This window comes from Panicum virgatum, chromosome 1K (assembly GCF_016808335.1).
Source record: "Panicum virgatum strain AP13 chromosome 1K, P.virgatum_v5, whole genome shotgun sequence".
NCBI classification, from domain to species: domain Eukaryota; kingdom Viridiplantae; phylum Streptophyta; class Magnoliopsida; order Poales; family Poaceae; genus Panicum; species Panicum virgatum.
In genome coordinates this window covers 53,065,843-53,187,738 of record NC_053136.1, presented here as the reverse complement: position 1 = coordinate 53,187,738, position 121,896 = coordinate 53,065,843, and the positions used below count along the sequence as shown (strand labels likewise).

At 48.9% G+C, this 121,896-nt stretch overlaps 9 protein-coding genes, 2 long non-coding RNA genes and 1 other non-coding gene across 16 annotated transcripts; 6 read left to right on the top strand and 6 right to left on the bottom strand.

Annotated features, from left to right (window-relative positions):
* The first annotated feature begins 12,040 nt into the window (after positions 1-12,040).
* Positions 12,041-13,538, top strand: LOC120643648 (zinc finger protein 8-like). The gene has a single exon (XM_039920072.1). It carries the CDS (start codon positions 12,597-12,599, stop codon positions 13,392-13,394), a length of 798 nt encoding a protein of 265 aa, XP_039776006.1. The 5' UTR covers positions 12,041-12,596; the 3' UTR covers positions 13,395-13,538.
* A 6,130-nt stretch (positions 13,539-19,668) lies between these two features.
* Positions 19,669-22,549, bottom strand: LOC120643642. The gene is made up of 2 exons (XM_039920061.1): positions 20,722-22,549; positions 19,669-20,647 (listed from the first exon to the last, which is right to left on the bottom strand). Exons 1-2 carry the CDS (start codon positions 21,088-21,090, stop codon positions 19,961-19,963), a joined length of 1,056 nt encoding a protein of 351 aa, XP_039775995.1. The 5' UTR covers positions 21,091-22,549; the 3' UTR covers positions 19,669-19,960.
* A 3,961-nt stretch (positions 22,550-26,510) lies between these two features.
* LOC120643609 (kinesin-like protein KIN-7D, chloroplastic) lies at positions 26,511-44,902 on the top strand. Of its 5 annotated transcripts, none has more exons than XM_039920022.1 (23): positions 26,511-27,004; positions 27,101-27,198; positions 28,212-28,301; positions 28,661-28,713; positions 29,170-29,235; positions 29,339-29,392; positions 29,530-29,589; positions 35,684-35,762; positions 36,074-36,141; positions 36,333-36,395; positions 36,553-36,657; positions 37,125-37,229; positions 37,306-37,413; positions 37,523-37,669; positions 37,847-38,029; positions 38,192-38,347; positions 38,533-38,751; positions 39,180-39,320; positions 39,399-39,524; positions 39,613-39,663; positions 42,990-43,037; positions 43,119-43,319; positions 43,934-44,902. In XM_039920022.1, the coding sequence occupies exons 1-23, from the start codon at positions 26,751-26,753 to the stop codon at positions 44,462-44,464; spliced, it is 3,006 nt and encodes a 1,001-aa protein (XP_039775956.1). In that variant the 5' UTR covers positions 26,511-26,750; the 3' UTR covers positions 44,465-44,902. The 5 variants fall into 5 exon arrangements, with proteins under 5 accessions (XP_039775956.1, XP_039775960.1, XP_039775966.1 ...); XM_039920026.1 differs by having other exon boundaries at positions 26,525-27,004; positions 43,943-44,902; XM_039920046.1 differs by lacking the exon at positions 26,511-27,004 and adding an exon at positions 27,648-27,718 and having other exon boundaries at positions 27,121-27,198.
* Positions 30,229-35,312, bottom strand: LOC120643637. Its single transcript, XR_005663085.1, has 2 exons — positions 35,189-35,312; positions 30,229-30,539 (listed from the first exon to the last, which is right to left on the bottom strand). It is a non-coding gene; the product is annotated as an uncharacterized LOC120643637 (long non-coding RNA).
* A 932-nt stretch (positions 44,903-45,834) lies between the features above and the next one.
* Positions 45,835-46,674, top strand: LOC120643600. Its single transcript, XM_039920013.1, has one exon. It carries the CDS (start codon positions 45,904-45,906, stop codon positions 46,354-46,356), a length of 453 nt encoding a protein of 150 aa, XP_039775947.1. The 5' UTR covers positions 45,835-45,903; the 3' UTR covers positions 46,357-46,674.
* Positions 46,675-48,134: 1,460 nt separating this feature from the next.
* Positions 48,135-51,656, top strand: LOC120643578 (replication factor C subunit 3). Its single transcript, XM_039919977.1, has 9 exons — positions 48,135-48,530; positions 48,908-49,124; positions 49,231-49,310; positions 49,403-49,562; positions 49,743-49,824; positions 50,136-50,265; positions 50,341-50,404; positions 50,523-50,591; positions 51,209-51,656. The coding sequence occupies exons 1-9, from the start codon at positions 48,344-48,346 to the stop codon at positions 51,306-51,308; spliced, it is 1,089 nt and encodes a 362-aa protein (XP_039775911.1). The 5' UTR covers positions 48,135-48,343; the 3' UTR covers positions 51,309-51,656.
* On the bottom strand, positions 51,644-54,158 carry LOC120643588 (metal tolerance protein 3-like). The gene is made up of 7 exons (XM_039919987.1): positions 53,813-54,158; positions 53,551-53,741; positions 53,215-53,413; positions 52,845-53,023; positions 52,536-52,686; positions 52,147-52,280; positions 51,644-52,021 (listed from the first exon to the last, which is right to left on the bottom strand). Exons 1-7 carry the CDS (start codon positions 54,000-54,002, stop codon positions 52,004-52,006), a joined length of 1,062 nt encoding a protein of 353 aa, XP_039775921.1. The 5' UTR covers positions 54,003-54,158; the 3' UTR covers positions 51,644-52,003.
* A 1,079-nt stretch (positions 54,159-55,237) lies between these two features.
* Positions 55,238-57,818, top strand: LOC120643597 (DNA-3-methyladenine glycosylase-like). The gene is made up of 6 exons (XM_039920000.1): positions 55,238-55,939; positions 56,128-56,199; positions 56,292-56,415; positions 57,134-57,204; positions 57,293-57,350; positions 57,445-57,818. The coding sequence occupies exons 1-6, from the start codon at positions 55,658-55,660 to the stop codon at positions 57,606-57,608; spliced, it is 771 nt and encodes a 256-aa protein (XP_039775934.1). The 5' UTR covers positions 55,238-55,657; the 3' UTR covers positions 57,609-57,818.
* A 51-nt stretch (positions 57,819-57,869) lies between these two features.
* Positions 57,870-57,951, bottom strand: TRNAS-GCU. Its single transcript has one exon. It is a non-coding gene; the product is annotated as a tRNA-Ser (tRNA).
* Positions 57,952-63,855: 5,904 nt separating this feature from the next.
* LOC120643575 lies at positions 63,856-67,424 on the bottom strand. The gene is made up of 3 exons (XR_005663054.1): positions 67,360-67,424; positions 65,505-65,619; positions 63,856-64,144 (listed from the first exon to the last, which is right to left on the bottom strand). It is a non-coding gene; the product is annotated as an uncharacterized LOC120643575 (long non-coding RNA).
* Positions 67,425-114,236: 46,812 nt separating this feature from the next.
* Positions 114,237-115,076, top strand: LOC120643557. The gene has a single exon (XM_039919950.1). It carries the CDS (start codon positions 114,589-114,591, stop codon positions 114,874-114,876), a length of 288 nt encoding a protein of 95 aa, XP_039775884.1. The 5' UTR covers positions 114,237-114,588; the 3' UTR covers positions 114,877-115,076.
* Positions 115,077-117,025: 1,949 nt separating this feature from the next.
* LOC120643549 (thioredoxin-like 3-1, chloroplastic) lies at positions 117,026-118,587 on the bottom strand. The gene is made up of 5 exons (XM_039919940.1): positions 118,122-118,587; positions 117,787-117,858; positions 117,561-117,627; positions 117,371-117,388; positions 117,026-117,273 (listed from the first exon to the last, which is right to left on the bottom strand). The coding sequence occupies exons 1-5, from the start codon at positions 118,430-118,432 to the stop codon at positions 117,175-117,177; spliced, it is 567 nt and encodes a 188-aa protein (XP_039775874.1). The 5' UTR covers positions 118,433-118,587; the 3' UTR covers positions 117,026-117,174.
* Between the last annotated feature and the right edge of the window lie 3,309 nt (positions 118,588-121,896).

The following is a 121,896-nucleotide window of genomic DNA, read 5'->3' as shown; positions in this document are numbered from 1 at the left end:
TCTGCAGTGTAAGAATGCACCCAAAATGTCGTTCCTCCTCCCTCGATCCGTCATTCCGGCAACTTCGGTGACTAGAACGCGAAATGAAGGATTGCTGCTGCTGCAGACACCGACATGAGAGGTCTAAGAATTTTGATGGGGATGCATTCATCGCTTCTAAGTTCTAAAGCATTCCATCTTAATCAATTCATCGTCCACGAGGGACGAGCAGTGCCATTTTTCACATCACCCAAGCAAGAGCAGATGACGAACACCTGCTCCAAAACATTCAGGTGGCTATGCCCACACTAGTCGCAAGTATATGCCGTAAAGAAGGAAAGAAGTAGAGAGTAGAGAACTAGAGATACAGATAGAGAATTAGAGATACAGATAGATATAGAGACAGAGTGTATATCTCTTGTTTTTTTTTCCGAACATGTGTATTTAGACTTTCAGACCCACTAAGCAGAAAGCACTGCATAACCAAGCAAATCATAAATAAACTGGAAATAAAGAATTTAATGCATCCATTGCATATCCATTTAACTGAGGGCGCTAGTAATGTGTACATCCTCACTATAAAACCACGTCTCATGATCCATGAGCCAAGCACCACCGCAAGCAGAATTGAAGCAGCAAATCCGCCCAAAACCATCAGCTCGTCTCCCAAAGAGATGAAGAGCGCCCACGCAGCACTGTTCCTCTTGGCCTTGGTCCTTGTCGCATCGCCATCAGGTACTAGATCCAGTCATCCCAGACACACTCCTCCGGTTTCTTGCAGGGATTCTTTTTTGCAGGATCCTGAGCTTTTCCCTGATCGATGCAGGTGGCATGGCGGCCAACACTGCAGGCGAGTGCTCGGTGATTATGCTGTCTCCGGGTGGGAGGTGCATTCAGAGGGCCTGCAGCTTGCTCTGCGCGGAGAGCTTCGACGGCGGCATAGGCGGCTGCATCGATGCCCAACGATGCGAGTGCTCGTACTTCTGTATGTAGCAACAGAGGAACAGTAGAAGATAGGTGTGCGCTCTATGAATGTGCCTCGACGCATAAGGCTATCTAGTATCTACCTGGTGTTGTGGTGGCCAAATACTGATTAGAGCTGGGCAGCTGATGTTTGGATCCAAATGTTTTGTGCCTTCGTTACATCCACTGATCCATTCATTCCTATGATCTGCCCCCATATTAATGGTCTGTTTGGAGCTTCCGTCGTGCGAAAGCATCGGCCGGTGCAAAATTTTGGTTGACAATCTGGCCGCCCACGAATCGGCGGGCGTGGGGTCAAAAACGAACTGAGCAATTCAAAAAAAAAAACGAACTGAGCTTGGAAATTTCGTAAAAAAAAAGAAGACATGCGTCTGCCTACCAAATTTCTTGGCAGGTTCCTGGACGGTCATTCAGACAGATGTGGTGCACTGTTTGCATGCATGCCAAATTTCCAATGTGTGATGACACACTAGTGTCCATCTGGACTCAATTTTTTTTAGATTACACAGTACAACGCAGACACTTACAACGCACGCACACTGACACCCCTATGAATACACGTACGCAAACATTACCCCTATGTTGACGAAGTTATCACAGACGCCTCACTGTCGACGGGAACGGCGCCTACCACTGAATGCACAAAGTCGTTAAATCTCATAATATTCGCTCCCATGAGGAGTCGAACCTAGGACTTCAGATGCTACCGAGTCTCGTGTAACCACTAGGCTACATGCTTTTTCGCCCACCTGGACTCACTTGCTACCTACTTTTGTCTTCTTGGTGTCTGGAGCAAAAATAAATGAAAAAATAAAAATAAAAAGAAGCTAAGGAAGAAAGAGAAATAAATTGGAGTTCCGAGTGGTGAAATGAAACAGAGAAAAGAACAGGAGACAGACACATGACAGGAGGGCCATCATCAGCACACCATCGACGACGGGAAACTCTGACGGCAAGCTTCGAGCCTTCGACCATGGACGGTCCCGTCGTCCATTCATGGCTCCCCGAATAACAGCTAGCGACTAACGGCATTGGCCTTGTGAAAAAAAATCATAAATAAATTGCTTGTTGAGATCTGAATTGTTGTGTCACTAGTCCTTTTTGGCGTTCACGTTTGGCAAAGGCGGTAGGTGCCGACGATGGTGGGTGCCCATGCTCACAAATACATACACACTCACTTCTATGAATACACGCACGCAACTCTATCCTTACGAGCACCTCCCAGAGATTGAACCGGCAGATCCTTAAAATTGACGAAGTCACCACTGGCGCCTCGCTATCGACGGGCACATCGCCTACCGCTAAAAGAATATCGCTTGTTAAATCCTAAAAAAAATCCAGAAAAATATATATATGAGAGAGACTACATGTAATAGCCTACCTATTATGCGAGCTATAAAAATATTCCTAACATGCTGGTTGGATTTTTAGGAATGTTCAAACGTATTCGTACAAAATCCTAAGAAAACTAGCTACTAATAATTGTTAATTTGATATGGCGTATCCAAATATAGCTCCTAATAACATGGTGTAAAGTTTATCCAAATATAGCTTCAGCACAGCCTCTATATATGAGACCCATGAACTTTGGTGCAGCTATCACCATCGACACAACACACTCTTCGAGTCCAAACTTTCGACATTTCTACTGTTTTAGCCTGCACGATGAGGATCAGTCCGCTGCTGCTTGCTGCCATCGCCCTCCTGCTAGTATCTTCAGGTACCTCGATTCTTCGGGAGAATGTTGCACACTAGTACACTACCGTTTGATCAAAATATTGGTATTAATAGCCTGCTACTATTTTATTTCTTTTGAGATTTACAGGTATGACGGTGAAGGTGTCGGCCGGACGATGCAAGCGACCCAATTCAGTAATCCTGTACCCAGGCAAGCCTTGCAATCCCCAGGTGTGCAAGAAGACTTGCGCCAGCCAATACAAGAACGGCGTCGGCACGTGCATGAATCCTGATGGGTGTGACTGCGAGTTCTGCCTGGGTCTCTCGACTCCCTCTACACGAAACGGGATGAAGTAGCTATGTGGCGGATCTGATTGATGATGTGCGCAAGTTTTCCTACCAAAGTATTGACAGCAATAAATTAAGTAAAGTAATCATGTACTCCCTGAACTTAAAATTGTGGCGCTTGTTCTGTTTGAGCAAAAGCCAAAATACATAATTTCTATGATACAAGGTTAGTGGCGTTACTATCAGAAATATTTTCTTTATGATTATACTTTCCTACCATTTAAATAATATAGGAATTCAGGCCTTATCCTACAAAATGCCTTATTAAAAAAAAGGAGATTGGAAGACTAAGATAGTTTGGAGGACAATAATTGTCAAAAATTGCCTCAGAAAATCAGTCACATTAATGACTTGTGAAGAAAATGTTTAGGCCGATGTAGCCACAACACCGTTATTGGGTTGTAGTTTTAGACAGTTGGATTTTGTGATGAACCTTACGTGCATCATAGCATGGGTTTCTACTGGTCTTCGTCTATTCTCTCAGCTATGTGTGTGTGATTAATTTGACTGTACAAAATCTGTGTGTATTGAATTTGTACTAACTTGCCGTGTCGTTCAAAGTTAATACATCGAAATTATAATAAGATGCAATATGAATGAATTTTGAATTTCCTTGATAAATTAAAATTTTACAATGGTTGGAAAAATAGAACCGTCCATTGAGAGGAATCCAAGGGTGGAAACTATGGAGTATCTAAAGAAAAGTACTAAAATGTACCAAACAGGTGGGACAAGTACCCAAACTATGGAGTATCATCAGGTACTTTCGATCATTAATGAATCATAATCTATAATTTGATGACATTTTAGAGCTCGTATGAATAGTCTCCTTTACTATTTCATTTCCGTTGAGATCTACCACAGATAAGACAGTAAAAGGTGTGGGCCCGATGCCCGGATCCCGACTCGGTAACTCTGAATCCAGGCAAGCCGTGTGATTTCCAGACGTGGAAGACTAATTGCGCAAATAAATACCACAACGGCATCGGCATCTGCTTGAATCCCAAGAGATGTTATTGCGAGTACTGCATGGATCTTCCCTCGACAACAGCCGACCCTCGTGGCCTCGCCTCCCTCGGTGCATCGCAAAGCAGGATGAAATAGTCTACTACGTTGTGGCAAGAATGCAAGATTGAACGTGTCCTGCTGCTTTTCCTCCTAAATAATGACAGTTGTGTAAGCCGGCTTTAGAGCATAAAAAATCATTGGTATTTCCAAACAAGGAATTTGGCCACCTAAGGGAGTGCTAGCCGGGGTCACGTGAGTGACCCCGAGTAATTGGTCGCAGAAGGGTATGGGCCAAAAGCAAAAGGTCGGGTTGACCCAATATGAATATATCAGTTCAAAAAAAATGGAACATTTTCGTGGAACAATTTTTTTATTGCCAGAACAAATTATTATTGTTTCACCGTATATGATTTGACTGCCAGTAACACGTGTGACTCCTAGTATTTGCCACCAAAGGCGCACCGCTGTTGGGGCTGTAATGGGCCGAATGCGCTGCAAAGTCTATAATTGGGCTTACGTTAGGCCTTAACGTGGTGCAGTATAACCTGGGCTTATAGTACCCCCAAAAAAACTGGGCTTATAGTGGTCCTTTTCTGCCATACAGTTTCCTTGAGGAGTTCAGGTGCCGCAATCCCGACGTGATTCCCCATCTTGAGACAGCGATCTGCCTACGCGGCAGCTATTTTACCCTCTCCACCTGTGCGGACTGCGGATCGAGTTGGGTCACAGCGACGTCGCTGCCCGCTGTAACAGTAACCCACCCCCGGCCGGCCGCGATTCTTTCGAAGTTCCCCGGCAGGAGCTGTGCCTTTCAGTTTCAGGCAGGACAAAAAAAACTCGAGGGTTCTTCAACGTGTGGTCGCCCAATCAGCCACGGCGCGGCGATTGCGAATTACCCTCGGAGGTGGAGTGGTGGACGAAGAACCCATGGCCTCGTTGGTTCGTTCCACGTAGCTCCCCGACGTTTACGCGCGCGCGACGCGATGATGCCATTGCCGCGGCTTCTGAGGAGCCGGGGGCGCCACCGCCACCCCACCCACACATGCCCAGGCGCGTCCGGCGCCGGGCGTCACGTCGCCGGACGGCGACGGCTGCAAAGGAGCCTGCGAGAAAGACAACCCTGCGATATTGATGATGGTCAGCCTGATGGAGATATTGGAACACAGTTCCTTCCTATTTTTTCCCCCTCTCGCCTGAATTCTATCCCATCTTTAGGAAAAGCTGGCGCGACAGGGCCGTGTGCTACTGCTCCTGAAAAGATATGCATTCAGGTTTGTATGATCCGAGGCTGCCGTCGTATCAACGTCGGTTCACAGTGGAATCGTACACACGCATGTGACAAACCAAAGCGTCCAGGGTCAGATCACATGGACCATGCATGCAGAGACAGGTGCTGTGGTTGGTTGGGCTGGAGCCATCTCAACAGCTGTGCAGTGCGGCTTCCCCTGTTCGAATACACATCACGTCATCAATCAAAGTGATGAGTTCGTGTTTGATGCTAATGTGGGCTTGCTAATTAAGCGTAGCTTAGCCGAGGCAAGCGGCAAATAAACGTACCCATCTGTCAGTTGTTGCGCCCGTGCATTATTGGCCGGCCATGTTCTCGGAAGAGGAAGCTAGCAGGTAGCAGCTTGAGCTGTTGCAGTGCAGCTAAAGGCGTCGCTCTCGTGCAACGAAACTGGAGAACTGGACATATCCTGTACTGTGCAGGAGCAGGGACTGACGAATAATGGCCATGCCAAGGCCTGGTTCATGAAGACATGAACCAGAACAGGATAAAGGTGCTGGTGGGTGCGTGCGTGGCGACGTACCTGTACGGCATGCGTCCATCCACATCCGGCCGCCTGTGTTCGGCTGGTGCTTTGGCTGGTGCCCGGCCAGCTGGTGCTGGCTGGTTCTGCACTCACGCCGCAGCCGCCAGCAGCAGCCGAGCAGCCGCAGCCGCCCAGCTGTGCTATGACCATCAATTGCAGAACTCAGCTGGTTTAAGGTGCTGCTACAGTGCACATGGCACACAGTGACTGATCCGATTCATATTGAATCAGCCAGCAGTACATCAAGGAAAAAAGGACACTAAATTATATATATGCAGACGCAAGTTTAAGGTGCAATTTCAATACAGTACATGGTACATAAGAATGTCCTACATTTGGTACTACTAGAAAACAAAAGCGCCAGGAACCCGGGGTCCCATGCACTTGCCCATTTGCCCCTTTTTGTGTGTTGTGCCATGCATGGCATGCTACACGGAGATGCAGTGCTAAGCTTTACTTCAGGACCACGTTTAAATGATGCTCAGAGTGGCTGGCTTGCTTGCTTCTGGGCTTCTGGCCCGTTCGTCTCATTAAAAAAGCAGCGTGGTAGCAGCAGTGGGACATCATGGGCTTGTTTAGGGTGTGTTTAGTTGGTGAAAAAGTTTGAGTTTTGGTATTGTAACACATTTCGTTGTTACTTGACAAATAATATCTAATCATGGACTAATCAGTTAGACTGTATAATTAGTTATTTTTAATTGTATTTAATGCTCTATGTATGTGTCCAAAGATTCGATGTGACCAGTACCGTATGGAATTTTTTGGAACTAGTTGGCGCTGGGACACAGTAGCAGCATGCACGGCTTTCCTACCACTTGGGGATCCGGCGAGAAGGAATTGAATCCCGCCGTGGTACTGAATCCAAGGACGATTGCCCAAATTTCATATCTGTATACGCGTACCCTGTCCTCTTAAATTTCGTGTAGCTTTTCCAGATTGGTCATGCATGAATCTATACTGCTGCTCCACACCTTCGAAGAGTGCGATTCTTTCTGTTTTTTACTCCTACCATCGCAGAGGGAAAGAAAGAAAAGCTTTTTTTGGACGGAAAAAGAAAGAAAAGCTGAAGAGGTTAGAGGTGTAGTACTATCCATTTACTTATATTTAAAAAAACAAACAATCCATTTATCTGCATGCTGCCATGCTTGGCTGGAACTTATGGATCCGCTTTCAACGATCCTTGGATCGGAGCATTATCTGTCTCGGTCGATCGGTCACGCTGGTTCCCCGTGCACCCGACGTACCGACCGGAGTTCACACGCCAATTTGCTCGCCGCAGCATGCTGGCGGGGCGGGGCAGGTGCGCTGCGTCCTCCCAGTCTCGCGACATCAGTTCCCGGCCTATTAACTCGCGGTAGTTTGCGGTCGATCACGTTCACATGCTTCGGCTGACGAGCGGACCTGCCGCATGTGCTTCTGCTACGCGTACGCGACCCCAACCTGCGGGTAGCTCGGGGGATTTACATTTACAGCGGCTGCACTCAAATCCCTGGACGTACACGTACTCCGTACTCGATCGTCCGCGCGCTGCCGGCCGGCCGGCCGCCGGTGTCCTCTGCGGCAGTGCCCACGGCGCGCGGCCTACCACGCTGCGGCCGCCGGCGCCCGGGCTCGCCGTGCGTGTGTCGCGCGCGCGCGCGGACGGGAGCGTGCATCTCCGTGGATATCTTTTCTGCCCGTTGGACGGGCGGTTGGCGCGCACGGCGATGGCGGTCGAGACCAAACGGATGGTTCGGTTGGTGCATCCGCGTGCCGGTGCGCGCCGAGGCCGACATGTGACGTTGTCGTCGGTTCCAATTCCAATCGCGGCGCCGACAGATCGCGCGAGGGATCGAGTGTGCGGTCGACGGATTCAAGGGAGAATGGGAGCAGGTGTTGAATTGGGGATGCTCGTCTCGACAGATTGGCCGTGAACCGTGGGGGTAGTACGGTGCGGCGCCAGTGCGCAGGAGTGTGCTTGGAGGGGGGGGGGGGGGATTTACGTGAGCGCCACTGCCGCCGTGCTGCGGCCGGGGAGGGCAGGGGCAGGGCACGGGCCATACCTCAGAAGTAGCTGAAGGGTTAAATGGGTCCCTTGCGTTTGTTCAGAAAGTCAGAAACAGAGCATGTTCAGAATGACCGTCCGTTTACCTGTTTCGCAGACCAGAGAGGGTATGCAGTTCAATTAATCTGGTCGTGATTATTCCCCAGTAATAAATTCCTACACAGAGAGGGTATGTTTCGATCGTTTTGGTACTCGTCCATTTCATTTTCATCTAGTTTTGGGCATGCCGCATGCCAGCCTGAACCCCTGATGCCTGGACATAATTAGGCATGCAATTCCAAGGGCCAAAACATAACCCTCGCTGAAAGCAACCTTCTACCCCACAACCGTGTCTTCTGTGGCGCTTCGGAACCAATCAACTTATCAACGCAAACATATTAATAAATATCTTCAACTCTTGCTCCACGGATCATGTGAGCAGTACGGGCGCACGCCACCCACCACGGTCCCTTTCTTGAATCCTGCTTGATGAGCAGGGCAGCCAGGCAGCCAGCCACCGAGCAAGCTGAGCTGAGCTGAACCTGAGCCTGAGCCTGATGAGGAGAGGTGTGGTGAGGACTGAGCCGCTGGCGCTGAGGTGGTCCTAGGTAGTAGGATTGGAGATCTCCCTCCCGACAGCAAGATCAGGCCCATATTTACGCTTTGAGAGGAACGCCACCAAAAAGCCTTTGGCAAAGCCTACCCTCCATCCCTATCTGCATTAACAGCTTGACACTGCACCTTCAGTTGTCAGCATGCATGTCCTCCTCCAGATCCTTCAGGCAAATGATTCCTTAGTCAGCAGCAGTCACATATCCTTTTGCTCGGAATTGCTGGTATACATATATAAAGATTTATTCAGTTTTTTACCCATCAATTTGGACCCTCTTTTTTTCTCTACAGAAAATGCTTGGCCGATGCGCTAATGTTGATGCCCCATGGCCGTACATGTGCAAATTGGGGCACACAAAAAAGAAGGACAGGGACAAGTTCTGATCGCTGTGTCCAAGGATCAATTGGGCGGGCCGGCTCCATGTTTGGTCCCAAGCAGCAGCATCCAAAGTCTCATCTAAAAGCTAAAGGGGACAGGGAGCTCCATCAATAGAGCTGGAATTCGATGGCTGTTTTGGAGTACTGTCTCTAGCTTACTTTAATTGGAGAGGACTTTGGCATATGATGTGATGGTGACAAGTGCTTAGAAAGCTAGCATAGCATAAAAGCAGAAAGAAAACACACACGCGCATCGCCGTGCAGCCAGAAAATTCAGCATCCCCTGAACATTATTTATGCCGCGGGTCATATAATCTATAATTCATCTAACTAGCAACAATATAATTCGGTTACAGACTCCTTTCCCGAAGGATCTCAGTAGTCAGTCCCTGACCCTCTGTCCTCTTTGGCACCGAAAAAAGAGAGAGAGCCTGCATAGCAAGACTCCATGGCCAGCAGCCAGAGGCAACCGCAGAAGCAGTCATCGCTAATCCTACCGAAAATAACAGGCATGCCAAGTCTTTCTCCGGGAGTTATGACCATTACGTCGCCGATGCCGCCACTGCATCTCTCTTCCGCGCAACCCACACACAACACACAGACAAACAAAAGGAACGGGTGGTAGGTTTTCGGATCAGTAAACCACTGTGGGAGCGGCACCACCGAATAATTGCACCCCGGACGACATGGAGGATGGATGGATCATGGAGCTATAGCTACTTGTAGCAACTAGCAACCGTACTTTTCTGTCAATCCTTTCCAACCCAGCCTGACTGACAGGCATATCTACCGGCTCCAGCAACTCCATCACACTGTCACTGTTTCGTACTGCCGCTATAAAGATTGTGTGGTCGCAGGAGGGTTATCGTCTCTAGCCTTGGCGTGTGACTGCTTTAACCTCGCTGCATCTCATCTCATCTCATCTGAGGCGGGCGGTTAGTGAATTTGACGAAGCGGCCGGCCGTTCGATCTGCAGGCAAATGATGAGTCAGAGGAGGAGCGCATATGGATGGCCCACCTCCGTCCCGGTCAAGAATATTTGGCGTCGCCTGCAAGATCTCGGGCGTGGGGCACGCGCGGGCGGCGAGGGCCGGGCGATCGTGTGGCAGCGCGGCCGCCGCGACGTCGCGGCGACAGCGGCGCGCACCCGCCTCCAGGGAGCCGCCGGTCGCCGTCGTCGACGTGCGTGCTGCATTAGCAGAAGCCGCGGCCGAGCATGCCGGCCAGATGGCCGCCAGGTGAACGCAGTAGTACACGCACGCATCAGAGAACGTTCCACTTGGAAGAAGATGCCGCCGCTTTCGTCTGTCGCATCGCGTTTGTGCTTCCTTCGTCGCCATGCCTTTTTTCCAGCTTCTGTTACTACTTTTGCTGACAGCACGGACCTCCAACGTTCTCGTCCAGGGAGTTTTTTAACTGCAACTCATCAGAGGTTAAAAAGGGAGAACCTGTCAACCTGGCGGCCGGGTGAGATCGATTGGATCGACCGAGAGATCGACAGATAGATCTGTACGTACCAGCAAGGAAATTAAAGTGATCGATGTAGATTTATTTCACTGTTGCCATAATGGTGTACTTGTGGCGAGACACATGCATGTCCTGGTTTGATGTTGGCCATGTACTTATCCAGACGGGCCGCGCGTACGCAGGTTCAAATAGCATTGCAGTTGGATCACGGCTTTACGCGCGCCATCGGACTTGAAATCGCTCGCCGTCCCATCCAGTATTAAAGCCCGTGGCAAGTTGAAGAGAGGAACGGGATCGGATGGGTTTGATCAGGTGCGTACCAGTCTGCTTAGTAGCTAGCATAGCATCAATGAGCTACTTTTCGTCTCTATTCGGACAGCTAGTAGATGAGCAACAACGACATCGATCTCCTTGCATCGTCCGATCCGGCTGCCTGCCGATCGATCTGTTACATTGTACGGTCTAGTCCACTCTCACAGCTGGTTACTCTCGACGAATTACCAGATCGATCACTTGAACAGATAGCAAGGGGATGCGTTTTTCTCCGCCAGGAGCTAGGGTACGTGCGCGACAATCACAACTTTTTCACATGCTCCTATAGTAATGGTATGGTAAGTGTCCAGCGATCCAGTGAAGAACGCCCTTTAACAGCTCATTATTATCGGACGAAAAATCACATGCAGCATGCACGATATTCGGTAAAAGAGCTAGGCAGTTGAAAAAAGGACTGCGCAAAGGAGGAGAGGAAAAGGAGCAAGCTAAGTCATGATCCCGCCGGGTATACGTACGTACCAGCTAGCTAGCTTTTGATCAAGCAATCAAGCATGTGGATCCCAGTCCAAAGCGCCATTGATCGAGCACGTACATACTCACTGCAGCTCGATCGTACTACTAAGCAACTAATTAAATTTGTGATAATCTGCTCTCTGTCAAAAAGAAGAAAAAAAATCGGAGGGGGTGAAACGGACTACTGGAACTAAAATTTTACCCTGAAGAAGTCTGGATTCTGAGTGATACATATAGCACTTATTACTCCCTCCGTTTTTTTTTCTGAAATTAAGTGCATATCGTCTCCCTGGCATATAGTTTCATTAGGCTATATATATAAAAGATTTCAACAAGTATATACTCGGTTAATTGTAAAAAAAGCAACTACTCAGTTAAACATGTCATTTATGTACTAAAATATGTAAGATTATCACAAAAATTATATACTGACAAATTAAACGAAATGATTTTTGAACAGGGGTTATCAACATATACCTGATATATTTTTACGTAAAAAAATTAGTGTATTTTTCAAGATTTTAAATAGCCGGCTTTAGCTTCCGCTATAGACCACTATAGCTTCTAGAAAAGGCAGCTGCTATGGCATTTAGCCCGCTAAAGTCGGCTATAGCCCGCTAAACGCCGTAACGGCAGCCCTGCCGCTAAACGTCTTAGCCGGCGATTTAAAACATTGGTATTTTTTAAACTATATAATCTACCATGTTTATGCTGCACCATCACCTCAAAGGGCACCGTCCGTCGGCCCATCCATGGATCCCTTGCCCTGGCACGCAGTAATCATGCAGCATGAGCAGCGGGCAGTACGCAACAACACAAGGGCGGGCAGGGGCAAGCACGTCGCCGTCCCCAGGAGGACCACCCCCACCTGTGGTCTCCGCCTCCGCGTCTCTCATGTTCTAAAGAAGCCAACCTCCCATAAAGAAGCCCTCGAGCCAATCCAGAGGTCGTAGAGGTGAGCGCGGGCGGAGAGCGATGGATAGATGGAGTCGCCCAACACCCATCTCCCCACTCGATGCCCACTGACGGCTACAGATGCACGACACCGAGAGAAGATCGATGAGCTAGCAGCAATTTCTTTTTAACAAATTTATATTCTCTCTGCGTGTACAAATTTGTACTAGTTCCAAATTTGCCAAGAAATACTCCATCCTCATGCTAGCTACCACACTAGCCATAGATAGCTAGCTAGCACCAGAGCAGGCCAGCCAGGGCACAACCAGCAACTGCAACTGCAGCTGCATGCATCTGTACTTGGTGGTGAGAGGGAGGGAGCTTTAAGCCTAGTCGTCCCCTCGGCAGAGCAGGCTCTTACTTGCATGGTCCCCCTCCTCTCCTCTCCGACCTCACGGCGTCCATCCCCTTAAAACTGCACCAACTCGTAGCCAAATTCTTGAGCGAGCTCACACACATACACACCAACATACCAAAGCCGCTGCTTGTCTCCTCACAACCTGCGACGGAGCCAGCAACTCGCTAGCTAGCTGGAATTCTTGGGGGTGACAAGCCTGCAGCCGGCCATGGCCAAGTCTCAGGAGGTGCGCAGCGTCGACTCCTTCTCGCAGCTGCCGTTCATCCGGCCGCCCCCGGCGCCGACGCCGCGGGACACCATCCGGCTGTTCGGCTGCGAGTTCTCCAACGACCAGAAGGTGCAGGCCAAGCAGGAGGCCATGGCCGATTCCCCGGACGCGGCCAACGGCAGCACGGTCACGTCCGAGAGCAACGCCAAGCAGAGCGCCGCCGCCGCCGCGGCCGAGAGGAAGTTCGAGTGCCACTACTGCTGCCGCAACTTCCCGACGTCGCAGGCGCTGGGCGGGCACCAGAACGCGCACAAGCGCGAGCGCCAGCACGCCAAGCGGGCCCACCTCCAGGCCTCCCTCGCCATGCACCGCTACGTCCCCGGCCACATGTACGGCCTCTTCAACTACCACCACCATCTCGGCCGCTTCGACCAGCCGCCGGGGCCGCCCCCGCCCCCGCCGCCGGCGCACTACCCGATGTGGACGAGCGCCAGCCCGCCGGGGCCGTACGGCGGAGGGCCAGGCTCCTTGTCGCAGCCAATTAACGGCAGCCCGGTGCCGGGGCTATGGAGGGTGCCGCCGCCCATGGAGAATTTCGGCATGGCCGGCCGGCACGGCGCTGACACGGCCATCCTGGTCGATCCGGCAGGGGAAGCAGCCTGCAAGGACGAGAAGGCGGTGGTGAGCTTGCTGTACTCGTCGCCCTCGCTGTCGTCGTGCTCGTCCGCGTCGCCGGAGAAGCTAGGTAGGTACGAATTGGGCCAGAAGGAGAGTGTTAGCTTGGACCTCCATTTGTAATTCTTGTGTTTAGGTTTCTTCTTGTTGGTTAGCAGTTGCAAGTGCGTGTTAATTCTCATAGTTTTAAATAATCTCTACGTACCCTTTTTGCCGTACGTTTATGAAATTCAAGTTTAACTAGAGCTAGCTAGCTTATTTAAGATCTTATCAGAACTGTCGGGGCCCTGAAGCGAGGGTGCACATGCTCTACGACAAAATCTTGAAAATCTCTAAGAAATTCTTGTAAAATTTCAAAGCAATTCAGGAGTTCCAAACAAGCTCATTAATTAATCCCTTAATTTAGTGACATGGTGTCAAGGAAACTACTAGCTTGATCTAGTAGGTCTTTTTTGCACGGAGAGAAGAGGAAAAATAAGGCCCAGAAAATGTAGAAGAAACGCATCCACGGTAGATTGGAAATGTGTGGATCTGATGGCCTAAAAAAAAGTATGGATCCAACACTGCCGTACATGGTCCCGTAGGTACACACATGACACATAATGTACATGACCTTTCTTTTTCGCACCCTGGCCCAACTATATATACGTCCGTCGTCTGAATTGCTTTGTACAGAGATGGCTCTTTTTAGCATGTGCCCTGCCACGAGCCAGGTGTTTCATGTACTTTCGGCTTCCTCATATAGATACTAACAGCTATCGATACTAACAGCTATCAGAGAATTTTAAAAATTGGGAAAGGGGCATCTTCTTTCTGCAACAATGTACGGACAGAAAAAATCAATAAAAGCATGGGAAATATTATTATTTGGTTCACTGCTCCGAGCACAACATAAAGAAATGACCAATGGTTCCATCAAACAAAAGAAAGAAAGAAATGACCAATGCAAGTAGTAGTTGTTTGATTTTAGCCCGTGTTCAGTTGCAAAATGCAAAATTCCAAATTTTTTTTTCGGCATCTGCATGGAGACTTAAATCTAGACGAAATAAAAAACGCATTGCGACTGCTGTTTGTAAATGGCGAGACGAATCTAATGAACCTAATTAGGCTGTAATCAGATGCTAAATTGCTACAGTAATGCTACAGTAAACAACCTCTAATGACGGATTAATTAGGCTCATTAGATTCATCTCGCGATTTACAGACGAGTTCTGTAAACCATTTTATGATTAGTCTATATTTAGTACTTCAAATGTAGAAAGATGCATTTTCAAAAATTTTACAACACGCAACCAAACGGGGCCTTAGTCTTGCTGCAGTTCTGCTTTACTGGAGTCACGTGACATCATCTATCAGTGGTTAAAGAGAGGTCATATCCCTAGACAAGCCATCAGTAGGGTAGGGTTAGCACAGATATATACAAGCAAGTACTCAGTACATGTAGGCAAGATCCTGTATCACAATCATGGATTTCATCATAACAGTTGCACAGGCATCAGAGCAAAAGAGCAAGTTTTATAACCCAGCGGGTCGGTCGGCTGCATGGCGTAGCTCTGCGCTCGCTCCGCGCCCGCGGCAGGCTGGGAGCCAGCTTTTCCCTCCATCCGGACCCACGAACAGAGAGCAATTCGCCCGTTTCAGCCGGCGGTGTGTGAAGCGCTCGTTTTCTTCTCTCTCTTCTACTCTCTCTCATCCACGTAAGATTTAGCCTCCTTCTAGCCTTCTATAATACTTGCTCTCATGAGTTAAGCTCTCAAAGGCATGGCCTGCTTGCCTGTCATGCACAGCTTTAGATTGTACGAGCACAGTACTTTCCCGGAATTCAATCTAGCTAGTTCTTGTACGACTCACTTGGTGTCCTATGTCTCACGCATCGCCCCCCAACAAGTTGCGCAGGTTCCTGACATATATTCTCTGCGGCGCCAGCTCGTCATTTTTTCTTACTATCTAGCGTGCGACTACGTCTGCACCACCACCCAAGTTGTTATCGAACATCCTGAAACTGCAGCACGTTACTGCTGATGCATCACTAGATCAAGGTTAGCTTGCCAGCTTCTCTTCGACGAAGATATCCGCGCGACGACATGGCAATTACGAACGCGGTTAACACACCCAATTCCAATGGATCGGATCGATTCACCCAGCAACAAAGAAAAAGTAAATTACCGCAGCTCATTCACGTGTTGCGCAATTGCAACAAAGTGGTGGTGGTATTGTGTGCAGCGGTCATCATCGTGCATGCATACCAAGATCGCTCTCTGAAATTTGAGTGGCCCGAAACACTTGAGAGGCGATCAGGGAAGTTCCAGGGGACAACCGGACAAAGACACCTCAAGCAACCAACGGACAAACCAAACGATGAGGCTGCTGCTGCAGCAGCAGCTGCTGCATAGCTACCTATCGAACTGGCGCATGCATGCACACACAGCACACGGCCAGCAGATGCTGCTGGTGGCTACCTTCCTATGCCATCATGTGCTATACTATGCATATATACTACACCAAGAAAGCTACATGTCACTGAGAAGCCGTGGACGCACGCACCAGGACGCAACGCGTGCCGTGTAGTAGTGTTCTCCACAAGTCCACACCACAGATCTAAAAGAGGGGGGCACTGCGCTGCGCTGCACGCGCCCGCCCCGCGCAGCTCCAGCAGCAGTACCAGCACCACACCGCTGCATCCGATCCAGTGGTGGTTGCCGGCCGGGCTGCCAGGGCCTGGACCAGCGCGCGCTGTACTTGGGCAACGCAAAGCCATACGCGCGCAGAGATCAGATCGACCAGATCAGTAGTTAAGCTCGCACCCACCGCGCCCCTGCGTCGTCATCTCGGCTGCTGGATGCATGCGGAGGCATGTGCGGTTTCAGTGAGATGATGATGCGTGCTGCAGTCTCGCCGTCGGGAGCGCCCAGATCTTTCTTCGTCCCACTGTTGTTATGCGTTGTCGACGACCCATGGGTGATCCGGCGATGGATCCGTGCATGCGCCCGGGCGGCGAGCCGTAACCGCGCCTCGGAATGCGCGTGGGCGTGGCAACATTGGCCGGGTCGGAGCCTCGTCGGAGGGGGATTGATCGGTCGGCGCGGCGCGCAGTGCTCGCCGCTAGCGCCACCGCGTTCGCTCAGCTCCCTACAGAGCTTTCAGGCCGACATGGGCCAGCCGGCTGCGGCGCCAGCGCGCTCTGGGGTCGATCTGGCGAGAGGCGAGAGAGACCGATCTGGCGAGAGGCGAGAGAGTCAGTGAGTCCCAGTGTTGCAGGGCCATGCATCCGAGTCTGACGACAAGCAAGATGCATAAAGCCGGCCTGCTTAACCTTAAATGTACGGTCTCTGATCCCTCTCTTTTTGATAAGTGTCTCTGATCGATCTCTTTTTGCATGCATGCTGTTTGCTGGGCATGGCACGGTCTTTGAAGGACGTGATAATGGGAGCCTGCAGCAGAGTCAGATGATGATCAGTTGTAAAGGGAGAGCGTACCACCGCAAGAATGCTGCAGCACAGTATGGTGACTGAAAGATTGTGTGCGCCCTTTTGACGCCAGCCCGCCCAGAACTTTCAGTAGCGAGGACAGCATTTTTCAACGCAATTTTTCAAACTGTTTGCAGAGACGACGATGCCGAAAAACTGTTTGCAAACTGATGGCATCGATCATCATTATTGCGCTTAGGTTCGTGAACGCCCACATGTTGTCCATCCATATCCCGGAGGGCATGGAGGGTCCTAGCTAGGTGCCCGGGCTAGTCTAGTTCGAGGGGTTTCGTTGTTTATGAGTCAAGGAGTTGATTGACGTGTGACAAGAAGCGAATCTAGTAACCAGCAGTCTTGGCCGCACTTGAATGTCGCCAAGAAACGCCGAGCTTGTATAACTGTATCGGTACGAACAAGTCTGGCACGGGAAGCAACCCTGCACAAGTCATGGCCGCACTGTTGCACTGCACAGGGCCAAGCAGTGCACTACCGATGCCTAGCTAGCATCGCAACATTTTTCTTGCGGCTCGGCTCCAATCGTCTGGACAGGGACCACGATGGCATCTTCCGCGCGGAGTTTACCGAATTCCTTTCATTTGCACAAACGAAAAGTCAAACGGGCGCAAATTTGTTCCGTGTCCATTTGAAGATCATCTTACAGGCCCAAAATGTGTGCCTTAGGCCCAATCATTGCTCAAGTTCCTTAGGCCCAAGGGATTCTGGCAACACGAATGGGCCACATCCAGCCCATTATATACTTTATCTTATGCCAGGCCCACACTATGGGTTCCGTTACAGTTTCAGCCTTTCAGGCAGCTGAGCACCGAGCTCTACACAACAACGAGAGCGCCAGCCGATGACGAGCTCTGATTAAAAAAAAAAATCCGATGACGAACTGCTGAAGCGCTTAGACGGCACGCCACGAAAAGAGGGTGCGTTTGACATGGAAGGCACGCACGGCGAGCAGGTCATCACGGCAGCACGCTACGTTTTTTTTCTTCTTCGTGCCCGCGTGCACCTCACCTCACTCCCATACCGTACTTCCTACCGTGCCGCGACTCTCGCACGCGCGCACGGAGAACCTGCTGCGAGGTCCAGCATACCTTTCGCCACGTCGCGGTCGGTCGCGAACAGGGAAAAATTTTCCGGCCGGAAAATCCGGTTTTTCGGAAAATTTTCCGTTTCCGGTGCTACCCGGAAAGTATTTTCCGGCCCAATTTCGAATTTTTCGGTTTCAAAATTCAAAAATTTTAAAAAATCATAAAAACGAAAACCGGATTTTTCCGACCGGATTTCGTTGCTTTCCGGTCGGATTTCGGTGCTTTTCGGGCGGAAAAGATTGTTTTAGCATTGTAAAAAATATTTTGGTATATATGGTATTGCAAAAGAACTATTACACATGTATATATAATTTAAACACGAAATATCCATTCAAATTCCGTAAAAACAATATATCCCTCACATGACTAAACACATATAGATCCGTATATGAAATAGAAATGTAAACTCTTAATAAGTATACCTCACATGACTAAACACACATAGATTTCGTAAAAATAATATATCCCTCACATGACTATTACACATATTGGGTTTATTTAGCAAAACATGTCCTATATATATGATCAGTTTGTATAACTTGGACAATGGACTTGGTATTGTATTATTGCAATGAACCTATGGCTTGTATGCTTGTATGACTAGGATAATGGACTTGGTATTGTATTATATTGGATTTAGATTGTGTGTCTTGTATGGACAATTGGACATACATGTTTTAGGTGAATTCTATTAATATTTGGTGTGTGAAATATTTATTATGCTTTGTGAACTGTTATATACCTGTAAAATTTTTAATTTTTCCTTACTGATTTTACAACTTCCGACCACCAATAACATTTTTCGGTCGGAAAACACCGAAATCCGGTCGGAAAATGTCGAAAACCAAAATTTGAATTTCAAATCATTTTCCAATCGGAAAATCCAAAAAAAAACTGGAAAACCGGAAATTTTCCGTTTCCGGAGCAGTCCGAAAAATGGTTTTCCGACGGAAAATTGATCCCTGGCCGCGAACGACCTGGCTTAATTTAGTTAATAACTCGAGTCTTGGTGAACGATGTATCTATGATTCGTGATTAATAAAGTGCGCCGAATGGCTTCCCTCAAAAAAAAAAAACTCGTACCTACTCTACACCGGTTAGGGGTCAAATCGAATGCACATTCAGGCTCTCAACAACGACACAACAACGAGAGCTCCAGCCGATGACGAGCTCTGATTAAAAAAAAAAAACCGATGACGAACTGCTGAAGCGCTTAGACGGCACGCCACGAAAAGCTGGTGCGTTTGACATGGAAGGCACGCACGGCGAGCAGGTCATCACGGCAGCACGCTACGTTTTTTTTTCTTCGTGCCCGCGTGCACCTCACCTCACTCCCATACCGTACTTCCTACCGTGCCGCGACTCTCTCGCGCGCGCACGGAGATGATGGATCGCTGGCAAATCTCAAGTCCCATTCGATCGTCATAGAGTGTGTGAGCAGGTCACCTTGCCAATGGACCTCAATAATGTCGGTTGAGATGTGTACGTTCAGCCATCTCTGGCCTGGCTAATCGTAGCATTGTTCTGAACAAGCCCTTCAATCATGATAGCAAATGGGCAGTTGATACAACTAGGCACTTTTTTAAGTGAGACTGAGGGCTTGTTTGGATGGAACCCTGAGAAGTTGCCTGGGGTATTTACCTGCCTGGGAGCTGCCTGTACTCAATTGCAACATTGCCTGGCCAGGCAAAAACTGGAATCCAGGCGTCGTTTGGTTGATGGCCTGAAATTCAGCATGGGTTGGTAGATAAGCCAGGCGTTGTTTGGCTGTGCATTTTGCCTGAGTTACACCCAACATTAAGTAATTGCTGATACATGACGCATTTCACATGGAAGAAATAAACCAGCAACTCATGTTCAAGTCATACGTAATGAACTCATATGAGCTCTATTCATAGTTTTCAAGCTATATACTAACAAATATTACAACTGAAGATTAGATAGTAGTCCAACAATATACAAAAGCACATCAAGGCTGTCCGTCTGTCATCTCTCTGACTATCCACTTCGCTAGTACCTAATTAGCATATAGTCATACTGTACATACTGATTCCAAAAGAGTGCATTAGAAACAGACCCATCAGCCATAATCAAAAGATCATGCAACTACAATAAGCCATATTCAGTTACCACCAAGGTCGCCACCAGATAAATGGTTGAACACCCAACGCTCAAGATATTCTTGACCCATATTGATAAGGAAGCTGCGCTGAACTTGAAATTCTGGCTTGCAAAGGTGCATTCCTACTGCAAGCCTGTCATCTGGTGTTAATGCGATATTCTTGAGCATATCCCATAGAGGACCATTAGGGTCTGGAAGAGGTGCAACCTGCACTGGTTTTCCAAGGTTCTCTTGGATACCACGCAAAGTATTTGTTATCTCCACGTTCGTATCATCATCAGCACAGGCAGGAGACGGTTTTGTGTTGAACTTACTGGCCCTACCAACCCGTGCAGCAGCAGGTACTGTATGCTTGCCAAACCTTTTAAAATTTCTCTTGTTAGGCTTGATGGACTTGACACTAGATGATGAAACTTGAGTGCTAACTGATGCACCAAGGGCAGCCACCTCTTGACAGTCATCACTATCAGACTGCAGTTTGTCTGAGTCTTGCCCATGTGGATCATCTGTGTCATCATAATTAGCCATGTCATTTAGCATGTCAAGTCTCTCAGAATCATCTTGGTCTGGACCAGCTGCAGTGGAAGCATCTTGCATAAAAGAACCATCAGCTGTGCAGCCACTAAATAATTCTTGCAACTTGTCAAAGAACTGAATTGGTTTAGAGAGAATCCCACGGTCATTTGCCTGCATAAAAACAACGAGAATTATTTAAGATAATGTATGTACGATGCATGGCTATTTAGGCAAGAGATACTTACCGAGAGTTCAGTCAAAGTAGAATTAGAGAGAGTCAACATCTTTGTGTCATAATCAAAGCCACCGCCACTCTCATTCATATGCTTAGCCACAAGTCCCCAAGTATCCTTATGCCGCCTCCAGTGACGATGAACTTGATCCACAGTATAGGTAGTGCCATATTTAGCATTCACTGCAGATGTACAGGCTGTGTGATGCATCTTCTTGAAAACAGATTTTGGAGGCATGGATAGCTTCTTCTCAATGAACCAATCAAGGAGGTATTCAGATATAGCTGGAGGCCAATTTGTAGCTTTTGCCCTTGGATTTGAACCTCTAGCTTTCTCAGCTCCCTTGCCCTTAGCATTCATGTTGCTTTGTCCTGTATCCATTGAGTGAACTACAGAAAAGTATTACAGTGAAGAAAACAAAAGGCAACAAAACAGAAAAATATGTTGCTTAATAATAATAAGTCTTACAAGCTAAATAATACACCGTACAAATACATATAGGCTGCAACTATAGTACATAGCATAGTGAATTACATCAATATTCAACCCACATCAAATTAGCTAATTCATCTCGCTTAGCCACCCATTCTCTGTTTTCTGCATCTTGATCTCTTGCTACTCTAGCTGACCTGGGCAAAGTATTATACCAGATTTCTTCATCATATATGATGGCATCAGGACCGTTATCAAGGATCCAATTGTGTAACACACAGCATGCTATTACAATCTTCACTTGTATGCGAAATGGAAAATATGGCTTGTTTGCAAGAACTTTAAAGCGGCTCTTTAAGCTCCCAAAGCCTCGCTCGACCGTTGTACGAAGAGAGGAATGTCGAAGATTAAACAACTCTTGTGGTGTTTCTGGATATTTCCCACCCCCATACTCCTTCAAGTGATAGCGAACACCTCTATAAGGTGGTAATATACCCGGTCTCGCTGCATACCCCGCATCAGCTAAGTAATATTTTCCTACATAAAAAATAGATAGTTGCTTTATTGGTTCATTAAAATTTAGTCTATGCCTTAAATCATTTGGAGAAATATGCTAACCTTCAGGCAATGGAATTCCATTTGATCTTTTAAGGGCAGCCTTTAGAACTACGGAGTCATGTGCTGAGCCCTCCCATCCAGCAAGCACATATGTAAACCGCAAATCAAAGTCCACGGCTGCTAGCACATTTTGAGTTGCGTAATTTTTACGACCTCTAAACCTGTTAACTATATTTTCAGGGACAAATGCAGGGATATGAGTGCCATCAAGTGCCCCAATACAGTCCTATATTGCACAAAATTTTTATTATTGTGATAAACTAGCTATCGAAAATAAAATATTAAGAAAATATATTTTGTAGTATACCTTAAAATAAGGGTAGAATCGCCCAGGGCTACTGGTTATCTTTGAATGGGTCTCTACAGACCTAAGTTTTATCATATCTTTGGCAAGGGAACATAAAGCCATCAAGACCTCACTGAAATACCGGCTTACGGTCTCGCCGGATCTCTTGAAATAGAAGGCAACCACACAATTTCTCAAATTGTGGCCAACTGTATGCAGAAACATAGCCAATTGTTCTTCAACCGAGACGTGTATAGTATCCCTTAGTAGACCAGAATCACGCAAATGGGAGGCAAGCTTCCAGAACACATCTTTCCTCATCCGAAGTTGATGAATGCAGTTTCTATCTGTTCCATTATATAGTTCATCTAGCCTTGCTTGCCTCACCAAATCTCTAGTCACCAAGGGCCCATATTTTATTGGCAATCTTCTAGAGCGAAGACGCCGACGTCGCCGCCATTTGACAACGGCAAGGACAACAGATAGGGCAATTAACATGCGACCTCTTTGTTGGACAACATATTCAGAAACGTGGTCTTTATCCATCTAAGCATCACATGAGAAAAGTAAGAAACAAGCAAGTTTGTAGTTCAGATTAGATGTACTTGCATATCGTCATTTTGTAAAGCAACCTGTACAGAGTTACTACTTTAATAGAAATACATTTTGCCACTCACTTTCTAATCTTCCACATAATGCTGCACCATTGGATGTCAGTACGCACGTGCTAAAAATCTAGTCCCCAACACTAAGAAAATCAATATGCTTATCAAGGAGGAATGTACTGGGAGAAAAGAACAAGGATCTATGTACACAGCTAAAAAATAGAGTCTCACGTGCTACACAAAAATCAATCTGATTAGCATAGGGAAAATGCATCCGTATACATCAATCTAGAAAAAACTGCAGCCATCATTTGGACATAAACAAGAACGATAGACCAAGCAGATGAAGAAAATAGGAGTTGATTTTTCTCACCTTTCTAAACCAGATCTCAGATCAATACTTCTTGAAGTCAATGAAGAGGGAAAATAATAGAGCAAATCACCGGATCTACAACCTAGAAGATCACCCTGCAGGGTCCTTCATCTCCATGGAGTCCAATCTTTGATTTCCCCACAGGGATTTTGAAGAAACACCGAGAGAGAAAGAGAGAGAGGGAGGGAGGGGATTCTGAAGAAACACCACGAGAGAGGGAGGGGAGAGGAAAGGGGAAAAGTCAGGAGAGAGGATAAGCCATCGGTGTTTACGACAGTCATTAATACCAGGCAAGTCAGCTGGCCTCCCAGGCGTTCGATTTCCCACGCCTGGCACCCGGCAACCGCGCCAGGCAACCGCGCCAGGCAAGTACATCCCAGGGTTCCAACCAAACAACATCCAGGCAACCTACAGGCAAGGTCCAGTCCAGGCAACTTTAGCCAGGGCTGCATCCAAACAGACCCTGAGTCACTGAGACAAGGATGACCAATCACCACACCACTCATTTCGCATCACTTTTTATTTGGGCGTCGCACGCGATGAGTGTCCCGATCAGATAGATTTGGTTTGGCACATTATCTTGTACAGTAACAACCAATCAAGTGTCTAGTTCATTACTAGATATCACTATGAATTAAATAGCTCTGGAACTTCTATTCAAAAGAAAAAATCGACAAAATCGGGGGTCTGTCCTTCTACTGAAGTACTGAGGTCACCTTTCTTTCCAATACCTGCTCTTGCAGAGATTCAGTCCTGCCCAGAAATGAGAAAAGCGCTCAACACCCCCAATCGTTGGGCTAGCCACGATCGCGTCGCTCGAATACAGAGCAGACAATTGTCTAGTACGATGCTCACTGGCCCACCTGAAAAATCATGAAATCTATGGAGAAGTGCACGCCTTAGGCCTCCACGTACGTCCACTCATTTCCATTAACGAGAATCTGCTCCCATATTTTGCTCAGAGCGATTGCACCTTCAGATCTCCATCCACTCCGTGACTCGGAGCTGGAGGAAGATGCCGATGAACCTGGCAAACCTCAAGTCAAATACTGGGGTACTGTGGCTTGTCTAATAACCGAAGCAATTATTGTCACGGTACGGTGAACCCCTGGTTTTCATCACGACAGCTAATGGGCAGGTGCTTGTGCTTGATTGTTTCACGGAGCTTTTGCAGGACACTGTTTGTGGTTGGGAGTGAGAGTAGACAACCGAGGATGACCGGTCACCGCCTTCACTTTTGCACCACCTTTTTTCGGCGCTGCACGCGACGAAGCGTCCCCATCCGGTGGATTTTGTTTGGCACATTATCTTGTAATCAATAGGCGCCTACTAGGTCATTAGATATGACTATGAATTAAAGAACTCTGAAGCTTCTACTCGAAAGAAAGAAATGGATGATTGCAAGTCCGTTCTTCTCATCTACTGAGCCCACCTTGCTTCAAATGCCTGCACACGCGTAGCTGCAGACTTGCGGTAGCAGCCCACACAAAAAGCTTTCAATGCTGCAGTATATAGGAAAACAGCGGGGACGAATTGCCTATCACGATTCTCGCGGTCCACCTGAAAGAAAAAAAAAATCATGGAATCCACTCAGTTCCATCAACTGGAATCCATCCATGTAGGAGCGGAAATGGGGTTTCTTCAAAAGAAAAAACAAACAAACAGCAGCAGCAGCAGAGAGCGAGAACAGGGAGATGTGCAGTTATTACTCACGGGCTTTGCCAACATTCAAGGCTTGGAGCCATGTGCCGAGCAACTAAACTATAAACCTCTGGCCGTTCAAATTGGCGTTCTACGGTTCTAGCCTTTGTCCACTACTCCAGTCCACTGGTGGTAAAAGGCCAAATAATGCATGTGGCACGTCTCACGTCCACACGCAGCCTAGCTGACCTTCACTTGGCACTACACCAAGCAGGCAAAGCACTGCCCAACCAACAAACCACAGATGACACAGTGCCAAGCACCGAAGCACGAAGTCCCTGCATACCAGTATACCACAACTCCACAAGCAACGTCGCCCCTTCAAAGTGAGCTCCCTACAGGCAACCCAACTCATTATTACTCCCCCGGGCCGGGCGTTCTGATCGCGGCTGGCACTTGGCACCAGGGTTAACAATTTCGGCGAAATTTCGCCGAAATTTCGGAAAATTTCCCGTTTTCGCTAGTTACCGGGATTCGAAATTTCGGTATTTTTCGGAAAATTTCGTTTTCAAATTCAAAATTCAACAAATTTCGACCGAAATTCATCGAAATTCGCCGAAATTTACCGAAATTTCGGAACGAAATTTCGTTTCCGGTAAACACCGGGATTTGACCGGAAAACGAAATGGTTAACCCAGCTTGGCACTGGGCACGCGCGCGCGCACCAGTCAGTCACCAGTGCTCACGAGCACGCGTCCGGGTGTGACCCGCCGCAGCCAGTATGGAGTGCGGACGCATGGTTCGGCTCGCTTGGCCGGCGCGCGCGCGGTCCCGGCGCGCGCCGGGGAAGGAAGCGGCCGAGCCCTTTCGCTGTCGGAAAACGACCGGGGCACGCGGATTCCGCAGCCGGACGCGCGCGCCCGCGGCGGCGGCTTCCTCCGCCGGGCCGTGTGCTGTCGCTGGCGCGGATTCGCTCTCGCTCGGCGGGTTCCGGCGCCCCGGCCGGCACGGGCCGTCGCCGGCGGAGCACGGCGACGCTGACGGCGACAGGAGATCGATCGGTAGCGCCTCGCAACGCAGAACTGACCTGTCGTGCATGCACAGCGTACGGCGTACCCGCGGAGATGTGCTCTGGTAAACTTCGTTCGGTGAGTGGCTCTGTTTTTCACAGACCGGGACCTCGCATCGTTAATAACTAGCGTAGCAACAAAAAGGGAGATGCATTTACTCCTATTTGTTTGTGGCTGCTCTGGTCAGGTCTGTGGCTCATCGCGCTCGTGCTCGATTTCAATGGGCGGTTTATGCAAAGTCAAACTCGCGAGCAATATTCTTTTACGGACGTGTCAGAAGGTCTTACGGATCACTGAAACACTAACTTTTCACTAACATGCTTTTTCTAAGCTACGTACTCTAGCAACTCCTTTGACTGTTCCCTTTTTTAATATAAAAAGCTCATCCTTACTCCATGGATGACCAAACTAAAACATGGTGCATTGTTCATTTCGAACGACTATTCCAGTACAGCGACGGAACCAACAGTATGGCTGACTGATAATAGCAACCCAACGACGAACAATTTGCACATCCTTTAACTAAGGCTCCAACAAAATTCGATGATTCTTCCTGCCTCTGCAAGCAAATCTTCCCTACAAAATCACTTGGATGAGGCCTACCATCGCAACGGGGCAGCCAATCGCACGACTCCCATCGACTTAGGCGAGTCAACACCTACTAACCAGTGCGCTGACCTGTCAGCGTCGGGGCCCGCACGGCAGCGCCGCCCGGTTTGCGCCCACACCCCGTCCCGCTCCCTCCGGCCTCCGCTGCCCAGTTGGCGAACGGGAAAAAGGGAGGAGTTGGTCGCGTCCGCGCTCTCTTTTCTTCCCCAACATCTTGCAGCGGCGGCAACCCCCGCGCATCGCTTCCGACGGAAGCAAAAAGGAGAAGCCATCCGAAAGGGGGACGAGCCGCCCCACGAGTGAGTGACCCAACCGGAAAGGGGGAAAAACCCTAGAAGAAACCCGCGTAAAGCGACCGGATCCAATGGCGGGTGCCTCGTGCTGCTAGATCTCGCGCCCTTCAGGCAATGGCGTCGCGGCCGGCGTCGCGGCAGCGGAAGACTGGGCCCGCATCGGCGGCGGCGGCGGCGAAGGGTTCGCATCAGCAGCAGCAGCCGCAGTCGGGCTCGCCGACGTCGACCACCACCACGACCACGTCCTCGTCGCGTCTCACGCCTGAGCTCTCGCTCGACGGGCCCGCGTCCCCGCTGTTCGCCGGGTTGGACGAGGACCCGGCGCCCAAGGAGAATGTCACCGTCACCGTCCGCTTCCGCCCGCTCAGGTTCAGCTCGCTTTGGCTACTAGAGTGGTGGTCCGTTTGGTTGCGGTTGGATTGGGGGGATGTGGACTGATTTCAGTTTTGGTCTCGGTTGTGAAGCCCGCGGGAGATTCGGCAGGGGGAGGAGGTCGCGTGGTACGCAGATGGTGACACAGTCGTGCGGAGTGAGCAGAACCCCAATGTCGCCTATGCTTACGGTATATGTGCGGTTTTTTTTGTGAATTTGTGGTTGCTGTGGCACTTGCGTGCTCCTTAATCATTGGTTTCATCAATTCATATTTGCCATATGCCACACGCCTTTTAATCCATATTATCAGTTTTCCCGTAAGGCAGGAGCAACTTAGGTGATTCAGCTCGTTCGTAGGCAAACACTGAGAATAGCCTGCCCTTGAATAGCTGAAACTTGTACCCTCCAATAAATTGCCACATCCACTGGTAGTCTCTAAACTTGAATAGCTCAAGCTTTGTGACAATTTGCGGCCATGCTTCAGATATGGTTGTCTCGAAACTCCTTGAAGTTTTCATTCATTCTTCTTGATATTGGTAGAATGACTGTTTTACATCGGACCATCAATTCACAAGAATTTTGTGTTGTGATGTGGTAGTTTTGTCATCCAATGCATCGGGGGATGTTTTTCGTGTACAGGTTTTGGCTCCTGCGCTTTATCATAATCTATAAGCTGGGTGACTGGGTCATAATGTGTGGTTCTATATTGGGTACGTAAAAAATAAATCTTGTCATGGAAATCCATCTTTTTTTCATCTGTATTTAAATTTAAATGCATCTTAATGTTCTTACTACCTTTTAGGCTTTTAGCTGCGTAGGCCTTTAGGTGCCACTTAATTATCTCACTTTAGTCTCCAAAAACAATGTAAATGGACAGCATCGCATAAGTTCAAGAAATTCCATTTTACTAAATATATTTCTTTATTACACTACACTCCCTCTTGCGGGAGTGAAATTTGTCATTTCCAGGTTTGTGCACCAAAATTAATTGTTCCTCACAAAGAAACTTTGTAATACTTGACACATGTCTCCTATCTATATAATAAGCCATTTAAGAGAATCATGTTGCATCGCTGCATGAAGCAAGTAGAAATTATTATCTGGGCTTTAGTTCTATGGAAATAGCCACATTTCTTAGGCTACCAATTTGCCATCATCTTAAACTCTAATTGTGACCACAGGCTAATCTTGTTTGTTATCCAGATCGGGTTTTTGCGCCAACTACTACAACCCGACATGTATATGATGTTGCAGCTCAACATGTCATTAGTGGTGCCATGGAGGGAGTAAATGGTAAATGATCTCCATTTTTGTTTTATGACTACCACAGGCTACCAATTTGCCATCATCTTATGACTACGTTTTCTTCGTATTTTATGACTTGGATCATAGCAACACATTGCTTTTCCTTTTTTTTGGATACTCTCTTAAAATATAAAAACAAGTTGATTTCTGTTTACAGAATGTCACGTTACTATGATCTTTCTTCTTCTTCTATATATTATTGTATCATAACAGTATTACATTTGGGTAACAGACAATATAATTCTTGGCCGTGTTCATTGGTTGAATGCAACAATGGATCCTGAGTTTCATTGCATGCATGTATCTTTAATTCTTAAAGTTAAATCTGGTAAACTTATATTTTGCAGGTACAATATTTGCATATGGTGTTACAAGCAGTGGGAAGACACACACGATGCATGTGAGAAAACTTACATCACATTAAGCTTTCATATCTTTGCTTTTGTCACAAATGTTAGCTATCTCATTCTTAGTCTACCACTGACTCTGGGTGCAGTCCAACATGTGAATTTGGAAAAAAATGTGGGTAACTAAAATATGACCGCAGATTGTGGTTGAGTAGGTTTTCTTCTCTGATTCAGTTATCTAAGGCTTATGTATCCCTATACCAAGTCTGCCATTCTCATAAAAGGAGAGGAAATGAAATTGCTTCACTCGCTAAACTGCTGTCATGCATGGCCATACGCAACTTTCATTTCTACGTTGAAGCATATGATTTGCAACTGACTGTTTCATGAGAACGTCTACCTTCACCTTATAATTACTAGATTAGACCAATATCAAACAACTTTCATTAATTTCTTCACATTTTTAAAATGTTTATTAGTATCTTCATATACCTGTTCTTTTGAGTCAGGGAGACCAAAGATCCCCGGGGATTATACCTTTGGCTGTCAAAGATGCATTTAGCATTATACAAGAGGTACTCTTTAAATACGAACCAGTCTTGTATTATGATATGGTGAAATATGCATAGACATGATGCAACCAAATCTCTTATACTACTGCTTTGTTTCTCTTTGTAGACACCGAATCGTGAGTTTCTCCTACGTGTGTCGTACTTGGAAATTTATAATGAGGTTTGTCAATGTAATCATTTTTGTTATCATTCTAATGTTTGTAATTTGAGGTACTTATGCTTGTTCTATAAGCGTCTCTTGATGAGGGTTTATTCTACAAAATGAACTGTTCTGATTGAGTGCTCATTGGTTTGTAGGTTGTCAATGATCTACTAAACCCTGCTGGTCAGAATTTGCGAATTAGAGAAGATCCTCAGGTGCTAATATATCCAGCCTTCGTCAATATAACTCTTTCTACAAAACTCGCCAAGTTTTCAAGCTATAAGAAACCAATGATTTCCCTGGTGGATGAATACTGTGCCTTTTTCCGAAAATTTTATACCAAGATAATAGTGCCATCCAAAGGTTCAAACTTGCTTGTTCAGTTGTTCCCATTCGCAATGTCTTTCAACATATGCTGAAAACTGATAACATGTAGGGTCTTTGGTACTTGTATTAGGTTAAATGTTAGATCACATTCTTCCCTGGAAGTCTGGAACAGGAGTCCTTGAAACATGATATTTTATGAAGAGTTTCAACTGATAGAATAATTAAAATCCACTCCTAAATCTGTTAGTATTTAGGATGGATGCAATGTATTGTTTTATGACTGGAAGGTGCCACAGAAGCTAAAAGATATGTTCTATATGATGGCGAGTCAGCAATCAAACCTGAGATGTTGTATGGTGCAAAATGTTGGCCTACTAAAAGGCAACATGTTTGATAGTTAAGTGCCAGAGAAATGTGTATGTTGCATTGGATTTGTGGTCATACAAAAATGGACCAGGTCATGATAGGCATAGGTAGTGAAATGAAGAAAAGCTTGTTAGATAATCACCATGCTCTAGCTTGCTCTCTTTCTTTATAGTAGTAGTAGCTCTACCTCTTTGACCTGCCGTGGCTTGCCACTTGATTTTGGGCGGCAAAGACTAGTGAGCATAGTTGCAGCTGCTAGTAGCAGCATGGCAGCAGTAGCAAGTAGTAGCAGCAGCAGTAGCAAGTAGTGTTAGAAGCTGCAAAGCACTGTAAGGCCATACCTTGTAAATGACTCACCTTGACTTGGTTGTGTATAAAGGAGAGAGTAGCTGCAGCTCAGTGGTTCAAGCAGCTCCACTGCCGTGTGTGCTCTTCCTGAGCTTCTTCTTCCTCTCCCCTTCTTCTTCTCCACCTGCAAGAGTGAGTGAGTGTGGTGAGGGAGTGCCAACAAGTGGTATTCAGAGCTTGAGTGTTCGAGCTTGGTGGCCATGACTTCCCTGGATCGTGAGCGTGGGCGCGGGCGTTCCCCGGAGCGGCGTGGTCGGCAGACGACGTACGTCGTGAAGAAGACGGTGCGGGAAGCCGGCAACGCGCAGTATCCCATGCTCACCCGCACGAACTACGCCGAGTGGGTGGTGCTGATGAAGGTGATGCTCAAGGCAAGGCGCCTGTGGGCGGCGGTGACAACGGGCACCACCGACGAAGAAGACGACCAGTCGGCCATGGAGGCCATCCTCAAGTCGGTGCCAACAGAGTACGTCGTCCCGCTCGGCGCCAAGGACTCCGCAAAGGAGGCCTGGGAGAGTTTGGAGACGATGCGGCTGGGAGGCGACCGCGTGCGCAAGGCGAAGGCGCAGCAGCTCAGGCGGGAGTACGAGGCAATCGCGTTCCGCGATGGAGAGGCCATCGAGGACTTCGCGCTGCGGCTCACCTCACTGGTGAGCCAGCTAGCGCAGGTCGGCGTCGCCATCGGCGAGGAGGAGGCGGTGGCGAAGTATCTCCGCGTCGTGCCGCCGCGATTCGCGCAGATTGCGCTCTCGATTGAGACGCTGCTCGACATGAGCACGCTCACAATCGAGGTGACCGGGCGGCTCAAGGCGGTTGAAGATCGCGCGGAGGCAACCGCCCGCACGACCGCCGGCGGCCAGCTACTGCTCACGGAGGAGCAGTGGGCGGCGCGCCTGCGCGAGAGGAAGCAGGGGGAGGGCTCCTCTGTTTCGCGCGGAGGTGGCGGAAGCGGTGCGCGCGGCAGGCGGCGCGGCAAACCGCGGCGGAAGGCTGAGGGGACCGACAAGGACGGCGGCAATCGCGCTGCCGACAAGGATCGGTGCCACAATTGCGGCAAAATCGGGCACTGGGCCCGAAATTGCAAGGAGCCAAGGCGCCAGGAGAGGGCGCATCTCGCCCAGGATGACGAGGAAGAGCCTGCGCTGCTCATGGCGCAGGTCTGCGCCATCAACACCGAGGCAGAGGACCGCGGCGGGCACGTCGAGCTCGACGAACCGCGCGCGCGGGTCAACCTCGGGCGGGCGGAAGAGGAGGCGGAGGAGCAGTGGTACCTCGACACCGGCGCGAGCAACCACATGACCGGCAACCGCGCGGCCTTCTCCGAGCTCGACACCGAAGTCGTCGGCACCGTGAAGTTCGGGGACAACTCCGGCGTTGGCATTCAGGGGCGCGGCACGGTCGTGTTCCAGTGCAAGGACGGCGAGCACAAGGCGCTCACGAACGTGTACTTCATCCCCAAGCTCCGGAGCAACATCATCAGCATTGGCCAGCTCGACGAGCGAGGCTGCCAGGTGCTGATTGACGGAGGCGTGCTCCGGATCAGAGATCGCGAGCGGAAGCTACTCGCCAAGGTCGCGCGGAGCAAGAACCGCCTCTACACCCTGGCGCTGCGCATTGCGCGCCCGGTGTGCTTGGCGGCACGCTGCGACGACGACGCATGGCGCTGGCACGCGCGCTACGGCCACCTGAGCTTTGACGCTCTGGCCAGGATGGCGAGGCGAGGCATGGTGAGAGGGCTGCCGCTGATCGAGCACGCGGGCGAGCTCTGCGACAGCTGCCTCGCTGGGAAGCAGAGGAGGCTGCCTTTCCCCAAGAAGGCGAGCTACCGCGTCGGCGACATCCTCGAGCTCGTCCACGGCGACCTCTGCGGGCCAATCACGCCAGCAACGCACGGCGGGCGGCGCTACTTCCTGCTTCTGGTGGACGACTGCAGCCGCTACATGTGGCTGCACCTCCTGTCAAGCAAGGATGAGGCGCCGGCGGCGATCAAGGAGTTCCAGGCGCGGGTGGAGACAGAATCGGGGAAGAAGCTGCGCGTGCTGCGGACGGATCGCGGCGGCGAGTTCACTTCGATCGAGTTCGGGCTCTACTGCGCCGGACAAGGCGTGGAACGCCATCTCACGGCGCCGTACTCGCCGCAGCAGAACGGCGTCGTGGAAAGGAGGAACCAGACGGTCGTCGGCATGGCGAGGAGCATGCTCAAGGCCAAGAGGATGCCGGCGGCGTTCTGGGGCGAGGCGGTGAGCACGGCGGTGTTCATTCTGAACCGCGCGCCCACCAAGAGCTTGGACGGCATGACGCCGTTCGAGGCATGGCACGGGAGGAAGCCGGACGTGTCCTTCCTCAGGACATTCGGCTGCATCGGGCATGTGAAGAAGACGAAGCCAAACCTCCCCAAGTTGGAGGATCGGAGCAGCCCGATGGTGTTCCTGGGTTACGAGCGCGGTAGCAAGGCGTACCGGCTCTACGATCCGCAGGCACGGCGCGTGGTGGTGTCCCGCGACGTGGTTTTTGATGAGGCGGCGTGTTGGAGTTGGGAGGAGGAGTAAGGTGATGGGGAAGCAGTGCGCGGAGCCTGGAGGGACTTCATCATCGAGCACGTGGAGGTCCAGGACGGGGAGGACGCCGACGGGGAAGCAGCGGCGAGCCCAGGAGTTGGCTCCCCTGCTTCAGGTGCGGCGGCAACGAGCCCAGGCGGCGGCTCCCCTGCTCCAGCCTCCCCTGTTTCGGAAACAGGGGAAGCGGAACCGGCTCCGCATTTGCCTGCGGGGTCGCCGGCCACACCTGCGGCACCATCACCAGGCTCAGCATCGCCGATCCACTACGTCACGCCTCCTCCGAGCGCCTCCTCGAACGTCGATGCGGAGTACTCCGGCGAGCCGCTCCGGTTCCGCGCGGTGGATGATCTCGTCGGTGATTCCAGTCCACCAGGGCAGGCGGCCCGGGTGCTGGACGATCTCGAGCTGCACCTGGGCAGCGCAGAGGAGCCACCGAGCTTCGCCGCAGCAGAGCAGGAGGCTTGCTGGCGGGTGGCGATGCTGGAGGAGATGGCGGCGGTGGAGGAGAACCACACGTGGGAACTTGTGGACCCGCCGATCGGATGCCGGCCGATCGGATTGAAGTGGGTGTTCAAGGTGAAGAAGAACGAGCGCGGCGAGGTGGTGCGGCACAAGGCGCGGCTCGTGGCCAAAGGATTCGTGCAGCGCGAGGGCATCGACTTCGAAGAAGTCTTTGCGCCGGTGGCGCGCATGGAGTCTGTGCGCCTACTACTGGCGCTGGCGGCGTCAAGGAGCTGGGAGGTCCATCATCTGGACGTGAAATCGGCGTTCCTCAACGGGGAACTCGCTGAGGAAGTGTACGTGCAGCAGCCGCCGGGATTTGTCGTCGCCGGCGAGGAGCACAGGGTGCTCCGCCTGCGCAAGGCCTTGTACGGGCTGCGTCAGGCGCCGCGCGCATGGAACATCAAGCTCGACGCCAGCCTCACCACGCTCGGCTACACCAAGTGCGCCACCGAGCACGCCCTCTACACGCACCGGTCGAAGGGCGGACTGGTAATCGTCGGCGTGTACGTCGACGACCTCATCGTCACCGGCACAGAGCAGCGTGACATCGATGCGTTCAAGAAGAAGATGAAGGCGATGTTCCGCATGTCTGACCTCGGCCTGCTCACCTACTATCTCGGGATCGAGGTGGAGCAGGGGAGGGACGCCATCACGCTCCGCCAGAGCTCCTACGCCGAGAAGCTGCTGGAGCGGAGCGGGATGGGCGAGTGCAGGGCGTGCCAGACGCCCATGGAGGAGAAGATCAAGCTGTCAAAGGACAGCACTGCCCCCTTGGTGGACGCCACGAGCTACCGGAGCATCGTCGGCGGGCTACGCTACCTCACACACACGCGGCCGGACATTGGGTTCGCCGTGGGGTACGTGAGCCGGTTCATGGCGGAACCGCGGGAGGATCACCTCGCCGCGGTCAAGCATCTGCTCCGCTATGTGGCGGGGACGCGCGGCTACGGGCTCATCTACCCAAGGAGGAGCAGGGGAGAGCTGGAGCTGATCGGTTTCAGCGACAGCGACATGGCGGGCGACGTTGATGGACGGCGGAGCACGACTGGCGTGCTCTTCTTCCTTGGAGCGTGCCCGATCTCCTGGCAATCGACGAAGCAGAAGGTCGTCGCGCTAAGCACTTGCGAGGCAGAGTACATTGCGGCGGCGACGGCATGTTGCCAGGGAGTTTGGCTGGGGAGGCTGCTGGCAGAGCTCACCGGAGAAGACGCTCGGGCACCCGTCCTGATGGTGGACAACCAGTCCGCCATTGCCCTTGCCAAGAACCCCGTCCACCACGACCGGAGCAAGCACATCGACACCAAGTTCCACTACATCCGTGACTGCGTCGATGGTGGACAGATCAAGCTCGAGCATGTCGAGACTGCTCGACAGCTCGGTGACATCCTCACCAAGCCACTTGGGCGCGTTCGACTCACAGAGTTGAGGACCAAGATTGGAGTTGAGGAAATCAAGCAAGAGCAATGCAATTAGGGGAAGATTTGTTAGATAATCACCATGCTCTAGCTTGCTCTCTTTCTTTATAGTAGTAGTAGCTCTACCTCTTTGACCTGCCGTGGCTTGCCACTTGATTTTGGGCGGCAAAGACTAGTGAGCATAGTTGCAGCTGCTAGTAGCAGCATGGCAGCAGTAGCAAGTAGTAGCAGCAGCAGTAGCAAGTAGTGTTAGAAGCTGCAAAGCACTGTAAGGCCATACCTTGTAAATGACTCACCTTGACTTGGTTGTGTATAAAGGAGAGAGTAGCTGCAGCTCAGTGGTTCAAGCAGCTCCACTGCCGTGTGTGCTCTTCCTGAGCTTCTTCTTCCTCTCCCCTTCTTCTTCTCCACCTGCAAGAGTGAGTGTGGTGAGGGAGTGCCAACAAAGCTTGTCACCAACACTGGTTGAGAGGGTTTGGACATGTCCAACAGAGACCCCCCAGAAGCACCAGCTCATAGCTGAATCCTTAGGGTGACAATAATGTTAGGAGAGGTAGGGGTTGGCCGAACTTGACATGGGAGGAGGCAGTAAAAAGGAACTTCAAAGGGTGGAATATACACAGAAGCGTAAAATCATCTATTCTCCTAATAATATCACTATTATTGATGCTTTATATCTATATCTATATTCATTTTCTCTTCATTTTCCCTTTTTGTTGGTGTTGTTGCATATTGTTTTGTACAGTTTTCTGATGGTTCCTTGATCTGCAATTCTGCATTAACATTCTCAGGGAACGTTTGTTGAGGGTATCAAGGAAGAAGTTGTATTATCTCCTGCACATGCACTGTCCCTTATTGCAGCTGGAGAAGGTGTTTTCCAAAATTTTTACCTGATGATTCTGTTTCAAAATGATCTTCGTGATAGGTCTAAACTTTCATGTGAAAAAAGGTGTTGTAGCATGACATTGAACTATTATAAGTAAGCTGAGGGGCAATTCTTTTCAAGTTCCTGAACCTTCGAATATTTTCACATTCATGATTAGTTCATAACCTTCGAATATTGATGCTAAGCCTGCACACACAGTGCCCGTAGTTCTTAGTCTACTATTTTGTTCCACTAATTTTTTTTTGTTGATCAACATATTAAGAAATACTAATTACTGTGTCCATTTTGATTGCAGAGCATAGACATGTTGGATCCACCAACTTCAATCTACTAAGTAGCAGAAGTCATACTATTTTCACACTGGTAATGAGGTGTAGCAATTTTGTGTAGAGTAAATTTGTGTCCATCTGCTATTTGAAGAATAATGAAGCACTAATATTTGGTTTTGCATTGGCATATTGCAAGTCATTAATTGTATCTTCAAAGCATACTTAAATTGGAAGAGCTGTTGATGCTAGGGATGAACTTTTATGTCTCGTTTCGTTACATGACAGACTATAGAGAGCAGCCCTTGTGGCGAGGCTAATGAAGGGGAAGCTGTCACCTTCTCACAGCTGGTGAGTTTGTCTATTTTTTAGCTGTAAAATTACCACCTTAGCACTTAGTTAAAGATACTAGTGCTATATTTATCCATTTTTTTGTTTGCATCCAACATGTCTTGGTCCTGGCAGCCAGAGCATAAATTGATTCTTTAGTTGTGCCACTCAATTGCAGAACCTCATCGATCTGGCAGGTTCGGAGAGCTCAAGGGCAGAAACCACTGGACTACGGCGGAAAGAAGGATCTTATATCAACAAAAGCTTGCTAACTCTTGGAACGGTAGGATTTAAAATTTAAACCTATCATTTTGGTTGTTTGACATGGTATTTTGATACCCAAGCATTAGCGCACTCATGTTTTATCCATTCCAAACATGATCTGATATGACAGGTTGACTGACTAGATTTTTCATGAGTACATGTACTACACAGTTGGATGATTTAAAATGTTTACATCATAGTGTGTTGGATCATTGATCAATGGATGTGCGCCACAGTTTATTTACTTTACCACAAGTTATTCTTAGGCTATTCTCATTATTTCAGTAAATCACTTTTTTATGAGGTAAATATTAGGTAATTGGCAAATGTTTTCAAATTAAGTTTGATGAAAGAAGATTGCCATTTGCTTTTTTATCCCCTTTACCTTCAAGAATCTAGTTAAGCAATGCTCTTAATCAGCTCTGTGTGGATATATGCTGCCTGGTATCTCGAATTATAAATGAGCTCATGGTCTGCCCACTTCAGGTGATATCAAAGCTGACTGATGGAAAGGCTACACATGTTCCGTATCGAGATTCAAAATTAACACGACTACTTCAGTCATCCCTCAGTGGTCAAGGGCGTGTTTCAGTAAGTTGCTCATTGCCTGCTGGGATCTACTTGTAATGTTATCAGGATTTCTCATAACTCTTTTTTTCTTTTGCAGCTAATTTGCACAGTGACACCAGCATCAAGTAATTCTGAAGAGACCCACAATACACTAAAATTTGCCCACCGTGCGAAACGCATTGAGATCCAAGCATCACAGAACAAAGTAGGCCTAACATTTACTTGGCAATAATTCTTAGACTATTTTGTCACTGATATATACGAAATGAGTTATTTCTGATATATGCTTCTGGATCTTTCTTTATGTTTTGCAGATTATAGATGAGAAATCTTTAATAAAGAAGTACCAAACTGAGATTCGCAGATTAAAGGAAGAGCTAGAGCAGCTGAAAATGGGTATTATTACTGGCACACCCTCAAAAGATACTGGGGAAGATAATATCTTCCTTTGGAAACAAAAGGTGCTATTTTTTTTTTTATTTCAGTTGAACCTCTGCTTATGACATTATATTGGATGTAATTTTTTTTCTGGTGTGATGTAGATTTAATATAGATTATGTTATTTATAATGCCACATATTTGCTTTGCTGGTGCATCCTCAAATCCTCCGTACTATTGTTTTTCCAACGTATGAAAAGCTAGAAGATGGTAACGTCAAGCTGCAGTCTAGGCTGGAACAAGAGGAGGAAGCTAAAGCTGCTTTGCTTGCAAGGATACAGCGTTTAACAAAACTTATACTGGTTTCTACTAAGGCAACCCAGACTTCTAGATTTTCTCCACATCCTGGACCAAGACGAAGACATTCTTTTGGTGAAGAGGAGGTCTGGCTATGTATGCTTATGAAATTATTATGATTGGGGCCATTCAACTACCTTCTATATTCATTTTATCTGTCCATCCTTCTTTGGAAAAATGGGATGAATCCCTTATCAGTGTTTCTATATAAACATGGAGTTGCCTAAGTTTGCGTGTTAACATTGCAGCTGGCGTATCTTCCGTACAGAAGACGAGATATAGTGATGGATAATGAAAGCAATGAATTGCTTCTTCCTGTTGAAGGGTTTGGTGTATCACTTGAAGATTCTTCAAAGGAAGAAAAAAAGAATAGGAAAGGACTTCTCAACTGGTTCAAACTCCGGGTATGCCAGCTTTGCAAAACATTGCATCTTGGACTTAAAATATGCGCATGCCAATACTGAATTGAGTCGATTTTTTAGCTGCTCTTTTACATATTTGCAAGTGGGGAATACCAAAGAGATTTGAATGTTGAATCCTGGTGTCAAATTAAAGTAATAATCAATCCATGTGCTATATTGATTTCCAGAAACGTGATGGAGCTTCTATTCTGACAAGTTCAGAAGGTGACAAGTCCAGTTTGACTAAATCAACCGCCCCTTCAACACCTATTGGGGAAACTGTCAATTTCCATGCAGAACCAAGAATTTCAAATTCTTTCGCTGGTGAAAATGTATCAGCTGATCTGTTTAGCATTGGCCATGGGGAATTTCCTTCTGGAAGCATTCATGGGGAAGAAATTCCTTTGGTACGCTTCTTTTTTTTATTAAGACAAATATTATCAGATTGTACATGGCATTCCAGAATAAGAATTGCTTCCTCACAAGTCTTCTACAGAAGAAAAGATGTCAGAAGTACAGTTTTGTCTTGGAGAGGCCGATTCTGGCGATTTCTCAATTACTGTTCTATATGTAGGACATATTTGTCAGGACGATAATTTTACTACCACAGTAGTTGCTGTTTGTTCAATTGCTATAGGCAGATCCTAGTTTTTGTAGGTACTGCACCGCCTTAGGAGTTTATGCATAAATTATAGAAATGATAATATTCTTGCTGGCAACATTGTGATAGTGTCCCCCTGTTCAGGATCCAATAGGAAAAGAGATGTATGCCTTTTTTTATTTTGTGTCAAGAGATCCCATTACTTACATGCTGTAATATGTGATCTGGTACCAGACAAGTGGGAAAACGATGGACCATGTTGATTTATTGAGAGAGCAGCTGAAGATTTTGTCAGGGGAGCTGGCACTGCAAACAAGTGTTCTTAAGCGCCTTACAGAGGAAGCTGGAAGAAGTCCACAGAGTGATAACATTCAGGTACTCCCTTACTTAATGTTTGTTGTGTGCTTTTACAACCTTTTCAGGACTTTAACCTTTTACCTGTTGGTATTGAAGATGGAAATGAAGAAGATCAGTGATGAAATTAAGGGGAAGAAGCGGCAGATAGAATCTTTGGAAAGAGAGATAGCTCGTGCAACATTGGGAAGTCAAGGAAAGGCTGACAAGTTAGAACTTTCACCGGTAATGTTCTATATTTGTTTTGGTTTTCTGCTATCTCTTTACTGAGCATTTCTGTATAACAATTGGATTGTTCTTATTGATTTTGCAGTCTTATCCTGAATTACTTGAGCAGCTCAATGAGAAATCATTTGAACTTGAGGTATATACTTGTTTGTCTTGCTCTAGTACTTTTGGATTGTGTCCAGTGTCCCTTTTGCTGGAAATGGTTGCAGGTCACAGGCAGAAAAGAAATGCCAATCACCTTTTTTGAGAGATAGATGACATAACACAAACATTTTGTTGGTGTATATGTGAGCCCATGTATAGAGGCCCATCTAGAGGCCCATGTATAGGATCTATATATCCCACTCTTCTAGGGTTTGGAGGAATACAAGCCATTATTCTCTCCTATCCTCTGTCTAACATGGTATCAGCTAGCCATCCTCCTCTCTCCTACCTCTAGCCGCCGCCGCCGCCCCTCTCCTCTCCTCTGCTGCTTCCCTCTCCTCTCTTCTCTGCTGCTGCCGGCGCCCTTGCGCCGCGCGCGTGGCCCCAGGACCGTGCGCCGCGCGCGTCCGCCCTTCCTCCTCCGGATCCGGCCGCCGTTGCCGCCGTCCTGGGCGCGAGCGCGGCCTCTGGTGCCGGCGGGGCACCCTCCCCGGCTCCGCGCGCGTGGCCCTAGGGCGGGGAGCCTGGATCCGCCGCCGCCGCCGCCCTAGCCGCCGAGCGCGAGCGCGCCGCGGCCCGCGGCCCCATCCCCGGCGCCGGCCGCGCTCCTGGTCGCCGCTGCGCCCTTGGACGCCGCGGCCCTGGCCGCCCTCTCCTCCCTGCCCGGCGCCGATCCAGCACCTGTGGAGGCCGCGGCTGGCGCTCCTCTGCTCGTTACGGCTGGGGGTGGGGTGGATGTGCCGCCCGCCCCTTCTTGGGCCGCCGCCGGTCCTCCTCCGTCCTGGGCCGCCGGTCCTTCCTGCGCCGGCCCATCCGGCCCCGGCCGCGTCGGCCCAGCTGCCTGGCCCTGGAGGAGGAGCAGCCGAGGCCGTGCGCGCCGCGGGCACCGGTGCAGGTGTACCAGCGTCGTTTGGCGCCGACACCGGCGCCGCCGCGGTACGCTGAGCCGGTGCAGGTGTACCGGCGTCGTTCGGTGCCGACACCGGCACCGCCTCCTGCTCCGGAGGCTCCTGCGACGCCTCCACCGGAGCCGCCGCCGCCGCCGCCTCCACCGGCTCCCTCTCGAGCCGAGCCGGCAGTGTACTACCTGCTCGTCGTCCATCGGAATCCTCGGCATATCCATCCCATGGTGACTCGGCGGATGGCGTCTCAGGCCGCGACTCTCTCCGCCACCGAGGGAGAGCCGCGGGTCTCTCTGGTACCCTCCTCTGTCCGCGATGCCTTGGCGGATCCTCACTGGCGTCACGCGATGGAAGAGGAGTACGCGGCTCTTCTTGCCAACCAGACGTGGGACCTCGTGCCGCGTCCGTCTGGTTGCAATGTGGTGACTGGCAAGTGGATCTGGACGCATAAGCGTCGGGCTGATGGCACACTGGAGCGCTACACGGCTCGCTGGGTTCTCCGGGGGTTCACTCAGCGACCTGGTGTGGACTATGATGAGACTTTCAGCCCAGTGGTGAAGCCTGCTACTGTGCGCACGGTCCTCTTGCTTGCGCTCTCGCGCTCCTGGCCTGTGCACCAGCTGGACGTGAAGAATGCGTTTCTTCACGACACTCTGTCAGAGACTGTCTACTGCTCTCAGCCGGCGGGATTTGTGGACTCGAGTCGTCCGGATATGGTCTGCAGACTCAACAAGTCTCTCTATAGTCTGAAGCAGGCTCCTCGGGCTTGGTACTCTCGGTTCGCCACGTTCTTGCTGACATTGGGGTTCACAGAGGCCAAGTCTGACACATCTCTCTTCATCTACCGCCATGGGGATGAGACTGCATATCTGCTGCTCTATGTCGATGACATTGTGGTCACAGCCTCCAGTCAGCATTTGCTTCAGAGTGTCATCTCCTCTCTGCAGCAGGAGTTTGCTATTAAGGATCTGGGTCAGCTCCACCACTTCTTGGTTGTCACTGTTGAGCCTCGCTCGTCTGGTCTTCTCCTTCACCAGCGGCAGTACGCACTCGATATTCTGGAGCGGCCTGGGATGACTGATTGCAAGCCCTGCTCCACTCCTGTCGACACTCAGGCGAAGCTGTCTGCTGATCTGGGTGATCCGGTGGCTGATCATATTGCCTACTGGAGTCTGGCTGGCGCTTTGCAGTACCTCACCTTCACCAGACCGGACCTCACCTACGCTGTTCAGCAGGTCTGTCTCCATATGCATGATCCCCGGGAGTCACACCTTGCTGCGCTGAAGCGTCTCCTCCGCTACGTCCGTGGCAGGCGGCACTGTGGACCTCGGCCTGGTGATTCACCGCTCGTCCTCTGCTGAGCTGGTGGTCTACACCGACGCTGACTGGGCTGGCTGCCCGGACACTCGTCGCTCCACTTCTGGCTACGCCGTCTTCCTGGGCGGCAACCTGGTCTCCTGGTCGTCCAAGCGGCAGCCGGTTGTCTCCCGCTCCAGTGCTGAGGCGGAGTACCGGGTTGTCGCTAACGGCGTGGCGGAGGCGTCCTGGCTACGACAGCTCTTGGCGGAGCTCCACAGCCCGCTCGCCAAGAGCACGCTCGTCTACTGCGACAACGTCAGCGCCATTTATCTCTCCACCAACCCCGTCCAGCATCAGCGGACGAAGCATGTGGAGATCGACTTACACTTCGTGCGCGACAGAGTCGCCATTGGCGATGTTCGGGTACTCCATGTCCCGACTACCTCCCAGTTTGCTGACATCTTCACCAAGGGACTGCCCTCCTTGACCTTCTCAGAGTTTCGCTCCAGACTCAACGTAGCCAGTGGCTAGTTGTGGCCGCGGGAGGTGTTTGCCCTTTGTACTCTATTTGTACTCTCTTTTTGTCCAATCTTGAACACCGCTGCGCCGGTAGTTCAGACTGCGCGGGGGGGGGGGGTGTTGGCTTTCTTGTTGTCCAGTATTGAACACCGCTGCGCTGATAGTTTAGACTGCGGGGGGGGGGGGGGGGGGTGTTGGTGTATATGTGAGCCCATGTATAGAGGCCCATCTAGAGGCCCATGTATAGGATCTATATATCCCACCCTTCTAGGATTTGGAGGAATACAAGCCATTATTCTCTCCTATCCTCTGTCTAACACATTTTAAGAATTTTAAAGAAATTTCATCACTAAGTTTCATGCTTGCATATCTGACATTTCAGACACACACACCTTCTCAATATTGATGAAAATTAATGCCTTTCAAATGGATTTAATTTGAGTTTGATCCAACACTTGCTCATTGTTAAATGGTTTCATTTGATTGTATAAAATGTGTGATTGTTTAGCACACTTTTAATGACCGCAATAATCCTATTATACTTCATGGTCTTTTCATTCATTAGTGTTTGGTTATCATTTAAGATTTCTTATTGCAGGTTAAGGCCGCAGATAATAGAGTAATACAAGAACAGCTAAATGAGAAGGTTAGATGCCTGAGATCTTTTAGGTGAATGGTGAAGTGATTAGGAGCCATTTATGACACTTCTTTGATTTACTTCTCTCAGATAAGTGAATGCATGGAATTACAAGCTGAAGTTACTCATCTCAAAGAACAGCTGTCCCAAGCTCTTGAAGCTAAGGATTTGCTGTCAGATAGCATGATGCAGAATAATAGAGTAGTTAACCACGAAGTTGAACGCCATGCTGATCAAGGAAGTGCTGTTCCAAGGGAGTTCTCTACGGAACCACTACAAAAACAGCAGCAGGTTTGCTTTCTCTGCTCTAGCTTCCACTTTCTTTATAATTGCTTTCTGTGTTCTAAGAGAGGTCTCTTTCCAACCACTACAAAAACAGCATTAGGGATTATAGGCTGTATGCTAAAAAAAAGACAACAACTTAACTAGCAATTAGCCATTGTGTTAGTGCCTGGGATGTATTAATGGCTCCATTGACACTCAATATTAAAAGTATACACGTGAGGAGTATTAATGATTCATAAATGCTAATGACTTGTTAGCAGTAAATATTCAAACTTCCATGAATGCTGCTGTTAACAAGCGGTTGTATAAAAAATATTTGGATTTAAGGTAGTAGACAAAAGCCAACTCATTTTCACTGAAAATTTTTGCTGTCTTGTATTCTGTGGTGGTGAAGGTATTTGAGGCGAATGAATTTGTTCAAATAGGCCGTCTTTCATCCATGTTTTATGGTCATACACTTCATTGCAATTGCAACCTTTACCACATTAAAAATAATATTTGGTGTTCTTATTTGAGATGTAATATTTTTTGCGATTTACATTCTTTATGACATTGCTATCATTTTATTGTGTTATTTTTATTTTTACTTACCTTACTTTTCCCATTTTTTTTGGCATTAGCGTCTTCAGTCAAATGAGGTTGATGAGCTGAAGCAAAAGGTGTCTGAACTCGTTGAAATCAAAGCTCAACTTGAGGATCGCAACCAAAAGCTACTGGAGGAAAGTACGTATGCAAAAGGCTTGGCTTCAGCTGCAGGTGTCGAATTGAAAGCATTGTCAGAAGAAGTGACCAAGCTGATGAACCAAAATGAGAAGCTTGCAATTGAATTGGCGTCACTGAGAAGTCCAACTCCACGCAGAGTTAGCAGTGGACCAAGAGGTGCTAGGAGGGAAAGCATGAGCAGAAGACACGAGCCAGCTAGCAGAAGAGACACCAATAATGCAAGCCACGAAAGGGAAAAAGCTCTAGAGAATATGCTTATGGAGAAGGAACAGAAAGAAGCAGAGCTCCAAAGGAAAGTCGAGGAGTCAAAGCAGAAGGAAGCCTTCCTGGAAAGTGAGCTCGCCAATATGTGGGTTCTAGTAGCAAAACTGAAGAAGTCTCAGGGTTATGAACATGAGGATTCGGAAGCCAAACATAATGTCTCGTGACCTGCAAGTTATAGTCAATCATGAAAATTCTGCTTGGCTTGGGTGTGGGTTTTCTGTATGTAAGTTGCTCATATTGGGTTTTCTGTTTTTTAGTGTGAGACTGTGAGTTAGTGTCTCATTCTGTATATTCTCAGCGTGATCAAATATGCCTGTAGTACTTTCACTGACTAGTTTGCCTAGAGCTTTCTGTCGATGCTACAGCGGCATTTTGGGTTCTTCAGGCACATAACCCGGCGTTGCAGGAACATTGAACAGATATAAGGAAATCTGACGGGTTTCTGATGCCCACTCCAATATCTAACCTGTATTAGTTCTACTCATCCTGGTCTTAATATTGAAAGGATATCAATGTGAATATATCCTTAAGAGTGAATTCCATTGTATTGTCACACTTATTCTGATTACATCTTCAATATAATGTGCATTGACCGGATGTCTGATCTTAGTTTCCGCAAATGTTATCTGCTTCGTTGTACTGAGCAGCTGTGTGTTTTTTTTACTAGTTATGTGATGATGCCATGCTGTAATACATGCTGGGTCTTGTATAGCCTGTCTCAGGTGCTTGTTCCTGCAGCTCGCCATGACTTCAGATTTCGTCATGCACATATACCTGTTCGGCTGTTCCTCTGTCAGTCAGCTCCAAAAGATACATACAACTATATGATTTGGGCTTTACAGGCTGTATGACGCAAGCACTCTTGATTCTCTTGAATTTGACGGCTATCTTCCTATTAGATCTTTGAGTGGAGCAGCTTTTACTTCCCAAGTTTTGCATTGAGATGGGTGGGCTGTTACTTTATCCTTCAGCTTCCAATTCTTCCAGTGCACTCCACTGACGGCTTATATGTTCAAAATTGAATCCGACCAAATGGAAAATAGCATGCAAGTCCACATAACTCAAGCCCTCAAGGTCCTCGCCGTCCGCCGTGATTCTCCATACCTTGGCTCATGGCTGTCGCGGGCACGTCCAGGGTCGCCGTTTGTTTTGGAGCACCGACCTTGGCCGGACTTGGGGAATCAACCGCGCCGACGTGTGCGCTGCGCTTTCCAAGCCACCACCACCCCCATTCGTCCCGAACGGCCGGTTCCATCCGTCGGCGGCTGCTGGATGTGAGCGCCACGCTTTCCGAGCCATCCTGCCGGCAGCCCGGCTCCATCCATCGCCGCTTGATCGGGGGCAGGGCACGCGTCCCCGCGCGGTTGGCTCGCTGCCGCGCCGCGTTCACCCCCTCGTGAAGGAATGGCGGAATCCTCCCGTCCCAAGTAAAGCGCAGCTCGGTGCTGGACTCCAGTGGGCAGGTATCCGTGTCCCTCTACCTCTCGCATCCTTTCCTTTCCTTCCTCCGCCTATATAAACCGCTCCGATCCCTTCTCAGCTTGTTCACTAGCACACACGCCGCACACCACACGCGCGCGCATGAACAGCTGAGCTGAGCGGCATGGCGAGCGGCGGCTACTACTACGACCAGGGCACGGCGACCTACCTAACGGCGCCGGCGCCGAGGGCGACGTCCTTCCACCTCTGCGTGTTCCTGGCCACCGCCGCGCTGCTCGGCACTACCACGTTCTACTCGCGCTACGAGTCCGCGGTGGAGAGCCTGGTCGACCAGGTCCGGTTCGCCGTCGTGCTGTCCCCGCTGCTGCTCCTGCTGGCGGTGCAGTACTGGGCGGCCACGTCGGGGTCACGGACGCGGGGCGGCGGGGTCTCGTCGCTGCTCCTGGGGGACCAGCCCTCCTGGTACGGCGGCGGCGGCTGGGGCCAGCAGCAGCGGGATGGCGCGGGGGCGTCGTCTCCGTGGGGGGTGGCGCTCGCGCTCGCGCTCGTGCTGCTGCTCGTCTCCTACCAGTCATGCTTCCGGGACCTGTGGTTCCCACTGGTCAGCCGCCGGTGAGCTTAGGCCAGAGCTTATCGGATGCTGCCACTTCTTGCAGCCCAGCTCGCCGGCATCCATAAACCGATAGGGACCTAGGCAAAATTCTATGACTGGAGAATTATTGGAGCTTCGAAGGACATGGAATTTGCTGTCTGGATTCTTGAAGCTGTAGTGTCAGACTGACAGTTAGTTCGGCTAGCTACTCCGATCCGGGATATGATCAACAATATACGTGTAATGATTGCAATGATAGAATATTTAATATAGTAAATTAAAGAAAGTTCGTGTATCTATAAGCTGCACCTCGTGAAGTTCGGTATTATTACTGAGTACGTACATTCTGGCACTGTTATGTCCACATGTGCCCATTTGCTTCATGAAAATACAGAACGCATATATATCCCCCCACGCGGCACCACAGGTCCACACATCGCTGCTGAATTAAGTGGCAAATAAGGCCGTTAAAAAGGCGAAAAGATAAGCCAAAGGAGAGTTGTTGGCATTCATTAAGGTAACCAATTGCAACCATTATGTTAACGAATCTAAATTTTAAGACGCAGTATAAAAAAATGCAGAATCTGAATACTATTCCCGACTTTTGGCAACAAGACAGGAATCTGGCAACTTTCCTTTGCTTTCGGCCACTGATGGGGTGACTAAAGGAACTTTCTGAGTAATGACCGTGTGGGGCTTGATCCTTCAGCTGCCACACTGCACACATGCCGCGCGCCAAAAAGCAAAAGACCTGACTATTCCATCTGCTACTTGCAAGTCTCCGTCCTTTCTAGTTACTACGATTGTTTCTTCAATAACAATTAAGTGGCAAGCCACTAGCCACTCTGTTCACTACTACTACCTCAGTACTTATCAGAACTTGCACAATTATTGTATACTTGTAAGAGAACGAACAGCGTACCAACCACAAGAGTTCTACAAAATTTCAACTCCAAGTGGTTATGGAAATCAAATTGCCAAATGAAACACAAGGTCTTCTTATAGCTTGTGCTCAGCGATAGAATTAACACCAGGGACCTCCTTAGGAGAAGAGGCATGATCTTAGAATCCTACACGTGTGAGCTCTGTATCTTACAACGACCAGAATCTTCAGAACATCTGCTCTTAAGATGTAACTTTGCTAAAGCCTGCTGGTCTACCATTGGTGTCACTTATAATCCCTCCAGGACTGCTCTTCAGATCTTCAGAAAGGATAAAGCAACAGCTTCGAGTTCCTTTTGCAATGGAAATCATCATTCTTATGTGATGGAGCATCTGGACTACAAGAAATGACTGGATCTTCAATAACAAAGACCCCCCTAGTAGCTGATTGCAAAAGGAAACTCAAATCTGAATTCTTACTCCTCCTTCATCGGGCAAAACAAAGTCTTATTCCAGACATGCTCCTTTGGATAGATGCAACCTGATTCTCCCTCTTTTCTTTTCTTTTGTTTTGAACTTTCTGCTCCTTTGTTCTCTTTTCTTTCTAGCCTAGAGCTTCCTGTTTGTTTTTTTTCCCTTTTTGTTGTTCGGTTCAGACTCATCTTTGGACTTTTTTTTTTCTAATATGTTAATTCAGTAGGGGCTTGCCCCTACTGTTCACCTAAAAAAATTCAACTCTATTATTTTCTTTATTGAATTTTCGTTTTCCTTCACTGGAAGAAGTTCTCGCTTGAGTTAGTCCACCCTTCCATTCCATCCCTTCCAAAAAGAAAGAAAGAAACAGAGAGCTTCACACATGAGAGTGTCCTCCAGCGTAGTAGGGACAAAAGGCTCATCAAGGCCGACGTTACAAATGGGCTGGGCTAAGGCCTCCCAGATCGTGCTCGAGCCAAAAGCTCGGCCTTCTTCGACACGGCGCGGCAGCACTCTGACGGCCTGACTCTGACCACTCCCTGTCGCCTCGCTCCTGAAGTCGCCAAGGTAGAGAAGGGCGACGAGAGGGTTTCGAATTGGCGCCAACCATTCCCCACAATCCCGCCTTCCAGCTCTAGGGTTTCCACCCACTGCTATGGCGGGAGCCACCGCCGCCACTCCCATGGACATCGACGCCGCCGCGCCGCCCCCTCCACCGGCCGGGGCGGCGGCGAAGGGCAAGGCGCCGCTCAGTGCCCCCGGGAGGGCCGCTCCATGGGTCGAGAAGTACCGGCCCCAGTCCCTCGCCGACGTCGCCGCCCACCGCGACATCGTCGACACCAGTAAGTAGCTGCGGCCTTTGCGCTCCTCCGATGCCTAGTGCGGGGTTTAGGGTTTTAGGAGGGATTGGATTGTGTTGTGGTGAAGGGATTTTATTAGATTTGAGTTTCAGTGACCACTAATTCGTGGCTTGTGGTCGATCTGCTACCTTGTTTTTGTTCAATGCTTCAGGGACCTTATGCTACATATAACCTGTATGTTGTTGATTTTTGGCCCCAAACTTATGCCTGTCTATGATACCACAAATTCTGGGATTCCTGAGTTGTTTTGTTATTAGCTACTAATTCTTTGCAACTGTGCTTATTGCAACTGTAACAGATTGCTCTGTATAGTTAGCATGAGTTAAACTGATGATTTTGTCCTTAATGTTTTGTTGTAGTCGACAGGCTCACCAATGAGAATAGACTTCCACATTTGTTGCTATATGGGCCACCTGGCACTGGGAAAACATCGACGATACTGGCGGTTGCACGGAAACTATATGGGTCTCAGTATAGCAACATGATTCTGGAACTCAATGCATCAGATGAACGTGGTATTGATGTTGTAAGGCAGCAGATCCAGGATTTTGCTGGCGCACGCAGCCTCTCTTTTGGGTATGCCGTACAAGTCACACAGACTTGATATATGATCAAGCAATTTTTGTCTGTCATAATACTGTGAAGTAATACCCATTTACCTTCTATTTAATATTCTATACAGGGCAAGGCCTTCTGTTAAGTTGGTCCTCTTGGATGAAGCAGACGCAATGACTAAGGATGCACAATTTGCATTGCGAAGAGGTGTTTCTGTCATTAATAATTTACTTGTTCCTTGCTGTAATATTGCTGTGCATCTTCTTCCTTACATCTATGTACTCTGCCCCTCCTTGCAGTCATTGAAAAGTATACAAGGAGCACAAGGTTTGCACTCATATGCAACCATGTCAACAAAATTATCCCTGCACTACAATCAAGGTGCACTAGGTTTAGATTTGCTCCACTTGATGGCAGTCATGTTAGAGAGCGTCTTCAGCATATAATAAAATCTGAGGGGTAAGTGCTTTGTTTTCCATCTAAGATTATTCAAGAATTTCTCAATAACTATTTTTTGTTACTTGGGAACTTGGTTATGTTTGTTTTACATGATATTATGGTACACGATCTTCGTGTAGTACTGTACTAGTCTGGGATTCTTGTCCTATCTGCAATGTTAATTTTTGCATGTACTTGCAGGCTCGCTGTAGATGAGGGTGGCTTGACAGCCCTAGTGCGGTTAAGCAATGGTGATATGAGGAAGGCTTTGAATATATTGCAGGTTATCCCTGATTAGTGCGTTTGAACCCAACTATTTTTTACCATGTGGATGTGAGTTAAAAAAAAGGGCAAGAAAATGTTACCCTTTTAGATATGGATGAATTATACTCTTTTCTGATTTGCTAACTGTGTTGTGGGTGCTTCAAGTATTTCACTAATGCCAATCTTTCAACAATACTTTTACAGTTCAACACTGAGATGAACCATAAAACATAGCATTTTTTTGTCATGATATCCATTATTTTGTTCTGTATAAGCTGGTGCACCAATGACAATGGCTTTGGCAATGACTTACCTTCTTTTTATGCACAGTCAACACACATGGCATCCCAACAAATCACAGAAGAAGCTGTCTATCTTTGCACAGGAAACCCCATGCCAAAAGATATTGAGGAGATAGCATTTTGGCTACTAAATGAGCCATTTTCAACCAGCTTCAAATGTAACCTTAGTTACGTTTATCAATATGATCCTTCTAATAATTCATTGTCTAATGTATGTTCTCTTATCTGTTTAGATATATCTGACATGAAGATGAGGAAAGGGCTGGCCTTGGTTGATATCATACGGGAGGTTACTATGTAAGCGCTACCTATTGCCTACAGTACCAGCTCTTCATTTCATAAATATTCTTAATTAACACTGAACTTTGAACCCTCTGAAGCATTGTTCTAATTTTCTGTGTTGTCTTTTATGCAGGTTCGTGTTCAAAATACAAATGCCATCTGATGTTCGTGTAAAACTGATTAATGACCTGGCTGATATTGAGTATGTCCTGATTAAACTTTTACTGTTGAATTGTGTGGTTCTGTACATAAACTAGCTTACCAATAATACACCAGATGCTTCTGTTCCATCAATTAATTATGTTTTGTTGCTAATTCTACTCACATTGGCATAAATATACCAATATAGGCAGTTAATATGATGGATGCAAGACCAGCAATCTGTGGCCAAGCTGTCTATTTACTTGATACACCTATACCCTTATCTTAGTTTACTAAGAAAAGCCTTAGAAGATGGTTCATTGAAAATGCTATGATATCATTAAATTAGTTCATTGGCATAGTTTAGGCCTTGCAATGGTGCAAGACTGAAAAATGTTCTTTTTATTCAGCAAACTTCGTATGTAGTAGTTTTCGATAATTGGAATGTATGCTTTCAGCAAAAATGGAAGCTGTAGTTTTTCTTTTTCCGTGAAGCAATTACTTAGAAGTTCACTGCAACGTCTCTGAGATAATGCAATAGGTCAGTACTGACCTATGGTTACTCGAGTTATTCCCATGGATTTGGGCTATGATCAGCTGGGAAACTGATAGCTCTTTCTGGTATTTACTTTTTATTGGCTAGCAACATTATTCATGGCATCTATCTTTGATATACAGGTACAGGCTAAGCTTTGCATGCAATGACAAGCTACAGCTGGGCGCACTGATCTCAACTTTCACCAATGCTCGCACGGCTATGGTTGCTGCTGCCAGCTAATGCAGTAATGTTGATGGATCTTTTTGTTGCCCTTTGCTGCCCCCATTGGAACCTGAAGATGAAGCACAGCTACCTTTGTGGGTCACCATCTTGTCTGTAGTTAGCAAGCTGCCGGTCACCGTCTTGTCTGTAGTTAGCAAGCTGAAAAGGGTGAGGGTTTTCTTAGATCTGTATGCTGCTGGGATGCGATGACCTGGAACTTGGGAGTCTCCCATGATTGAATGCTGTCAGGCGTTGTTGAGCTATGATGCATGTAATATTCTATCCAGTAGTGAAGTAACTATAACCGAACATCTTCATTGATAAAGTATGTGAAATTGCAAAGGCGATGGTGATTTATGGTGATCAGGATCAGTAGACCGGAAAGGTTAACTCCTGCATTACTCCAGTTAGACATCCGTGCAGCTCTTATTTTACAGGAGGAAAGGAAATTAAACTTTATCATTGAGTTTGTCGCTGAACTCCGGCGCCTTAAAATAAAGCATAATGCTCTTAGTTAAATCTAACATTGTTCACGAGTATGTGAAAATCTCTCAAGGATCAGTAGCCGGCAGCCTGCTCCGTACTTTATGTTCAGGCTTATGCGTGCTCTCAAAATCAATATGAACAAATGCCCGCTCGACTTCAGGCAGCTTCTCGATCTTCTCCTGCAGCGTTTCGCCGATGGTGTGCGCCTCTCGTAGCCGCATATCCTCTCAGAGTTCAATGTCAACCTACAATATTGCAAGAATATATCATACCATAGGAACAAGATCACGCAACACTAATAGCAGATGGGAAGGAGTGGTAGGGACACAGAGTTTGCTAGTGTTCTTCTAATGCTAAGTTGTTAACTGACCTCGACGAAGTAGAGAGCTCCGAAGCTGTAAGCTCTAACAGTGTCAACCCGCTTGACTCGTGTGTCGTGCTTCATGGCGAGGTAGGTCAGCATTTGCAGCATCTCTGGAGGGGCACATTGGCCCACTAGGGTAGCTGGAGAAAGAAAAAACAGTCACAAGCTGTCAAGCTGATCAGGCACTCAGAGCGTAAAGCGTTACTACTGATCCATATCTTCCTCTGCTGGGTGCTGATCAATAATGATAATCTCTATAGTAACTGCCAACAGTGAGAGGATACCAAATCTTCCATCTAACTTTTAGCTTGTTTTCCTATCGGGGGGGGGGGGGGGTGATAAAGCATTTCTGGAGTTTCATGGACATTTGGGAATGTAAAGAGTTTTGGAGATACCTGCATTTTCTAACACAGTTTTGGACCAGTTCACAATGGTATATACAGCAAGCAGTACAGCCCCCGCAGGGTCAATCCACCATAAGAATTTGTCCCCAAGAACAGCAGCCACCAGACCGACAACATTGGTTATCACATCAAAATAGTGGTCCTGAATGGCACAAGTACAGCTGAATTTAAATAACAAAGTTGATTATCAATTAAATCAGTGTACCCAACAATTATTCAAAAAAATTTATGTACCCAACTAAACTTATTCCACACAGTTAGTGTATGCTCATGTAGTATGGTCAAGGCAGATATTGATACCTTCGCATAAGCCCGGACAATGCTGTTTCCTGAACTCTTGCAGTACAGCCAGAGAGCAAGTTTCACAGCAGTTGCTGAAAGCATGATGGAGTACAACCATATTAGCTGCTCTGAGGTCATCTTCTCGCCAGGTTTATTCTCCACCAATTGCTCAATAGCTGTGACCAAGACCTGGAAACCTAATACATTGACAAAGAAACTCATTCTAATTATTTCTACAGACACTTGAACATTGCATTTGTTTGACAGTAATTATTTCTACAGACACTTGAACATTGCATTTGTTTGACAGATAGTAAAAGTTAAACATTTCTTGATACGGGAGTTCAGTATTAGAGATGGAGATCTGCCATAGTAAAGATGCCAATACCTAGAGTCGCCATGATGGCAGCAAAGACGATGATCCCAACCGGCTGAACACGCAACTTGCCAATTGGGTACTTGTAAATGTTCACTCTCTTCATCGAAAGGTGTGTGAACCAAAGGATGCCGCCGGCCAAGAAATCGAGCAACGAGTCAAGCGTGGATGCTGCAATTGCCATGGACCCCGTCCTGATCGTAGCATACACCTGCCAGTTTCGCAGCGCAAATGGATCAGCATACAGTCTTCGATTCTGATCCGTACCCATGTTCTACTGTAGTAGAATTGCACAGCCTGACGCGAGAAGTTACCTTGAAATATTGCTCGAAAAAAAAAAGAAATTACCTTGAAAACCAGCAGCACAATATTGGCATAGTTGGAAATCTTCATGGCGAACTCGCTCTGCTTCTGCTCCTTGTCCTCGAAGGCCCCATAGTCAGACTCATCCGACTCGAATTCGCCGGGCATGCAGAGCGCCTCCACCTCCTCGAAGGTTCTCAGCGTCGCGAACTGCTTCTCGTAGTACTCTCTCTCACCTACACCGACGCAGGGGAGGAATCAAAGCTCGCATCTCCCTGTGCTGACTAGCTACAGGTTGATCTCGCACCTTGGGAGAGGCCTTTAGCGCGGGCGAGGTCGACGTCGGCGGTGCGCTCGGGATCGAGCGCGGCGCGCACCTTGTCGGGCAGCCGCGACAGGAAGCTGCTGCGCAGCGACCGAGCCGAGTCCCGGCGCCGCAGAGACGGGGGACGGCCGCCGGCGCCCAGCAGCGGGGCCCTCCGGTCGTCGCCCTCCATAGTATCGGCGTCGGCGGGTCCGGCTACTACCTGGACTTCCTCGTTTGTGTACAGCGGTATTGCTTTTCGCTGGCCCGTCTTTGGTAAATTCGCTTTTTTGTAAGGTTCGTTCTTTGAGGATTTGGGTGTTTGGGGTTGTAGTTTATCCTATTTTAGTGGTAATCTACAATGTTCTAGAAGCAAGTCACTCATAAGTCACAAGTGGTGTGCTTATCATCGTTTCAGCAGCACCGAGAGGGAAACCTCGGGTAAACTGTTGATGGAACTGCCTAGCTAGGCTCATCGGCTGATGCGGTATCTAATTTGCTAAGCTCCAAGGATGTTTTTTTTAATGGAAACAGGAGGAGCATGCCCCTACTGGATATATATTAAAAGAATCAAAGTGAAAATAGAAGTACAAACAAGAAGAAATCAAAAGGACAGACAACCAAAGAGAAAGAGAAGAAGAAAAAAGAAAAACAGATTAATCCTAAGGAAATCACATCTGCAAAGCTAACCACGACTCCATGGCCAAAACATTACTTCGCTTTGCTTTTAACAGGATAAGTTTGAACTCCATGCAGAACTTGGCCTTGCATTCTTGAACCGAAGGATCTCTGTTGTTGAAAATCCAACTATTTCTAGTAGTCCAAATAGACCAACACATGAGAATGATAATTTCTGTAGCAAAGGGTACCCCCAGACTGCTTCTGATCCTTCTAAGAATTTGGTGCATAGGTCTGGTTGTAACATAGTTGACACCAATTGATGCCCAGCAAGCTTGTGCAAAATTACATCTAAGAATAAGGTGAACAGCAGTCTCCCTTCTTTGCAAAATGCACAAATCACATGTTACTGATTCAATTACCATTCCTCTTCTTTGTAGAATGTCTCTTGTGTTGATTCGGTCTTTGAGAAGCAACCAAAAAAAGACTTTATGCTTCATTTGGCATTTGGCTTTCCAGAGCCATTTGAACAAAGAGTGAACCAGCCTATGACCAATAATTGCCTTGTAAGCTCCAAGGATGTTACGTAGCGTTAAGATTTAAGCGCACCAGCACTTAAAGTTCATCCAAACAGGAGTGTAGACTAAATTTTAATCAAAATTTAAAAATTCCAATATCTATTCAAGTGCTAATGTATATTAAAATTTAGCATTCAATTTTAGCTCAATCAAATATATACCCTTAGTCAACTCATGCTCCCATAAAAAATGTTCAATAGGCCAGCTATGTGCTGAGCACATATTTCATCAACTAATCTGAAATAGTTAAATTTTCAGTGTGATCTCCCAGGAAATTGCTTGTTCTACTCGATTCAGCTCGCAACGTCATCAACTATTTAGTAACACTTGCTTTAGTCGTTGACAATTTTAGTGACTTCATCATCAATCGAAACTGGCCCAATCTTTGCTATCGACTACATCGATTTGCTATATCAGTCAGGATTTTTTTTTTTGAAATAAAGTCAAGTAGGATTTTTTTGGAAGATTGGCAAACAGGAATTTCACCAGAAACATTTACGCGGATACGCTTCGTAGCTGACATCGATGCGAATGCGATACCTCCGTTCCATTCATCTCGTCCGTCAATTCCACGCACCCCCTTCTCCGCCGAACACTGGGACTCGGACCCCACCTCTCGCCGTCGACGAACGCCGCCGGCGAGGCATCGCCGATGACCACCTCCGGCGCGCCCACGCCCCCACGCTTCAAGCGCTCCTCCCCCAGGAAGAAGTCCCAGCTAAGGAGCCGCCGCCTCACCGCCGGAGAGGCCGAGGCTGCTGGGGGCCCGGCGTCGGCGAGAGCGCCACTTCCCTCACCGCTGGAGGTGGACGCGGTGCCGCGTATTGGGCGCGCATTGCCGCAAGAGTTCTTCGAGGTGGATGCCCTCGTCCTCGCCCCCCGCCTCCTAGGCAAGCTACTGCGCCGCGACGAAGTCATCCTTCGCATCACAGAGGTTACTGTTCTTCAGAATCCCTGCGCTGTTGCAAACTTGCAAGAGCGCCAAGGCTACATTTCCCTATCTATGTAGCTTCTCTTTGTTTTGCAAAATGGAGAATTGCTCTTTCTCTGTGGTGCTAAATCACTGAATCACCGAGTTATGTATGATATCCTGACGAAATTTCCTGCATATGATTGATTCAGGTGGAGGCCTACAGGCCAAATGATTCCGCATGCCATGGCCGGTTCGGCATCACGGCGAGGACTGCTCCAGTGGTAGGATCCTTGCACCGTTCTTTTCTGAGCAGGCAAATTTGGGAGGTCTGGAATTTGAGATTGGGCTAAACTTTGTGCTCCGTTGTGTGTAGTTTGGACCGGCTGGCCATGCATATGTTTATCTATGCTATGGGCTCCACATGATGCTCAATGTTGTTGCTGACATGGAGGGTGTTGGTGCTGTTGTTTTGATCCGGTCATGTTCTCCGGTTACCGGTATGCTCAATCTTTTTTTGATGCAGTTTGCTTGGACCACAAGATATGCTACAATTACAGTCTCACACGCTGGCTTGTAGAATGAGAGATGTTAGAGGCTTATGACCATGTTGAAGTTCCTATACGGTTCTTGCTAAGTTGTACTAAATTGAATGTCCAAATCTGTACTAACCTATGGGCTGTGGTAGGGAATTTGTACTAAATTGAATGGGGGATTGGCTGCGGCTGTCCGATCGCCTGTACATATGCTGCGGCTGTAGCTGCACAGCATAGCAGCACGATTGGCCGTCCGATGACTTGTTAGCTTTTGCAGCAGCTGACTGGCTGCAGCTGCAGTCGCAGCAATCTCCCCAGCTCGAAAGGGAAAATGGGAATTTGTACCATTTGATAGTTATGTGATCAGTAGGAACATAGGATTTCTCGAGCATTTTTTCTCACTTGTCTCCCAACATTTCTTCTTCAATCTTCATGTTGCTCCCAATTTGGGGCAGAAAAGAAAAATTAAGTCTCATTGGTTGGGCAACTGGAGTTCAACCTCTGTCCAAAATCCAATTCTAATATCTGAACATTGCTCCCACTATAAGCTGTAGTTCCTCTACTTTTCCGTTATAAAGGTCTTTGTGTAGTTTCAGACTTTCAGCGTCTCGTGCCTTATCAATGCAATCTTATACATAACAGTTTAAGCTGGACATAAATTGATTTCATGAAATTGTTGTAGGTCTTGAAACTCTTCAGCGGCGCCGAGGTCAACAAACAGAGAAACCAATTCTACTTACAGGACCAGGAAAGGTATTCGCTTTAGCTACCAGGTTCATGTTTTCTCACTGTTCCCGCACAACTAGTAGTATGTAGTAAGATTTCTGTCCACCGTATTCAGGTTGGACAAGCTCTGGGCCTATCCACTGATTGGTCGAATCATCCACTTTACACACCTGGTATGCTTGGCTGATCTTCCAACATCACCCAGTGACCCAGAAACACTGGATTGGTTCATTTCGTTCACTAGTAATGATCTGTTTGCGCTCTCAGGTGGGTTGGAAGTGTTGGACGGGTCAGAGCCGGAGGCCATTCTGGTTGGTCCCCGTGTGGGCATCGATTACGCGTCTCCCAAGCATGTCGCGGCGCCGTGGAGGTTCGCCATTGCCGGAACTCCGTGGATTAGCGCCCCCAAAAATACCCTTCGGCCACGCTGAAGACCTGAAGGTAGTACGGGAAAGCACGAGGATGAACATGAACGAACAGATATCTCGCAAGCAGCAGCTTAGTCCAGTTTCAAACATTCTTGTGTTTTTATTTTGTTTGAAAACAAAGGGTGACCCTTTAATACTTGTACAGAAGGCAGCAAAAACTCTCCACCTTAAATTGCCAATGAACCGCCGCTGGGCATCAGGCGTGACGAATCATCACCTCCCAGCATGGGTCCAGTTCCGTCTAAAGAAAAATAAAAAAGTAAACGACGCCTGAGAGATTCGAACTCTCGCGGGGAAACCCCATGTACTTAGCAGGCACACGCCTTAACCACTCGGCCAAAGCGTCGTTTGATGCCCGCGATACTTATAACCTTTAGTTATTTGAAGTTCCGAGCAAAGCACAGAAACCAGGTAACTATTATGCTCATTCTTGGTACAGTTTGTGGCGACCCCTGCGGATTTTGAGATCAACTCCTGTCTAGTGGCGCAACTTTTCCCATGTAATTATGTCCTTTTAGTTTTGTTTGAAATTAAAGTAAGGCTTTTTAGGTTTTATTTCAAATAAGTTGTGAACCAAAGCGCAAAAGAAAATTATAGTGTCCTATAAGAATATAAATGTACCATTTTGTAACACAGCAGTAGAACGAAAAATGAAATGGAGAGAAAAAAAGAAATAATAGTATAGTACAATACAAAATAATACGGATCCCGATTAGAAATAGGAAAAAAATAAAAAGCCCAAACCGATAATGGACCGAGCGCCCAAACACATGATTCCCACAAGGCCAAGGCCCCACCCAAATATTTTCCCGGGGCTCTCCTTCTTCCTCCTACTCCCACGCCAAAAACCTGTCCGGTCGTTCCGTATCAAAGCGAAACCGCTGGTTCCATCCCGCCCGTATCTCCAAACCTAACTCCCTCGCGCCGATCGCCGCTCCGTTCCTGCTCCGTGGCGGCGGATCCGTGCGACCGCAACCTGTTCCCACCTTTCCGCGGCGGAGATGGGAGATCCCCCAGCGTGTGGGGCCTTCTGCGCCGCGGCTCAGTCGGATTGCGGTCGCCGGTGAGAACTACATGGATGGGAGGGGAATGGGATGGGGGGGGGGGGGGGGCAAGGGGGACGGGGATGTGAGGGCGGGTATCAGAGACGAAGTTGGTGGCGGAAAGAGGGGGAAGACCATTCGGTGTTGAGTTAGGGCTTCCGTTGTGTTGGTGGGTGCGAAGAGGGGATTGGGGGAGGTACAGGGGGCTAAATCTAGGGTTCGGGTCCTGGGCAGACATGGGTGGGTAGCTCAAAAGCTTTGTCTGCATCGAGATTTGGTGGAGTTCCTTCGCGGTGCTGGCAAAATGTAGGGCTTAGTCTTGTGTTTGTATATTCAGAATATGAGAGGACTGAAGGTTCAGGTCGTATGGGTTTGAAGGGGTGATGCACGTCTATATCGCAGCTAGGATTTGGTGCCTAAGGAGAAGTTGGGAAAGTGGTTTATTACTTGTCGCATGTTTTTTTTCATTGGCCTTTGCATAGATGAAAAACATGTGCATCTGCAGGGTCTGCAGGGTTTCATAGCTAGTTGATATCTCATTTTTCTTGCGATTTTGAAATTCACTATGTAATTGAGTGACTATACATTCCGAATCACCTCCTGATTGAAGAAAATTGCTGGTTAGATGTGGCCTTTTTAGGATTGCACTAGTTTGGTTTCTTGTATCTTGCAGTTTCATGAGTTTGTTATGCTTTGTCTCATATTCTCAATTGAAGCATTGATGAGTAAATGTGTTCTGTCTTAAGCTAAGAAATGAGGTTGCACTTTTTGGAGTATGGGCTGGTATCTTGTGTTGAATACGTGCATTATGGTTTCAGTCTTAGCTTGTTATTATATTTTTTTTTCTCTTGTTGCTATGTGGAAGAAATGGTAACATGTCGCTTAAGTTTTCCAAAACTCATGTTTGACTAAAATTGCTTATTTCATCAGAAATTTCGGACTGTTTTACTCTTTATTTTGAAAACGGATTGTGGATGGTCAATATCTCACTGTCAAATGTGACCTTAAGTCTTTGACTGCGTGTTTGTTGGCTATAACATTTTTTTCTCGAACATTGTTGGCTATAACGTAAACCACGGTGACATGCAAGCCTACCAATAACCCGCTCTTTAGTTTAACACATATACACCTTTCTTCTTGTAGCTGTTTAAGGAAATTTGCAACATTTTTCAATGTCAAAAGTGAAATTTCTGGTCGTTGGCAGTCTCTATTAAGATTTTTTTAGTTGATAATTTTTGCTGGTTGCCTAGCCATTCCATGCCCAGATTTGCTTTCTGTTGTACAGCATATACAATTCTATCAAATTATAAATTGTAATATAATATAAAAATGGCAGCTGTATTTTATCCTTTTTTGATAGAATAACATGTCCCTGGGTTATTGCTTTTGCACAACATAATAATGGCAGCCATTTTGTTATGTGTGGTTAACAAAATAGTTCTGTTAATGCTGAGTGGGTGGTCGTGGCATTTTTGTGTTCGACTTCCATTTCAGTGCTGCGGGGCATGCCTGTACTTGGTCTTTTGTTATGATCTAAGTGATCTAGGTAGTTATCCTTGCTCGTGAAGGTCCCTTTTGGCCTTTCGGGAAGCCAGGTTTCAGCCCTGGGTGCTGTAAACTGAGCTGGCATACCTAGTAGTAATAGTAGTAGCAGATCATGTAGGTATTTGATGCCAGCATATGCACATCGTATGGAATTGATCTCATAAACTATTTTGATTGTCATATTGCTGCATATTAATTTGATTCTTTCTCAATTTCAAGGTCTATGCGGCATTCATGCTTTACATTGAGAAGTGAACATATGGCAGACTTATGCTTGTGAATATCACTCTAACATAATCAGCCCTGTGCGGCATTCATGCTTTATCTTGAGAAGTGAACATATGGCAGCCTTATGCTTATGAATATCACTCTAACATAATCAGCCCTGTGCAGCATTCATGCTTTATCTTGAGAAGTGAACATATGGCAGACTTATGCTTGTGAATATCACTCTAATAGTTTACTCTTCATAAAAAATCCATGCCACAGTAACATAATAACACGTCTTTAAATTGAGCATAGGCGGTAAATAAGCATACACAGGACTATAGCTATCTGTTTTTTAGTTGCTTATAGCAAGGATCGGAAGAGCGTGTAAATTAGACATTTTACTACATTTGTGTGTGCACATTTTATTATTCAAGCATCTCATATCACATGTCAAGCATGTTAATGTATTCGTGTCGTCAAAATTGTGCTTAGAGCTGTAGCTTTTCTTGAACATGCAGCTTGTTAGTTTACATTCATGTAATGCAGCTTTTTAGTTTACATTCATGTATTTAAGTTTTGCTTGATCTCAGTTAATAAAGGATTGTAGTTTTAAACGTACTCCTTCCTTCCACTTTTGTAAGGCGTACACGCATATCAAGATTCAAACTTTGTTATCTTTGACTAATATTTTGACTATTAATTTTTTTATTTTTATAATGTAAACTTTATATGATTGGATTCGTAATCAAATATACTTTACCATGATTATAAGTTTATAACTCTATAAGTGATAATATGATAAATGAATGGTTAAAGTGTTATTTTGAAGACTATGCCATGTTATAGTATGCCTTAATAAAAGTGGAAGGAGGGAGTATTAGTCTTTGAGCCAATAAATGCTGATCACAATTAATGTGTCTTATGTTATTGTCGGAATCCCCATTTGGGAAAAAAGGACCTTGTGAGCATTTGTGGTGGCCAGCTCATTAAATCTGGGTTGCTCATTTTATCTTTGTTGATTGGCATCATGCATAAGCTACTGTAAGTGAAAAAATATCTGATATGCTCTTTTCTGCACCCGGTTTAGATTTCGTTTTTGTAGTATGGTACCTACGGAAGGGAACCCTTATCAGTACACAACTTTTACCATTATATTCATTCCATTATTTTAAAGATATTTTCTGTATTTTCCATAAATGGTTGTAATTTTGTGATATTTACTGTACAAAATAACTTTTTTTCCGGAGCTTATAACAATATAGTAATATTTTTATTAGTGTCTATGTCATTTGTCTACTTCATCGATTCATGTGATACACTAATATGATCTAGGCAATTACGCAATTTGTGTATTGTAAATGGATCAAGCTGTCTCTCTAAAGCAACTAAGATAGACAATAATGCTTCTGTGCTAGGAAGTGGGGATATTGTTGGCAAAGTCTGTAGCATGAATTGACCTGAAATGCCTTACCTTTTTCCACTCTGGCAATGTGTTTACACCATGTGTAAGTTTCCTAACAGCGACATGTCATTTGTAAAAGAGCGTCTGGCTTCAAGTTTTGCTACCTTATCCTGAATTCTTGTCATTTAGCTTGATCCTTTTTAATTTACTTACTACAGTTAGTATTTTCAGCAATATTTCACAATGATGACACTCAGTGATGGACATTTGTAAAACTTTATTCTGTTTCCCTAACAGCAACATATCATTTGTAAAAGAGCTTCTGGTTTCATTTTGTCTTCGCTACGTAGTTCTTATTTTCCTTGTTTGGCTAAAGATTTTTTGTTGTATCTATGTAAATTTGGACATTGGACTGTTGTCCTGACCATAGTCACAAAGTTTCTGGGTCGACCGGGTCGAGGAACGGGGTCGAGGGTCGAGGGTCGTCATTTTATAAAATTGTGGTACGAAGGGGGTATACATCTATGGAACGATAAATTATTATGTGGGACGCGACCCTGATTCATCGGGGTCGATAAAGACAAAAACTATATATGTGCTACTAATGAAGAAACTAATCTGCACAAGCATATAAGAAACATATGAAAGAGTACATTTAGACCATGCTACACGTACTCAGCTCATTGTCTAACAAAAACCACACCAATCCACTGTCCTTAACCTCCTTATCCCAATTAAATCTGCTAGCAATGGGGCTGCGACCCCTTTCAATCCGGGACACGATCCAACCTTGAATGGGACGCTGACCCTCTTCGACCCCGACCCTCGAATCGGAACGACGTTCCCGGGTCGAGGGACGAGGCATCGACCCCGAATCCTGTGACTATGGTCCTGACAGACATATTGGACATCGGCAAGGTTTCTTGTTACCTAGGTTTATTATTCATGTTCCTAAGTTTTAGTGGTGCAATCAGGCCATTTTGTTGACTATTTAGAATTTCAATTTTGTTTGGTAACCTGTTACGGGGTTACTGTGTTTATGGTACTGGATGAAATGGGTCTTTTAATTTGAGCCACTCTGATGTGACACTATTGCCTCGGATTTTTTTTATTTATTTAGGGTGCGTGTTTTAAATTTTAGGACTACTGTTAAGTTATATTCCGCGGGGCTGATATGCTCTTCCATGGTCCTAACCGTTGCATGTTTGGCCAAAATTTTCAACTTCCATGGTCCTAAGTAACATGTAGAGGCGTCGTAAGTTTGAACCGCTAGTGGCCCTGATGGGGACCTCAATGGGGTTTCAATTTGCGCCTGTTGATGGACCTAGTGGCATCCATTTAGGTCTTTGGAGGGCACGGTGGCATCCGTCGTGCTGTCAGTAGGCTTGGCCCTCTGTTTGGGCCGTTAATTGGCCTGGCTGCAGCCGTATGGGTCGTTAGCAGGACTGGATTGTTCACTTTGAGCCCTATAGCATGAAATGGGCCTTTAATGGGCCTGCTTGATCCGTTTGGGCCGCCTATTGTCCTGGTTGCGTCTGTTAGGCTGTTAGTGGGTCTACTTTTATGTGTTTGGGCTATTAATGGGCCAGGTTGCGTCAGCAAGGGCCGTTAGTGGGCCTAGATTCATCTGTTTGGGCCATCAATGGGCCTGGTTTTATCGTTATGGGCCTTGTGCCGTCTTTTGGGCCATAAATGGGCTTGCTTTTATTGTTACGAGCCGCTAATGGGCCTGGTTTTATCTTCATGGGCCCTCGTCCAACTTTTGGGTTATAAATGGGGCTGAATTCATCTATTTGGGCCGTAAATGGGCCTGACTTCATCAGTTTGGGCCGAAAGTGTGCTTTCTGTCATTCTTTTGGGCTTTCCGTGGGCCTGGTGGGCCACGGCCGGCCCTATCTTTAGTGTTTTCGGCCTTTTGTGGGCTTCCGGCGTCTTTTTGGGCCTTATGTGGGTCCGCAACATCCGATATGTGTTCCGTTAAGCGTATTTGGTCCTAACAAAGTTCGTGGGCCTCGGTATTTGCCGTGCACGCCCCATGAATCCATTCTCAAAATCTTAACAAAATTCGTCGTATAAACACGTAACAAATGTCCATACTACAAGGCGTTCGTTAAGCAATTTTACACTCCTTCGTTAAGCCGGCGGGAATAATCGTTAAGCTATTTACTATCTTATGTTGAGCCTGCATGTTACAAATGCTCATTATACAAGGCTTCATTGCAAATGCCCATACTATTGATGAGACGTCGGTTCGGTAATACCGTCAAGACCAATTCATACAATTCGCGGGATTCATCATACCGGTTGCATTTGTCACCTTTGAAACTCACAATCTAAACCTGTAGGAAATTGCAGGAATGTCAAAACCCATACAGACATGGTTTTGCACATACGTTCTAAATTTTGAAAAGTGTTAGCTAAGCTGGATCTTGAGATTGTACAGTGCCAAACGTTTAAAACGTACTCACAGTTTAGGAAAGTACTATGATGTGAATGCTTTCTAGCATGTATAAGTTTGAAAGTTAAAATATGTAGGAACAACTACGAACATGGCTGCTGAACAGATCATATACAGAGTAAAGCTTAATATATCAGAACAAATTTCAGAGAGGCTACTTTGTACCATAAAAATAAGGGTTAATTGGATCTGCACCATTATAATTATTCGAGTTCACTGATCTGCTATTACAATTTGTCTATTCCGAACCGTGCCATCACAATTTTATAACTCTTCAAAACATACCACTACTTACCCCTTCGATGTGTCTTAAAATCTGTGGACCAAAATACCCTCATCTTCTTCGTCCTCTCATCCCCTCTCCTTCCTACCCCTCTCTCGCTCCATGACCGAGCAGATCCCCGCCGCCGCCCCCGACGGGCCTGTGCCCCTCCGTCCCGCGCCACCGCAAGGCCCTGTCCCTGTCGCTCTCCTAGCCGCTGCTGCGGGCTCGGCGCCTGCGGGCAGCATCAACTGAATCCATCACCCACCAAGAAGGCAAGAACCTTCAATGGAGTCGCGCCACACGAGCAATCGAGGAGCCATGGCGGCGGCAGTAGAGTACCCGCTGAACGGCCTCCACGACGACCCCTTCCACTCCATCGTCCAGGGCCTCCCCGACGATCTCCTCCGCGGCCTCCTGCTCAAGCACGCCGCCCGCACCAGCAATCGAAAGTGAAGGGAGTCCGTGTATTCATCAATCAGCAAGCAAGCCTGTTGGCTTATGCTACAACCCCCAGCAGGAGGAAGCGCCAAGCGGAGCAGATACCAGGAAGCGGAAGTTCAGCATGCGGCCATTGCCGTGTCCTGCATTAGGTCTGTAGGCATTCTGAATCTCGCGCATGGCAATCTCTTCGGGGTGGGCAGGCTGGCCTACGGTGCTGGTGTGCTCGCGCTCCTCGAGGTCCGAGAGCGCCTCGCTCTTGACGCCAACGGCAGCGACACAGACTGATGCCTCACCGAAGGAGAGAGGGGATGAGGATGAAAGGGTATTTTGGTCCATAATTTCTAAGAAACATACCGAAGGGGTAAGTAGTGGTATGTTTTCAAGAGTTGTAAAATTGTGATAGCATTGTTCGGAATAGACAAATTGTAATGGCAGATCAGTGAACTCGAATAATTATAATGGTATGGATCCAATTAACCCTAAAAATAAAGGGCAGGGTACTTCACAAGGGATATATGAACAAAAGAAATAATACTTCAGTATCATTGCCCAGTGGATGATGATATCCAAAATGGTATTTGACCTTTTCAAATTTCCTACAGATCCTCACACTTTTAAGACATCAACTGTCCATAACTTGTTTCTGGTACCTGAAATAGTAGTCATATCAGCTATTAATTCCAAGTTTGGTCAGAAAATCCTATGGCATTTGACCAACATAAATCACCATATCCTCAATCATTGGCATTGAATAGTGGTACTATTAACTAGTATATATTACCATGTACAGTGGTCATGCAGAGTATAAATTGTTGTGACTTGAATAATGCAAGATATGAGCAATTTACTCATTTTTGTATATTGAATGGGTATCACTTATCGGCATGCCAGTAAAACTAACAGTGCATCATAATGAAACCAGTAGCCAGCCTCGCAGCTTTGGGATTATTTTTTAACTGACTAAACTATGCCATTGGCAGTTCAGATAACTTGAATCGTGCAAAAACAAAGTGTTTAAAGGACACAACCAATACTCAATTACTGTCAGTTAAATTATTATGTTGTAACTGATAAGAGTTTTTTCTTTTTCGGACCTTTCTTGGAAAAGTAGAAATATAACTTATTTGGTAGACTTGCTTGCGACTCATATATAGTCACACCTGACCAACAAAGCGCCCATAACTTTCTACCATGCACAACCAAAATTCTATGATAGCTCTTCGAGTCTTCCGAACAAGCAGATAAATTAGTAGAGGGAGAAATCAAAAGGCTCAGATATGCAGTAGATGACCCAATAACAGCATAACCAGATGACCATTATACAACAATACATAACTAGCATCATACCATGTTTAGTTTAAGCTAATACAGAAAAGTAGTATAATGAGCCGGTAGAAATAAAAGTTTGGTCATATGCTGTCTTTTTGTACTGGTAGGTGAGAGTAGCAGCCACCACCAATACACCAATGCAATAAAAACTTCTGTTAGGTCATGACCCAGTAGAAACCCTTGCACCACAGCTAAAATAGGACCCCAAAACTAGCACATTTCCCTATTTTCCACTAGAAAAAACAATCACATAGTTGCCATCGATGTGCCAATGACCTGTGGGGCCCACACAGTGGGAGATAAGAAATCATGCAAAATTACAATGGTAAGAAAATATTATCCTTGAGGCTAACGTGTGTATGATATGTATGCACAGTTGCACACTCGATAATGCTTCCAATTCATCAGTCTTCCAAAAGTGAAAGTACCTCCAAAATACATATGACCGAATACCCTAGATATAAGCTCATCTCAATCCAGGCACTCATATGGCCTTAGACTGGGCCTTTTATACAACTCAGTTAGCATACAACAAACATGTCAATACACTTAGGCCAGCTTCACCCTGTTAGCACACTTTTAGCGCTTGAAATTGGAAAGCCCATCAAAAGCTCTGCTCTTAACTCTAGATATATGGCAAGCCTCCCAGGCCAACATTTGACTTAGAATGGAACAGTGCTACATATAAATAGAACTTTTACAGGCTTGAGCAGGGTTATGACCCATTAGCAGTCTAACCTACAGCCATAATGAGAGCAAGCTATTGCGCAACCATTGAATTGAACTTGTAAATGCCAAATGTCCACAAATAAGGTAGAAATTACTAGATGGTTAAAGAATCTAAAGTTATAAGAGTAAGATAATAACAGGAAAAAATTATGGATGGACAAATTTTGGGTAAGCATCAGCAACTACCACACTATAAGTAATCAACAATACTCCAAAGAGTAATCAGCAAAACTACAACCAGACAAATATCCATGGCCAATGGATAGGACCACTATCAAAGACCATTTGAGGTATGGAAATCATAGGGGGTCAAGCTGCAGCTCGTCACTCACCTCTTGTGTTCAATAATAGCCCAAACTATAGCATGATAGATCATAACTTTGGTAGGAATTTCTGTGAAGCGTCCCCTCATAAGAGAAGACTTAAATGTGATACAAAGCACCAGTCCCAGGAGGCTGATGCCACATTTATTACATCAGATGGTTCAAAACCGTACAAACTTTGGAGGACACTCGATACAGATGATGATAATTATTAACCAAGCTACAATATAACACCAGACCGCAAACCACATAGGGTCTACTACGGGCTCAGAGTACTACGACAGCGGAGGCATCTCAACGGGGCCGGTTCCACAGGCAAGGTTGGGTGTAGAACGATAACCCTACTCGGCGTCGTCTGGAACGAAGTCCGGGTCTTCTTCTGTAAAAAGTGAGAATGGGGTGAGTACGAACGTACTCAGCAAGTCCAACCACACCCACGGAGGGGTTACCACAGAATAATATGCATAGGTAAATCAAGGATAAGGTTACGGTTTAATTTGCAGAAAAATGACATTTTATGCAGGGGTTCATTTTACGGAAAACCTTTTAGAAATCAGTTTTTGCAGTAACACAGAGTTCAGGTTTTAAAACTGCTACCGGACTCCCCGTCCGTCGTAGCACACGGCACCACTGCCGGACACAATTCCAAAACAACTCACGCCAGCCCATCCCAAGAAACACTAGTTGTGAGACCACACCGTAACTCGCCCAATACCGTGGGCACGGACTATTCGAATAGATTCTTAACTCTGCAGAGGTGTGCAACTTTACCCACAAGTAGGATGCCACAAACTCGAACACCGTCGTATCGGTGTAGATCCCAACATAGCCATTACCCACCATAGCTAAGCCTGATTAGCCATCACGGGATGTACCAAGGGGTCATCGACCGTTCACTTAGGTATAACCGGGCATAAGTCACTCGGGGCTTATCCCTTTTCCTTAGTCACCCGTTGCTCTCAGCTCACCTGATGGCTACCACACCAACTAGTGGGATTTATGCTACGCTGTTGCCCATTCAACGGTCGAGTGGTTTGCACGAGAGTGGAGTTAGGTGAGACGTAACACCAACTCGGTCCTTAGACACGACAAGATGGATATCTCCCTTCCTTGCCCTGCCACGCAGGCATAAGCACACCAATCGGCAATTCCCACAGAAATGCCGTCCATCCCGTCTGTACTCATCTTTCGAAAATCCACATTTTAACCCGCCCCACACACATTTTCTTTATAAATCAAATAGTATTATGAGTAAAGTCCTAAGCATTCTAATATCGATTAACGTCCAAGCGAAATCAGACATTAATCTAGGTAGTCAAGGAATGGTCATCACAAATCAAGGGGTGGCTATCCAACCGTGTTTTCATGCAAGTAAAATCATATGCAATTTTATAAAACAGGCCATTGGGTTGTATTTATAAAAACTAGGACAGAAACATGTATCAAAGGATGGGATTGAACTTGCCGTCTTCGTAGCCTTCGGGGAAGTCCTGTCCTTCGGGCTCGGGGTCGCGGAACTGGTCCTCGTTCTCCTGCTCACAGTACTGCTCGTTGACGGGCTCTCCTTCGTGCACTCCGCGGTCTACAGTACACACAAACAAGCTTCCAATCAAAACAAGATCTACCGTTGAGCTCGAATCGGAATCGCATAAAATATAGAGATAGAAGTGACATCTTCGAGTGGTTTGGTAATAGCGCGGCCCGAAACTATAATAGAAGTGACATGATAAAGTTTGGGGTCAATCGGAGTTGTTTCGGCGCATGAAAATAACAGGTTTTGTAAGGGCTCAGGGCTAGATTAGGAAGCGGGGGCCTACTTGTAATTATTTTCTTGAGAAGGGAGGGGTCTGATTGCAATTTCCAGAAATATTTGGGTTAAACTGGAATGGTCAAGGGCATACTTAGAATTATGTTTTTAAGTGAAAGGGTTTTCTTGAAAATAAAACAAAGGACCGGGTCCTTTTTGAAAAGGAAGATTATAAGGACAAGGGTCCTTTAATAGAATGGGAGGAGAGGGGGGGCCTAAATGCAAAACGGCCATTCATCCCCTTCCTCCCATCGCAAAACAGGGGAGGGGGCGCCGGCTTGCCGGCGGCGGCCATCCCGGCCGCTCCAGGCTCCGGGGGTGGCCATGGACCGGGGAACAAGAGAGAGGGGGGTTCGGGGAATCGATCCCCGGCCTCACCTCGGGCTAGGGTGGCGTGTAGAGGCGGGGCGACGGGAGCAGGCGGCGGCGGGCTGGAGTAGCTGCGGCGGCGGCACTGCGGGCTGAAAGAGGAGGCTAGGGTCGGCGGTGAGGTGGCGTGGATGGCCGTGGAGCTCGGGGGGGTCCTTTTATAGCCCAGCGAAGGCGGTGCGGCGGCGTGAGTAGGTGTGGCCGGTGAGGTGGCCCGGCGAGCGGCGCGGGGCGGAGTAAAGGCGCGCGGCTGTTCGCGTGCGTCGTGACGCGGCGTGCGGCGGGGGCGGCGAGGCCGTCGTCGAGCACGTGGGGCGGCGCTGTTCAGCACAGTGATGGCGCGAGCGGCGAGGCAAGGCACGGCGAGCGGCGCTGCGGGCGCACGTGGGCGCGTGCGGGCCGAGCAGGGCGCCAGCAGCGGGTGTCGTGGCGCCGAGCGGGGCGGGGGCAGTGGCGTGTGCACGGACGCCACGGCGCGAGCAGCGCGCGCGTGTGCGGGGCCAGGGCAGCGCCAGCGGCGGGCGGCGCGCGGCGTGCTCCGAGCACGCGGTCCACGCGCGTGGACCGGCTCGGCGGGGCGTGCAGGACGAGCGGGGGAGGCGGGGTGCGGCTCGGGGCGGCCTGGCGCGTTCGCGCGTGCGCAGCCGGGAGCGGAGATGCGCGCGCGGGAGGGAGGCCGGAGGCGGGCGGCGCGGCTGGGCGCGCGACAGGGGAGGGAGGAGAGGAGAGAGGGGAGGAAGGGAGAAAAAGAAAGAAAAGAGAAAAAAAGGGTGAAGGGAAAAAGGAAAAGAAAATAGGAAAAAGAATTAAAGAAAAAGGAAATGGGGAAAAGGGAAAAAAAGAGAAAGGAAAAGGAGGGGGGCGGTGCGCGCCAGCGGCGACTGCAGCCGCGGTCGGCCACGCGTGGCGTCGCCACGCGGGTGCGGGCCACGGGGAACGGGGCACGCGGCCAGGGGGGAAAGGAGGAAAAAGAGGGAGCGGGATTCGCGGCGGTCGGTCGCGACGCGTCGCGTTGGATGGGAAGAGATGGGACACGAAATGAATTCGGGTGTCGGTCGTTCAGGAGAAAATCTAGGGTTCAGGGTTTAAGAGAGAGTCGAGCTCAACGAAAAACAACTTAGCGCATGATTTGTTTAGTGAATTTTCAGGATGTCACAAACCTACCCCACTTAAAATGAATCTCGTCCTCGAGATTCGGCTGGTTCCTAAACAGGTGGGGAAACTCCTCCTTCAGAGCGTCTTCTCGTTCCCACGTCGCTTCTTCTACTCCGTGTCTGCTCCACTGGACTCTGCATATCCGTACTTCAGAGTTTCTGGTCCTTCTGGTGACCGTGTCGAGAATCTTGACCGGTACTTCTTGATATCGTAGGTCCGGCTGTAGATCTATCGTTTCTACTGGCACGTGTTCTGCCTCGGGTACTCTCAAACATCTTCTTAGCTGTGAGACGTGGAACACTGGATGTATATCTGACATTTCTTCTGGCAGTTCCAAACGGTATGCTACTGCTCCAACTTTCTTCAGAACTCGGTATGGTCCAATGTACCGAGGGGCTAATTTTCCTTGTACCTGAAATCTTCGGGTCCCTCGAATGGGTGATACCTTGAGATACACAAAATCCCCTGGACTGAAACTTATCTCCCGTCTTTTCTTGTCGGCGTAGCTTTTCTGTCGGGACTGGGCTGCTTTCAGCTTTTCTCTAATCTCGGTAACTCTTTCTTCTGCTTCCTTTATGAGTGCGGGTCCGACTAGAGCACGTTCTCCCACTTCTGACCACATCAGAGGGGTCCTGCATTTTCTTCCGTAGAGAGCTTCGAACGGCGACATGCCCAAGCTTGCTTGATACCCGTTATTGTATGAGAACTCGGCATAGGGTAGACTCTGTTCCCAATCCTTGCCATAGGTAAGGACACACGCTCTCAACATATCTTCCATAATCTGATTCACCCTTTCTGTCTGACCATCTGTCTGCGGGTGATAAGCGGAGCTAAAGTCTAGCTTGGTGCCCATGGCTTTATGCAAACTTTTCCAAAATCTAGAGGTGAATTGGGTCCCTCTGTCGGAAACAATTCGGCTGGGCACACCATGCAGCTTCACTATATTCTCCACGTAAAGCTTGGCTAGCTTCTCTCCGCCGTAGTTGGTACGTACGGGTATGAAGTGAGCCGCTTTAGTGAGTCGGTCCACTATTACCCATATGGAATCGTGTCCTTTCTGGGTTCTGGGCAGTCCTACCACAAAATCCATCCCTATTTCATCCCATTTCCAAACCGGAATGGGTAGGGGCTGCAACAATCCTGCCGGCTTCTGGTGTTCAGCTTTGATTCTCTGACAAGTATCGCAATGGGCGACAAATCGTGCAATGTCTGCCTTCATCCCATTCCACCAATATTTCTGTTTTAAGTCCATATACATCTTGGTGGATCCTGGGTGAATAGAGTAGGCTGAGTTGTGGGCTTCATCCATGATTATTTGCCTGAAATCTCCCTTCTGGGGCACACAAATTCTATCTTTGTACCACAATGTTCCCCTATTATCCACTCTAAAGTCTGGTGCCTTATTTTCTCCGGTTTGCTTCCGGATTTCCATCAGTCCCTTGTCCGCTCTCTGGGCTTTCCTGATTCGTTCTTCTAGAGTGGATTGAACGTTCAGCACTTGGCTGGAACCTCGAGGGACAATGTGCACATTTAATCGTGCCATTTCCTCTCGTAAATGGTCATTCTTAGGCCCGTAGGATTTCCGACTTAGGGCATCGGCTACTACATTTGCTTTACCAGGGTGATAATGGATTTCAAGATTATAATCTTTGACTAATTCTAGCCATCTTCTTTGTCTCAAGTTCAAGTCTGGTTGGGTGAAGATATACTTCAGACTTTTATGATCGGTAAAGATTTCGCACTTATTTCCAATCAAATAGTGCCTCCAGATCTTAAGTGCGTGCACTACGGCCGCAAGCTCCAAATCATGAGTCGGGTAATTTTGCTCATGAGTCCTGAGCTGACGGGAAGCATATGCAACGACTTTCCCATCCTGCATCAGCACACAACCCAATCCTTGTCGGGACGCATCACAATAGATGACAAAATCCCGATGAATATCCGGCAGGGTTAGCACTGGGGCTGTCGTCAATCTTCGCTTCAACTCCTGGAAGCTTCTTTCACACGACTCCGTCCAGGTGAACTTCTTCTCTTTCTTGAGCAGCTCTGTCATGGGCCGGGCTATCTTAGAAAATCCCTCAATAAATCTCCGATAGTACCCAGCTAATCCGAGGAAACTCCTGATCTCACTGACATTGGTTGGTTGCTGCCAGTTGGATACTGCTTCGACCTTCTCGGGGTCTACTGCCACTCCTTCCGCGGTCAAGATATGACCAAGGAAGGCTACTTTCTCCAGCCAGAACTCACACTTGCTGAATTTGGCGTATAGCCTGTGCATTCTTAACTTCTCCAGAACTACTCTCAGGTGTTGCTCGTGCTCTTGAATACTCTTTGAGTAAATAAGTATGTCGTCAATGAAAACTACGACAAACTTATCTAGCTCGTCCATAAACACTTTGTTCATGAGGTTCATGAAATAGGCCGGTGCGTTTGTCAGTCCAAATGACATTACTGTGAAGTCAAACTGTCCGTATCGGGTGACAAAGGCTGTCTTCGGAATGTCGCTCTCCCTAATCTTGAGCTGAAAATATCCGGACCTTAGGTCAATCTTGGAAAAGTACCTGGCTCCTTTTAGCTGGTCAAAAAGGTCATCGATTCTGGGAAGAGGGTACTTGTTCTTGATAGTGACTTCGTTCAGTGCTCGATAATCCACGCACAACCTCATACTTCCATCCTTTTTCTTGACAAATAGAACCGGGGCTCCCCAAGGTGACGAACTTGGCCTGATGAAGCCAATCCGTTGTAACTCTTCTAGTTGTTTCTTTAACTCTGCCAACTCAGAGGCTGCCATCCTATAGGGTCTCTTGGCTATGGGGGCGGTTCCAGGAACAAGATCGATGACAAATTCTATGTCCCTATCTGGTGGCATACCGGGAAGTTCTTCAGGAAAGACATCGGGGTACTCACTCACTACTGGGACTTCTTCCAAGGACTTGGCTTCTATGCTAAACACCATCGGGTTTGCTCCTCTTTCCCGGGTATGACAGGTCACTCGGACTCCCTCTGGGTTTGTCAGATGTACTACCTTGTCCGTACAACCTATGAGGCCATGATGTTTGCTTAGCCAGTCCATTCCAAGGATCACATCTATCCCTTCTGACTTAAGTACTACCAGGTCTGCTAAAAACTCTACCCCACTTAAATTGATCCTTACCCGTAAACAACCCAGTTGACACCTGATGTCTCCTCCGGGCGTCCGGGTTAATAGGGGTGTCTTTAGTAGTACCGTAGGTATTTTATGTTTCTCCACAAAACTCGAAGATATGAATGAGTGTGATGCTCCAGAATCAAACAGTACTGTTGCAAGAGTTGAGCTGACTAGGTACTCACCGAGTACTACGCCCTGGGCTCCTTGAGCTTCCTGTGCGTCGATGTGGTTGACACGGGCTCGTCCAAAAGGCTGCTGGGATTGCCTCTGCTGGTTGTTGTTGTTGTTGCTGTTGCCGCGGAGGGGCACTCGGTTGGCACCGGTCAGAACTGGTTTGGGTCCGTTCACTGTATTGGAGAAGGCTGAAGTAGCCGGCTTGTTCTTCGCATAGGGGCAGTCGGCAATGAAGTGACCCGTCTCACGGCAGTTGAAACAGGCCCTCACATTGCTGTTGTTGTTGGTAACTTGGCTCGCATTACTCTGTGGGGCCCTCATGGTGTTCTGGCTTCTGAGCTGTGTGTTAGGGGCCCGTGGTCCTGTAGCTTGGGACTGGGTTCTGTACTGCATTGGGGCTTAGGTCCTTGGTGCATTGTAGCTGAAACTTCTGGCCTTCTGGGAACGATCCTGCTGGCGGGCCTTACTCTCCAGGAACTTGCGCTTGTTATCCTTTCTTTCATCACTCCTAGCCTTCTCAGTGAGGATTGCCTTGTTCATCAAGGTGTTGAAGTCAGGATAGATCTGGGGGGTGAGCAGGGTCCTGAGTTCTGGATTTAGTCCCTTCTTGAACATATCCTGCTTCTTCTCGTCGTCGTTCACCTCTTCTGGTGCATAGCGAGCCAATTCCATAAACTGGTGTGTATACTCCTCTACCGTCATATTCCCCTGCTGAAGTGCGCGGAATTCATCTGCCTTGCGCTTCATGGTAGCTGAGGGGATGTGATAGCGGCGGAACTCTCTCACGAATTCATTCCAGGTGATGGTGGAGGCATCTCTGGCAGCAGCGCAGTAATTTTCCCACCAGGCTAAGGCAGTCCCGGTGAGTTGATGTGCTGCCAGGAGGACTTTATCTCGATCCTGGCACCCGAACGGCTCGAGCTTCCTCTGGATCACGCGGAGCCAATCATCTGCATCCAAGGGGTTGCTGGATCCGGCAAAAGTAGGTGGCTTAGCCCTCAGAAAAGCTGTAAGCTTGTCGTTGAAGGTCTGCTCTCGTGGCTGCCTGTTCATTAGAGCATTGGCCAGTGTCTCCAGTATGAGAGTCTGGTTATGGATCACTTGTGCCAGGTCCACGAAGGGTGGTGGTGGTGGTAGCTGTGCATCCTGATTTTCTCCTCTGCCCTGACTCACTTCTTGTTCTTCCTGAGGATGGTTTTGCCCGTTAGGACGCACTCCTGCGTCAGCAGCTGCAGGGTCCCTGACGCGGGAGGCCCTCGTGACGCTTCGGGAAACCATCTGCAGATTTGGTAGGGTTTTTGTGAGATTGGGATTAGGTGATGTTTAAGTTATTTAATTCGTATTTTTGAAAAAGGCAGAATTAACCTTCTGCCGAAAGGCACACACACAACAAGCACACAACAAGGCAAACAAGCAACTTTTACTAAAGCGAGGTAGGGTACAACACGGGAACATGACTAGAACGCGTACTACACGTCCGGGTACAGGTTCAAACTAAGGGTACAACTTAAACCGAAAGGGCTAGAAGGGTACAACAACAGGGTAGGGTTGGACACTCTACTCGCGGGGCGAGTCTTCTTCTGGGGTGGTACGAGCTTCCGAGGAAACAAACGGCTCGTCGTCCTCCGGGTTCCCGTTCTCTTGGGGCTGAGCAGCAACTTCTCTTTCTCTGACAGCAGTAGACCCTTCGGGGTTCTCGGGTGGAGCTCGAGGGCTTCCAAAGAGTGTTCCCCATCCTATGACGGGTGTCCCAAATAGAACATGGTCTTCTCCGATGGCCGGAACTGGGGTCCCACTCCTGGTCCATTCTTGCATGCGCCGGTCTCGGGCCTGTCTGAGGCTCTCTTGTGCAACCGCTTCACTGCTGATCGCGGCTGCGGCTCTTGCCTCGGCTTGGGCTGCTCGGACTTGTTGGAGCCTCATCGCGAGTTCAGCTTGCTCAGCGCGATGGGTCTGCTCCCTCAGCAGGTGGGCTTGTTCATCGAAGAGCTGATCCAAAGCGGCTAGGTAGTTAGCCACTTGGTACAGAGGGTCCTCTTCATGGCGGCGTCGTTCCAGGCTTCTCATGCGGGCTTCCCAAACAGGGGTCCTGATGGCCGGCGGAAAGAACCTCATTGGCGTGGGTGCTAGGTGTTCTTCGAAAATCCGGCATAGGTACCGAAGTGCCTTTCTGACAGCCAAGGGATAGGTGTCTTGGTGCCTGAATCCCGTAGCGGTCACTCGCCACGACTGGATGTTGGGGTGGCGCTCACTTCTGGCAATGACAATGATCACCCTGCAGCGGAGAGTGCCATGATGCTCGTACTCTCTGCTGTAGTACCTTGGGCGTTCCGTAACGCCAAGGCTTTCCAGGGCGTTGATCAACAGGCTGGGGAAGCCAGGTGCAGCTTGGCAGTCGCCCTGGGTCCAACCTTCCTCAGCCATCTGAAAACAAAGATAGGGTGAAGATCTTGCACGAATATTTGCGGTACACAAAGGGGTAGATGGTTTTTATTTATGGCATCATGGTGGGGTACAACTCCATGGGTACATGATTATTAGAGCAAAGGTTCTAGCTTAGAGACTACTCCTATCATGGGGATTCTTCCTCACTTCTAAAGGAGCGCTTCTTCAGTGGAAGGTACTGATCCATCACATCATCCTCGGTCTGAGTTCCTTTATCCCAGTGGGTTTCTTCGGGTTCTTCTTCTTCAGTCTGAGTGCCAACGTCCCAATGGGTTTCCATGGGTTCTTCCTCTTCTTCGTCTTCCTCTATCCATCCACCTATTCCCCAGCGAGCCTCGTACCTCCGCATCTGAGCTTGGAGAGCGGCTAGCGAGTTCTCGGCACGTGCGGCCCTTGTCCGCTGCTCTTCCAGTTCTGCCTCTTTTTCATCCATTTGGACTTGGAGCGCAGCCAGGGAATACTCGGCGTGGAAAGTCCTCGACCGTTGTTCCTCCATCTCCTGGGTTGCTTTTTCTGCTCTGTGGACCTGCTGTTTCAGTTGTGCTGCTTGCTCGCGATAGAGCTCATCCAGGCCGGTGAGATAGATGGATAGGTGAGAGACCGTGTCTTCTAGGTCTTCTTCTTCTCTTCCAAGTCCTCTCATCCTAGCAATCCATGTGCGTCCTCTTCCTTCAGTCGGCGGGAAAAATCCCATAGGAGTCCGCTGAAGGTGATGCTTGTAGATCACTCGGAGCCGTCGCAGGGCTTTACGGGCGGCTTTCCGATAGGTATCCGGGAAACGAAATCCAGTGGTGGAGATGAACCAAGGGTCCATATCAGGATAGCGGGTGCTTCTTGCTATGAAGATCATCAGGTCACACCGAAGAGTACCCTTGGAGTCGTATTCCCGATAGAGAAACTCTGGTGGATCCACAACTCCGATGCGTTCCAGGCTGAGTATCAACAACTTGGGAAGGCCGGGCTCTGCGAAACAGATTCCGCCAATCCATCCATTGTCAGCCATCTGGAACAGGGCAAGAACCAAAGGTAAGTGTTTGTGTGAGGAAAGGATTAAGGATAGAAAAGTCCTAAGGTAAAGGGTCTAAAAACGGGTTTCGCTCCTAGGGTCACGTCCTACGGCCAACCTACGGCTCTGATACCACCTGAAGCGTCCCCTCATAAGAGAAGACTTAAATGTGATACAAAGCACCAGTCCCAGGAGGCTGATGCCACATTTATTACATCAGATGGTTCAAAACCGTACAAACCTTGGAGGACACTCGATACAGATGATGATAATTATTAACCAAGCTACAACATAACACCAGACCGCAAACCACATAGGGTCTACTACGGGCTCAGAGTACTGCGACAGCGGAGGCATCTCAACGGGGCCGGTTCCACAGGCAAGGTTGAGTGTAGAACGATAACCCTACTCGGCGTCGTCTGGAACGAAGTCCGGGTCTTCTTCTGTAAAAAGTGAGAATGGGGTGAGTACGAACGTACTCAGCAAGTCCAACCACACCCACGGAGGGGTTACCACAGAATAATATGCATAGGTAAATCAAGGATAAGGTTACGGTTTAATTTGCAGAGAAACGACATTTTATGCAGGGGTTCATTTTACGGAAAACCTTTTAGAAATCAGTTTTTGCAGTAACACAGAGTTCAGGTTTTAAAACTGCTACCGGACTCCCCGTCCGTCGTAGCACACGGCACCACTGCCGGACACAATTCCAAAACAACTCACGCCAGCCCATCCCAAGAAACACTAGTTGTGAGACCACACCGTAACTCGCCCAATACCGTGGGCACGGACTATTCGAATAGATTCTTAACTCTGCAGAGGTGTGCAACTTTACCCACAAGTAGGATGCCACAAACTCGAACACCGTCGTATCGGTGTAGATCCCAACATAGCCATTACCCACCATAGCTAAGCCTGATTAGCCATCACGGGATGTACCAAGGGGTCATCGACCGTTCACTTAGGTATAACCGGGCATAAGTCACTCGGGGCTTATCCCTTTTCCTTAGTCACCCGTTGCTCTCAGCTCACCTGATGGCTACCACACCAACTAGTGGGATTTATGCTACGCCGTTGCCCATTCAACGGTCGAGTGGTTTGCACGAGAGTGGAGTTAGGTGAGACGTAACACCAACTCGGTCCTTAGACACGACAAGATGGATATCTCCCTTCCTTGCCCTGCCACGCAGGCATAAGCACACCAATCGGCAATTCCCACAGAAATGCCGTCCATCCCGTCTGTACTCATCTTTCGAAAATCCACATTTTAACCCGCCCCACACACATTTTCTTTATAAATCAAATAGTATTATGAGTAAAGTCCTAAGCATTCTAATATCGATTAACGTCCAAGCGAAATCAGACATTAATCTAGGTAGTCAAGGAATGGTCATCACAAATCAAGGGGTGGCTATCCAACCGTGTTTTCATGCAAGTAAAATCATATGCAATTTTATAAAACAGGCCATTGGGTTGTATTTATAAAAACTAGGACAGAAACATGTATCAAAGGATGGGATTGAATTTGCCGTCTTCGTAGCCTTCGGGGAAGTCCTGTCCTTCGGGCTCGGGGTCGCGGAACTGGTCCTCGTTCTCCTGCTCACAGTACTGCTCGTTGACGGGCTCTCCTTCGTGCACTCCGCGGTCTACAGTACACACAAACAAGCTTCCAATCAAAACAAGATCTACCGTTGAGCTCGAATCGGAATCGCATAAAATATAGAGATAGAAGTGACATCTTCGAGTGGTTTGGTAATAGCGCGGCCCGAAACTATAATAGAAGTGACATGATAAAGTTTGGGGTCAATCGGAGTTGTTTCGGCGCATGAAAATAACAGGTTTTGTAAGGGCTCAGGGCTAGATTAGGAAGCGGGGGCCTACTTGTAATTATTTTCTTGAGAAGGGAGGGGTCTGATTGCAATTTCCAGAAATATTTGGGTTAAACTGGAATGGTCAAGGGCATACTTAGAATTATGTTTTTAAGTGAAAGGGTTTTCTTGAAAATAAAACAAAGGACCGGGTCCTTTTTGAAAAGGAAGATTATAAGGACAAGGGTCCTTTAATAGAATGGGAGGAGAGGGGGGGGGCCTAAATGCAAAACGGCCATTCATCCCCTTCCTCCCATCGCAAAACAGGGGAGGGGGCGCCGGCTTGCCGGCGGCGGCCATCCCGGCCGCTCCAGGCTCCGGGGGTGGCCATGGACCGGGGAACAAGAGAGAGGGGGGTTCGGGGAATCGATCCCCGGCCTCACCTCGGGCTAGGGTGGCGTGTAGAGGCGGGGCGACGGGAGCAGGCGGCGGCGGGCTGGAGTAGCTGTGGCGGCGGCGCTGCGGGCTGAAAGAGGAGGCTAGGGTCGGCGGTGAGGTGGCGTGGATGGCCGTGGAGCTCGGGGGGGTCCTTTTATAGCCCAGCGAAGGCGGTGCGGCGGCGTGAGTAGGTGTGGCCGGTGAGGTGGCCCGGCGAGCGGCGCGGGGCGGAGTAAAGGCGCGCGGCCGTTCGCGTGCGTCGTGACGCGGCGTGCGGCGGGGGCGGCGAGGCCGTCGTCGAGCACGTGGGGCGGCGCTGTTCAGCACAGTGATGGCGCGAGCGGCGAGGCAAGGCACGGCGAGCGGCGCTGCGGGCGCACGTGGGCGCGTGCGGGCCGAGCAGGGCGCCAGCAGCGGGTGTCGTGGCGCCGAGCGGGGCGGGGGCAGTGGCGTGTGCACGGACGCCACGGCGCGAGCAGCGCGCGCGTGTGCGGGGCCAGGGCAGCGCCAGCGGCGGGCGGCGCGCGGCGTGCTCCGAGCACGCGGTCCACGCGCGTGGACCGGCTCGGCGGGGCGTGCAGGACGAGCGGGGGAGGCGGGGTGCGGCTCGGGGCGGCCTGGCGCGTTCGCGCGTGCGCAGCCGGGAGCGGAGATGCGCGCGCGGGAGGGAGGCCGGAGGCGGGCGGCGCGGCTGGGCGCGCGACAGGGGAGGGAGGAGAGGAGAGAGGGGAGGAAGGGAGAAAAAGAAAGAAAAGAGAAAAAAAAGGGTGAAGGGAAAAAGGAAAAGAAAATAGGAAAAAGAATTAAAGAAAAAGGAAATGGGGAAAAGGGAAAAAAAGAGAAAGGAAAAGGAGGGGGGCGGTGCGCGCCAGCGGCGACTGCAGCCGCGGTCGGCCACGCGTGGCGTCGCCACGCGGGTGCGGGCCACGGGGAACGGGGCACGCGGCCAGGGGGGAAAGGAGGAAAAAGAGGGAGCGGGATTCGCGGCGGTCGGTCGCGACGCGTCGCGTTGGATGGGAAGAGATGGGACACGAAATGAATTCGGGTGTCGGTCGTTCAGGAGAAAATCTAGGGTTCAGGGTTTAAGAGAGAGTCGAGCTCAACGAAAAACAACTTAGCGCATGATTTGTTTAGTGAATTTTCAGGATGTCACATTCTGTTGTTGCCAACATAGGTCTGCATAGATCATAATTCTGCAATTCGCCTCATGTTCAATGACAGCAAAAAATGCAGCATGATATATCACAAATTTGATAGGAATTTCTGTTGACATCAACGTAAAACAAACAATTGCCATTATCAACACATGTACTGCACAGAAATACGTATAGTCCGGTTCTTAGATATTGCAATTTGTTTAGGCATAAAATATGTCATCACATAAAACTCATGTAATCTTGATAATGTAAGAAGGCATAAACAAGCAGCCATCCTTCTATTATTCATCTAAATTGCAAGTTTATGCACTGAATAGTAATAAAACTCATCAACACAGCCCAGAGCAATCTATAATAAATAAGATGCAGTAAGATTTGAGCAGCAGTTGGCACGAGTTTGATTAGACCAAGGCATCATGTACAAGTTGGCTTAGAAGGCTCAATCCTGAAGGTGCGTGTAAGAGATGTTAATGGCAGGAATTCAGTTTCACCGGACACTGTCACTCCCACTTTGCTATCATTCTTGCTTTACAGTACTAAGCAAGATAGAAAACCAAATAGAGTATAATATGCTACAAAAATTGCACATATACAATTATACATAAACCAAACCCTAGTTTAACCCAATCCAGGAGAGAGAGAAATGATTTCAATAATACAAATCAAACAATTGATCGAACAAAATAGGCACGAGCACGAGGATACGGACACGCACACATCAAAACCATGTATCTGATTTGCACACGAAATGGCACACGCACGCGAGCACCATAATAAACCCTAGATTATCCATCCAAAATAATCAAACGCGAAACGCAACAGTTTCTGATTCTAACAGATACAAACAAAGTCACCAGCCAAACACGGTAACGAAATCCATGAAAAAAAATTGAATCAATGTAGCATCAATCCAGCAACAGATGCAAGAGATTACGAACAAGCGCATGCAAATCCTAGACCCGCTAGCGTATCAAACGCGGCCAGCACGCCTGCAGCATCAAACCCTAGATCATCTCGAACAAAATCCAAACAATCCGGGTGCCACCAACATCAATGGCGAGAGGGGAGACGCTCGAACTCGAAGCTGGGACCGACCAGGAAGGAGAGGCACCTGAAGAACTCGACGACGGAGCCTGGGAGTTGAGGAGGGGCGAGCAGTCGAGCACCGCCATGGCGGAGACCGCGAGCGGCGCAGCTCTGCTGCAGCGGCCGGCCACGCTGCGCCGCTGCGGACGAAGACGGCGAGGTGGGACGGGGAAGCGGCATCTAGGGTTTCGCCAGAGGCCGCCACCGCCGCCGCCCCCAGTACTGATTTTACAATCGACCGGAGGCAGCCAAACTCACGGTCGACAAGCACGTGGTGGGTCCCACGCTGGCGTATTATCTCCTCGCGTTCTCCTCTCTCCTCTGGGAGTAAAATGCACTAGAGATCCACCAACTTATAAAGATGTGTCACTTAAGTCCACTAACTCTGAAAATGCATTTTTAGGTCTATGAACTTGTTAAGTTGTTCACTGCAGGGCCATAACTGTCCACGCGTGCTCCTAGCGTTGACATGGCATGCTGACTTGGCTCCTCAAAGCACCTCCTGATTGAGGCATTTCATCAAGCGACACCAGCATCACCACCTTCACCATCTTCTTGCCAGCGGCTTGCGCGACCTACACGGCGGCGACCATGGGCAAGGCACGGTGGTGGCCAGTTCGGGCATCCCTGTCCACCGGCGCGAGGCGTCATGCAGGGCCGAGCCAGGCACGTCGGTGTCGACGTCAGCCACAGATAGCTCGGACGCCTCGAGAACGAGGGGAACAACCGCGCCGCCGCCGGCGCCGCCGCCGACGTGGCCGTCGCGGACGCGGCCTGCGAGCGCGGGGAAGAAGCCCAACGCGGCGGCGAACGCGCGCGGGAGGACCGCAAGGAGGTTGGCGGCGGCGGTGGAGGCGGGAAGAAGCGGAGCGTGCGGAAGGTGATGTCGAGCACGTCGGACAGCACGGCCCATGGCGTCCCCCGCTGTCCAGAGGCCAGCTTGCTGCAAGGCCATGGCGTGGATGTCCTCGTCGGCGTCGGCGCGGAAGGAAGGCGGCCGCGTTCGCGCCCAGCCTCACGGCGAGCTCGTTTGCCAGCTGAATGGCGAGGCCAGGGCCGGCAGTGGCATGGGCGGCCGTGGGCTACCGGCGGCGGGCTGGACGGCGGCAGCACACCGCCGGCACGCAAAGGTGCAGCCATGGCGTGCGGCGGCGCGACGCAGGCCACGCGAAGGCGGGCCACGACAAGCGGAGCAACAAAGGGTAGGCCACGACAATGAAGAAATGGGCTAGGGAGGATGAGGGCGGTGGCATGGTGCTCGCCGTGGGCTCGGCTTGAGTGGATAAAGACCGGTGGAAGTTCGTCGGCGTATGGCTCGGAGCTCCGGCAAACTTCAATAGTGACCAGTCGGGGCAGAGGCGATTTCGGCCAGGAAACGACTGGAACGGGTAGGGAAAATGGCGGGGCAGGTGGAGGAGGAGGTGGGGGAGCCTCTCGCAGAGCGAATCGGAGAGGGAGGGGGTGTGGCTGGGGAATTACTGCCGGTGGCGGAGGAGCTCGGCTCGGCCTGAGCTGGGATTGGAGAAGAGAGAAAGGGGGAAAGGGAAGGGAATGGCACCGAGGAGGAGGGGAGAGCCAGCCCGAAGCGGTCGCAACATACGCGGTGGTGGCACACCCGCCTGCGCCCGCAGGCCACCGCCGCCGCACCTTGCTCGTGGCCGCTCACGCACGCAGACCAGGAGGTGCCTGTGCTCCTACGAGCTTCAACGCCACGGCCAACAAGCTCGCCGTGAGGCTCGGCGCAAACGCGACCGCCTTCCTTCCGCGCCGGCGCCGACGTGGACATCCACGCCATGGCCTCGCTGCAAGCTGGCCTCTGGACAACGGGCGACGCCATGAGCTGCGCCATCTGCGACCTAGAAGAGGTGAGGATGCGGCTGGAGCGTGGCATGACGGCTTGCCTTGCCCACCGTAGGAAGCTGCTCACCTGGTTGCACAAAACATGCTCGATAAAATGCTTGAGATGGAGATAGAGAAAGCAGGAGAGGACTGAGAGAGGAAATGACTAGTCAGCGTGCCATGTCAGTGTTACATGCTTATGTGGAGAGTTATGGACCTGTGTTGAACGACTTAACAAGTTTATGTACCCAAAAATGCATTTTCAGAGTTAGTGGACCTAAGTGACACCTCTTTAAAAGTTTATGGACCTCCGGTGCATTTTACTCTTCCTCTAGCATCCAGCCCCTCCCTCCCGTTCTTTATTTTCTCTTTCCTCTCTCTCTTAGTCTGGATTTGGATCCCAGCATTTCCGGCGAGCGGCGCGGCGGACGAGCGGCGCGGCGGACGAGCAGCGCGGCGGCGGCCGCGGGGGAGATGCGGCGGCCCGGCTGCTGGGAGGTGCGGCAAGCCGACCTCAGGGCGAGCAGCGCGGCGACCCGACGGCGGAGAGGCGCGGCGGCGCGGGGGCCCTGTTGGGGACACCACCTTCGGGCCGGTCGCCGAAGGTGCGCGAAGACAAGATGTCAGGAACAATGAAGCCGATGCCAAGAGCAAGTGCAGAGATGGTCCGTCTTCGTGGATCTTCGGGTTGGAAGACGAAGACACGCGAAGACCGGGCGACACAAGCGTCGTGACGAGTAATCAGTGGGCCCCACGGTCTTCGTCAATCAGGACGAAGAGGGCCGCTTGGAGTCGTGGGCCCTTCTGAGCTATACCGCACCCATGCTGTGATATGGAAATCACGTGTACGTCCGGAAATATTCCAGGTATATGTCCGTTGTAAGGGTTTAAAAGAGTAATTGTACATTGGAGGCGTAACGCCACCTATAAATACCCCTGTAATGTTCATTGATGGGACACATTGAATAGAGATAGAACCTTTCCTCTTTGTTTTGCGCGTTCATTCATTATTGTTGTAGTGTCCCTCCGTTCCGGAGACGCTCTCCACCAACAGTTTGGCGCCCACCCGTTGGTTCGATACACCACATGGCGGCGACGAAGAAGAGAGGAACCACCGGAGCCACTTTGGAGGACACGACGATGACGACGACGACGACAACACCCTCGCAGGGCGAAGTGGCAGCAACACAGGCGAACGGGGCTAGCAGCGACGGCGTCTCCGTCGACGCCCTTGCAGATGGCCATCTTGAAGTCAACCTCCTAAACCTCGGCGTCCCAGCCGAAGACATCGCAGCGATGCATCGCATCGACGCTCGCATCGAAGAGGCGCGAAGGGCTCAGCAGCAGGCCTTGGAAGCAGAACGTCAAGAGCAGTACAATAAGTTGGGGGAGGAGGAGCTTCGCTGCAAGGCGATGCAAGAGAAGCTCCGTGCCCAGCGACTGCAGCTCGAGAAATTGCAGGCACCTCCACCACCACCACCACCACCAAGGTTCCGCCCAAAACTCGTGCCGGTCAAAGAGATCTCTGACCACTCTGAGTCAGACGCCGAAGAGCATTACCGAAGAAGGCATCAAAGAATATCACCATTGTCCGAAGAGCTAGAGGAGGTGCAGTGGCCCCATCGCCTCAACCCAGCAATATTGCTGTTGTTTGATGGGGAGTCAGACCCCGAAGAGTTCCTCCTCAAATACGAAGCCACCATAGAAGCAACAGGAGGAGGCACCGCGTGTAAAGCGAAGGCGCTCGTCCTCGCATTGAAGGGCTTGGCGCAGCGATGGTATGCAAACATCCCACCAGAAACCATTCTGTCTTGGAAGCAGCTTTGCTTCGAGCTATGTGTAAGTTTCCACGTCGTGAGGCCCGACGAAGTCACATCTTACGATTTCCACGATCTAAGGCAAGGAAGCATGACCTTGCAAGAATATCTTCAGAGTGTCATGAAGCTTCACGCAAGAGCACCTAATGTTCCCGACCAGAGCATCATCGATTCGGTGGTGAAGGGGATCAACCTGGGACCATGTGGAGAGTACATATCCCGGCGCAAGCCGAAGACAGTCACGAAGCTGTTCGAAATAATGCAAGAATATTGCATATCCGACCGTGCGAAGAGGAGAAGGCTCGAGGAGAAGAACGAGCAGGAGAAGTCGCGAAGCAGTGAGAGGTCCCATTCAAAACCATGGCATGCTGACGAGCCGAAGCAGAAAAGAACAGTGAACAACGTGTCTGAAGAAGAACCCCCCCCCCCCCCGAGAGCACAGACACCATCACAAGGGCAAAGGCGAGAGGGGCCGCCATGAAGAAAGATCCAACCACGATGATCGTCACCATCGCGAAGAACGACACAACAAAGGCCGAAGAGATAGCGGCGGTCAAAGAGAGAAAATCTCATTCTGTTTCTTCCACGGGAAGGACAAAGGCCATTGGACAAATGAATGCCCCTTCGCCATTGAAAGAAAAGAAGAGTTTGATCGGCAGAATTCCCAGCCAGCGAAGCCAGTCAATCATACCTCGCAGTTGCCACCACAGTCTTCGGCGACGGCCACCACTTGGGCTCCTACGCCAAATTGGCCGGTGTCATACCCGGTCTTCAACTACAATCCGCTACCGTATGCGCCACCTTCGCAACAATCAGTACCGATGCTACCACCTCTGCACTATAGTCAGACATGGTCGAGGAGCTCCACGCCATAGTCTTATGACCCGACAACTTTACCCCCACCTCCGAAGCTCGAACCGGGGCAGTTACCAGAAAGAGCAAGCGAGGTACCCTCCGGCAGCAGGGTCAACATCATCAATGCCATCTCCGGAGGATTCAACGAACCGGTACATGAGACGAAGAAGCAGCGCAAAGAATACTTTAGAAATGTTTCCCACGTCAGCGAGGGCAGATGCTTCTGAACAACTTGGTCACATGTCCCAATATCTTTCACGCAGGCAGACCTTCGGCTGCAGCACTACCCACATAATGACCCCCTCGTCATAAGGGCAAACATCGGCAAGAATTTAGTGCACTTCGCAGGGAATGATGTAGGAAGAATCTTGGTGGACAATGGGAGCTCTGTAGATATCCTCATGTGGCAGTGCTTCGTCAAAATGGGGTTCACAGAAACAACGCTGAAGAAGTCACAGTATCTACTCATTGGCTTCGGAGGAAAGAGAATCGAAGCTCTTGGAAAGATAGAGCTCAATGTCACGTTCGGCGATGGTGCAGCGCAGAGAACCGAAGCAATAACCTTCGATGTGGTCGACATTAACTACCCCTACAACGCCATCTTCGGCCGCAACACCTTGGTCAAATTCGCAGCAGTAATCCATGCAGCAGTAATCCATCAGTCGTACCTATGCATGAAGCTGCTTACGGCCGGAGGAATTGTCACAGTCTTCGGTAACCAGGAAAAAGCAAGAAGCTGCGAAGACAACGCATCAACCGCAAACAAGAATGTCCATGTCATTGAAACCCCAAATGAAGACAATGAGGTAGTAAACAGCGAAGAGCCAGAGAAGTCAGGGGGGTATCCCCAGCGGAACACACGAAGAAGGTGCCATTGTGCGAAGATGTGCCCGACCGAATGGTGATCATCGGGAAAGGGCTTGAAAAGGCCGAAGAGGCCAGGCTTATACAGTTTCTCCGCAACAATCAAGATGTGTTTGCTTGGTCCTCTTCGGATCTGCGAGGGGTCAGTCGAGAAGTCACCGAGCATGAGCTCAGGGTGAACCCGAAGGCAAAACCAGTAAAGCAGGGCCAAAGGTCAACGTCCGAAGAAAGGCAAAAAGCGGCTCAGGCCGAGGTACAAAAATTGCTGGACGCGGGTGTCATCCGCTAGGTCCAGTACCCGGAGTGGCTAGCAAATGTTGTCATGGTACCGAAGAAGAACGGGAAGTGGAGAATGTGCACTGACTTCACAATCTTGAACAAGGCGTGCCCGAAGGATGAATACCCACTACCACGAATTGACACCCTGGTCGATGCAGCAGCTTGCTCGGAGATGCTCAGTATGTTGGACTGTTTCTCAGGTTATCACCAGATATTCATGAACAAGGCGGACGAAGAGAAGACCAGTTTCACCGCCCCCTTCGGGACATATTGCTACGTAAGAATGCCGAAGGGCCTTCGCAATGCTGGATGCACTTTCAACAGAGTGATCAAAAAAGTATTGGGGGGTCAATTGGGGAGAAACATCTCCGCATATGTCGATGACGTGGTTGTAAGAAGCAAAAAGAAGGAGGATCATATTCAAGATCTTCGCGAAACATTTGAGAATCTTCGTCGCCATGGCCTCAAGCTGAACCCGGAGAAATGTGTCTTCGGTGTGCGAAGAGGCAAACTATTGGGCTGCATGATCACCGAAAGGGGAATCGAGGCAAACCCGGAGCAGATCGAAGCCAATAGGCGGATGAAGCCGCCTACTACAAGAAAGGGGGTGCAGAAGCTAACAGGCAGGTTGGCTTCGCCGAACAGATTCATCTCGATGTCAGCAGAGAAGTGCCTCCCATTCTTCAAGGCGCTGAAAGGCTCTGGCAACTTAGAATAGGGCGAAGAGCAGGCGAAGGCCTTCGAAGACCTCAAGCAGTACATTGAGAAATTGGCAGTCATGTCTAGCCCTTCGGAGAAGGAGTTGCTATTATACATCTCCACATCAGGTGCAGCCGTAAGTGCTGCTCTCGTCGAAGAGCGCGCGATCGAAGGGGCATTGACACAGGTGCCTATATACTTTGTTTCCGAAGCCCTAAACGGGTCAAAATTGCTATACTCAGAAATGGAGAAGATGGCATATGCGGTGGTCATGGCAGCACGCAAGCTTCGATACTACTTCCAGAGCCACAAAATCAAGGTTCCAACCTCTTTCCCACTTGGAGACATATTTGAAAACAAAGAAGCCTCCGGCAGGATAGGCAAATGGGCTACGCAGTTAGCCGAGCACACCATTGACTTCGTCTCCAGATCAGCAATCAAGTCACAGGTCTTGGCAGACTTCATCGCAGACTGGACCCCAGCCGCACCTTCGCAAGAGCAGCCGAAGATAGAAGCAATATGGCGACTTGAGTGTGATGGGGCTTACCAGACAAACGGAGCAGGAGCTTCAGCAGTCCTGACAGCACCTTCGGGTACGCAACTGAAGTACGCAGTCAGACTTGACTTCAATGGGTGCACCAACAATGTCGCAGAATACGAAGGCCTTCTTTTGGGTCTTCGCAAAGCAAGAGCGCTGGGCACACGAAGATTAACGATCAGGTCTGATTCGGAGTTGATCACAGGCCAAATAAACAAGTCAAACAGGGCTCTCAAGCCAGAATTGGTGAAGTACCTGGCAGCAGTGGGAAGCATGGAGAAATACTTCCTCGGGTTTAGTATCCGCAGTTTCTCCAGAACGAAGAATAAACAAGCTGATCAACTGGCGAAGGCAGCAACGCAGTTCGATTCATTACCGCCAGATGTATTCTTCGAAACATTAAAGCAGGCCTCCGTAAATTGTGCCGAAGAACCAGCCAAATTCGTCAACGCCATAACCAGCGAAGACTGGAGGGCTGCCATAATGGCCTATCTTTGCGGACACTTCGTCCCGGAGGATGAGAAGGAAGAGAAGAGAATGGCACTTCGGGCTAGGAATTACAGAATCATAAGCGAAGAGTTATACCGAGGCGGAGTCTGCGCACCACTCCTAAAGTGCATCTCACGCGAAGAGGGCAAACAGCTGCTTGAAGAGATACATGCAGGGATGTGTTATTCGCACATCGTAACGAGGGCCCTGGTCGGCAAAGCTTTCCGCGAAGTATTTTATTGGCCATCGGCTGTGGCGGACGCTCACGATGTGGTTCGCACATGTCCAAATTGCTAAAGGCACGCCCCATACAGCAAATTCCCATCCGACGAGGTGCAGCTACTGCCTCCGGTATGGCCCCTCGCACGATGGGGCATTGATATCGTTGGACCACTGCCTACAGCTCCAGGAAACTATAAGTACACTGCTGTGGTGGTAGAGTACTTCTCCAAATGGGTCGAGGCTAAGGCACTCAGGGATATCACAGCAGGAGCCCTACAAAAATTCTTTTGGCAGAACATCGTCTGTCGCTTCGGGGTCTCGAAGGAGGTTACAGTGGACAACGGCAAGCAGTTTGACTGCGCAACTTTCCGGGAGTTCACCACTCAACTTGGCACCAACTTATGCTTCGCTTCGGTCTACCACCCGCAGTCTAATGGTGCGGTGGAAAGGGCCAACGGCATCATCTTCGCAGGCATCAAGAAAAACATCACCGAGTTGCCGAAGAGAAAATAGGCGGATGAGCTGCTGAGGGTCATATGGTCTCATAACACAACAGAGTCCAGTACTACAAAGTTCACCCCTTTCAAGCTTCTATATGGCGAAGAAGCCGTAACACCCGAGGAAATCAAACTCAAATCCTGGAGAACAGCCAAAGGGGCAGAAAACATCGAAGAAGACATCAAGCCCTCAATTGACACAATCGAAGCTGGCAAGATACAAGCAGCAATCAACTTAGGAAAATATCAAGAGGAAACACGAAGGTGGAAGAATAAGAAAGTGAAGCCCAAAAACATCAAAGAGGGTGACTTGGTGCTTCGAAGAATACCGAAGGCCAAGCAAAAGGGCAAGATGCACAGCAAGTGGGAAGGCCCATTCATCGTCGCATCTATGGCAAGCCCAGAGGCCTGCAGGCTCCGCACGCTAGAAGGCACCGAAGACCCTTATTCATGGAACAAGGACATGCTACAGAAGTACTACGTGTAGGAAATGTGTAAAAGCCACTGGAGGAAAATAACCGAAGGGGCTTGTAGGGAAAATTCGTTTTGCATCTTTCCTTTTCTCATGTGTAAATCCGCACAATGTACCGAAGGGCCCGTACTCATTTCTTCACGGGAGAAGCTTTCGAGTGTCCACTCGGGCGCCGAAGGTGTGAGGTTTTTAATGAGGCGGAACCCTATGTAACCCTTTTTGAAATATAAACAATGCCCCCACAAAAAGAGTCGAAGGAACAGGCACACTGCAAAGGTGCCGAAGCGTCTATCCCTCTTCGTCAAAGCGAAGAGGGGAGTCATCGGCGCGAAGTACAAGCCATAACGTTTGAAAGAAGTAAGCACGAAGAGCAACCCCAATTAAGGGCTTCGCTCCTCTTAGCTTCACTTCCGAAGAAATTTACAAAATCCCGTCGCATAAAAGCGAAGGGTGGAAAGTCCTGTCGCGCTAAAGCCGAAGGCTAGGCGCAAACCTCTCCGGCTAAAGAGCCGATGGTCCCCTAACAAAATTCCGTCGCATAAAAGTGAAGGGTGGAACGTTTTGTCGCGCGAAAGCCGAAAGCTAGGTGCGAACCTCTCCGGCTAAAGAGCCGAAGGACCCCTAACAAAATCCCGTCGCATAAAAGCGAAGGGTGGAAAGTCCTGTCGCGCGAAAGCCAAAGGCTAGGCGCGAACCTCTCCGGCTAAAGAGCCGAAGGTCCCCTAACAAAATCCCTTCGCAAGAAAGCGAAGGGTGGAAAGTCCTGTCGCGCGAAAGCCGAAGGCTGATCGGGAACCTCTCCGGCAAAAGAGCCGAAGAAACCTGTGCAAGCCCTCACGAGCAAAGTCGAAGGCAAAGGCGTGCATAATTAAAACAAGAGGCCGGAGGGGCTAAAACACATTTCACAGTCATCATCCCCGCCAGTAGAGCGAAGGGGGTGTGGCGCTTCGCAAAACAAGAAACACGCACGACGCCGGTGTAAGGATCGATGGACCAAGAGGGGGGGTGAATTGGGCCTTTTTCAATTTCTAAAACAAAGTAAGGCAACCTTAACCTATGCAAAGCTAGTAGGGCACCAATTCACCAACCGGATAACTAAGCTACCTACACAAGCTAAGAGAGAGAAAAACAAAGTAAAGCCTAGCAAGGTAGAGCTAAGTTATGATCTCTAAGTCAAGCACATGAGTAAATTGCATGAAGGAAAATGCTTGAATAAAAGGAATGGACAAGAGACAACCGGATTTTTTTTCCGTGGTATCGATGTGTTGGCACACACCCCTAATCCACGTTGTGACACTCTCAAAGAGTCTTGTCACCTCCCAAGTCACCGAGACGAGGGCGCTCACTAAGAGTCTCCGTTCACCATCCCGGCGTGGTGGAGATCAAGCCACGTACAATCTTCTTCTCCGGGCTCCCACAATCCTTGGCAAGCTCCGCGAGAAACACTTCGATCACCAAGATCGTCTAGGTGCTGCCAAACACCAAGAGTAACAAGTTCCTAAGCCTTCACTTGACCTACACTCAGTTGGCCCTAGCTCAAGCACACTTGCTACACTTGCAATGGATGAGTTCTTCAAGGTTGAAGCACAAACTAAGCACTAGATCTTCTCTCTTTTGCTCAAAGCTCTATCTCTTCTTCTTAAGGGTGGCCTTAGGTTTTCAAGGTGTCAAAGGCAACTGAAATGAACCAGGGAGTACCCTTATATAGAGTGGAGGAGGTCACATAGCCGTTGGAAGTTTTCTGCAGAGAAACCGTGACCACCGGAAGAACCGACGGTATAGAAAATATAGGCATCGGTTCAACCGGTCTCTCTGTGTCAAAGAAGTAGCCGTTGAAGTTCTGACACAGTATCCACGCTTGCGTCATTGCACCGGTGCATGCTCCGTAGGGGCATCGGTTCAACCGGTGCTGAAGAGGTTCGCTGATCAACTCAAACAAGCGTTCTGGAACAAAGTACATCCAATGCACCGGTGCTTTGATTCTGAACCGTCGGTTCAACCGGTGCTGAAGAGAAGTTGGAGTCCACCAAACATGCTCTCTGGAACAAAGGACTTTCATTGCACCGGTGCTTTGATTCTGAACCGTCGGTTCAACCGGTGCTGAAGAGAGGTTGAAATCCATCAAAACATGCTCTCTGGAACAAAGGGCTTTCATTGCACCGGTGCTTATCTTCTTGACCATCGGTTCAACCGGTGCTTTACTTGATGTCTGCCTTCATCCAGAGAAGATAGACCGACAGGGCATCGGTCCTTCCGCCATGCATCGGATGCTCCGATGCTAGTGCACCGGTTCAACCGGTGCTACTGATTTTCTTTGTTTTCAGCTGTTTTGACTTGGATTCGAATGTGACTTTGATTGTTTCTTCTTCCAAGAGTTGTGTTGACTTCTGTTGACCATCTTTTGCTGTTTTTGAGTGAGTGTGTAATATTTCTAGGGCCAACTCAAGATTGATCAAGCTACTAACTCATGAACCCCTCTTAATAGTGCGATCACTACAAAACTATAAAACCTATACTAACCTAAGTGTCCTTCTCAACCTTGTGACACTTAGGACTAGAAAGATCCTTAGCCTTGACAAATATAAGTTAAAAGCCGAGATCGCCTTTTTGAATGATCGAAATTTGAGGGGCCTCTTTTGACATATGACCAAATGAGCGATAATGATCTATTAAGCTGCACAAACTCATTAGTCACAATAATGGTTGTCATTAATCACCGAAACATACCTTGAGGGCCTAGATGCTTACAATCTCCCCCTTTTTGGTGATTGATGACAACACAACCATAAATAACGAGAGAGCGAGAAAGATAAAGCAGGAAAAACACGAGCAAACCAAAAGCAGGACCAAAGAGCTCAACGGCTCAAACGAAATCCATAGATATGTCTCAAAGAGCGGCATACTCAAGCGACAAATGTACATATCCATGAATTAACACCAAATGTGATACAAAGAATCAAAGTCCTGATAACTACGAGCTCTCTCTCTAGCTCTACCCTCCCCCTAACTCTCTACCCTCCCCCTAACACCTCTCCCCCTTTGGCAACAAAGCACCAAAAAGGAAGGCGATCTAATCCTGAGCTGGAGAAGGCGGGGTCTTCCGGCTGGGTCCGGTGGAGAACTGAGCGGCGGAGTCGTCGGCGTCGTCGTCTGTCCAGTCGTCGTCGACCGAAGAAGACTTCTGCTCGACCGGAGTCGTCGGAGCAGCAGAAGTAGCTGGAGTAGCGGTAGGAGCTGGCGCGGCGACGATCGTGGAGTCCGTCGGAGGAGCAGACGTGACGGGAGTCAGGTCTGGCTGAGTGGGGCGCACGACGGACGGACGGAGCACCTCGGGCTGAGAAGGAGAGTCGAACGTGAGTGACTGAGCCGAGGGGTGCTGGAGCTGGTGTAGGATCTGCTGCTGTCTATGAAACTCTGCACGCTGCTCGGCTGTCCAGACACTAGGCTGTGGAGCAGGAGCCGGGGCAGCAGTAGGAACAGGACTGGCAAACAACCCGGTCGGTAGAAGTGGTGACACCGGGAAAGATGACAAGGGTGTCTGCATGAATCCGCCAGCAGGTGGAGGAGGAGCAGTGGGGTCGAACTGGAGCTGCTGGGGTGTAGGGAGCTGAGGCTCTGGCAGTCCAGTGTGTCGGTACAGCTGACCGAAGCATCCCGAGAAGAAGGTAAACATCTGCTGCTGGATCTGGGACTGCTGCTGAAGCTGTAACCTCATGGCCTCCTGCTGCTGCCGAATCCCCTCAAGTACTAGAGTCTGGGCCTCCTGCTGGCGAGCCTGCTCGGCCTGCATGTTCAGCTGAGCTGCTGCAAATCTGTCCTGCTGATCTGAGAGCCGAGTAAGAATAGCAGCGAGTGCATCTGGCTGAGTGACCTGAGCGGTGGAGACTGGAGGAGCGGGGGCTCGTGCTGCACCAGAAGATCCTGCCTCATCATCATGAGCTCCTCGAGGGACGGTAACAGTGGGAATGAAGTCCTCGTCATCCTCCGAGTCCTCTGAGTCAGTGATCAGGTAGTGTGGGAGCTGGGCTTCTGCAGCTGCTAGTGAAGCGTCCTCGGCTGCTGTCGGATCATCTGCAACTCTGCCCTCAGCCAAGAAACACTCATCCAGAACCCGCTGTGCTCGGCGCTGGCCTCTCGAGCCACGACGACCGTCTCGAGGAGTAGCTGGTGAGTAAAAACTGAACTATGTCCTCGAGTGCTCCAGCTCATCCATATGCTCATTCTGACTTAGCTGAGCCAGAATCCAACAGATCCAATGAGCAAACGGATGCCGACGGTGAACTGTCATGCCATCCAGAATCACATCCTCTAGCTCGCAGATAAAGAAGTCGACTAGGTCAAAGTCACGACCTGTCATGATATAAAGTAGAAGCCACTGCTGCAGAGCTGTGATCCCCTCGTTGTATCCAATCCGAAACAACAAGCTCTTCCTCAAGGCTAGATGGATAGTGTGTGCCATGGGAGTCAGCCTGTCCGGAGTCCTCGGTGTGCCAGGCAGGAAAGGCTGCTGAAACAGAACACTGATCTCCTCATCAGATGGAACGTGAGACTCGTGAGGACGTCGAGGAGGTACCGTGCTGCCATAAGCCTGATAGTGTATGAAGTGTGGCTCCTCGGCAATCTGAACTCCAAGATAGGTAGCCAGTCGTGCTCGGGTCAGACGATAGTGCCTTTCCTGGAACATGAAGTCTATAAACTGTCGGTCCTCCTCAATAAACAGAGTGGCGTAGAAGACTCGAACCCACTCTCGAATATACCTGGACCTCTCACTGAGTAGAGCAGGCAATCCAACATATCTCTCAAAGAGAGGAAGCACTGGAGTCCCACCTGCTGCTACACGCATAGCTACCCAGTGGAGCATCTTGTGCTCACTAATCTTGATGTCCAACTGGCAGTAGGTGTGGTAAAAAGACTCCTGAAGCAGAGTGTAAAAACGACGATCAACTCCGACATCCCTCTGCTCGGGAAACCACTGCTCTGGGGTCACATAACGCAATCTCTTGACCCTAGGTCCTGGAATACCCCTGAGATCGAACAACTCAACCTCGGGCAGCTCCTCACCACTGTCCTGACCACCTGTCTGAGTCTGACTGTCGGTGTGCTGCTGCGGTGCATGACTTGCTCCCCTCTGAGTGCCACCACCTCGAGTCCGTGGACGTGAGCGGGACTCAGGTGTGGCCTGAGCTGTCTGAGTACGTCCTGAGCGACGTAACTGCTGCTGTGGCTCCCCCTGAGCCTGAGGCTCTCTGATCCTGAGTGAGCCCTGCCTGTCAGCTGCATCTGCCACTGCCTCGGCCTGCTCTCGCTCGCGGTCCTCACGGGTGCGCTTCTTCTTTTTCTGCACAACCATCTTGCTCTTGCCCTTCTTATCACCAGCCATCTGACATAGAGAGTCAAAACAAAGTTTTGATTTGAGCCTATGACATGAATTCTAGTGGATAACTTCTGAAAGAACACACTAATATAGATCTCATCAAGCTAAAGAGCCTATGTGTGTGAGTGAGAGGCAAAGATCATGTGTGGTCATGTGTGATAGATATGAAAAGTGAAACATGACACATGTGAAGATCATACCCTGGAGGATTAGAGAAGAGAACTCGACAAAGATCGAAGAAAACCCCTTTGGAGCAAAAGCTCGAACACCTTGAGCGCGCTTGAACCAAAGGTGCAAGGAACTCAAATCAGGGCTCGAAACGCGGTGGAAACTCCAAAGGAGTGGAGCAGGAGGGGCTACGCGCGTAAAGGAGTCTGTTGGCGACGGTGATGAGCGGCGGCGCGGCGAGGAAGAGTCGGAGCGCAGGTGCACAGGCGCGGCGAGGGCGTGAAGCAGGCGGCGTAGGCGCGGAGCGGGCGAGGCGCGGGCGAGGCGCGGGCGAGGAGGAGCTAGGCGCGTGCGGCGGCGCAGGGGCGGAGCGTGTGGAGCAGTGGCGGCGAGTGGGCGCGTGGCGGCGGAGCGAGGGCACGGGCGGCGGTTCGCGAGGAAGAAGGTGAGCGTGAGACTGACTCGCGGGGCCCGCGGAATGGTTAAGAGAAACAGGACGTGCGGGCCCGCCAACCCTAAAGCACCGGAAGGTCCGACGGTTTAAAGAAAAAGCATCGGAGTAACCATCGGAGCAAAGTTGACCGGATCTGGACGAGATTGAAACGTGGTCAAAAGGGGCACCGGAAGATCCGCCACTGAGGCACCGGAACATCCGACGAGCGTCGGTGCATCTGCAGGAGTAAGGTCCAGAGGCTATGCAAGGCCCATTTACTCCACGTAGTAGCACCGGTTGAACCGATGCTGAAGCGTCGGTTCATCCGCCATACATCGGAAGCACCGGTGATGCATCGGAGTAACGGCCGGAGGATGTTCCAGAGGCGTTGCAGAAACCTAGCCACGAAGACTTAAGCACCGGTTGAACCGATGAGATGAAAAGCAAGGCGTCGGTTTAACCGGTGGTTAAAGAAATTTTCTGCTGAACTACAAACTCTACTTCTGATCCAAAAACTTAAAGCCAAAGCCATAAACACTCAGTTTTGGATCATTTTCGAGAGACAACCTCACCCCTCAAACACTCAAACTAAATGCTCGCAAGCTTTTATATTAACTTAGGCAAATTAAGATCCAAGCGAGGTTTAAACACAAAAACCAAATGTATGAGCCACTTTGCCTATGAACTTAGAGATAGAAACTTTAAGTTCGATAGAACGTGACTCAATAGGCATGAAAGCACAACATTGATCTTATCACCCTTGTAGAGATGATATATCATATTTAGCATGAATATCTTTCTCGAAGTGTGATTTGCTCCCTTGTGATGCTACTAACGAGATGCAATGCCAATGCAAAGCGTGAAATTAAACATGGATGCATTCTATATGACAAGCACATGCATTGCAAAATTTAAATCTATCTTGTCAAGTTTGAACCCTCGTCAAGCTTCTTCATGATGAACCATTCTTCATGCCATGAGCAAAACCAAGACCACCGGCTCATGCAAGACCCATGTTCATCACTATCTTGACAAGGTTAGACAAGCCCCTAGCTCATGTACATATGAAATGCATCTATATGACAAGGCAATTATATGACGTTAGAAGCATCTAGAACGTTAAGCTCACTCCTTAGCCTAACAAAAGTACTCTCGTCTAAAGGTTTTGTGAATATATCCGCCAATTGCTCCTCGGATCTCACACCTTGTAGAGATATATCTCCTTTGGCTTCGTGATCACGCAAGAAGTGATGGCGAATATCAATGTGCTTTGTGCGAGAGTGTTGAACCGGATTTTTGGCAATTTTTACGGCACTTTCATTATCACAAAGGAGCGGGATCCTATCTAGTTTCACACCAAAGTCCAAAAGGGTTTGCTTCATATATAGGATTTGGGCACAACATGCACCGGCCGCTATATATTCCGCTTCCGCGGTGGACAAAGCCACGGAATTTTGCTTCTTACTTGACCAAGAAACTAGAGAACGCCCAAGCAAGTGGCAACCCCCGGAGGTACTCTTGCGATCCACACGGCTTCCGGCAAAATCCGAATCCGAGTATCCCAAGAGATCTAAACTAGCGCCTTTGGGGTACCACAAGCCTATGCTAGGAGTGTGCTTGAGATACCGAAGGATCCTATTCACAGCCGAAAGGTGTGACTCCTTTGGGTTAGCTTGAAAGCGGGCACACAAGCACACACTAAACATTATATCGGGCCTAGATGCGGTAAGGTAAAGCAAAGACCCTATCATTGAACGATAGAGGGATTGATCAACCGGTTTACCGTCCACATCCAAGTCGAGATGCCCATTGGTTGCCATGGGTGTCTTGATTGGCTTGCACTCATCCATCTTGAACTTCTTCAAGATATCTTTAGTATACTTTTCTTGATGGATGAATGTCCCTTCCTTCATTTGTTTGACTTGAAAACCAAGGAAGAAGGTCAATTCGCCAATCATGGACATCTCGAATTCCCTAGACATCATGGTGGCAAACTCATGGCTTAGTAAATCATTAGTTGAGCCAAAGATAATATCGTCAACATAAATTTGACAAATGAAAAGATCCCCGTTGACGTCTTTTGTGAACAACGTGGTGTCCACCCTCCCGATCTTGAAGCCTTGCATGATTAGGAAGTCACGAAGCCTCTCATACCAAGCCCTTGGAGCTTGTTTTAGCCCATAGAGTGCCTTGTGCAACCTATAAACATGGTTAGGATTCCTCGGATCTTCAAACCCGGGAGGTTGCTCAACATAAACAAGTTCGTTAATAACGCCATTTAAGAATGCACTTTTCACATCCATTTGATACAACTTAATGTTATGATGTGAAGAGTAAGCAAGAAGGATACGGATAGCTTCAAGTCTTGCGACCGGAGCAAAGGTTTCACCAAAATCCAAACCTTCGACTTGAGAAAACCCTTTTGCCACAAGTCTTGCTTTGTTGCGTATCACCACCCCATGTTCATCTTGCTTGTTTCGAAAGACCCACTTGGTGCCGATGATGTTCTTGTCTTTTGGAGGAGCTTCGAGGACCCAAACTTCATTGCGGGTGAAGTTGTTTAATTCTTCTTGCATGGCCATCACCCAATCCGAGTCCTCAAGCGCTTCCTCTATGCTAGTGGGTTCAATACAAGAAACAAACGAGTGATGTTCACAAAATGAAGCATGCTTAGAGCGAGTTCTTACTCCCTTGGAAGGACTACCAATGATTTGACCAATTGGATGATCCTTGGAGATGCGACCATGCTTCACTAGCGGTATTTGCGTGGATGGTTGTTGGGGTGGATCTTGTGTGACTTGTACTTGTTGTGGAACACTTTGCTCTTCTTGTTCTTGGACTTGGGGTGTTGGTGTTGGCACATCTTCTTGAGGTAGTGGATCATCTTTTTCATGATCTTTATCCACTTGGGGTGCCTTGGAGGTGCTTGGTGTAGATGAGGAAGGTCCTCCCCCTTGATCATTGCCTTTATGCACCTCTTCCGGCTTGATATCCCCAATGGACATATTCTTCAAAGCTTCATCAATCTCTTCATCACCTACATTTTCATAGCCAACAACATCCTCTTGGGAGCCATTAGATTCATCAAACTCCACATCACATGTTTCTTCAACTAACCCGGAGGTTTGATTGAATACTCTATATGCTTTGGAGTTTGATGCATAACCAAGAAAGAAACCTTCATCACATCTACTTTCAAACTTACCGAGCCTTTTCTTCTTGTAGATGAAGCATTTGCAACCAAAGACTCGAAAGTATGATATATTTGGTTTCTTCCCGGTGATGAGCTCATATGGAGTTTTCTTGAGGAGTCGGTGAGGATATACTCGGTTGGATGCATGACACGCCGTGTTGATTGCTTCCGCCCAAAACTTCTCGGACGTGCCATAATCATCCAACATTGCTCTTGCTAGGGTGATGAGTGTCTTGTTCTTTCTTTCCACCACTCCATTTTGTTGAGGCGTGTAGGTGGCGGAAAACTCATGCTTGATGCCCTCTTCATCGCACCATTCTTCAATCTTCATGTTCTTGAACTCGGTGCCGTTGTCACTACGGATCTTCACAATTGGGGAGTTGTACTCCCTTTGAGCTCTTCTTGCAAAAGTCTTGAAGATTTCCGGAGTTTCACCCTTATCGCCTAGAAACATAACCCAAGTGTAACGTGAAAAATCATCAACGATTACTAGGCAATAGAGGTTACCACCAATGCTCTTGTATGTAGTTGGACCAAAGAGATCCATGTGAAGTAGCTCGAGCGGCTTGGAGGTAGACAACATCGTCTTGATGGGATGATGTGTTGCAACTTGCTTCCCGGCTTGACATGCTTTACATAGCTTGTTCTTGTCAAAGGTGACGTCCTTCAAGCCGGTGATCATCCCTCTCTTGTGGGCTTTCTTGAGGTTGCTCATGCCAATATGAGCAATTCTTCTATGCCAAAGCCACCCAAGAGAAGACTTGGTGAAGAGGCATGTCATGGTGCTTGTTTGGTTTGAAGAAAAGTCCACTAAATAGATGTTGCCATGCCTAAACCCCGTGAATACCATTGACTTGTCTTCTTCAAGAGTTACTACAACACCATTCTTGTCAAAGGTACACGTTAGTCCAAGATCACATAATTGAGTAATAGAAATGAGATTAAAACTAAGTGCTTCTACAAACAAAACATTTGAAATAGATAAATCTTTAGAGATAGCTATTCTACCCAAACCTAAGACTTTCCCCCTTGAGTTATCACCATAGGTGACATGTTCATGATCGCCGGGGTCTTCAAGAGAGGTGAACATGCTATCATTGCCGGTCATGTGTTGAGAGCAACCGCTATCTAGTACCCAATGTTTTCCACCGGCTTTGTAGTTCACCTACACACATGAGAATTCACTTTTGAGTTTTAGGAACCCAAACAAGCTTTGGGCCTTGCACATGTGTGACAAGAGCTTTTGGGACCCAAAGTTGCTTGGGGAGCTTCTTCTTTGACTCCTTAGTGAGTTTGCCAATGAATTTGGCCTTCACCTTGCCCTTCACTTTACTCAAGAGAAAATGGTTATTTTCAAACATTGAAGAGTAATTCTTGGGTAATTTAGGAAGAGGACGTGATGGTAAAGTGCACTCCCTAGTGTGGTGCCCGGTGACTTGGCAATGTTGGCAATATGATCCAACTTCCTTGATGAAGCTAATCTTGATCTCCGGAGAAGGAGTAGTAGCTATGTTTGGCTCCGGAAATGAACCAAGACCTCTCTTGCCATAGTCACGGGCATTGTTGAAGAGAATCTCCTTGTGGATGTATTCTCCTCTTGAGAGCTTCTCCACACTACTCTTGAGGCTTGTAACTTGATCCATCAATTCCTTTTCCCTAGAAGGTGCAAGCTTGGGCAAAGCATTAGTAGCATTTGCATTAATGAGTAGGTCATCACATGAAGTAGAAGCATTGACCTTCTCAATAGTTTCATGAGCAAAGTTCTCAAGACTTGGGTCAATTGCTTCATAGGCAAATTCAAGTTCTTGATATTTGTGAGCCAACTCCCTATGCTCTTGTTTAAGCTTTTTGTGGCTCTCTTCAACTTGCTTAGCAAGTACAAGTGACTCATTGTGCTTTTTGAGCAAGTCATTGTACTTGCCAAGCAAATCAGAGTGGGCAAGCTCTAACTTGGCACGAGTGCTCTCAAGAACCTTGACTTTGCCCTTTTCCCTCTTGATGACGGATGTATACTCATTAATGAGGTTAGCAAACTCATTAGGGTCAAGCTCATCATCACTATCATCTTCACTCTCACATACCTTAGAGTTACCTTTGGCCATGAGGCACATTGGAGGTGGAGGTAGTGATGGTTCTTCATTTGTGAGGGCGATGGTGACTATGTCTTCTTCATCACTTGAATCTTCGCTTGATGAGACATCGGTCACCCACTCTTGTTTTTCCACCAAGAAGCTTCTCTTGGTGTGCCCTTTCTTCTTTGGGAAGAGCTTGGTCTTCTTGTCATGGCTCTTTTTCTTCCCAAGTCTCTTGTTTTTGTTCTTCCTTTCTTCTTCTTCATCATCGCTTGAATCATGGCGATGCTTGCTCTTGTGATCCTTGTTTCTTTTGTCCGGCTTGGGGCAATTTGGACGGATGTGACCTTTTTCTCCACAATTGTAGCAAATTTTGTTCTTGACATCCATTGGCCGGAACATTCCCTTCTTAGAGTCAAAGTTGAACCCCTTCTTGTTGATCTTGTCATTCAAGCGGGTGAACTTTCTCATCATAAGAGCAAGCTCTCCATCATCTTCAACATCGGATGAGCTTTCATGATGATCATCTTCTTCATTGCTTGAGCTTGAATCTTGCTTGATCATCTTGAGCTTGCGGTGCTTGTTGGCCTTGGTTTTGAGAGCAATTGATTTGCTTGTTGTTGGCTCTTCGGTCATACCAAGGATACTCATTTCATGAGCGCGAATTTCGCCCACAAGCTCTCCCACTTCCATTGTATCAAGATTCTCCTTTTGAAGCATAGCATTGATAATGTTGTACTTGGGCTTCGGAAGGAGCATGAGAATCTTGCGGTTGATGGAGCCACTGTCAATTTTGGAAACTTCAAGAGCATTAATGTCCTTGACAATGACATTCAAGCGAGAGTACATATCATTGCAATTTTCATGAGCTAGCATTTTAAAGGAATCATACTTAGCTCTAAACAAGTGATATTTTTGTTCACGGACTTTTGTGGAGCCTTCATGAATTTCAATTAGCTCTTTCCATATATCACTTGCTAAGTCCATGCCATTTACTCTAGCAAAGACTTCCTCACTAATGGCTTCGAAAATTGCATTTCTAGCCTTTGCATTCCATTTTAATTGCTCGGCGGTGGGAGTTCCGGTGAATCCGGTCTTAGTGGCCAACCACACTTCGGGGGCAATCGCATCAAGGTATGCGGCCATGCGAACTTTCCAATAAGCAAAGTTCTTGCCCTCGAAGTGAGGCGGCGAACCACCCATCTTGGCCATAGCTCTAGGCGGTGAAGCCTAATGATCCAAATGAGCGACGAGGCTCTGATACCAATTGTAAGGATCGATGGACCAAGAGGGGGGGTGAATTGGGCCTTTTTCAATTTCTAAAACAAAGTAAGGCAACCTTAACCTATGCAAAGCTAGTAGGGCACCAATTCACCAACCGGATAACTAAGCTACCTACACAAGCTAAGAGAGAGAAAAACAAAGTAAAGCCTAGCAAGGTAGAGCTAAGTTATGATCTCTAAGTCAAGCACATGAGTAAATTGCATGAAGGAAAATGCTTGAATAAAAGGAATGGACAAGAGACAACCGGATTTTTTTTCCGTGGTATCGATGTGTTGGCACACACCCCTAATCCACGTTGTGACACTCTCAAAGAGTCTTGTCACCTCCCAAGTCACCGAGACGAGGGCGCTCACTAAGAGTCTCCGTTCACCATCCCGGCGTGGTGGAGATCAAGCCACGTACAATCTTCTTCTCCGGGCTCCCACAATCCTTGGCAAGCTCCGCGAGAAACACTTCGATCACCAAGATCGTCTAGGTGCTGCCAAACACCAAGAGTAACAAGTTCCTAAGCCTTCACTTGACCTACACTCAGTTGGCCCTAGCTCAAGCACACTTGCTACACTTGCAATGGATGAGTTCTTCAAGGTTGAAGCACAAACTAAGCACTAGATCTTCTCTCTTTTGCTCAAAGCTCTATCTCTTCTTCTTAAGGGTGGCCTTAGGTTTTCAAGGTGTCAAAGGCAACTGAAATGAACCAGGGAGTACCCTTATATAGAGTGGAGGAGGTCACATAGCCGTTGGAAGTTTTCTGCAGAGAAACCGTGACCACCGGAAGAACCGACGGTATAGAAAATATAGGCATCGGTTCAACCGGTCTCTCTGTGTCAAAGAAGTAGCCGTTGAAGTTCTGACACAGTATCCACGCTTGCGTCATTGCACCGGTGCATGCTCCGTAGGGGCATCGGTTCAACCGGTGCTGAAGAGGTTCGCTGATCAACTCAAACAAGCGTTCTGGAACAAAGTACATCCAATGCACCGGTGCTTTGATTCTGAACCGTCGGTTCAACCGGTGCTGAAGAGAAGTTGGAGTCCACCAAACATGCTCTCTGGAACAAAGGACTTTCATTGCACCGGTGCTTTGATTCTGAACCGTCGGTTCAACCGGTGCTGAAGAGAGGTTGAAATCCATCAAAACATGCTCTCTGGAACAAAGGGCTTTCATTGCACCGGTGCTTATCTTCTTGACCATCGGTTCAACCGGTGCTTTACTTGATGTCTGCCTTCATCCAGAGAAGATAGACCGACAGGGCATCGGTCCTTCCGCCATGCATCGGATGCTCCGATGCTAGTGCACCGGTTCAACCGGTGCTACTGATTTTCTTTGTTTTCAGCTGTTTTGACTTGGATTCGAATGTGACTTTGATTGTTTCTTCTTCCAAGAGTTGTGTTGACTTCTGTTGACCATCTTTTGCTGTTTTTGAGTGAGTGTGTAATATTTCTAGGGCCAACTCAAGATTGATCAAGCTACTAACTCATGAACCCCTCTTAATAGTGCGATCACTACAAAACTATAAAACCTATACTAACCTAAGTGTCCTTCTCAACCTTGTGACACTTAGGACTAGAAAGATCCTTAGCCTTGACAAATATAAGTTAAAAGCCGAGATCGCCTTTTTGAATGATCGAAATTTGAGGGGCCTCTTTTGACATATGACCAAATGAGCGATAATGATCTATTAAGCTGCACAAACTCATTAGTCACAATAATGGTTGTCATTAATCACCGAAACATACCTTGAGGGCCTAGATGCTTACAGCCGGTGAAGATGAACGAACAAAAAGGAGTTTGTAACCTCGCCCGCGCAAAGGGGGGTGGTGCTTCGCAGAATATATTTGTGCACAGTCGAAGGATAAACGCCAAAAAATTACATAATTTATTACACCGCGGAGATACACTTCGCGCGAAGGCACGAAAAAATTACATAATTTATTACACCGCGAAGATACACTTCGCGCGAAGGCACGAAGAAATTACAGGTTTATTACATTGCGAAGATACTCTTCGCGCGAAGGCACGAAGAAATCATAGGTTTATTACACCGAAGATACACTTCGCGCGAAGGCACGAAGAAATAAATTACATAGCTACATCGAGGCCTCTTACTCAAAGACTAGGCGGTCCACCTCAGATATAATTTCCCGGACCGCCACATCTATTATCTCTTCGGCTGTCCATCGAAGAAATGCTTCGAAGTCGTCCCCTGAAACCGAGGGCAACGCAAATTAACTAGACCTCTCGTCGAACATGCCTTTGCGTCGGTACATAAATTCATGAGGCGACAGGGGCTCTTCGTCCACCGGCTCCGGCTTTGGCTCACGGAGACCGGCGGGAGCACTGTACGACCTATCGGTATCGAGAATCCATTTTATTTTGCAATGAAGCACGCGGAAAAAAAAACGCTTCGTATTGGCATTCCGAAGGTCGTAAACACACGCCCTATCCACCCAAAATTCTTCAAATGAAACCGAAGGGTAACGAATATGGAACTTCGCCCAGGACGCACCAGCGACATAGAAATCCCCTCGATTGAGCTTGCGAGGATGCACGCCTTTGGTCACCTGCGCAGGGGCCAACGCAGGGTCCTGCGTAGGCACCGAAGGTGTTAGCTTACAAAAGTAATAATTACAACCAGAAGACCCATATACAACAACCTACAACGACCCTCACACCTCGCCAGCCGAAGGACGAGAAGAGGACGCCCTTGTCCGGTCTTCGGGCGCCGGCGAGGAGGTCAGGAAGCTCTTCCTGCAACTTCTCCGAGCCGGTCTTTATAGCCTCCTTAAAGGTGTGGAGCCGTTTGTGCATCAAATCTCGACTTTTCTCAGTGTCTTCAGCAAGCAACTTGGCGGCCCTCGCGGTGTCCTCCGCCTTTACCGCCCGATCAGCAGACGCAAGCATCTCCGTGGTAAGAGTCGCCTTCTCCTCGGCAGATCTGTCGAGGCGCATTTGCAGCTCTGCTTTCTCTTTTTCCAGGGAGGCCACCTTCACCTCCAGGTCAGCGACAACAACTTTTGAGCTGTCCTCAGCCGCCAACTGCCGGGCAGCACAGCGCGCAGCCACGAAGGCCTTCAGCGACAAGTCTTGGGCGCTCTCTAGGATGTTACTTAGCCTGCTTCTCATCAAGTCTTTTTCCATGAGGGGGAAGCAGAAGGAGTCCCCCGCCACTGCTAAAAGCTCACGTTCGCGGTCCCGGCTCTCAAAACGAAGAGATTTGATGATGTTCCCGCCGAGGCGCACAGCAGTGGGCTTCGCACCGAGTTCCACAGCAGCAGCTTCGGGATCAGCGTCACGAACGAAGAAGCTACTGCTATCCGACGAACTGCTTGACCCTTCGCCGCCACTCCCTTTCGTCCCGGAGGAGGAGGCGGACTTTCTCGGCCGAGGGTGATGCTTCGGCATTTTTTCCGGAAGGCACTTCGGCTTCTTTGCCGGAGGTAGGGGCTCCGCGTGGGAGAGACGAGCGGTGGGGGGAGTCGACCATGACATTGACCTCCTCGACGTCGCCCTCATCTTCGCTCTCCAGTGCGGTGCTGAACTCAAGGTCCAGGCCAGGATGGACCGCCCTCAGTGGTACCGCCACTTGTGGAATGCCGAAAGGCGTTGCCTCGGTAGGCAGACGGTTGCTGTCTTTGCTCCTGCCATACTCGGATTCCCCTTTGCTCCGCAGGGGTGACTGATGCAGGATGTCATCCAAGATCCGGCTTTTCTTCGTCGGGGCCGCCGAAGAGGACGCCCGCTTCCTTTTTGTTTTTTCCAAGGCCTTCACTTTTCCCGAGGCGTGTGCAGGGGCGGCGTCCTGGCCCTTCGCAAGTTTTACCTCGGCCGCCCGCTGAGGAGCGGAGAGGCCCAAGGCATGAAATACCCGATTCCGGCGGACTCCGCTGAGGTGAGCCACCAAGGCCTTGTATTCGTCCCTCAAAACCGATCCGACCATCTCGTCGGCCCGGCTCTCGATAACGGCAGGATCTACCCCTGCATTGGTGAAGAGGCACAAACCATCAATAACGTAGCGGGCAGCACATCTTAAGAAGAGCCCAAGCACAAGAACTTACGATCGGCCCGAAGGCTGAAGACGGCCGCGAAATTAGGCACTGGAATACCTTCGATCCAGCGGTCCTCGGCTAGCCAGCTGGAGATGTCCCACCGAACCCTGACGGAGAAACAACCGCACACGACGATCTCTTCGATGACATCACGTGTGTTGAAAGTCTTGGACAATTTCCGCAGCAGGAAGAGCAAAGCCTCATCTTCGGCGCGGACATGACAGGCGACTTTCGGCACCTCGCCAAGGGCAGGAACGTGGTCGATGACGAGGGGATGGGTCTTCGTGATGGGATCCAGTGCCACCTTGTGATAGAACCAATAGGATGACCAGTCGTTGGCCCACTTGTTCTTGCTCGCAGCGACTGGGCACGAGAGGTTCTTGTGGAAGGTGAAGGTATAGCAGCCATATTGGGGAATGGCCGATATCTCCGCACCTCCGGCTGATTGTACGGAAATCTTCTTCGGTTGATAGTGTACAATGATGGCACGAGCAAAGCCTTCGGCGCTTGGAGAAAGGCGGCAGGTCTTCGCCAGCCACATGTACAGGTTGAGCCGCACGATCGAAGTAGGGGTCATTTGATGCAGATATACCTTAAACAGCCTAAAGATGTCCACTACCACGGAGTCGAGGGGCATCCGAAGACCGGCGGTGAACAGATCGCGGAACACGATCACTTCGTCTGCGCGAGGATGAGCGACGGTCTCACCCGTCGGTGGAGCCCTGACACAGTCCGCAGAGACGAAGCCCCGACGAACCAGGTCGTCGAGGAAGGATGGAGTCATCTTCGACAAGCCGAGCACAGTTTTCGTCGGCCCTTTTGATTGATCCCTCTTCGGAGCCATCTCCGAAGATGCAGAGTGTTCTGAGAGCGCCACTCTTGAAGTTCAGCACCAGATTAGTTCGAAGAAAACGACGCTCAGAAAGAACCTTCGCGAAGCAAAAAGCGAGGAGGCTGGGAAGCAAGGGCAGTAAAAAGTAAAACGCACAGTCGTGGCGCCGCTATTTATAGGCAGGGGCAAGCGCGAGATTTACAACGCGCACCACCGCGAAGTGGAAAGATGCCAAAACCCCACGCTGCACGCGTAAGATTAAGAGACCGAGGGGTATCTCTGTCCTTTCAAGTCTACGGGCCAACACAAGATTTCCCGCCAAAGGTCGAATCTAATAATTTGCGCGCGAACTAACAGTTATGAACATGAAAAATTTTGCTTCCTCGACAGGAGTGCAACTTTTTACAGGTGAACACGGATTGTGCATCGCCGGCTACCGTCGCGGCGCCCAGCCCGAAGGGCGGCGCTTCGGGACGCCGACGGCGCCCACGGAGTCGAAGCCATGCCCCTCCCGAAGATCGGACCGAGGCTCTGAGGGGCTACTGTTGGGGACACCACCTTCGGGCCGGTCGCCGAAGGTGCGCGAAGACAAGACGTCAGGAACAATGAAGCCGATGCCAAGAGCAAGTGCGGAGATGGCTCGTCTTCGTTGATCTTCGGGTTGGAAGACGAAGACACGCGAAGACCGGGCGACACAAGCGTCGTGACGAGTAATCAGTGGGCCCCACGGTCTTCGTCAATCAGGACGAAGAGGGCCGCCTGGAGTCGTGGGCCCTTCTGAGCTGTACCGCACCCATGCTGTGATATGGAAATCACGTGTACGTACGGGAATATTCTGGGTATATGGCCGTTGTAAGGGTGTAAAAGAGTAATTGTACATTGGAGGCGTAACGCCACCTATAAATACCCCTTGTAATGTTCATTGATGGAACATATTGAATAGAGAGAGAATATTTCCTCCTTGTTTTGCGTGTTCATTCATTACTGTTGTAGTGTCCCTCCGTTCCGGAGACGCTCTCCACCAACAGGCCCGGCGGCGGATAGGCACGGTGGTGCGGTGGCCCGACCGCGGGAGAGATGCGGCGGCCCGGTGGCTGGGAGGTGCGGCGAGCTTCGGAGCTCAGGGCGAGCGGTGTGGCGGCGCGGTGGCCCGGCGATGGGGAGGTGTTGCGAGCTTCGAACCTCAAGGCCAGCGGCGCGACGGCTCGCACCCCGGGCTCTCGCCGGTGGCGGCGGGAAGGCCCTCGCCCCGAGCGCTCACCGTCGTTGTTTTTTCCTTTTTTTTCTTTTTTTTCTTTTTTTGGATGCAAAAGTTTTTTACAAATATTTTTTCTCTCTTTTTGGTTTGGATGTAAAAGTTTTTCTTCAACTTTTTTATTTTTTTAAAATTTTATTTTCTGAACTTTTTCTCATTAATTTTTTTCTTTTTCTTGCCGAAATAGTTTTCTTGAAAAAAAATCTCATCAAGATTTTTCCTTTATCTCTCCAAAAATTTTTAGAGAAGAGGAGTTGAAAATATTTTAGAGAAAACTATTGGAAGAAATATATTAGCATGCCAATTTGTTTTCCACAACAAAAGAATTGAATGAAACTAAACATATAAAAAAATTATCTTAACAAATATTTTAACATTGAATTTTTTCCACAAAGAATTGAATACTTTTTTAACTTAAAAGTTATTTTTATTTTGAGTCACACCCACCCAGTTACTACACCAAATTTCCCACGTCAGTAAAAGAGAAAAGGGGACCCCACACCTGACTCGCACGGAATGGACCCCCACGCGCCTTGTGATACTAAGGCTGTCCACAATGGCAAGAGCAAGAGCAAATTTGCTCTTGCCTCGTTTCCCACGCCCTCTCTGTCTACAGTGCCAAACAGTACCTCTACAGTGCCAAACAGTAGATTTACTCCTCCATTTCCTCCTATCGCTGTGGACGGTCTAAAAGAGGAAATACTAATGCTTGTCGGAGAATCGACCAGACAGATTGAAATTTACGGGCGACCGCAAACTAGCCAACCCGAGTCTGCCGCCGCACGCGGATTGGGTGCCCCCGAGGCCCCGACGCACGGGCGTCTGTTGATCGCATGTGCCATTAGAACTTATACTATCGCACGTCAGAGATATAAAAAATAGAAATTATTCTAAAACAAAATAAAATATTTCAAAAAAAATAAATTCGAGAATAAATAAAAATATTTTAAAAATATCTAGAGATAAAAATTGTTCCGAAACAATTAAAAATATTTTTAAAGAAATATTATTTAAATATAATTATATGCGATAGTATACTTCTCGTCACACATATAGGATGAATAGACTTCACGCGACGCACGGTCGAGAAGGCCAGGCGCGGAACATTCCGTGGTGCGGTGGTGGATTGGTGGGGATTGGCCGATTGGGCATGTCGGTTGCCGCTGCCCGAAGCGTAAGCCATTATGTCATGTGGGCCCAGAATTTAGAGAGTTAAATTGGGCATCGTTTAGATGCATGCTGTAAATTTTTTAAAAGATAATCTTTTGACATTTGAAATACTAAACATAGACTAATTACAAAACTAATTGCAGAACTCGTCTGTAAATTTCGAGATGAATCTAATTAGTCTAATTAATCTATCATTAGAGCATGTGTGATGTAGTAATTTAGTGTCTAATTATAGCCTAATTAGGCTCATTAGATTCGTCTCGCAATTTACAAGCAACCTATGCAATTTATTTTTTATTTCGTCTAGATTTACTACTCCATACATATAATATTCTCATTCGATGTGATAGTTTTGAAATTTTAAATTTTGCATCTAAACAAGGGGTTGATCTCCAGTTTGTACCCACCGCCCACGCTGGCCTCATGGTCCCGTATGGTTTCTCCATGCTACTTTCTAGCACAAATTTATTTATATATATAGAGTACTAAATAAAATTTATTTGCAAAATATTTTTAGAGATGGGTGTAATTTTTCGCAACGAATCTAATCTAGTGACGGTAATTAATTTAGGATTGGCTACAGTGATACTACAATAACTATACTCTAATCACGCGGTCAAAGTTCTTATTAGATTCTTCAGAGTTTCTAGCGCAGGGGTTCTGAAATTAGTTTTATAAACTGCTTTCATTTAATATTCTTAATTAGCGGTCAAAGTTGCTAGCAAACCAAATAGGGCTCGTGTTCTCCTCTTGTGCTGACGTGGCGTTTATCCTCAAAATATGACCGATTTGATATATTCTACTAAAGTTAAACTCTCCAGAATCTGAAAATCGGTTGGTTAATCCTACGACATTCACGCGGCTCACGTGACGTTATGTCCTCGCTCCTCTCTTCTCTCGTTGTGGATGGATTCAAATTGGGTGACATTGGGTAGCAATGTCCCAATGTAATATTGCTTGGATCTCAGCCCTTCAAATCTAATCCAATGCCTCCCAGTGTTGGGCCCGCATGCACAGAGAAAAAATCTCCCAAATCAGCTAACAGCGGGGAGACGGGAGTAACGGACGGAGCGGATGGCGCCCAAAATCCGTCTCTCGCTCGCGCGCGCTCGCAGGAGGCCGTCGCCGCGTCGCCGGTGCCGCTGCTGGAGGGTCGCGCCTGGCCGTCTGCCCGCCGCCGCTGCGGGAGGTCGCGCCGGGACGCCACCAGGCCTGGGAGGCCGCTGCCGCGGGAGGGCAGCGGGCCCATCGCCGGCGCGAGTGGGAGGCGGCCGCGGACACGTGCCCTGCTGTCGCGCCGAGTCAGCAGCAGCTTCCGGTCCAAGCCGAGCAGCCTGCCAGCGGCGAGAGTCAGCAGGAGGTGCCCGGCGATCTGCACCGAGGCGAAGGCGAAGATGCTCGGCGTCGTGCTGAGGACGTTGCCGAAGCTTCCATTGGCTCCCACGACGGCGAAGAACACCTGCATCAGAACCACGGCCACCGCCTCTCATTGCTGAAGCAGAAGAAGAAAAATAAGCATGCCAAAGTAAAGAGCAGCCATGCCAGACTGATGTGGTGGAATTTAAAGATGATGCAACGCCTAAGCTGAAGAAGAAAAAGAGCAAAAAGAAGCTAATGGAAAGTAGCAGTCCTATAAAAGTACATGAGAGTTCAGTTGCTAGTGATGATGCTGGAGCATCTAAGCTGGGATCTTGGAAGCCAACGCGAAGAGGCCTGCGAAGTAGAGCGTGTGTGACAGCCCGTGGCCAGTTGGGCCGGGCTGAATTCGAGTTAAATTCGAGTTACTGTAGCACGGCTACTGTAGCGCGAAAAAATACTGTAGCTCCGGCACAGTATTTCCAGTTTAGTCGATACCGAGAAACGTAACGAGCCAGACCGACTTAAATAGCCGGCCGCGAGAAGGTAAATAATTCCGGCTGCAGCCTTTTGCGCGAAGCGAGGACGAAAACGCAAGAGAGTTATTTAGCAGGTGTGGTTTACTCAAAATGTAAAGTAAATCTTAGCCGTTATCTCGGGCCGGGTCGTTACAACGTGCAGATGATGTTATCGGCTGCTAGCCCCGCTGCCAGCGCCGACAGAGAAACCCCGAGAGCTTCGGAGACGGCGACGTAGTTGACGGCGCCCCCGATGTGGCGGCCCCAGCGACCGCATCGGGAACAGCAGGAGCGCCACCACCGTGCCGGCGACGACCGCCGCAGATCCGAGCAGGAAGGCCATCAGCAGCGCGCCGGTGGAGCGGCGTCCCGCGGCGGCGGGCCGGTGTCCCGGCGCGGCCTCCCGCAGCGGCGGCGGACCGACAGCCAGGCGCGGCCCTCCGGCAGCGGCACCGGCGACGCGGCGACGGCCTCCTGCGAGCGCGCGCGAGCGAGAGACGGATTTTGGGGGCCGTCCGCTCCGTCCGCGACTCCCGTCTCCCGCTGTTAGCTGATTTGGAGATTTTTTCTCTGTGCATGCGGGCCCAACACTGGGAGGCATTGGATTAGATTTGAAGGGCTGAGATCTAACCAATGTTACATTGGGATATTGCTACCCAATGTCACTCAATCTGAATCCGTTGTGGATGAGCAACTACTAGTACGACTACGCCCGGTGACCTGCCGGTGCCGGCCGCGCCGCAACGGATCGAGCCGCCACGTTCCCGCTTGCTTGCAGCGTTTCTGCTGGCACGTCTCGCGAGAAGTCAAGGAATCAAATGGTCATGGCCCGCGCGCAACAGTTTGGGCTCTGGCACGTTTGCTGGGCTTGCAAACCGCGTGAGGCCGCCGATCACAGGATACACACGGCGGGCTTGAGCTGGCGTATCCAGATAAGGCGGTGCGGTGCCCGTAGCGGTGATTCTCAAAAAAAATAAGGCGGTGCGGTGCCGGTGGCGGTGGCGGCGGCGGCGCTTTTCTTGGGCAGGCAGAGAAGTCGAGGCCCCGTTCTTGCTGGTACAACCCGTTGAAAATCCGAGCAAATCAAAGTGGCACATGGAATTCCAAGTCCAAGAAGGTTCTCACGACTATGAGGTCTTTCTTCGAACGAATCGTGGAGTTCTAGAACCTAGAATAAGGGGTAAATACGAGATGGGGTTTTTCCTGTTTTCCGATTACGCTCATTATGAATCGGAGTATATCTCGAAATATATCAACGTTCATCGTTTCCTCGCTGGATCTAGACTGTAGGCCAAATCAAGTACTCAGGTCCTCGCAAAAAAAAAATCATGGTCTTTGGACTCTGTTTAGTTTCCACCCTGTAAACGCAAAAAAGCTGTAAACGCATTAAAGTGAAAATGAATTTTACTAATTTGAAGTATTAAATGAAGTCTATTTACAAAACTTTTTACATAGTTGGATTGTAAATCGCGAGACGAATCTAATGACCATACTTAATTCATGATTTGCAACAGTGATGCCACAGTAACCATCCGCTAATTATTGATTAATCATGAATTAATTAGCATCATTAGATTCGTCTCGCGATTTACAACCCATCTGTGCAAAAAGTTTTGTAAATAGACTTCATTTAATACTTTAAATTGGCAAGATTTTCTCGCAAAATTTTTTTGCGTTTACAGGGGCGCCAACTAAACACGGCCTTGATCGAAATATATGCTTGCCATGTCCTGCGACGACAATGAGCAGTGAGTCACGGGTGACAACAGACACACACAAAAAGAGGGGGGGTAAAGTCATGTTCTTAATTTGATTGGTTACGTCTGTTTAGAAACTTCTTACAAGATAGCGATTGCTCAGGAAGGTGTGGATCAGATACGCCATCGTCTAGCTGGAGAGAATAAGGATGCCATGTCACCTCCCACTTTTCTTCAATCACATCTTAGCCGTCACCTCCATGCCTTGACAGATGTCAGGTCAAACCGCTCTGGTAAGCAAAGGTGTTCCCACGGTCAATTGAGCAATCAGAAAACGTGAACAGTTAGGAGCATGGACCTCTTCTCTTCTTCCTCGCAGAGCAAACTAATACTAGTATATCCCAGCTTCACAAAACGAAGATACCTACGAAACCCACAACACTTCACCGCTTGCGTGTGCGCCCAATGAAAAACAACTTGCAAGCTACAGCTGCGAGAGCACATGCCGCAAACCCACAAGCCAAGTGGCTCTATATATAGCGAGCAAGTAGGAGAGGACTACCGCCACTGCACCACCGTGACATCTCTGCATCTCAAGGTCCTACGCCCATCCACACGCCTGTCCATCCCCTTGCCAACAACCTCTGCTCTCCTCTCGCTGCCGACCGACCGTTAGCCATGGACGCCGCCTTTCTCTCGCTCTCGCCGGAGCTCCGCGACGCGCTTGTCAAGGTCGCCGTGTTCGTGCTCGTCCAGGGGCTGGTCTACCTCATCCTCCGCAGCTCGTCCAACGTCTTCTCCGAGGACGGCGGGCTCAGGTCCCTCAGCTTCCAGTCGATGCGGTCCATGAGCATCAGGCGCGTGCTGGCGCCGCTCTCCGACGTCCCCGTCGGCACCGACGAGCTCTCGACGTCGCCGTCGTTGTTGTCCGCGGCGTCGCGCCGCTGGCTTAGCCGTGAGGATTGAGATGCCCCCGGAGCGGGTGGTGCATCTCGAAGGCAAACTAGGTAGTTTGGTCGTTCTGAATTGTAATTGGTTGGTTATACAGTTGATTGATGATGGAAATCGTATTTGTCTATTGAGTAAAATGCACCGGCGGCCTCTGAACTTGGCAGGGGGTGTTATTCCGGTCCCCAAACTTCCAAAATACACATCTGAGTCCCTAAACTGCTAATTGGTTCAGGTGAGGTCCAAAATACTGTTCCACTTGTTAAACCGTCAGCGTGTGATGTTGACGTGGACCTGACATGTGGGGCCCACATGTCAGGTCCACCTCCCTCCTCCCTCTGCTTTCCTCCCGGCCCCTCTCCGCCGCGAGGCCCGCCGCGCGGCCGCGGGGCCCTGCTCCGCCGCGACGCCGCGCTACTCCGCCCCTGCTCCGCCCCGCGCACGACACACGCCCACGGCCGCGCCGCCGCTCCCGCCACCGCGCACACGCCATGGCCACCGCGCGGGCCACTGACCGAGGGAGCAGGAGAGGGCCACGCCGCCCATGGCCACCGGGACTCGGTGCCGCACTCGCCCACCGCACCGAGGGAGAAGGGGAGGGCCGCGCATTCCTGGATCCGGCGTGGGTGGCCACCCTGCTCGCGCTCTGCTCCGCCCTCTGCTGCTCGCCGGCGTGGGTGGCTGCCCCTGCCTCGGTGAGCCGGCGTGCGCCCTGCGCTGGCCTCCGACTGAGGGAGCAGGAGAGGGGCGCCGCCTAGGTGGAGGAAGCAGGAGGGCATCCCCTCCTCCTCCTCCTTCCTCGCCGGGTGCGGCGGCACCCCTCCTCCTCTTTCCTCGCTGGCCACGGTGGGCGCTCCTCCTCGTTTCTCGCCGGTGCGCCCTCCGCGGCCGTGCCGCTCTGCTCTCCCCCTCGGCACCCCACGCCCCTCCGCCGCATCCTGCTCCGCTCCACCGGCAACCCCTGTTCCGGCCGGGCGCCTCCTCTAGCAACGCCCCTCCTTCGGTCACGCGCGACGGGGTGGGCAGACGGCGGTGGCGGCGAGCAGGTGGCCCCTGCTCCTTGGCCCTGCTTGCTCCGCTCGCGCCGGGCGCGGCCCCTGCTCGGCTGCTCCCTCCGTGCGCTGGCAGCGGGCGGGCGGAGCTGCGAGCGGCGAGGCGGAGTGGCGGCGGCGCGCGCGGGCCGCCGCCCCTCTCCTCCCTCGATTTGGGGTGTCGACACAAGAAGAGAAGGAGCAGTGGAGAAGAGAGGGCGACGGCATGAGAAGGAGGAGGGAGGTGGACCTGACATGTGGGCCTCACATGTCAGGTCCTCGTCAACGTCACACGCTGACAGTTTAACAAGTGGAACAATGATTTGGACCTCACGTGAACCAATTAGCAAGTTTAGGGACTTAGATATGCATTTTGGAAGTTTGGGGACCGGAATGACACCCCCTGCCAAATTCAAGGGCTGCCGGTGCATTTTACTCTTGTCTATTTGAGTTCTTTTTTTTAAGAGATAATAGTTGAGTTCTGATGTACAGTAAGTGGGATAGATGGAATATTGCAGATATATCGATTGAAAAGAATCGGAAGACTAGATTATTATTTGATTCTTTACAACATGATTGCTCTTTCTTGCGAATACTCTGTTTGTTGGTTCTTGTTGGAAATGACCCAGAAGAACAATTAAATTGGAAGGCTGGATTATTGGAACATAGAACAAGACTTGACCAGCTCTGCAATGATAAGGAGCTGAAATATTGATTAGTACAACTTAATGTTTTTTTTAAATACGGCAGGAGCCCTGCTCATTCATATAAGAAGAAAGGAAAATGTCTTAAGAGATGATCTGACATTTCTCGTCTATAGTACCAGTGTCAATGGCACGCCTAGGGTATTTGATCACCTGACTTGTTCTTCTGAGTCATTTCTTTAACCTAATCCTCTTAAGCATATGGCCCCTTCTCCGTACTTCAATAACTGGCTATCAATATGTACTATTGGAACAAATTTTATCTAATTCCAACGGTATAAAATGAGAATTGAGCAGGGGAATTGGGTAAGGAAAAAGAAAGTAGATAAAATGCTGTCCCTGTGTCCCATCTTCCTGTGAATATAGTTGTTGGCTTCTGTGTTATAGGCGGAACATTTGTACCTTTGAGAAATCCAATTGGAGATAAAAACAGGGTTAACCAGCTCTGCTGTGATAAGGAGCTGAAATATAGATTTATTGATTTGATCGCTGACTCAGCGTCTGAAGAGATCAGCTGCCATCTCTATATATACATTTTGCAGTACAATATCAATTGCACTGCTTGAGCCTTGGGTGTTTAGTTACTTGTTCTTCTGGATCATTTCTCTAACCTCATCCATCACAAGCCAGGCTTTATGGCCTCCTATTACCTCTGCTTTCCATTCTCCATCCTTCCATAACTGGATATCAATGCGTAGTTTAGGATCAACAATTCAACGTTTTATGATTCCAATCGTATAGGAATGGGAGTTCAATGATGGAATAATATGGTGGTACCTGAATAGTGGGCATTTTCTGAAGGTACACGTACAGGCCAATGGGAAAGCAGCATGCACAGCACAGAGAAAGATAAAAGAATCAGATGTTTTCAGAGTCAATTCTTCTAAAGCAAAGGGAACAGAAATCTTCAGAGTCACTCTAAATCAATTACAATCTTGTGAAGAAACGCTAGAATTTGCTGACTTACAGTTATATTCCCTCGTTTTACCACCGCTTGTGGAACTTTATTGACATCAACAAAGTAAAACCTGACTCTGCAACAGAAATTTGATGCAAGATTTAATCCAACAAATCACTAACACATTTCACAATATGTAAGGAGTATATTCAGAGGTTGGCATCAGTTACAGATCAATGTACAGAACTGGAACATGTGCCAATCTAACATTCCACAGTGATGAATTTACACTAACCCTGGATATTCTCCTGCTATCTTCTCAATTCTAGGCTTCAGGTAAATACATTTCCGACACCAACTAGCCATCCTGGCAACAATAAACAATATCTCAGACCTTGAAAAAATAAACTACATCTTGACTTCTGATGAAGTATTGTGATATATATCCAGAGCGGTTCAAGACTAGGACGTCGATTAAGGTGAGAAAGCATCTCAATTGTTTTACATAATGACAATCTGTATCTAGATTATTGGCCACATGCTAGACAAGTCCACGGGGTTGAGTAATTTAAGAAGCCGATGCATTTTTAGGTGGGGCAGGAGCCCGCAGCATGGTGGCAGAAGTCGTACCAGTCAATGACGACGGCCTGGTTGTTCTCGACGGACCACCTGAGCGCCTCGTCGAGCTTCTCCATGCTGTCGATCTCCTCCATCTCCACCGGCTTGGAAACGTCCCAGAAGTATGCCTCCGCCCTGACCCTCTCCCCGCGCTCCCTCCTCCTCCCCATCCCCATCCCGCCGCCGTTCCACACCCACAGGGCCCGCCCGGCCGCCCCGCCGCCGACGGTCGAGCAAGCGGCTGGCGAGTGCGGGGGCGGCGCCGCCGCCGTCGCGGCCTCCCGCACGCAGAGCGCGCGCGGGCTCGGCGCGAGGAGCGCCATTGGTTCCGCTTGCGGTTGCGGGCAGGACTCAGGGATGGGGCTTTTTCGGCGTTCGCGTGGACGGCGGAGCAGAGGAATGGGTGTATGCGTCGAATCGGGGAACGCGAGGTGGCGAGTGCTGATCGGCCTCGGGGTGTGGGATCGGAAGCGGGAGCTTATCCGTAGTGAGAACGAGGAGATCCAAGTTGGGCGGCGCGGGGACGGGGGCGTGGGGTCAAAAGCGTCGGCGTCTGGGCCCAGGCCCAGCGGATCGTAAAATATCTCGAGCTCTTTCGCGTGCTGACTTTTTTTTGGTGGACTGGTTCTCGAGCGGAATCTTATATGTGGGCCGAAATCTATCGAGTAAAAGCGTGGGCTGTAGCCCATCATATGGTAGTACACAATAAGGACGGCCCGGTTTAAGCCACGCATTTCTTTCATTCTTTCATCTTCCGAGTAGGCGGCGGATTTTCTCAAAAAAAAAAAAAAGTAGGCGGCGGGTACTCTGGTAGTCTGGTCTGGTCTCAGCCCAATCGACCAAATCGGCAGAGCGAGACTGCGAGAAGGACCAGAACGCACGCTACTCCAATTCTCCAAAGCATCATGGTGGATCGACAGGAGGTGATGCGAACTGGCGGCCTATTTGTAAAATCTAAATGAATATCAGGGGTTATTTAATAAATATCGGGATATATTTGAAAATATTCAGATCGCGACTATTAATCACGATCTGAATTAGAGATCTATTTGCAAAATTTAGAGGTTTGTATGTATACATAAATATTTGTGTCCTGATTAGGGAATCTTTTGTAAATTGTTGGGGCCCGGCGACATGGTACACCCCGCGCGCGGGGTGGCGCTGCCGCCGACCGCCGCCATGCGCCCGCAGAGTCCCTTTTTTGGATTCAAACACGTCCATCCGCGGCTCCAGAATAGCCCCCGCGTTGCCGCCGCCGCCGCTTGACCCAACCATGCAGCCGGTGAGTGCTCAAGTTATTCCATTTCTCAGTTGTTCCACTGAGAATTCAGTTTCAATTTCGTTTAGATGATGGAAACTAGGAAGGTGCATTGTTCAAATTGTAAGAACAGCATACGAAGGTTAGGTTCTGGCACATCCTGGTGTATTGGTTTAATCCAGCTGATCTTTTAGCACTTCTGCAGATGATTTGGGGGAGAATGCAGTTGATGTCATTTTTCTGAATGTGGCCATTGCAGCTCATGCAGATAGAACTTTTTTTTATCTGCCTGGGCACTTGCTCTTGGGCCCGAATTGCTCTCTGGTCCTAGCCAGCGTCGGCGAGGCCCCAGAATGAGAAGGTGTTCGTTGTAGCCTTGTAGGCTTTTTCTTCCAGCCCGGCCTGCTGCGTCCCAATCCATATCCATGTCCTTTGCATTGCTGCATTTTCATGCTGCCTGCATTCCTTACATGGCTTTACTGGCCACCCAGCCTATCCAGCCTTTGTGTTGTGGTCCCGAGCGCCACGGTAACGAAAGCTCCAAAGCTACGAGCCCTTGCTTAAGGCGTACTCCACGGATCTTTCAAGTACTTCACAACTTTCATGTCTCATCTGAGCTTTGAGAAGGATACGCTTGCATTGCATGGTTCTGATCATTACACTGTACACTGATAGGCTGCTGTACCTAGGTCATATCTATGTTAAATCTACATAGGTATGATGGCACACAATTATTCTTCGTTTTCAACAAGATTATTATATTATGAGTAAGCTATTGTGAATCTAATTAATTAATTAGCACGACAACAAAATGATTTGGTTCGAAAGAAACCACGCACCAGCATACAATTGGGCCATGCACGATCGTAGTAGTGTTCATGATGATGCTATGGTACGGTGGTATATCTCGACACTGTCGCGTAGTGGGTCCCATTTGCCATGGAACCAATCCGATCCTCCCACGTCGAAACTTAATTATATATGTCTGTCAAAAAAAAACTTAATTATATATGATCATTGCTTTCAACTGGATCTCCATCCAGATAGACCAGACCGTAGTGATCGACCAGCCTCTCCGGCCGGCTAGTGGACCTTTTCCGCATATGGCCGTCGCGCGTGGCGAACATGATAAGTCAAAAGGAGAATTTCAAAAAAAAAAATGATAAGTCAAAAGGAGCAGAGAAACAGACTGGTTTACCAAAGCAACAAAGAAGGGGTTCGCAAGTGCAGCGTCGACACGACGGGTTCCTCTGAGCCAAACAAGTGAGCTGAGACCTAACCAACCCCTCTTCATGTCTTCTCTTTCAGAGTCAAGTTCACAGCGATATCTTCTCTCACGCAAGTATGGACGATGCATTCCCTGTAGCTCAACTTCTGAATGTGTTAGGCTCAGCTTCACTATTTGGCGCCTACTTTTTGCCGGAATCTTTCCCTCTTTTTCCTGCTTGCCGCATCGATTATATTATATATATTAGTAGCGACTAATCTGGATTATTATAGAGTTGTTATCGATCCGATCAGTCAACAAGGATCGGAGCTTATTATTATTAGGCTGCTCCCCGGCTAATTCCTTTCGATAACACTCACCTGGCCACAGTTTAAAATGAGACATAAACCAATCCTATATATGTTTTGGAGTTAGGCAAGGATGCAGAGAGCTGCCTGCTTCAATCATATTTTGCAACCTGTTGCAGGTTTCGGCTTGTGCGGATGGTCCAGCTGCATAGAAATTGCCAATAACCTCGTATAGCCTGCATGAACCACTGACCTAGCTTTGTTGCATATACAATTATATGTGCAAAAGTATATAGTAGCTAGAGATCAGTTCAGATTTAGACCAGGCATACGCATGGAGTAGGGTTTTTTTTTTTTGCCTGAATTTAACTGGCGCACTTGCCGTATCTCTCTAAATTATCTGTTTCACCTTGTTGCTCTCTCTGTCCTGCAAACTTGCATACTAGTCAGGAAAAAAAAGAAAGGAAATTTCTTTTGTAGATCTGTACTCCAGATTTGGCGTGGACGGCCCCGGATCGAAACTCACTCAGCTGATCTATCCACTCCAGTTAATTACTAGTACAGCCTGCTGTTCATTTCTTAATTGCAGTTTAGGAAATCCTGCTGTATAAGTGCGTGCCAATAAGAAATGATGCTGCCGCTGCCCGGACGAATGGCAAACGGCGCCATCGGCGTGTGTCGGAACGTGTAACACCCCTGTGTTAATCGTCTCGCTAATCAAGAGTTAACTCGCTAATCGTGCACTCGAATTCGTCGTTAACGCTAATCGCGTTCGCTTAGCAAACATCTAGTTAGCAGTGTTCGATCTCGTTTTTGTCCTTGATCCGAGCTCCAAATCAACTTTCGCCCAAAACGAAAGTTGTAGATCTCCTTTTTCTCTACAACTTTTATTTTGGCCAAATTTCATGTTCCCATATGAAAATTTGAGTTTCAACTAGTCAAACTCGGGCAAAATCATTTAAACGAAGAAACAGTGTCTTCACTGTGCAGCTCGCCGGCCATACCGGCGACTGT

What these genes read in the sequence shown, in the direction of transcription:
- LOC120643648 (XM_039920072.1), top strand. Translation starts at nt 12,597, where the DNA reads ATGGCCAAGTCTCAGGAGGTGCGCAGCGTCGACTCCTTCTCGCAGCTG.
- LOC120643642 (XM_039920061.1), bottom strand. Translation starts at nt 21,090, where the DNA reads ATGGATACAGGACAAAGCAACATGAATGCTAAGGGCAAGGGAGCTGAG. An exon ending in CTACTTTGACTGAACTCTCG is followed by an intron (nt 20,648 to 20,721) that starts GTAAGTATCTCT and finishes GTTTTTATGCAG; the next exon opens with GCAAATGACCGTGGGATTCT.
- LOC120643609 (XM_039920022.1), top strand. Translation starts at nt 26,751, where the DNA reads ATGGCGTCGCGGCCGGCGTCGCGGCAGCGGAAGACTGGGCCCGCATCG. An exon ending in TGCCATGGAGGGAGTAAATG is followed by an intron (nt 28,302 to 28,660) that starts GTAAATGATCTC and finishes TATATTTTGCAG; the next exon opens with GTACAATATTTGCATATGGT. An exon ending in GAATTAGAGAAGATCCTCAG is followed by an intron (nt 29,590 to 35,683) that starts GTGCTAATATAT and finishes TAACATTCTCAG; the next exon opens with GGAACGTTTGTTGAGGGTAT.
- LOC120643600 (XM_039920013.1), top strand. Translation starts at nt 45,904, where the DNA reads ATGGCGAGCGGCGGCTACTACTACGACCAGGGCACGGCGACCTACCTA.
- LOC120643578 (XM_039919977.1), top strand. Translation starts at nt 48,344, where the DNA reads ATGGCGGGAGCCACCGCCGCCACTCCCATGGACATCGACGCCGCCGCG. An exon ending in ATTTTCAACCAGCTTCAAAT is followed by an intron (nt 50,266 to 50,340) that starts GTAACCTTAGTT and finishes TTATCTGTTTAG; the next exon opens with ATATATCTGACATGAAGATG. An exon ending in ATCATACGGGAGGTTACTAT is followed by an intron (nt 50,405 to 50,522) that starts GTAAGCGCTACC and finishes TCTTTTATGCAG; the next exon opens with GTTCGTGTTCAAAATACAAA.
- LOC120643588 (XM_039919987.1), bottom strand. Translation starts at nt 54,002, where the DNA reads ATGGAGGGCGACGACCGGAGGGCCCCGCTGCTGGGCGCCGGCGGCCGT. An exon ending in CGCTAAAGGCCTCTCCCAAG is followed by an intron (nt 53,742 to 53,812) that starts GTGCGAGATCAA and finishes GCGTCGGTGTAG; the next exon opens with GTGAGAGAGAGTACTACGAG. An exon ending in TGCCATCATGGCGACTCTAG is followed by an intron (nt 53,024 to 53,214) that starts GTATTGGCATCT and finishes TCAATGTATTAG; the next exon opens with GTTTCCAGGTCTTGGTCACA.
- LOC120643597 (XM_039920000.1), top strand. Translation starts at nt 55,658, where the DNA reads ATGACCACCTCCGGCGCGCCCACGCCCCCACGCTTCAAGCGCTCCTCC. An exon ending in TCATCCTTCGCATCACAGAG is followed by an intron (nt 55,940 to 56,127) that starts GTTACTGTTCTT and finishes TGATTGATTCAG; the next exon opens with GTGGAGGCCTACAGGCCAAA. An exon ending in CGGCGAGGACTGCTCCAGTG is followed by an intron (nt 56,200 to 56,291) that starts GTAGGATCCTTG and finishes CGTTGTGTGTAG; the next exon opens with TTTGGACCGGCTGGCCATGC.
- LOC120643557 (XM_039919950.1), top strand. Translation starts at nt 114,589, where the DNA reads ATGGACGCCGCCTTTCTCTCGCTCTCGCCGGAGCTCCGCGACGCGCTT.
- LOC120643549 (XM_039919940.1), bottom strand. Translation starts at nt 118,432, where the DNA reads ATGGCGCTCCTCGCGCCGAGCCCGCGCGCGCTCTGCGTGCGGGAGGCC. An exon ending in CAGGCCGTCGTCATTGACTG is followed by an intron (nt 117,859 to 118,121) that starts GTACGACTTCTG and finishes TATTGTTGCCAG; the next exon opens with GATGGCTAGTTGGTGTCGGA. An exon ending in ATAGCAGGAGAATATCCAGG is followed by an intron (nt 117,628 to 117,786) that starts GTTAGTGTAAAT and finishes TTTCTGTTGCAG; the next exon opens with AGTCAGGTTTTACTTTGTTG.